Genomic DNA, 144,179 nt, shown 5'->3' with positions numbered 1-144,179 from the left:
AGTACATCAACGATTGCCTTGGCTACTTGCATCACAACAACCCCCACGGTAGATTTGCCCACCCCAAACTGGTTCGCGACTGACCGGTAGCTGTCTGGCGTTGCAAGCTTCCAGAGGGCTATGGCCACTCGCTTCTGGACAGTCAGGGCTGCTCGCATCCGGGTGTCATTGCGCTTCAGGGCAGGGGACAGCAACTCACAAAGTTCAAGGAAAGTTCCCTTCCGCATGCGGAAGTTTCGCAGCCACTGTGATTCATCCCAGACCTGCAGCACTATGCGGTCCCACCACTCAGTGCTTGTTTCCCGTGCCCAGAATCGCCGTTTCACAGCATCAACATGACCCATTGCCACCGTGATGTCCTCGGCGCTGGGTCCCCTGCTTTCTGAGAGGTCTGTGCTACTCTCAGACTTCAGGCCATCACCGCGTTGACGTAGCCTCCTCGCCTGACTTTTCTGCATCTGCCTCAGGGCAACCTGTATGATAAGCTGCGAGGCGTTGAGAGCGGCCACAACTGCAGCGATGGTTGCAGCGGGCTCCATGCTCACAGTGCTGTGGCGTCCGCGCTGTCAATGACTGGAAAAGTGCGCGAAATGATTTCCCGCCGGCGCTTTCAGGGAGGGAGGGAGGGCGGGAGTGATGGACGGATGACGACAGTTACCCAAAAGCACCCTGGCCCCTTTTTTTTTTACCCAGAAGGCATTTGCGGCTCCACCCAGAATTCCAATGGGCGGCGGGGACTCCGGGAACTGTGGGATAGCTGCCCTCAGTGCACCGCTTCCAATGTCGACGCTTTCCCCGTTAGTGTGGACTCACAAAGTCGAATTACTGTCCTTAGTGTGGACACACACGTTCGACTTTGCAATATCGATTCCAAAAATTCGATTTAAGTAAAATCGAACTACTCTCGTAGTGTAGACAAGGCCAGAGAGTTCTTCTGCCTTGTGTTGTATTGGCAAGTCTTTTACTCTTTCTGATAGTTTGAAGGAGCAACTTGATGTTACTTCTTTGCATTCGTGTAGAGTGGTAGAAAATAGTTTATCTTCAAAACCCACAATCTCAGGCTGAAATCTTGCAAAAACTGTTCTTGTTCATGTGAGATTTCAGCTACATCCTAACCGGAACCAGAATAAAGGCGCCGTCTGTTTTGGGATCTGATTAGAACTAGTGTCACATGAGTGGGATAAAATACAAAAATCCCAATCTGAATACTCTGGAAATTCAACAGAAAAAGCAGTTCCAGTTTTGGCCCAGCTCTGATCTGTGGTTGACGCTTATCTCAATAGTTACCTTTGCTGTGCTTCTCATTGCATGAAAATTAAAGCTCAGGTTCAGATGATGTAATTCAGAAGTCAAAGAAATGATGCTGATTTGTATCAGCTGAGCATCAGCTTGGGGAAAGGAGCAGAGAAGGGGCAACAGAAAATATCTCCTGGAAAAATAAAAGGCGGGTTTAAGTAAAGAGAATTGTGTGGCACACAATACCGGTTCCCCTTAGCTGGTGTAATGTGCTCTCCCTTCTATTTCAGTTTGCTTTAATTACTAATGCGGACCATGGCCCCACCTGGACGTATCACATGTCAGGAATCCATTGTACCAACCTTTTGGAGTGATTCTTCTGACCACCAAAATCAGCTAGAAAAACATACTGGGCCAGACCTCGGGGTGATGTAAATCTGCACACATTCCTGGAAGTCAATGGCGCTCCATTGATTTACACCAGCTGAGAATTTGGCCCCTTGTTTGTTTTTTTTTTAAATTATCTGTCTCTTTAAAAGATGCTCTTGGGATTAAATTAAAGGAGTGGAAAGAGCGGAGGAGTGTTTCACAAACTCCAAAGATAAACCTTTGCTCTCCGCAAAAACTGTAAGAGCTTCATAAAACGTCATACTCTCCCGGTGTCACCAGTGGTTGTCACTATTACTACACAGACAGTCTAGCATGCATAGAAGTAATTGCACCACTTGTTTACATAACAGAGGAGAAAGGGGAATAATTCCAGATGGCGAATAAGTATTTTGAGCCAACTCAGGCACAGAAAAGAAAAAAGCTGTTTGACCAGTCCAGAGCTGGGAATAAACAACAATCAGACAAAGGAGCATTGTTTTCAGAGTTCAGAAGACAAAGGTGTCTCTAAAAATGTTTGTATATAAAGCAAGAAAGAATTATTATTTTTTAGAAAATGTTCATTGGAACAGACAGGGTAAAAGAAAAACAAGTCAACGTCCTACTGAAAGGTCATTCATTCAATTTTAGTTACACTGAGTTCAGTTCAATTTTACATTTGCTTTTAAATCAGTACCACGGGGACAGGGTAGGGTCCAGATTAACGAGCCAAAATCCATTTGATACCTCATCTCTCTCTGTAAGCCACATTCTTCGCTTTACATTCTCTGGCAAAGAAAAGGGGCCTTAAAGAGGATGTAAAATACACACCGTGTAAGCTGTCCTATACACAAAAGTTGTATTGCTTTAATTATACAGGTACAGTTAAAGCAGTGTAAACCTCCTAGTCTGAGTGCAGTTACAACCGTATAAAGGTTCTTATACCAGGATAGCTTATTCCCCTAAATTTAGGGCCTATTCTAAACTAGAAAATACCGTCAAACCCCTCCAGTGGAGCTGCAGCTTATACCAACAAAAGAGATATTTTACCATTATAGCTTTTACCAGTTCCCCAAATGAAATACTCTATACTGGCAAAAGGACTTTTTTGTCAGTATTCATAGATTCTAAGGCCAGAAGGGACCATTGTGATCATCCAGTCTGACCTCGTGTATTACACAGGCCACATAACTTCCCTCAAATAACACCTAGAATATCATTTCCAAAAAAAAAAAAAAAAAACAATCTTGATTTCAAAATTGTCAGTGATGGGGGAAAAAACCCCAGGACCCTAGGTAAATTGTTCCAGTGGTTAACTACTCTCACTATTAAAAATTTACGCCTTATTTCCAGTTTGAATTTGTCCAGCTTCAACTTCCTGCCATTGGATCATGCTACACCTTTCTCTGCTAGATTGAAGAGCCCATTATTAAATACTTGTTCCCAAGTAGGTACTTATAGACTGTAATCAAGTCACCCCTTAATCTTCTCTTTGTTCAAATAAATAAATCGAGCTCCTTGAATCTATCAATATAAGGCATGTATAACTCCATCTATACAAGGGCTTCTTGCTGGTATAAAAATGTCAAAGTCTTTCTCCTGCTGATAATAGCTCATCTTAATTAATTAGCCTCTTAGAGTTGGTAAGGCAACTCCCACCTTGTCACGTTCTCTGTATGTATATATATCTCCTCACTATATGTTCCATTCTATGTATCCAATGAAGTGGGCTGTAGCCCACGAAAGCTTAGACTCAAACAAATTTGTTAGTCTCTAAGGTGCCACAAGTACTCCTGTTCTTTTTACGGATACAGACTAACACGGCTGCTACTCTGAAACCTGACTTTACTAGTTTGTGTGCAGACTTGACCTTAGGGAATGAGCTCTACCAGTATATGGCACCTTTATACTGGTGTAAGTGCATCCACACTAGGGGTTGTACCAGTATAACTATACTGGTAAAAAGTTACACTCTTAACCAAAATAATCATAATGGTACATAAACTGAGTATAGACCAGTCCTTAGTGTAGATGAGAATCAGTCCCTCTGGCTCCCTTTATTCTCCGTGTAATCCAGAAGACATTAGATTGAACATGTGCTTGATTCTACTATGGAGAAGTAAGGTCGAGATCTGTGTTTGATCATAGTGTTTAGAAGGAAGTATATCAAATCCAGACCATCTTTCTCTTCAAAGAACAAAATACATAAATATTTAGTGATCATTTTACCTATTTTAAGAAACCAATGAACACTGCCTATTTAATGAAGGTGGTAAGACTCCTAATAAAAGTTGTACCCAACAAAATTGTACCCAAGAAATAAAGAAATCTAATAAATATTAGATTGTACTTACTTAATGCCATATTTTATTATTTATACATTTTAGTACAGACAATGGCTCAGACAATTTTCATACACAGATATCTCAGCTAAAATGTTCATTACTAAATATAAAAATGTGTTAAACGCTGCATTAGGTACAATACAGGCGATTTTGGGGTGTTTTTAATTCTAAGAGCAGTTTAGCCAGAGTTTCACTATGCTCTCAAATGAACTCACCCAGGAAAATGATAAAAGACAAAAAACAGCTTATCACCTGTGGTGGGTGAACACTTTTCACAAAGTGATCACTCTATATCTGACTTATCAGTCCTTCTCCTCAAAGGAAATCTGCACAACACTTTCAAAAGACCAGCCTGGAGCTTAAATTCATTACTCTGCTAGACACTAAACATCAATGACTGAATAGAGACATTGGATTTATGGCTTATTAAAACAATCTGTAATTCACTAACAACTAGGGTGACCAGACAGCAAGTGTGAAAAATTGGGATGGTGATGGGCGGTAATAGGAGCCTGTATAAGAAAAAGACCCAAAAATCGGGACTGTCCCTATAAAATCAGGACATCTGGTCACCTTACTAACAACGATCCTTTCCCCTGCCCCCCTCCTTGCAGCTGCTTTCTCCCTCCACACCTTTCCTCCCTAAGACTGGAGGGGTGTCACCTGGAATGGTTCCTTGAAATATGTGTTAACTACTTATGCTAAACAACCTTTCCACTTTGCATTTAGCAGAGACTCTCTCTCTAGTTTTCTAGATCTGAAGATCTGACTCTCTCACCAGCAGAAGTTATTACCTCACCCACCTTGTCTCTTTAATTCTAAGAACATTTTAGCCACAGTGTGTTTAATTTCACTAATTGATTAATGGAATGAATACATTTCCAGATTTTGTTGCCTGCATTATTACAGTATCTAAATATTCCATCACTTCTCAGAATGATACTTTATGGTAAGTATCTGATGATCATTTTTACTTTCATCCCCTGATTTGTTATATGTTTTCAGCTAACCTGCATCATTTCTATCCCAAGTCTAGTGAGAAGTCTGCTTCACGGGCAGCCAGCCAACTGCTGATAACAGATCACTGTTATGTCAGGGGACTGCCATTGACTGTAAAGTCTAAAATAGACTACATCAAATCCAACCCAAAGCAAACATCTCTTTGCTACATTAGGTCTCGGTTATGGTAGAGGGCTCATTACAAATCATCACTGAATTCTGGTAGCTTACTGCTACATAATCTTTGGGTATCTTTTAGTGTGGCCTCTATATATGACCACTTAATAAGGGTGGTCTCTAGTACACATTACACTGTCTATTTCTATTCATACCAAGTTAAAAATGTTGACATGAAAGTGAGAAAAAAGGGCCAAATTTTGTTCTTGCTTAAATGAGTAAAACTTCCACTGAAGACAGTGGGAATTACAACCATATATATATATATATAAAGTAAAATAAAGAGATAAATACTTTAGCACCAATGTGAAAACTGTACAACTGCAAATTTCAAATAACATCCAAAATAATGATATCATGTTTTTTTTTTAAAAATCCCACAAAATCCTAAAATCCAAACTTACACTTTACACACCATTCAGTCATAAGGATATAGGTCTGAGACACTCTGGGAAGGAATATGGTATACAACCCCAGATGACAGACACACACAATCCTGTTTGAATTATAGTCCCATTTGGGAGATTAATCGAAGCTCAGAGTGTAAAATGAGTGTGGAATATGCCCATAGTTTCTATTGGTATGTTACACATGAAAAAGACTGGATTTATTGGAGTAGGTAGAAGAATTGCGATAGTACAATCTACAGAATCTATGTCAGTGAGGTAGAGTGAGGTATATACTACCTGGATGGTGATAACTGAGGATAATTAACTGACGAAAAGCAGAGCTATTCTATTGGGGAGGAACACTGGACCTCTCGCTCTGTGGCTCAAAAATCTAGCAGATGGAGCCTTCAAAGAAGAAAGGAATGCCTTAAAACTTGCTTTTGAATAATCCTAACATCCTGAGGCACTGTCAGTAAGACAGCTGGAAGAACTAGGTTGTGTTGAAGAAGTAAAGCAGATTGAATCTGAAGAAAGTCTTTTTGTACTTGGCATAATACAAATATTCAAGAAACCATTAGCCATATAATATATGAGTCTATCAGGCAGGCAAAGTCAGTAAGCTGTGTCTATGGGTTGGTCCACACTAACCCCCCACTTCGAACTAAGATACGCAACTTCAGCTACGTTATTCACATCCTAACTGAAATGGTTACACCAATACAAAATCCGCAAGTAGATCAGGCCACATTCCCGGCTGCTTTTATTTTCCTTTGCAAGGAATGTAGTTAAAACACTGACTTGAGTCTTTTTTCATTACATCAAAATTATGAAAAAAAGCCATTTTCTTGCCGTAAGTTCCTAGAGATCCCATGACATGAGCAGTAGAGCATGGCAGAAGTGCATAATAAATCAGTCCAAACTCTAGCTGTGTCTAAAGGGTTTACAGAAAGCTCTATATCCTTTTCACACTCCAAAGTCTGAATTATAATTAATTTTAGGAATCAACCAACCTCCCCTTACTTTCAAAATGTCAAGCTCAGGAGTGCTTTCTATGAGATTACAATTACAATTCATCAGAAGTACAGGCACGCACTCACTCACATCTTTCCACTTAAATCATTTGGCCAAAAAATATTACAGTACTGACAGATACTAAATGATGGTTTCAAATAATACTCATTGGTGATAACGCTACAGTTTGCAGCCTAGTGCTAACACAGAGCATTTCAGCGGCAATTTGACAACTCCTGTGTTAACTCTTCTAACAACTCACCTGCTGCTTGCCTTAACGTCTTTCTTTCTCAGAGTCTCTCGCTCTTCTGGAAAGAACTCCAGGGATGTGAGAGCTTAGCCTGTTAAACTATAAAAAATATCATAAATGTTCATTAAATATTAAACATAAATCTTCCTTGAAGCCACACTCTTATTTTCTCTTTCTTGCAAAGATAAAATGAGTCAGCCAGTAACCTCTGCTCTCTTAGGCCCTGATGGAATCTTGCAGTCACATAATACCCCACTGATGGCAAGGGGTCTCTGTCCATGCAGATGTGATTGCAGGACTCGGGACCTAGCTTACATTGGTCCCGGTAGTTATTGCATTATAACACTGTCAGGCTGGAACACAGCACACATTGGTGTGTTTTGTTTTGTTTTTTTTAAATAGGGGCGGGGGATAGCTCAGTGGTTTGAGCATTGGCCTGCTGAAAGCAGGGTTGTGAGCGCAATCCTTGAAGAGGCCACTTAGGGATTCAGGGCAAAATCAGTACTTGGTCCTGCTAGTGGACACAGGGGGCTAGACTCAATGACTCTTCAGGGTCCCTTCCAGTTCTAGGAGATAGGTATATCTCCATTAATTATTATTATTATTATTATAATACTCCCAATCATCAAGAGGAGAGTAGGGGTCTCCTCTGAGTTGCACTTGAACAGCTTAGGAATAGCCTATTGAGTCTCTTATGCAAAAAGAGGGGTGTTTTGAGGGTAAATGCATTAATGATAGTGAGGCACTCAGATACTGTGGTACCTAAATGCCTTAGAAGAAGGATATATATTTTTAATCCTTAGGCCTTGTTGGACCCCAACATTGACGCTAACATCCTTTCGTCTTGTAAATATTATCAGGGTGTTCATTAAAATTTGTGACTGGAATACAGGCTGCTAAACTGCAATCACAAAAAAACCCTTCAAGACTAAGACATAAAATATAAGGCTCTAATGTGTCTTTTAGGAGACTGGCCCATCGTGGGGGTCAGTGTAAGGGGGCCTGACCTCAGAGGGAGCAGTTGTGAAGGAACAGTGCACCCCACCGCTCCCCACCATGAAAAGGGATGCAGGCACTTCCTCAACCCATGAGATGGTGCAACATCTGTTCTTATTCTCAGCTCAGGTAGACATACATGTGCTAGCTCTGCTCGAGTTAGTGTGCTAAAAATAGCAATGCAGCCACAGTAGTGGCTCAGGCTAGCCAACTAAGTACAATCCCATCCAAGGTCCTAGGGATGTACTTGGGCAGCTAGCCCGACGTACCACCAGTGCTGCTGTGGCCACACCGCTATTTTTAGAGCCCTAACTCAAGCAGAACTAGCATGTGTACCCCTGCCCAAGCTTGGAATTACACCTACTAGCTGCAGTGTAGACGTATCGTTGGTGGCTGGCCAGCTCTGCTAGCAAGTAAGGAGTGGGTTGGGGCCATGATTCCCATCAGTGGTTAATGGAAATCAAAACAGGACAGGGAGCTCTCACCACACCAGCTAAGGCTATGTCCTTTCTACGGCGGGGGGGGGGGGGGCGATTTAAGATACGCAAATTCAGCTACGCGAATAGCGTAGCTGAATTCGACGTATCGGAGCCGACTTACCCCACTGTGAGGATGGCGGCAAATTGACCTTCGCGGCTCCCCCGTCGACGGCGCTTACTCCTACCTCCGCTGGTGAAGTAGGAGCGTCGATTCGGGGATCGATTGTCGCGTCCCCACGAGACGCGATAATTCGATCCCCGAGAGATCGATTTCTACCCGCCGATTCAGGCGGGTAGTGTAGACCTAGCCTAAGAAAGAGGGACCACTGTTTACCAAGCCAGGGGAGGAGGCGGAGCTCTGTTCCTTCCCACTCCTCCCTTATTTTAACTCCTAGTCCCCTCACTAATCTGGCCTCTAGCCCATGAAATCTTTATGCTCAAGGATGGTGATTATCACCAGCCCCTGAGCAGAAAGGCACATTTTATCCTCTCTGTGGTATTGGGGCAGGTGCCTTTAGGGGTAGAACTTTCCAGACAGAATCAGAGCAGTGAAGCTCTTAAGGTTATGCACAGAACAAAGAAGAGCTCTTGCAAGCAAAGCTCTGAGTGATCTCTGAACACCATGCTCTCCACCCTGAGAACTAACACAAAGGTTGGGCATTCTCTGGCCCTTCAGAAGGCACAGCAGCTAGAAATATCATTTTACTACACTGTCACCTGAGGGGGAAGGGGGAGGACAAGAATAACTGCTCCCTAATTTAATTTGAAGTTCAAATGAAAGAGCCTGTTCCTCTTCCATTCATCTATACTGTGAGCTATTTTTATCCAGGACACTGGGATAATTGTTAACATTCTGATGGGCCTAAAATATTTCCAATAATACGGTCTCTTTTTAAACCCCGTACACTGCCCACACCTGCAAAATGAACTAAACAGACAAGAGAAATGTATAATGCTCATCAGCCAAGAATCAAATTCTTCTCTCATCAATTATTAGAGACACTACTGTTTCTAGCAGCTCCTCTTAATAGAGCTGATTACAGCTGAACATTCAGCTGCTTCTGTAGGAAGTGCCAAGACTTACATTAGTTTATTATCCACATTTTCTTCTTCTTTAAGTATTCTCTGAATCCTGTATAAGTGATTGCCTAATGGCTAACGTACAAGCTCAGGAGCCCTGAGTTCTATGCTCATCTGTACCACGGAGTTCTTATATAACCTTGGTCAAGTCATGTAATCTCTTTGTGACTCCTCACCTATAAAACAATGATGCCTTCAGAAGATTTTGAGATCCTCAGTGCAGAAATCCAAAGCATTGTTTGTTTGTTTTTCAATATTTCACACATACACCTTTGTTCACAAGCACAGGAGTTTCGAAAGTACATAGAAGACATTATAAATTGGAGTGGTGGCAAAATGGTCTAAGCATCTGGTTCAAAAGACAATGCCATCCGACAATAAGGGGCTAATGGGGCAGCGAGAGTTTCATGGTGCCTGACTCTGTCTGGGAAGCTCAGCCCTTAAAGGCACAGACCTGCTATGCTATAGACAGGGTAAAATGTGCCTCTCTACTTAGGGGTTGGGGATAATTTCACCTAGAGGCAATGTTTTCTTTCTACGAATGAAATAGATGTTTTTCTTTTCTTCCTCTTTCCAGCAGCAGAGAGAGGGTTTGAATCAGGAAGGGAAGACAGGGCTGGCAGATTCCAGCTCTTCAGTGACAGCACCATGAAGTGAAGTCAGAGGAGGGACTGGCAGTGTCCAGTCTCTTCAGGACAGCAGCTCCTTAGAGGGCAGGGAGGTTGTGGGAAGGTCTAGCAGCTAAGAAAGTTCCTCCCTCCATTGAAAGTACAGCACAGGACTGAGAGCTGCACAGACTCAAAAACTACCCTTTCATTCCCCTTGGATAGCCCCCCTCCACCCCACCCAAGTCTGAGCTGCCTCAGTGCAGAGCTCCATCCCCACTTCAGGAACAGTAATATGGGCCCATGTCACGTGAGGGAAAGCTGAGGCAGAGGGAATGAGGAGCCGGTAGGGGCCTGTGACCAAGAAGAAAAGGGTGAGCAATGGGAGCCGTGATCTGGTGGGGATGCGGGGAGAGAGAGCAAAATGGAGGGAAGCTGCCTGTTCTTTACCCAGAAGGGTAGGGAAGCAGTGGTGAGAGTTACAGCAGAGCTGCTTTTCTGTGGTGGGACCTTGTGTGAATTAAGGATTGTGAGATCCTCAAGCAGACTCCTTCAGACAGTGCAGCATCTTTGGCACTTGCAGGAGAGATGCTCAGGCATCGCAAGGTGAGGGGTTTTGTCCTTTGGAAGCAAGACGGGTGAGCTTCTCCCTGGAGAGGAGTCTGGCAGCTGGTAGAAGGTGGTGTTGGAGCAGAGTACTTGTCACAGGAGAATGAAGGGGGGTGGGGTGCCAGATGGATAATAGAAGCAGAAAGTCACAGTTGTGTGCTGGGAGGGGACCTAGCAAACAGGGTCCCCATGTACCTACTTATTTGGCACATGTGTAAAGCCAGACGTGAGAGGGTGGTCCTGGGCCAGGCATATATCTATACAGCTCTTTTGTAACATGGCACTGCTGCAATGAACAGGAGCTTGGCATGCCATAAAAGAAATGCTGGCCGCTCTGCAGAGCCTCAGTACCCTGCTCAAGTCGAAAGTAGTGCTCCACAGAAAGGTTGGTTCCTGTCCATGATTGGAGGGAGCTGGTATGGAGGCAGGTCTCATGCAGGGAGAGAGGGACAGGGGCACTCCCGTTGGAAGGCTACTGGTGTGCCCAAATTCCCACAAATGATCATTCGTGAGAAGGTTCTGACAGAATAGAAAAACACCTTGTCTTCAGGCTGTTCAGGTACTCAGATCTGAAGATTCCTGAGCCTTCGCTTCTACCCACAGTTTAGTTGAGCTGAAAAGGTTGTGTTGGATGTGTTTGGGGATCAGCAAGCAACAAGATAAAGGCAGGCAGCAAGTGGGAAGCCCTGACCTGATCAAAAGGGTTTTCCTTATACAAAACCAACCTAAAATATTTATCTACCAGGAATTGTCTCAAGGACATTTAAAAATCTTAAAGAAAACATGTCTCATAATGCACTAGGCTGAGAGAGATAGCTCAGTGGCTTGAACATTAGCCTGTTAAACCCAGGGTTGTGAGTTCAATCCTTCAGGGGGCCACTTAGGGATCTGGGGCAAAATCAGTACTTGGTCTTGCTAGTGAAGGCAGGGGGCTGGACTCAATGACCTTTCAAGGTCCATTCCAGTTCTAGGAGATAGGATATCTCCATTTATTTATTATTTGTCCTCATCTATCTTCACTGGAGTTAAACTCAACAGAACTAAAGTCCAGGATGAATACATCCCGCTGTGTAGAAAAGATCAAATTGCTGAACAGCAGCTTTATTCCCTAACATCTTTTCAGGCCTTTTCACAGCTTGTATCATAACCAGCAACGGAGAGAAACAATAACAACTGAGAACTAGGTGCTACAGCTGAGAAACATATCTGTCTCCTGCGTTTGCCAGGCTCATCAAACAAGCAACCAGGAAGGTTGACTTCCACTGCCAGAGCCAAAGAAGGAAAGGTGCTGAAGGCGATTAACTGACGTCAGCTGGAAGAGTCAGTGCTGAATGATCGTGGCACCCACATGCTGTATAATTTTGCTGCCATGCGAATGTGTGTAAACATCTAATAAAAAGTGTGATTTAGTACCTGGAAGCTATAAAATCTCTACCATTGTTATTGAATATCATTTTGGAAGGAAGGGCGACTGACCACAGAAAGACAAATTTTGGTGCCATTTATGTTGTACAAGAGCATATACAGCTGGAAATGAAAACCAGCTAATGTCAGTGTAAATATGAGTAATCTTATAAAGATAACAGCTATAAAGTGATATATTCAATCTACTAATAAAATTGCCTGTGTATTTGCTTGGCTGGCAAAAATCTGTTCTTTATTCCGGTTGCATTAATTTTAGTGTCCAAGCTTCATACACAATAAGCACCGTTCTCTGATGTTATTTTGAGGGTCTTCTTTTTGAAATATGGCTCCACAGTTGTAATTTTTAATCGCCTTGTGCCATGAGTATTTTTACAGCTAGTGTGCTCAATGTGCAGCAGCAGTCAAAAAAGCAAAGGGCAGCGGCAGTGCATATAAGAGGCTGGGGGAGGCTAAGCCTCCCCAAAAAAGGCTGGCCATGCAGGAGGCAAATGCAGTATGGATCACGTCCCTTTGGAGGTACACCCACCCGCCACCTTTGGAGCGCCAGAAGCAAAGCTCCCTAGAAGTAGGGAGGCCATCAGCGCCCAGACCGTAGCCCCACCCATGCTCCACCATGAGGCCCCGCCCACACTTGGCCTCTTGCTCTGAGGCCCCGCCCTTGCTCTGCCTCTTCCCCCGAAGTCTCCCCGCTCGCCACTTGCTTCTCTTCACCACAGAGAGGAGTGAGTGGCAGGCAGGCAGGCAGAGTGCGGGTGGGAGGGGTTGTGGGAAGAGGCAGAAAATTCTACTGAGAATTCCAGGTTCTAGTGAGAATGCAGCACTTTATCCAGAATATGAAGAAGTTGTTTTGAATACACATATACTTTGATTTAGAAGATGGATGAAAATTAGATAGTGTAATTCCAAAGGTTAACGAACTTGAAGGGTCATTAGACAAACTGCAAAAAGATTATCAGCTTTTAAAAAGAGCTGAATCAAAGATAAATTTAATTTAAACAGTTTCAACTCATTATCCAGTAGTTCTTACTTGAGAAAAGATAATTCAATGTCAAGCAGAAATGTTAGAGGATAATACTTTTGTAGTTTATCTTTGAGTGTTAGGTTTAAAGGAGGGTTTACAAGGTAAAGATGTTGTCACTACTTTATCTGTTTTGATAGAGTGAATTGTACATGTTTAACACAATCCACCTTTAATTGCTGACTTGGTCTTATGTTTTACTTAACATTAATGGAAGAGCTGGAAAAGATACATGGAGTATACTTTTACTAGAAAGACCAATATGTGATATATCAAAAAAAGAAAATGTCAAATTTCATGGAAAAAAAATGCATTCTTGAAGAATGAGATTTAGAGTAAACCAGGGATCGGCAACATTTGGCACGTGGACCATCAGGGAAAGCCGGTGGCGGGCTGGGATGGTTTGTTTACCTGCAGCGTCCACAGGTTCGGCTGATCACAGCTCCCACTGGCCGCGGTTCGCTGTCCCCAGCCAATGGAGTGGCCAACACATCCCTTAGCCCACACCGCTTCCCACAGCCCCCATTGGCTTGGAACGGCGAACCGTGGCCAGTGGGAGCTGTGACCGGCCGAACCTGCAGATGCTTCAGGTAAACAAACCATCCCGGCCCACCAGCAGCTTTCACTGATGGGCTGCGTGCCAAACATTGCTGATCCTTGGAGTAAACGTTTTCAAAACTGCCTACATGAGTTAAGAACCTAAGTCCCATTTACAAAAGTGACTTAAGTTATGCCTACACAGCAAAAAAAAAAAAAGATCCACAGCAGCGAGTCTCAGAGCCCAGGTCAACTAACTCAGGCTTGGGCACTGCAGGGCTCAAAATAGCAGCATAGCAATTTGGACTCAGACTAGAGCCTGGGCTCTAAAACCTGGCAAGCGGGGAGGGCCTTGGAGCCTGGGCTCCAGCCCGAGCATCTACACTGCTCTTTTCAGCCCTATAGCACAAGCCAGAGTCAGTTGACCCAGGCTCCTAGACTTGCCACCATGGTGTTTTGTTTTGCTGTGTAGATGTACTCTTACGCTCTTAGGCTCAGCTCCTCGTAGGTAATTAGGCGATTAATTAGGTGCCTAACTACCTTTGAAGATCTGGGCCTTAGGAGGCCAAGCCTTTTTCTGACAAAATTATGAGTAAAACTAGGGCCTGGTCTACACCGGGGGGGGGTGGGAATTGATCTAAGATATGCAACTTCAGCTACGAGAATAGCGTAGCTGAATTCGACACATCTTAGATCGACTTAGAATCACTTATTTCACGTCCTCACGGCATGGGATCGATGGCCGCCACTCCCCCGTCGACTCCTCTTCCGCCTCTCGCCGTGGTGGAGTTCCGGAGTCGACGGCAGAGCGATCGGGGATCGATTTATCACATCTACACTAGACGCGATAAATCGATCCCCGATAGATCGATCACTACCCGCCAATCCGGCAGGTAGTGTAGACGTACCCTAGATGACAAGAGGTCTGTATTTTCTGATTTTGATTATACCAAAAAGGAATGACATAAAAAAAAAATCACCTGTAGTTCATGGTTTAGCAGCTCAAGATCCTAGTTATGATGAGACTTTCAGTTGACAAAAGAATTAAAATCTAGGTTTTAAATCATTTGCTCACTCCTCTACTCCCCACTTCACCTCACAGCTCCTATTTAACAACTGATTGAAATATAGATAACTGGGGTGAGCCTATTTGTTTGATGTCACACAGAGTTGGTAAAAAAAAAAAAGAAAAACAGTTTTGCAAACTTTTTTTTAAGTTGTTTCTGTTTCATAGGATTCAAACTGGAATAATTTATTTTTTCCCTATTTTTTCCCAAAACACTTTTAGAAAAAGTTTGCATTGTTAAAATATCAAAATTCTGAATATTTGTTTTTCTCCCTTTGACCTCGTCTCCTCCCTCAACCCTTTTTGCCACTGATTGCAAAACAATGAATAACGTCCAAGGTTGTTGGGCTTTGTCATTTTCCACCCCATGCCCCATTGCCACTCTACAACTTTTCAAATCTTCTCCAACGTTGCAAAAAATAATCATGAAACTCTGCAGTTCTGCTGCCTTCTAACTATTCTAAAATTGGAGAGCATTTGAAAAGTTGCAGAGCAGAAGAAAGAAAGGAAATTAAACCATATACACAATTCATTTTATTGTTGGCGATGTCAAAAAAGAGAGAGAGAGAAAAAAGTAAAGATTAAATTACCATTATTACTTATGGTTAATATGTTTGTCATTATTAATGATAACAGAAGTAGCTGCTTTTGTGTATTTGATTACTGCACAACAGTCACAACCAGTCTGTTTCACTCTAAATGTGCCAGGCAGTGTAACAGCAACGTATCATTACACAGACCATGAACCGTTGACAAGTTGTAACAACTGCACCAAACCTTCTGAGAGTGTAAATATAGCTAGCTTGCTACCCCTGTGAGTTTGCTCTGTTGACATAGAGGTGTTATCAAAACTGCAACAAAGGTCAGTCAACGTATCATGAAAATTGCCCACTATGCTTCTAAAACAAGGGGAGTAGTACACACACACACACACACACACACACACACATACTGCTCATTAATATAAACAGAGTCTATATTCTGAGATTTTGAAATGTGGTTTGGTCCCCAGTTGGGTTGAAAAGACGAAGTCTCAGTGTCTTTCACAAAATGAAATATTCCAAAAATATTTTGTTTCAGCCTTATTGAAACATTTTGGTTCAACTTTATTGTTTTGACATTTTAATACAATACAATATTAAAGATGATCAAATGGAAATGAAGTGTTCTGATCTAACTGAAACTAATTTCTTGCCAAATTTTTGATGAAATCCCTGTTCCTGTAAAATAATTCTTTTTAGTCAAATCAGCATTTTCCGACAGAAAACTGTTTAAAAGTTTTCAACCAGCTCTAAATATGAGTAATGGGCTCAGAATCTGGCTGATTAGTTTTAATTATATTTGGTAAATCATAGAATATCAGGATTGGAAGGGACCTCAGGAGGTCATCTAGTCCAACCCCCTGCTCAAAGCAGGACCAATCCCCAACTAGCCTCCTCAATGACTGAACTCACAACCCTGGAGTTAACAGGCCAATGCTCAAACCACTGAGCTATCCCTCCCCCTGTGTCACCATATACCTTCTAATTTCCCCAAATGTGGCTGTCTAGACCTACATCAAAGTGCCTTTGGGTACTTGAAAAAGATATATAAAATAAACCATGTTACAAAAAATAGCAATTGTGCAGAGGTAGTAACTTCATATGGACCAACAATACCATTAGGGTTCTTACTGCATGGCCTTAGTAACTCATGTGCATCAGCCACTTTGAAGTGACATACTTCCCCCACTCCCAAGGAGCATTCTCATATTATGCAGTGTCAATAATCTCTATGTTTAACTGTCTTCAAGGCTTCATGGCTGCATACTGCAATCACTCTTTTTCAGCGTGATTGTTATCGACGAATGGGTCAATGGGTCAACTTCTCTCTGGGGTGAGCACTTTTTCTGTGGAGGATGTATTGTTTCCATATGCATTTATCTGAAATCACAACACAAAGAACACATACAAAAAGGTAATGAAACAAAAACCATGAGTAAGGGTACAAAGCTGAACTCCAACAATTACTAAGGATCCAGTCCTGCAAGCACTCGGACCCCAATCCAGCAAAGCTCTTCAACACTTGCTTACTTTTAAGCATGAGTAGTTTCATTGAAACTAATAGGACCATTCACATACGTAAGTGCTTGCTGGATTGGGGCTGTCATATCTAACTGACAAACAAACCAGTTTTAGGATAAATCCTTTATCAAGAATGGAAACCATGTGCAAAAATAAGGTAACAACACTTCCTGCTTCGCTCTGTCCTGTTCTGGGCTCTTTTGTTTCTGCCCCAGCAGGAAGAGTGGTATCTCTCCACTCTGTAGCACGGGGGCCAATTCTGAACACCTTGCAAAATGGAGTCCTCAGAGTATAAGGGTCCCATGTAATTGCATTTGGCATTAATCAACCAACTGTAAGTAATGCAGCATTTAGATTGTTCTTCCATCCATAAGACAACCATTATAATTACAAAAAGCAACAGAGGGTCCTGTGGCACCTTTGAGACTAACAGAAGTACTGGGAGCATAAGCTTTCGTGGGTAAGACTTGCATCTGAAGTAGTGAGGTTCTTACCCACGAAAGCTTATGCTCCCAGTACTTCTGTTAGTCTCAAAGGTGCCACAGGACCCTCTGTTGCTTTTTACAGATTCAAACTAACACGGCTACCCCTCTGATTATAATTACAGTGAGCATAGCTACCACCCACCAGTATTTCCCCTTTAAGGGGCCCTTTAAGAACTCACCAAATTTCCAGTTGCCTTCTCAGCCCACAATGCTTTAATTCAGTCTTTACCAAGCTGGCAACAGCGATTCCAAAACAGAACTCAAGAGTCCCAAACAAACACAAAGTCTTTCATCAGCTCCAGCTCCACACAGTCTCCTGGGCTTCCCTAGCTTATTGCCCGGCCTTCTGCCTCTGCAGTCTCAGCTGCTTCTCTCAACCACCCACCCCTCCCTGCAACTTCCTGCTACCTTTAATACTGGAGTCCCTCACACCCCTCAGGTAGCTCTCATCTTGTATCAGGGATGGCTTAGACCCAGGTTCTCCAGCCCAAGGGCAAGCCATCCTGTTCAGTGGCCCTAGGTCTGGATAATCCTGCCTGGCTCAGTCCACCATGCCTCAGCAATTTATCTAAGTCCCTTCTCAAAGCCTCCTCTGTTTTCACATTGTCCTCTCTGTCATCCCACACCTTCCTTATCCTCTACATGCATTGTTATCTACTCCTGCTATACCAGCATCTGGATAGTAGACTTTTGGACAGGGGAAACTGCTTTTACGTGTGCTCTCAAACTCCATGCCCATCTATGGAGTTATACAAAAAAATAATAGGGGCCCCTGAGAAGTCATATTCCTGCTTCCATGTATAGAAATTACGTTAAGGACAGAATTTCAGCTTCAACATCTCCATGACCTGAGGAACAATACTCTTGATATATTGAACTTTTGACTCAACCTCTGAGCAAAGGGAGAGCACTGACACAGGATAACAGAGCCATTATCAGAGATAATGTTGCATCTCAGCATTAGCTGCTGCAATCACCACTCCTACAATTGCTCCTAAAACACAGTCCATTTCACGATGTTGACAGAAATCGACTCATGTTGACACATCTCAGGGTGCATGTGAAATTAACAAGTCTCCGTTGTATATTCCCTAAAACACAGCTTTGGAAGGTACAAAAATGGTACTCCTCTGGGAATGTGTCAGACAATTCAGACTGGTGAATTCACTTACATAGAAGAAGTAGTGGCCTTTCGAGGTTTGTAAGTAATGTAACTGGAATATAGGAACAGTCGGATTAAAAGTGTCCCATTCTGCATGTGCATAAAATTACTCACATTAGTAAGTCCGTTGAATGGGCAAAATGATACTCATATAAGTAGTGCAGAAGTGTTAGCTGAACTGGGCTCTAAGCCAGATCATGGTACACTATTTTCCTCATTAAAACTTTCCTAACTGAAATAGGATGATAGAATCATTGAATGGAAAAGAAAAGACGGGATATTTCCAGAAATACAGAGCACATACATAACGTGGCGTGTCTTATACTACAATATTACTTATGATTGCCAACCTTTATCTGGAGACGGGAATTCAAATATACAATGTCCCAGCTGTGAGCGAGTGGTCCTCAGATATCCTACTTGCAATAATTGTGAATATGCCCAAATTAGGAGACTATAATCTTTTTTGCCATCATGACACCAGTGAAACTTGTTTCTTGCAAATGATCCTCAAATACTATTGGTGGCCAAATACAGAAAAAGAGACAAAATATAAAAAATAAAGTATTGTCCCGAAACAAACTGAAAAAAACATGAAATACTTTAAAAACTTTTCACAAACATTTTCCACAAATAATTGCTGTTCCACAGAGAGTTTGCAAACATTTAATTGTAAATATTCAATATTTGCATTGTCGTTGATTAGTTACACAAATCGAATAGTATTGTTTCTGTTCCCTCATATACATCATTTGAAATCCACATCGGTTTGGGTTATGTACATAAGTCATGCAGTGCTGTTTCTGTCCCCTGGTTGGATGATTTATTTAACTAACCAATAATAATATGAATTTGAATCAATATGAATTTGAAATGAGATTTTTGAGTGTAAAATTCATAGTTTGCAATTTGTACTGTGGTTAGTTAGCTGTATGATTCACGATACATATATATGGCTTGCTTCTGCCAAGAGAAATTAATGGGATTACTCTTGTGCTTAAAGTTAACCATATTTTTAAGCCCTTTGCTGGATTGGTTGTTCAATGAATACATGAGCACAAGAGTTTAAAACTAGTTTGTCATGCGCATTCACCTAAGTAAAGCTTGTTTTCTAGAATATATGTGGAAAGAAAATATAGGAGTACAAAACCTATCCAAACAAAATTCATTGGAAAATTCAAATGCATATTAAAAGAAATGTTCTTGTACCACTTACTCAGATCTGTCAAATCATTTTACTTGACTTTGCAGTGGTAATCTACACCAGGTCATATTACTAAACTGCAGATACCAGCTGGATAAAAGTTTTCTGTACGGCCGTGCCTACTGGAAGGCTTCTCTATAAGGCAGTTCCTATGCAAAGGAGGTTTTGCTCATTTAGTTTTAGTCATAATATGTTTTTGAATCATGTCTACTCTGAACAGTGTCGTGTCAGTGATGCAATACATAGCTTTTCTGCAAGGCATATGTTCTTTGAAAAGAAAGTAGAAGGAAAGAGAACAGACAGGAAAAGGTTTAGACTGCTGCAGCCTTGGTTTTGCAGTGCGTGGTAATTACATTGAAGAATGCATGACTCACGTTGCTGCACTACCGTGTGTTGCTAAAGTAGAGGTTTAGCATACTAGACAAATGATGAAAGATATAATATTGGTTTCTCCAACATGGCCCATCACTGCACATTTGTGGTGTTTCAAAGGTCTTTTTTTAGCACTCTACCCTAAGGAAAAATGTGGGGATTTTTTTTTTTTTTTTTTAAGCCAGAGTAACCTACTGAATCAAAATATACTATATTGAAATTACAGCATACAGATGAACGGACTCTTCTAAAAACAGTGTTTTGGATTATTTGGTAAAAACCCTGTTTCCTAAGAATTGTTTCGGAATGTGTGTGCAATATTCTTCAATGGAAACAAGATCATATGAACACTGTGTTGACACTACAGCAGAAATGTGACCTGGAAAGTAAAGCCTTAGTTTTGTATTAGGAGATGGGCAAGCGAAGAAACTGTTTTATTGCAACAACTTACAAATACCAGTGGTCAGGATGGCTTACGTAAAAGACACACAGCTGCTGCACGGAGGGCAAACACATTGGAAGATGTACAATTTAGGATAACACTTTAATTAACCTCTTCTTAGGCCCAAATCCTTCTCTTGGTTGCACTGCTGTTAATCTGGAGTTATGCAGCACAGTGGAATTACTCTGAATGTATTCTGGTGTTAACTGAGAATAGAATTTGGCCTTTAACGTATTATTGAATTGCTGTATTGTAGTGATTTATAAATGGGAAAGAGTGTGAATTAGTGCAGTGTTTCTCAAATTGAGATCGCTGCTTGTATAGGGAAAGCCCCTGGCGGGCTGGGCCAGTTTGTTTACCTGCCCCGTCTGCAGGTCTGGCCGATCGCAGCTCCCACTGGCCATGGTTCGCGGCTGCAGGCCAATGGGAGCCGCAATTGGCCAGACCTGCGGATGGGACAGGTAAACAAACCGGCCCGCCAGGGGCTTTCCCTACACAAGCAGCGACCCCAGTTTGAGAAACACTGAACTAGTGATTAGAGCAGGGGACTAGCAATCAGGAGTTTGAGTTTGCCACTGACTTGTTGTGGAACCCTGACCAAGTGACGTAACTTCTTTGTGTCTCAATTTCCCCACATGTAAAATAGGTATAGAAATACTTACCTCCCTGATAGGGTTAGGGTGAGAATTAGTAGTATTACACATTTTCAGATTAGAAAGAAAGAAAGACTATGTTATAGAAGTGGCTATAAAAGGGACTTTTACAGATCACTGTGGTAAGAGTGACTGAACATTAAGAGAGTGCTTAAAGTGCTATCGGAATTTCTATTTGTGAAACTTACTGTTAAGTTCACAGCTCCACTAAACAAGCCTGTGAATTTCCAGCTGTAAAGACATGTTTTAATCTGCATATACTAACCAAACATTACTTTGTATCTGCTGTTTACTCTGTTTAAAGGCTAGCATGGTGCTTACAAACAGTTATTTTTTTAACTCTTTTCTACATACAGTACAGCTGTTGTATTTCTGATTTCCAAGCAAAAGCAAAGTAGTGAGTTATTTACTGGTCTGGCTATTGTCCAGACTTGTACATGGACTAAACATCGAGTAACAATGCTGTGTGTGTATATACACACAAATTTGGGTAGATAAGCAGATGATATGATTAAATATGCAATTTAAAAAATGTTCAAGGGCACTTGAAGGGCCAGTCTATTATTTATTTTCATTTATTTTATTTATTTAGATTTATAAACTTTAGGGGCAAGGCTAAGAAACCTTTATCTATACTGAAGAGCAGCTACTCACACAAGAAGTCCCGCTGGCTTCACTGATTTGAGTAAGGGTTTCTTAATCGGGCTCTAAAAAGGGCATGTGTCCATCTACTCTAGGGATGTTGGACATAGCTTTAAAGTACACATATCAAGAAAACACTGACAAATGAACTGCAGAAATACCAGGACAATATGGCCTCTCTTATTGTAATTTATTCTCTCAGCTCTCCTATATATACTAATTTTACAAACAAAAGTACAGAGAAATTAAGTGACACTGACATGGTCACCCAGGCATGGCAGAGCTGGAATTGAACCCAGAAATTCCAGATTCTAGCCACAGACTTTGACTGATGGCACACCCTCTTTCCTGTATTTTATTACTGGTAGTCAGTAGTATAGGCCTTCCAGACCTACAGCATATTCCTAACTTATTGCAATACCGATATTCTGATTTATCTCCAATGTCATTTAGAGCTTTAACTTTCATGGGAGATTATTGCTGAAGAAATATGGTTTGCATATGTTCATGCTGGAAAGCTGTTTCTCTCTACATCAGTGTGTGTGTGAGAGAGAGAGAGAGAGAGAAAATCAAGAAGACTAAGTAAACATACAACTTGGGCCCCATATATACTGCCAATGTGCATATTCAACAGAGAGGGCAAATTCTCAGACTTCGAGCATTACTCCAAATGGAGTTACAGCAGCTGGAGAATTGGGTTTACAGCAGTCAGAATATCTAGCTGCTCCTTGAGTGCTAGGGTCTGAAGAGAAAAGTTGCAGATAAAATAATTTTCCAGAGATCATTCCATTAATTAGAATGAAGAACATTTTGTCGTCCCTCCTGCTTTTCTAAGCCGCAGTCCTTTTTCTTCTCTTACTCCTTCTTCCTTCTGTTTCTCAGCCCTTCGGGTTATCAGGTTCCAGCAAGTGAAGGACTGCATTCCTTTAGACAGTGCCTATCCTGTGGTACTGACAGAAGTGTGATAACTATCCTAGCCAGCTTCTCACTGTTGCTATGAATGAGTGGGGGACAAAATGCTGCTGCATATGAACATGATCTCAATACATTTCATATAGGAAAAGAAGCTACCAGTAAACCAGGGAATGCAAAGTGCCAGTGTTTTCCCCTTGGGTGTAGCCATTTGCACTTCAGTACCTTATAATGCTCTTACCCCCTCACAGCTGTTTTAAAAAGTGCTCATCTCCAGGAATAAACCAAAATGTTTGGTTATGCACAGAGAGTCTTTGGCTCTTTTCCTTGAAGTTCTTTAAGAGAAAAGGGTTCTGGGACTCAGAAGATCTGGTGACCACTATATTCCCATTTTGTCCCAGGTTTATAATATAAAAGCAGGTGGGCAATAGTGTAAGTTCTGTGATATTTGTGCTGATTCCATAATGTGTCCACTCTGGGGTACCTCTGTGCATCTGTCATACACCTGCTACACCTGTTGTATGCAGTGTCCTAAGCCAATGCTACACTCTGTGCACTGAGCTTCAGTGGGAATTGCACATTTAGAGCAGTTGCAGAATTGGATCTGTCGGCTCTAATTCTCATGCCAATGCCCATCTTCTTTTCCTGGGTCCACAGAATCAAGGAAGCTATTGGCGGGAAAGTTGCTACAGCCTTTACACAACTCCATGTGGCTAGGGGACTGGAGGACCTGTACATTGATGGAACCTCTGCCACTGGCCCTACCCCTTCCCTCTCTTGGGCTGCCTCCAACCTTCCTTCACACAATCCTTAAGTACTACTGCTGCGAGAACCTCCCAAATCCTATCCTAATACCAAGAAACATTGTTCTGTATGGTTTCACTCCCCAGAGGGAGCCCTCAGCTGCAGGTCCTAAGGGCATAGTCCAAGGGCAGCTGGGGCTGGAGACAAGGCGCCCTCTCACTGTTGCCCCAGGGCAGGCTGCACTAACTGGAGGAGACAGGGCGAGATCCCCTGCAGGCTCCAAGCAATGTCCGGCCCAGCCCCTTCAGCTCGCCCAGGGCAGCTCAGTAGCGCTTGTACCAGCCCTTTCCCGCAGGCAAACAGGAGAGACCAGCACCCCAAGCTCGCCTACACTGCCTGCAGGCTCCAGCCCCAGAGTGCCACCCGCACGGCCCTGGGTAACCAGTGCGCAGAGCAGCTGCAGGGAATCTGGGAGCTGCCCCAACCTGGAGCCACGTTCCAGCTCAAAAAGCAATAGCACTGAAGCTGCAGCACCACAGGTGGCAACATGGGCTAAATGCTCAAGTACATGCCCAGGTCCCATGTGCTGCAGCTTCACTGCAAGCTGGATCATTAATCAAAACTAGCTCAGGTACGTCTACACTTGCTGTAGTCACAGATCTGATTGTAGTGTAGACTTAGACCTGGTCTACACCTAAAACTTAGGTTGACTTAGCAATGTCACTTGGGGCTGTGAACAATTTTGCACCCTGAGCAATGCAGTTAGGTTGATTGAGCCCACACACAAACACAACCAGGTCGACAGGAGAATCCTTCAGTCAAACTAGCTATTGCCTCTCTGAGAGGTGGATAACTATTTAGATGGAAAAAACCCTTCTGTTAATGTACAAAGTGTCTACACTACAGCATTGTTGCACTGCCGTAGCTGTGCTGCTGTAATATAGACATATTTTTACTCTAAGGGCATGTCTACACTTACTAGGGTGTCCAGATGTCCTGATTTTATAGGGACAGTCCCGATTTTTGGGTCTTTTTCTTATATAGGCTCCTGTTACCCTCCACCCCATGTCCCAGTTTTTCACACTTGCTGTCTGGTCACCCTAACACTTACCTCCGGAGCCATTGATGCACCGGGGGTCAATTTATCGCATCTAGTGAAGATGCGATTAATTGACCACCGAGCGCTCTCCCATCGACTCTGGTACTCCACTGGAGCGAGAAGCGTAGGCGGAGTTTACGGGGGAGCGGCAGCAGTCGACCTACTGCAGTGAAGACACCACGGTAAGTAGCTCTAAGTACGTCGACTTCAGCTACTTTATTTTCATAGCTGAAGTTGCGACACTTAAACTGACTTAGCTCACCCCTGGTGTAGACCAGGCCTAAGATACCAGGGGCGCAAGGCACAGTATGGTAGCTTTAATTCTCTCCTTCTATTTTAAGGAATCACAAGCAATATGAGAAAATAGAATAGGAAGTACAAAGCCAGTGTTTGCTGTCGACCATGTGCACTTATGCAAATGATACTCAGAGCTAGCATCTCAATCTTTTTGTTCTTCCCTTGTGTCTTTAATTAGTCATGTCCTTTATTTTCATGATTTCATTATAAAACGTTTTGTACTTTTAATTTATTTCTCTCCATGGCCTTTTGTTCCTTCTTTGATGTTTATCCTTTTAATGCTTCTTTCCAAATGCTTTCTTTTTAACCTTCCCAGTTTTGATTTGCTGTCTTTGAAGCATTTTAGTATTTGCTACCTCTTTCCTCCACGTGTTATTATTTTGATTGATGATTTATTTATTATGTGCAATGAGATAGTAATCAGGGCCCCACTGATTTGGTATTACATACTATTAAAATAATACATAGTATTACATAGTATTAAATACTAAAAATACACCTATTACAAAAATAGATGAAGCGGAAATTATCATAATTTTAAAAATCATTTTCTACAGAACTTGTATTCACAGGAGTGTTTTTTTTATGATGGTCGGAATGTAACACTGGTCCTTATGGGTTCAAGCCAATAGAAAATATTTGTGACCTCACTTAGTGTGATGGCTAGAGAAGCTCTGAAGAACATTGATCTTTGCTTTTATGGCTCGATTCTACAAGCAATTGAGCCCTCGTGTGAAGTACAGAACACCCTCAACTCCCACTTCCTGCAATGGGGATGAGGGAACGTAGCAATCTCACAGTGATGCTCTGCACCTTGCAATATCAATCCCTACAAGCAAAGGCCCATTATTATTAATTATTATGGTCATTGAATTGTATTATCATAGGCCTAGGAGCCCAGGACCTGGACCCCACTGCGCTAGGTGCTGTACAAGCACTGAACAAAAAGACACTTCCTGCCCCAGATTGCTTACAATCCAAGTATAAGAGAAGAGAGAACAGATGGATACAGACAGACCAACAAGGGAGTACAAGGAAACAAGGAGACGATATTGGTCAGCATGATAGGAAGTGGCTTCAGCATATCAGCAGCTTAACCGTTGTCAGGTTTTTTGTAGGCATCACTTCAAGGGTGAGTTTTAAGAAGGGATGTACACTTCAGGGTTTCTCATTAACTTCAATGAGCTTTGGATCAGGCCCTTAGTTACTCAGTAAACATGTCCAGTCAGCAGAAACCAATTTTCTTCTGCACCAGGGTCCATTGCAGGGCCAGAATATGGTGATATACAGAAAGAAAACTTCTGTTATTAAATGACCAAGGCCATTTGGATCTATACACCCCAGCCAGTAGCCAGTTTTAATCAGGGCCACCCAGAGGATTCAGGGGGCCTGGGGCAAAGTAATTTTGGGGGCCCTTCCCATAAAAAAAAAAGTTGCAATATTATAGAATACTATATTCTTGTGAGGGCCCCTGTGGGGCCTGGGGCAAATTGCCCCACTTGCCCTCCGCCCCCCCCAGGCAGCCCTGGTTTTAATCGGGAATTAGTAGGTGTCTGGAATTTTCTTGACCAAGCCATTTACTCCTGCTTAATAATACAAGGCTTTGAAAAGAACAAAATTAAAACAACAATACACTTGGCAGGTGGCTTTCATCTCCTTCAGACCTACATGCACCTAACTGCTGTTAAGATTGTTTTTTGTTTTTTAGCTTGGTTAAAATATTGAATCATTCAGCACATAGACGCCGACTCCATGGATGTTCCAGGGCTGGAGGACCCCTGAAAAAAAAATTAGTGGGTACTTAGCACCCACTGGCAGCCAGCTGTCCCCCCTCCTCCCTCCTGCCCGCCGGTGGCTCCGCCGATCAACTCTTCCTCCTCCTCCCCAGCGCCTTCTGCCCACCACGATCAGCAGTTCCACGGCATGCAGGAGACTCTGGGAGGGAGGAGGAGGAGGAGGGATGGAGTGCGCTCAAGGGAGGGGCAAAACTGGGTGGGAAGAGTTGGGGTGGGAAGAGTTGGGGCGGGGGTGGGGGTGGAACCTGAGGCTGAGCGGGGGAGTTGAGCACCCCCAAGGAAAGGAAGCAGCTGGGCCTGTGATTCAGCATTCATCCTTTTAGTGATATTTTATGCTGTCAGTCAAGGAAAGCGATATACTGCACGGCCAACATTTACTTCTACCTTCCAGTCAGTGAAGGGAGACAAGGCAAATAATCGGCACAGGCAGCTCTCCTTCCTGAGTCAAACGGACCTGTCATTCAGACATCCATAACTGAGGCTATGGCTTACAGTGGTGCAGCGACGCCATTGTAGCGCTGCTAGTGCAGATGCTCTCTAAGCCGATGGGAGAGAGAACTCTCTTGTCAACTTTATCACTCCAGCCCCCATGAGCAGCAGTATCTGTCAGCGGGAGAGTCGGCCACATCGGCACTTCGGTCCGTGTAACTTACATCACTCGGGGGATGGCTTATTCACACCCCTGAGCGACATAACTTCTACCCACGTAAGCTGCAGCGTGTACATAGCCTCGGTCACCTCACCACGCTGGGCAACTGCCTAAGAACGCTCAGCATACTGGTCCGCTCTCACTGGCGTAGAAAGCATTATGGCTGGGTGGAGTCCAGGTCTCCATTTTAAAGGCGCAGCATGGCCCCAAAAGGGAGAGGATTAGTGTCTATGGCTGAAGAGGAGTCTGAATATTCAACCAAATGGGGAAGAGATTGGAAGCAGGGAATTAAAAAAGCAAACAGCATCGATCAGTATCGCCTGTGTTTTGCAAGGAAGGAAAGCACCCATGTGCCAAAGGGCCCACTAACAACTAGCCCCAAGGGGTGGTAATTGTTGCAGGAGTACTCTGTGCCTGTATATATGTAAACAGTTAACAGGTAAGGTGACAATAGGTGGAATTCAAGAACATGTAGCATAGCTCCTGGGTTTTGCAGGGCCAGTAAAACATATTATGCACTGCAAATGGCTTCCTCTAGCACCTCTTTACACCACTGAATCACAAAAGGGCAATGTGAAGTGAAACTGGTTCTTTCTTCTTCTGAAGGGCTCCACTCCTAGGCAAAAACTAGGCCCATGCAGAAAAAGACCAACCAAACATACAATGCTAGATTCTGCCAGCCCTTGTGCAGGTGCACAGTGGGTAGGGATGGGAGGGTATCAGAAGCATCCACCCCACACTGGCTACACAAGAGCCAGACAGAAGTCTAGTCACTGTGCTCTACTCATCAGCAGAGCAGACCAAGCATTCGGGGAAAAGCATACTGCACCCCATTAGCAGTATATGCATATCTACTAAGCAATAGAGAGGTAAAGATGCATTTTGTGGGGCTCCCCACTGCAGGCTTTGTGCCTAACCTACTCTGTGAAGAGAGAGAGAGAGAGAAAGGAGACAGATGGACACACACATCCATAGGACAAGTATTCTGGTGACTCAATATTGCAGTATTATTATTGCACAACAATAAGCGTATTGTGCCCAGGAAATATATTAGCAGTAGAAGAAACAACGTCAATGCTGTGTTGTATTTATACATGTTGCAACCATGCTCAAGAGGGCCCAGCTGAGATCAGGGTTGCATCATGGTAGGCACTTATCTAGTTAATTTTACTTGAGCTGCCTCAGTATTTTCAAACACATGAGCTGAGCTGGTCTGTGCCTGTTCTACATGGTTTCCAGTGAGAAAGGACAGAAATCAGAAGAGTCGGAGCGTTAATTCAGACGATAATAGGAAAAACTTTACAAGGAGAGAATTCAATTCATCTCAATAACAAGAAAGTCTGTATTTCTCATGACGGCACCTCAAATGGACAATACTTGACTCCTGTGGGCTTGGCTTCTTTGTGCAAATACCACGACATTTTGTCAGGAAATGAAAAGAACAAAGGATTTGAGGGGGACTGGTCGATAAATTACTTAGCTGCATTACACAGAAATATTTGTACCCTGTCCCTGACTCATAATATTGCAGTAAAATCAGTGAATCATTGCAGTGATTGCAGTCTTAGTGGGGGGTGGGGAGGAATCGGACTTCTTTATTTTTATTTTTTTTTGTCAAAGGTCACCACCACACAGGTCTATTTACCCTGAAGCGTACATTACACATGGAGGACCCAGAACAAAGCACAGTTGATATTATCTTCTTTGGTTTCATAATAACCATGGAAACCCTAAAAAAAAAAAAAAAAAAAAGTTACCTAGATCATCAAAGACTTGGGGAGGTGAAAAGCATGCACTAGAAACCACTTTCTCTTTGCATTTTTCATGTTCATGTTTGCTGCCCACCCCAGAGTTATATCTTTGCAACTGCTCAACATTTTTATTTTCTGACAGAGAAGGTAAGGGACGAACTGTTTTCACTGTGGACCCAAAGTACTTATGGTAAGGTATATAGATAAGGTACATATATTATTAATATTATAGTAAGTGCCAAGAAAGTCCAACTTAGACCAAGGCCCACTGTGCTTAGCCATTGTACAAACGCAGAAAGAGACAGTCCCTGCCACAAACAGCCTGCACTCTAAAGAGACAAGGTAGACAACAAAAGTATTATTATCCTCATTTTATAGATAGAGAACCAAGGTGCAGAGAGCTTAAATGACTTGACCAAGGTTCCGCAAAAAGTCTGTGGCAGAACCAGGGACTGAACCAGATCTCCTAAATTCCGATCTAGTGACTTAACCATCAGGCCACCCCTCCTTCATCACAGCACATCTTCCACAATGAAAACCATATACAGTGTCACCTCGCAACAAAGCATGCACCATGTACAGACATAACAAGGAAAAGATGCAAGAACTTAATGCAGTAAAGGCTCACGTAAATCATCATATCAACAACTCAAGAAATAAAATACTATTAGGACCTGGAATATGATGACCCCCTCTCCCCAAAAGAAACCAAAAAAAAAAAAAAACCAATACAAAGCTGGACACACTGACAATAAAATGAATACGCTTTCTAAAAATCACATCCCATTCACGGTGAGGTAGAGTCTAAGATTTGGGCTTTGAACCTACTCCCATTAAAATTCCACGGCAACACTCCCATTGAATCAATGAGAGCAGGACCAGGCCACCAATGGGCACATCTTAACACAGGCCATAATGGTTTAATTCAGAGATCAAAGGAGAATTCTTTTTACAAAAAATATGGTGCAGGCATGGATTAGAATTTGTGCCTTTACCAGCTGTGTCTGGATTACAATGGTATGAGGATCTACCCACCAGAACAACAAAAAGGACCAGGCTGAAGCAAAGGGTGGGAGGGAATGCATCAGAAAGGAAACTCACACCAAGTTAATTATTTAACACAGGTTTGGGTTTTGCTCTTATAATTATTTACTTTGAGGGAGTTGGAGAGTGGGCATTGCATATGGTTGCACTGTATTAAAAAAAATAAATGTGTTTTTATTGGCATCCCTTGTTTAGAGTAATTGTTTGAGCGGGAAAAAATCACTTCGAGTTCAAATGTCCTTTGCAGGCAGCTGCCTTCAAAATCCTTTTTTCCAGATGGACAGTGGACTCAATAGAATTGCCTGTCCGTAGAACTGATCAGAAAACTGAAAATAATAAACGATGTCATCATTTTGTTCTGATTAAAATTGCCACCCAGTTCTACCAGTCAGTAACAATAGCTCTCGAATAGAACTGGTTCTATATGGACCCAATTCAGCAAAGCACTTAAGCATATGCTCAACTTTAAGCATGTGAGTAGTGCCTCTGACGTCAACATTAAGCACAGCTTCAGTATTTTCCTGAATCAGTATCCATGTGTTCACTCTAAGACCCCAATCTTTCAAACTTTTGCGAACATGAGTAGTCTCACTGAATTTATTGGCAGTACTCCTCTGGTTAAAATTACATGAATACCTATTTGCATGATTGGGAATAAAGATAGGAGAAGGGTTGTAGGACTGTACCACTCATTTTATATTCCAGGCTGTGACACTCTTCATATGATATTGTGCATTTCTTTCGAAGTAATAAAATATTTTTGACTTCTTCAGATTTTACAAGTTGCCTGAAAATTCAGTCAACAAGATGAGAAAGACTCGAGATAAGGAGTCAAATCATCCATAAGAAACCAAAGCTGCACAGCAACAAACGGGAAAAAAGCTTGCAGAAATATAGAGACTGTTCAATGAACAAATAAACTACCCTTCAATATTTAGGCAGCTCAAGTAAAATTAACTGGATAAGTGCATGATGCAACCCTGATCTCAGCTGGGCCCTCTTGAGTATGGTGCAACAAGTATAAATACAATACAGCATTGACGCTGTTTCTTCTACTGCTATTGTATTTTCTGGGCACAATAAGCTTAATAATACTGCAATATTGAGTCACCAGAATACTTGTCCTATGGATGTGTGTGTCCATCTGTCTCCTTTCTCTCCCTCTCTCTTCACAGAGTAGGTTAGGCACAAAGCCTGCAGTGGGGAGCCCCACAAAATGCATCTTTACCTCTCCATTGCTTAGTAGACATGCATATACTGCTATCCATCTTAATGGAGTGCAGTATGCGTTTCCCCGAATGCTTGGTCTGCTCTGCTGATGAGTGTGTATGTGTGTATATCTATATATTCTGATTTAACATGAGGACACATTATTTCCAGGCATAAATTGACGTAGCTCCATTGACGTCAATCAAGCTACAAAAATGATTCTGTGTGTAATTTACTGAGCTATATTTTGTAATTTATACACACACACACACACACACACATATATGCTATTGTTTGAGTTTAGAATGTTTCAAGAAAGTCCACAAGGAATGCAATAGATAAGATTTCACACCTTTTTATAGGACTCAATTTTAATATAGCAGGATGTAATTGTGATCATTCAAATTGCATATGCTATTATGTCAGGCATGTCAAGATAATTTGTTTTGACTTGGTTTAAAATAATCTTTTTTTTAGATAATAACACATTTTCCTAACAGACAATCTTCTATATGACATCCTATTACTTCAGACGTGAAGTTTTCAGACCTCCTACTTTATAGCAATATATAAGATTACTGCTACACTAGGATGAATAGAGGAAATGTGCATACCTGCATAGTCCAAACCAAATTGCTTTAGAAACAACAATAACAGGTCTTGATTTCTTACAGCCAGACAATTCTTTGTTCTGCTCAAGACAAGAATGAAACATTCTGGGCCAGATCCTCAGCTGGTGTAATTAGACCATTGAAATCACTGCCAATTTACAGCAGCTGGAGATCTAACCCTATCTCTGCAATTGTGACAGCTGTTCAGTAATAAATAAACAGGCAAGAGAGTTCTGTTTCATTGACCCAGTCAAGCAAATGGATTTTCTGGGTCCCATTTTCCAACAGTTTCTAAATTTGCACATACAGTTTAGGTCATACAAAACATTTGCACGCATTCATAAAAGAAAGTGTATATTCGAAATGAGAATGTGCCATAGTTTGAAGATTTGGGCCCCCTGAAATCAATCAAAGTCAGTGATGTGTTCCCATAATGGGCTAAACTTTGCCTGGTATTGTGACATTGAGACAGGGCAGCCCAGCTTAACTTATAACAATGAAAGCCTATCATATGTCACTCCTTTCAATACTATTTAGCTCAGGCTCCCAGCTCAATGCACCTGCAATCAACCTTAGCAAAACCATTAGGGGAAAGGGATGACTAGCCAGGCAGTGCATTTGATTTTCTGGGAGATTTGGACATGATGGCAAAAAATATAAAGCATCTAACCAGGTCCTATGCTGAAAGGCAATGAAAGTGATGCCTTGGGTATGTTTGCTTTACTGTTAAGCATACAAGAACTGCAAACTTTTGAAGCTTATCTTCCATAAACAAGCCAGCAATCAGGATTATTATAAGGTTGCATGTTTGGGATCTTGTTTTTGAAAACCAGGAGACTGATGGTTCAAACACAAACCTTAAAAATGCTTAGTTTATAGTGGAGCAGCCCAACATGCAACCCCCATTTTATGCTTGTGTTACCTGCTGTTGGGTGTGTTAATAAAAATAGACACAGGACGTAGCAGTGTGTCTTCACAAAAGGGAGCAGCAAGGAAGAACCGAGTGAGCAGTTTGGTCCTTGTTTGGGGAGGGAGAGCATCTGTTCATCTGCATCCTAGTTTTGTATAATGACACTACCTGCAGAAGAGACTGTGCAAGCAACATCAAATCAGCAGAACTTTCAGCACCAGAAGGTACTTTCTGCACCAATGTTCATGTTGCTGCAATCCTTATTTTCCTGTAATAAAAAAAACAAAACAAAAAAAAGTGTTGATGGAAAATTTTCAACCAGGCTTAGTTTACAATCTGCCCCACTGTGTTTGAACTTTACATGACAAGGTTGTAAAGAAGCCAGCAGAAAAACAGGCCTGATCCTCAAAGGTATTTAGGCCCCTAACTCCTATTGAAACCAATGGGAGTTAGGGGCCTAAATACCTTTGAGGATCTGGGCCTTATTACGCAGGATGTGTACTCACAAAAAACTACGCTTAATTAACTTACCAAATTAAACTGTCATGTATTGCAGCCCTCCTCATAGCTCAGTAATGCAAGCAGAGAAATGAGATAGATCAAGATTCCACTTAGACTTTATCAGCAACTGTTAATTCATGCTGAAAAGAAAGGAGGAAGAAATGTTATGATTTATGAAGATGAGGGCCCCCTGAATTTCAGTGTGCTTATACGGCACCGTGAAACCAAAGCCAGCCTGTTTTGTTTTAAAAAAAGATGCTCTGTGTTCATTCATGACACAAAATGTTCCATATGCAAACCAATCACACATTGCGATGATAGCTATTTCATGTGAAGTTTCAATACAGTTTTTTTTTTTTTTTTTGGAGATATCCTATCTTCTAGAACTGGAAGGGACCTTGAAGGTCATTGAGTCCAGCCCCCTGCCTTCACTAGCAGAACCAAGTACTGATTTTGCCCCAGATCCCTAAATGGCCCCCTCAAAGATTGAACTCATAACCCCAGGTTTAGCAGGCCAATGCTCAAACCACTGAGCTATCCCTCCCCCTTCAAACAATACTTCCCAGAAAGCAGAGGACTTGCATTTATTGCGATAGCCAAAAAAATCAAATGAAGATAATGGAAGGGACTTCAGTTCATTGAAATGATCTGCGTGCAATAATGTATTAATGTCATAATATTCCATTAAGAGCTCATTAGTTCCTTGTTTACATAATGCTAGGAATTATCAAGGGTAATGTTCGTCCAACAAGCAACACTGCAGAAATGAAGAGCTGCTGGCCCTGTACTAAAGTCCCCTCTGCCGTCTCGGAGTTTAGATAAGGGGAAACATTTACATTTTTTTTTACTGAGCTCTACGCCTCCAAAATAAAAACAAAAACCAGAAAACCAAGCAACCCCACAATCTTAACTAATTTCTGAACCCATCTAAGCGTGGTAGTATTATACCGGCCCTGTGGCTGTACAGTACATAGACCCGCTCGAGCAAAGCCTGTTTGGTGCACCAGTTTGAATGAGAGAAAATAGTAAATGCAATCTTTAGTTTTCTGTCAGCCCCATAGGTACAAGTACGGCAAATGCTTGGAATGCAAACATAAGCCAAGATCATCCCTAGCCCTACACACCCACACACGGCCGTGAGGGCGTGTAAGCAGCTCCTTAATCCCCTGCATGAGCTACACACCCAAGAGGTTCCAGCTGGAGGGGGGAAGCAGCCCCAGCAGAACCATTACTCTACCCCCTATGCATGGGAGGCAGGGAGGCTGTTTCCTCACTGCATTGGAACCTGTGGACAAGTAGCCCATACAAAGGAGTTAGGCCAGGGATTTTTGGCTCCATCCCCTTGGTTTGCCAAGCAGTACAATTTAGCTGGTGCAGAGGGGGATTAATGTACTGCTGGCATAGATCATTAACTTGAGTATCAGCAGATAACACTGGAGTAAGAAAAGAGACAGGGAGAGAACTGTGACTCAGAGAGTCACAACTCCCCACTTGGTCTGCTCCTAAGGCAGCGCAGCTTTGGGCTGCCCCTTACTCAGAGCAAAAGCCATAGAGTAATTTGCTGGTCAAGCCACTCCTGTTTATTTAGTGGTGTTGGTGGATATATCAATCAACGGCAGCCATCCATCTTGAAAGACGAAGGTATAAGCACCAAAGCAGTACAGTTACTGTGTGCCATGCTGCAGCATCACGAGTGGCTAAAAGGACCAATTCTCGAGCAATAATCCTTACCACAGATAACGTAGGCATAAGGCACAGAGCCAGAGGATGAAGCCAGCTCATGACATGTGCTTGAGACCTGCTGTGCTTTCCTCTTTGCTTGCCTCTCTCTCAGCCACATCTCTTCAGCTCTTTAATTCCCTGGTGCTGCACAGCCCCTCAGTGTGGCCTGTTGGTAGCTGCATCTTCCCAGCTTGTGATATCCAGCTTTTCAAGTCCCGGTTGCAAATGTTCTTGAATCTGAGCCTAGGTTGGCCCATTGGCCTGGGAACATCCTGAAATTCTCCATACAAGAGATCCTTTGGAATGCATTTATCACCCATCCAGTGCAGTGACCAAGCCAATGGAGAGGTCTGTCTTTAAGAATAGTGGTTAGACTTGGCAATTTTGCTTTCTCAAGTACTTTGGTGTCAGGAACTTTGGTTTCCCTCTTGATATTTAGAATACAATGAAGAAAGTGTGTGTGGAAGGTGCTTAGACTTCTCTTGTGCATGCCGTAGGCAGTCCAAGTCTGGCCACCATACTGCAGCATGCTCAGAATACACGTCTGGTAGACCCGTAGCTTTGTGTTGAGTGTTAGTTTGCTGTTATTCCACACTTTTGGTCAGTTGTCCAAATGCAGTGGCTGCCTTTCCAATCCAAGAATTAAGCTCATCATCTAGAGATAAGTTATCTGATACAGATGATTCCAGATAGCATAACTTGTGCACAACTTTTAGCAAGGTGCTAGCTATTAAAACTTCTGGTACTGTCCACGCAACTTGTGCCATAATCATGGTCTTCTTTGAACTGATGGTTAGTCTGAATTCATTACAAGTGTAAAGCTATTACAAAGTTGCCACAGTTCCTCTGCACTTTGTGCAACAAGCAGTGCATTGTTGGCAACAAGAAGTTCTCTTAGCATCAGGTATTTAACTTTGCTTTTTTGGTCTTGGATGTACAATATTTAAGAGTTTTTCATCTGATCGCCTATGGAGATGTACACCCTTGGCACTAGATGAAAAAGCATGACAAAGCAGCAGAGAGAAGAATATACCAAAGACTGTTGGTGGCAAAATACATCCCTATTTAATAACACTGGTTTTCAAAGCTGTCACATTGATCAGCATCATACTGTACTGTTGGCCTCATGTCATCATGGAAGGACTGAATCAGATTGAGAAGGATTTGGGGGCAAACAGTTCTCTCTAGCAACTGGGAGAAGCCCTTTCTGCTGGCCAGGTCTGATCTATGAAGGCCATGTAGAGCAGTCTTGATACTTTTCTTGCAGTTGCCTTAGTGCAAAAACTACCTCAATAGTTGATCTACAAGCATGGAAGCCGCACTGAGTCTCTAGATATACACATTCAGAAAGAACTTGCTGTTTTTTGAGAATGCCTTGTGAGTAACACAAAGGAGATGCGTCTGACGAAGTGGGTATTCACCCACGAAAGCTTATGCTCCAATACATCTGTTAGTCTATAAGGTGCCACAGGACTCTTTGTTGCTTTTTACAGATCCAGACTAACACGGCTACCCCACTGATACAAAGGAGATGGTTCCTCTGTGGATATATAGGGTTCTAAATATCAAAATCAGGAAACACAGAGAATTCCTTGACTTTTTTATACATTTTTTCCATGGAATAAAGACACCAATTAAAGATCTCTTTTGGACGGCACTGCCCTGTCATCCCAAATATGAAAGACCTGATCATGAGAGGCACAGAGCAGTTCAAAGGGAAAATGAGTGTGCTCAGAGCCTATAGACTACAAAAGGTGAAGGTGAAGGAGAGCACGTAGAATGGGGCCATGAACCAAGAGGAAGTAGTAGGTTCCCTAAAGGTCAGATGAGTCTGAGAAGGGGATGATGTCAGGGAGTGTGGATATCCTCCTTCCCACACAAGAATAGCCCAGGACATATAGGAGAAGTTAGTGAGATAAACAGGAGCAATCAGCATTTCCTTGTTCTCCAGGGCAGGATTCCCTGGTGTCCTTTACTCTACATCAGCACTAGCAGAAGCAGAGGATAAGCTACAACCATAAGGGAACTCATTCATAGTGTGTTTAAAGAATCAAAATAGCAACGGACTGTGACGGGTTGGATCACAGAAACCCCCTTGGGAGCTGCCACCTGATGTGCAAAAGACTACCTCTGCTCCTGTTTTCCCTGCCAGCTCAGGACTCCAGCACCCTGTCTTGCTGAGCCAGACACTCCCGTCTGCTGCAGCACAGACCCAGGGTCTGAATCACTTGTCCCAAAGCTGCAAGTTTACCTGAAAACTGCTCACAGAAGTGTGCTTGTCTCTAGCACTCAGATGCCCAACTCCCAATGGGGTCTAAACCCAGATAAGTCCGTTTTACCCCGCATAAAGCTTATGCAGGGCAAACTCATAAATTGTTCGCCCTCTATAACACTGATAGAGAGATATGCACAGTTGTTTGCTCCTCCAGGTATTAATACATACTCTGAGTAAATTACTAAATAAAAAGTGATTTTATTAAATACAGAAAGTAGGATTTAAGTGGTTCCAAGTAGTTACAGAGAGAACAAAGTAAGTCACCAAGCAAAATAAAATAAAATGCGCAAATCTATGCCTAATCAAACTGAATACAGATAATCTCACCCTCAGAGATGCTTCAGTAAGTTTTTTCTCAGACTGGACACCTTCCAGGCCTGGGCACAATTCTTTCCCCTGGTACAGTTCTTGTTGCAGCTCAGGTGGTAGCTAGGGGATTCTTCATGATGGCTCCTCTCCCTCCTTTGTTCTCTTCCACCCCTTTATATATCTTTTGCATAAGGCGGGAACCCTTTGTCCCTCTGGGTTTCCACCCCACCTCACTGGAAAAGCACCAGGTTAAAGATGGATTCCAGTTCAGGTGACATGATCACATGTCACTGCAAGACTTCATTACTCACTTGCCAGCACACACATATACAGGAAGACTCACAGGTAAACCCAGCCATCTGCAGACAATGGGAGTCATCAAGATTCCAAACCATCATTAATGGCCCACACTTTACATAATTACAATAGGCCCCCAGAGTTATATTTTATATTTCTAGTTTTAGATACAAGAGTGGTACATTTATACAAATCAGATGATCACACCCAGTAGATTATAAGCTTTGTAATGATACCTTACAAGAGACCTTTTGCATGAAGCATATCCCAGTTATGTTATATTCACTTTTTACCATATTTTTCTAAAACTATCCCAGTTACATTATATTCACTTATTATCATGTTTTTATAAAACCATATAGACTGCACAACGTCACACAGATCACTTGAAAAGCTTGTCCACTGAAGAGCAAAATACCCGTGAAGGGGAATGAGCCTTCTCAGGTTCATGTGAAAGGGGAGCCCAATGGGGCCTCTAAGGCCTACGGGGCACTGGTGCCTTGATGAGCATTCTAATCCCTGTGGGTGTGGAGGCTGGAGATGTCAGGGTGCTGAAGAATCTGTTACAGCTCATGGTGGATCGAAGGGAGGAAGGGAATCTTCACTCCCCACGACCCTCTGCATGGTTACACTTACAAGAAACACAACCCTTTGAAAGTATGGACATTCATATTCAGAGATCGAGACAGCTCAGTTACCCTAACTCTCCTGCCATCTTCCCCTGGACCACTTTAGTTATGCCATGGGCTACAAATCACCATTTGCCCATTTCGAAACATGATTTTCCATGATGATCTCAGAGTGGTAGACTCCACAGCCATGTTTAAAAATATCATGGAAGGGCTGTGAGCCAGCTGTGCTTGGCGGGCGGGGGAGGCGAAGGGCAGCCTAAGGGAAGGTGTGAGGAGCAGGGCCAGTGGAACTATGACTAAGAAGATCTGAAAGCAAATTCTTGGAGCTATACTCCGGTAGGTAAGTACTATTGCTCCCATTTGATGGATGGCTAAATGAAGCATTTAGAGGTGTAAATGCTTTGCCCAACATCCATCAAACTAACAAATCAGTTGCAGAGTTCAGGAAATCCAATTCTCAATGGGAATTTTGCCTGAATAAGGACAGCAGGATGTGCCCCAGAAAGTATATCCTGTTCATATTGTGCTTGCAGTGTCAAAAAAACAACAACATACTTTAGGTATTCTTTACAAACGGATAATGCCCAATTCCCAGCATGAGTTCAATAAGCTTTACTTCATTGAGATTTACTGTAAGACTTATCTGCCCTTGCCTGCATTTGATAGAAATGTGGTGGACGGTCTACCAAAGATTATGTTCCACACTCCACACACAGAGTGAGGAATTTTCAAGGTACAGGTTGCTATATGGCAGCACGGCATTAAAAATGTTCTGTGCAAATGCTGTTTCCAATTCTGCAAGGCAGTCCATGTGGATGGACCACTGCACCCACACCAAGCTCTGCTGAAGTCAATAAGGTTTTGCAGGAGCACAAAGGCAAACTTGCATTGAGCAGCTTGCAGGATCAGGGCATATATAGCCTTGCACTTTTCAGAGTCATTTACCACCTTTGAAAACAAAGTTTTCCAGTGTGGCGATGTTTTAAAAGCAGAGATATATGTTTAATGCAAGCACAAGGCACTGCAGGAGCGCTGCCAGTTTTTCTGCCACCCTGGGCGGCGGAAGGTCCCGCCCCAAAATGCCGCCCCCCACAGAGGCAGCGGAAGGTCCTGCCGCCAAAATACCGCCACGGTCGCCGCCCCCCAAATTGTAGCGCCCTAGGCGACTGCCTAGGTTGCCTAATGGGTTGTGCCGGCCCTGAGGCACTGTAATATATCTTAATGGCTTAACAGTCTTATAATGAGGGTTCAGAGTGTGATGCATTTGTAGCACACATTACATGTCAAAATAAGTAAATAGATACAGCTTTTATGTGTTCCTGTGTAAAGATAGCAAGTGGCGGATATCAGTGTTTTAGCTTATTACTTTTCAGTATGACAAGGAGCCTTCAGCCAATATCAAGGCCTTGTTGTGCAACACCAGTAAGAGACAGACCCCGCCCCAAAGACAAGATAAATGAAGTATGATTATCCCCACTTTACAGATGGATAACTGAGGCAAAGAGAGATTAAAGACCCAGATCCGCCAAGGTATTTAAACTAACTCCTAATTTCAATGGCTCTAGGTGTCTAAATGCCTTGGGGGACGCTGGGCCAAAGTGACTTGTCCAAGGACATGCATGAAATCTGTGGCAGAGCCATGAGCAGAAACCAAATCTTCCGAGTCTCAATCCTATCCTTCCTCTCTAATTTATCTTATTAGAAACTCTTGGTCAGTTTTCAGAATCTCTCCTGGATGGAGGACAATATTGGTAACCTAATCTCCTTTTCCATTAAGCTATGTTGTAAGCATGTGCGGCTAATGTAACCAGAGGGATGTATTATTACACTGCAGCACCTTTGAACATTGCTACAGCCCAGAGGATCCAGATTCAAAGTAAAGATTATTCATCTGTTCCTTAGGAGGAACAGAAGCAGAGCTTTACATGTTGACCTTGGTATAGAGGGGTGAAGTGGGGAGGGAAGGCAAAGAAGCAGATTTGCTTTAGAAAATGCTCTCTCCCCTCCAGACAATGACATAGCAGAATTCATGTTCCTGAGTCTAGGCAGCCAGACTGTACTAATACTTTGCAATGCTATTAGCATAGATTCCCCCTCTCTCCCCCCAAAAAACCTTTGAGAAACAGACGCCCTCTCCTTGCCCCAGTTGGAGCTGCAGTAGAAGGGGGGAGGGAAGGGTGGGAGGGGAGGGAAGAAAGAAAAGCTTGTGGTTGAGGCTTTCCTGTTACTATCATTGTAACGTTTATTTAGCCAATCTCTTAACTATGACGTCTGGATTCATGGCATGCTCATAATATTTAACACACCCACTGAAGGCTGGAGCTACAGCGCTCCTAGTCGAACCAGTCTAAAGCAGTCAGTGTAGCTGAAAGGGGTTTTCGCTCTGCACCTGCCAAAGATCTTCTCTCTCTCTATTTTCTCTCTCTCCCTATGTTTCTCTGCCTCTCCCTTTCTCTCTCTTTCTCTCTCAAGGCAGATCTGTTTGACCCAGCCGAGATCAAAGACGGCACCTCCCTCGCTAAGAAGAACCGCTACTGATTTGTGCTAGTTTCTTTCCTCGAATCTCTCTCCTTTTTCGTGCCATATTTAAGCTTTACGTTGCAGTAGTGCCATCAGACAGTTTTGCAAAAAAAAAAAAAAAAAAAACAACCAACAACCCCGGAACCCCAGCTTGGATCCAGCAACCACCCTGATTTGATCCTAGTTGAATATTTCTCTCTCCCAAGCACTGGATGCGATGGATGAAGAATCTGGAAACTGAGAAAATCATTTTCCAGCCAATGTTTTTAAACAGTCTCGCGGAGGAGAGAGAGAGAGAGAGTGTGTGTGTGTCTCACTGCTGCATCACTGGTCAATTTCAAAGGATGGGCAGAAGCGTTTCCAGCACATCTGACTATTATGGATGATTTTTGCTTCTCCTGACAGCCTTTTATTTGTAATAGGTTTTATTATTATTATTGCCCCCTCCCCTTATTGTCTTTTTTTCTGACCCAATCAAAGCTTCAGATGTTGGGGTCTCTTCAATAATCCCTTTGCTTTCCCGTTGTGATCCCTGTAATAATAAACAAAAGAAAAGATAAGAAAAAATGGGACAGATGGGTTTATAAATTGAACGGCTTTATTGATTTTTAAAGACTTGCTTTTGTTGTTGTTGTTGTTGTTTTTGCTCAGTACTTGATGAGACTCAGACGCGAGGACCGACTGCTTTGAGAATATTTATTTCGAACAGCCGATGGAGATAACTTTATCCACTTGATTGTTGGCGTTTGTTCTCCCTCCGCTCAGAAACCAACAAACACGCTTTTTCTGTGAAAGAGCTCCTTTAAATATTCAAATTACCCCCCCCCCCCTGATCATTTCCTAGGAGGACCCTTGACCATGAAGATGATTTTAGTCCGAAAATTCAGGGTGCTGATCCTGATGGTGTTTCTGATCGCTTGCACGATGCATATCATGATCGATCTGTTACCAAAGCTGGAGAAGCGAGCTGCGAGGACCGAGGGCCAGGCGGGCTGCTCATGTTCTCACCCCCCGGGCGAGGAGGCTCAGGGCTGGGGGAAGCAGCGGACTAAGGGCGGCTCGGATCCGGACTGGCCTAACAAGCACACGCTGCGGATCCTGCAGGATTTCAGCAGCGATCCCAGCTCCAACCTCACCTCCCACTCGCTGGAGAAGACCTCGGAGAAAGCCGAAGCTTTTAAGAGGCTGGAACAAAATGGCATAAGCCGGGATCTGGGGCATAAGCCGCTCATCCAAGATGGGAGTCTAAACGCCCAGCCCGTGGGGATGGGGTACTCCAAACTCGCGGCTCTCTTCGAGCAGCCCCTCTACAAAATCGCCCCCCCGGAGCTGGCCGAGGAGGATGTCTTGTTTAACGTCAATAGCGACATCCGATTTAACCCGAAAGCGGCCGAGAACCAGGACTGGTGAGTAGAGCGGGGCTGGGGCTGGGGGGACTCGACGCGGTGGGTCCCCAGCGGGCTGTCATTGAAAGCAAAGGGGATGTAAAGCCAGCGGCTTCACTGGGCGCAGGATCAGGCCCCGAGGCTAGCAACAGCAAGGCTAAAGTCTCAGCATTGTATGCAGCGCTGCAGAGCATGGTTTCTCCCCAGCAGCAGAGTATTGGGGTTAGGTTCATGTGGCATTACCCTGAGACTGGGGATGGTATGATCCTGCCTTGGGTTGGTGAGAGGTAACTTCTCACTTTGCTCAGAGTAAAGCTACGGATGCAACAGCCCCTGGTGTGGCAACTGGATCTGGGCTCTTCCTTTCAATTACAATACCTTAAAAATATACTGGGTGTGTGAAGGAAACAGAGTCATTGCTTCTTGCACACAGGGTTTGAAATGGCAATGCAGTTCGCTTACATTCCAGGGTCAAAAAGCTCTGCCTGGATGCAAAATTAGAAGTGACAAAAGTAGCTGATGTGTATGTTAAGACTACTGAGTACTTTAAAAAAAACCAATAGACCACATTTCTTACACATAATTTAAGAAGCACCATCATTTCTTATTAAAACCCTGAGGAGGGTAGAAATAGCATTATAAGTAGAAAACGGAGACTATTTGCGGTGTTAGGTTGTAGGTTTCAAACTATGTCAAAGCCAGTAGCTGGAAATAAAATTAATAGTTGTTTTGTGTCTGTAAAGAAATATAGGTTTTAACAGGTCACTTACAAGACTGGAGTAGCAGCTATTTCAGATTAAATGAAAGCTTCAGAGATATAATTCAAGTGTCACAAATGGGATAAGAAAATAACATGTTTAAAGCAGGCTGGTTACCCCCCCCCCCTCCCCAAAATTAACAAAATAAAGAACACAAGACAGAGCAGTAAAATATTAACTTCTCTCGGAAGCAGAGAGATTGACTTCAAAGGTCATAAAACTGTCCATAATATACAGATATAAACGGGATTTCAACCTTCAGGATCTGACTTGTGACACAACATTTTCTGCTCTGAATTATTTTTTGACATTCTAAAGCCCAGTGCTTCTGTCTTTAACTTTTAATGCATTTGGTTTCATCTATAAATTCTCTGCCCCACTGATATATAAGAAATGCTAAGAAACTTGAATGGCTGAACAATCAAAAGGCATGTCTCTAATACAACAGCACCCTCTTTCAAACACAGTGACTCTGTAATGTTTAAACAGCTTTATTGTGCCAGGCAAAAGCTCTGACAAGCACTGGGGCAACCAGCCTGGATTTGAATCTTTAACAATATAGTGTACATGTTTTCATTTTCAACCTCAAGTTTATATGAATCACAAAGGCCCTCAATGTATCATAATTAAAATCAAAATTAAAGCACACTAGCTTAGCAAACTTCCAATTTCTCTGGAAAATCTCTGTCACCAGCATATGACAATAATGTATGGAATATACTCTAGAGATGGCTAAAGGTACAATTGACCCCTTCAATCAAGACATGTGATAGCAATGTGATCTCCAATATAACTACTGCTCTGCTTGTTATTGCTCCCACGGTTTAAATAATTAAAAACAAATCTAGCAGTTAACATTAATTCATAACATTCTTTGCTATGACAATAGCTTAAAGCTAAGCAAGCTTTCTTGCAGACATGGGAAATAGAATTTGCATTTAGGAAGTAGTCAAAAGTCATTTCACTTTCTTTGATCCCCTTGGAATAATAAGATCAAAAAAGGAATATGAAGTATAATATCTGAATGTAACAAGGCAATTATCAAATAATTTCAGGACATGTTCATTGTTAAATAAAGATTTGGGATAACCTTTATATTTTTGTCTCAAACTTGTTCAAGTTGTTTTCAACAACTCTACAATAAATAAAAACAACACTGGGTTGGTTTTTTTTAACATTGAACCCTGAATTAAAAAATAAAATATACTGCATCTACCTCGAATTCAACCAACACTCTTTTGGAGTTTTAGAACAGTGCAATATAACACCAAGTCTGATCTAATGTCTGTTGGAGTCAATGGGCGCTTTGCCACTGACTTTAATGGTCTTTGGATCAAGCACTAATAATTTAGGTCACAACTCTGCTCTCATTGAGGTCAATGGCAAAGCTCCCAATGGCTTCACTGGAAGTGGAAGCAGGCCTTTAATCCACGTCAGGGACAAATTGAAACCCTTCTCTCACATCTATGTTGTTTGCTTTTCACATCATTGCATTTTGAAGCCCTCTTTTAAGTTGCTTTGTGGAGAACCGGCAGATAAAAAATAATAATACTTCTCTCTCTCTCCTTTTTTTGTGATAGGCAAAATGAAGGTAATGAAGATGAAGAATTTTTACCCACCGCAGAAACATCTGTAGATTCCTACCCAAACTGGTTAAAATTCCACATTGGTATTAATCGATATGAGCTGTATTCCAAACACAATCCTGCAATTGAAGCTTTGCTACAAGACCTGGTCTCCCAGAAGATAACCAGTGTTGGTAGGTTCAGATACATATATTTTTTTATGACTATTTACGTATTCAAGACCTCATTGTTGTTTTAATATTAATGAGTATTTTCCATTACTTATACTTGATGTTCCTAAAACATTGCTTCCTGGATACATTAGTCTGCACTTATTTTCCTTGTTAAATATAAAAGAGGCTTCATAAATATATCTTGCCAGTTCTGTGTGCATGAATATTTGAGAAGCCGTTTGTATTGCTGTGGATGCTAGCAAGATTCTAGCTGCAAAGCATATTAGACCAGATTCATCCCTGAGGTAAACCTATTGACTACCGAGGTACAGTTACCACACGGTTGAATACTGCTCATTCAACTGTAAAAAAACAAGTTGAATTTTTCAAAAGTCTGATTTTTTTTTTATTTGAATTTTCTCAACAAAGAGTTTGGTGTTTAAAAAATATCCTGAGGGGGTGGGTGGGTGGGACGAAGAGCAACATCTTCACCTGCAGAAGGTGTTTAAAGAATGAAGCAACAAAGCGCAGTGTCTCTATAGCTCTTGCCAATCTGCATTATGCTCTAGTTCTGCCATAGCTTTATAGCAATACTGCAGTGTTTGTACATCCAGATCTACACTGATTTCAAAAGACAGTGAAACAAGCATCAGGGGAGCAGGATGGGGTCCATAGTCCGACTCTGTTTGTTCTGTTTATAAACCCATGATTGAGATGATACTATGTTGACCATGCAGTACATTTAATGATCTGGAACACATGGAAATATTTGCTATGGGGTCGATTAATGATAGGTTTAGGTGCTCTCGAATATGGCTTTATAGTTACCAACAAAAGAAAACAAAACCGGGGCCTGACATTCTAAACCGGTTAATGTCATTTTATTTCTGGTGGTTGATAATTGTCCAGTTGTTTTAGGCACATAAAAAATTAGGCAATTTCTATTAAACACCAACTTCCTAAGTACTCTTCACCTTTCCACAATGATGAAATAGTAGAAGCTCTACAAAACTGCTGATAATCTGTATTTCCACTACTGGATTAGGTCACTCTGGGCTTTGACCCTGAAATCTTATTCAGTAAAAACTTCCATTGGCTTTAATGGGAATTTTGCCCCAGTAAATCAGCATCACTGTTACATTTTCCATCCTATGATCCATAGTTTTCTCTGAACAGTACTAGGATTAAGTGGGATTCTTGATCAGAAAGGAGGGATTAATTTAGTTAGTCAAGATAGCAGGAGCCTGGATTTGGGGAATGCTACGTGGATGAAATTCAACTTTATGCAGAGAGACACACCAAAGATTTAAGTGGAACTTAAATGGTGCTTAGGCCTTGTGCTCTGCGTAGAGGGGAATTTCACCCAAAAAGAGCAATTTTCAAACCATGCTGCCTTAACAGGATGTCCAGACCAATGTAGTGAATGATCAAATTGGCTGTAAAGTGCATAAATAAATGCCATTTGTATGAGCATGTTTGCTGGTTTTCTGCCCCACCTCTGGATTGAGATGCTTTATTAAGGAGCCCAGGTTTGAGAATTGTGCCGTATTTATGCCCTCTTTAGATAACACCTAACATAATAGAAATAGCAGTCACTCTCTTTAGATAATACCGAATGCTTTTCATCTTCCTGCAGTCTAGGCCTCGGGATAACAAGGATAATTTACAGTGGAACAAGTTCTAAGTGATTTTCACTGCCTTGTCTTTGTGAGGAACAACAATCCCCTTTCCTGACCCACTCACTCAGTCAGGAATGATGTACGGAATATTCATCTTGCAATTGGATTGGGGAGTGGGGACAGCTCCTTACTATGTTGATTTTAAAGGCACTCCTCACTTATCTATCAGGAGATGGATGAGAAATATCAGCTGGGTCCCCTCCTACCCCTTCCACACCCTAGAAAGTGGTGGTATCACTTCCGTGATCTATCACCTTGCACAGCTTCAGGGCAACAATTTTGCTTAACCCCAGGTCCTTTAAGATTTTGCATCTGAAACACTTGACCAGCTGTGTTTTGATTTGCTGTAAGAGCACCATGCATCTCTCAAAATGCATTTGGACTAAAGTGGCCACTGCTGAATATACTGCACTGCTGAATAGTATCGCTTCACAATTTACTGAACTATATATTTTTCTCCAAGATCTAAATATAGTGTATGTTGCTTATGCAGAGGAAAACCCTGGTTTGCAGCATGCTCAGATGTGACCATAATGTAATGCTTATCAAATAGATTTTATTACATCGTCTTTCTCAGTTTGTCATAGAGAGTGTGTTGGCTAGTGATTGAAGGAGGGGAATGAGAATCAGAAATATTAGAGTTTACTTCTGTCACAACCACTGACTTGCTCTGTACTCTTGGGAATGTTGCTTAATATCTCTCTGCCTCAGTTACCTATCAGCAAAATGATTATAACAATTATGAGTGAAAAATCCCAGCCCCAGTGAAGCCAATAGAAATTTTGCCATTGACTTCACTGGGGCCTTGATTTCACTTGATATGTCTTACAGATGTCGTGTAAGGCTTTAATTAATTAAAGGTTTGCTAGAGCTTTGAGATCCTCTGGGGAAAAGGACTACAGATGCACAAAATCATATTTATTATATTATGTATTGCATATGGGATATTCTGTTATATGCTTGTACAGTGTTTTGCACAATGAGCTTGGGGCCTCAAGATGTTGCTGCAATAAAATACTAAATAAGAGTAATTTACACCAACAATGCCTTGCAATTTGGATATACAAAAATACTAAACAATGCATCTCATTAGACAATGTTCCTTAACCAAAGAAGTGCAGATTCTGTCTGAAAAATAGGTAAAGATCAGTTCCTAGAAATGAACTCAAGCTAGCCCTTTAAAGTGAGCTTATAAAAATCAGGGGTCCCACTCCTGGCGACAGTTGGAGGGTTGCCTGCACCAAGATGGTAGGATCCGGCCCAAACCACTGGCAACCAAGCCATGTTTGTTCCTCTGGTAACAGGGTTATAGCAAGGTTTGAAGAAAGAAAGAACCTTATTTTATATTATTAATATTTGTAGAGTGCAGTATGTTTTGTTTTACACTGCAAATTCTTAGAGCTTTTTTTTTTTTCTAATTATATTAACACCTGTCCACTTTTCACTTTTTGTGCGTAGAAGCAATAAGGACTCCAAAGCTTTTGAATGGATGAATAAAATCTGACGTGTATTATCAAAGGACACATGAATGATCACTGCATTGTTTCACATGATTCTGCACATTTGCCAAATTAATTTGCATGGTTCCTTTGGTGGTTTGTTTTTGAAAGGCAGCTATGAAGATGACAACCAGGTTAAAAGTGTAAAACAAATTGAAATCTTCATAGTGCCTGAGAATCATAATTTTCTTTTGACATTCAGTGCAATTAAATATATAGAATCCTAGAAGTTAGATGGAAAAGACCTGTTAGTTTATCCAGTCCTTTTAGTGCAAGGAATCTTATCTACAGCAGGTTTTCTAATATTTGGATATGTTATGTATTGGTTTTAATAGGCTTATGTGGTTTTGATATGCAGGCTTTGATACTGTTTGCAACCTGAACTGTAGCTAAACTGCCTTCTTAGCCAAGTCAGATGTATCTGCTTAATTTTATTATTAATTGGAAAGTGTCATGTCCAAATAGACAGCACTGGATCAATCAAAACTGCTTGCAAGAGTCTGTAACCTATCCAGTTACCTTAAAATGAAAATGGTGAGAGAAGCAATTACTGCTTAGTTCACAAGAGCAGAGAGCATCAAGGTGACATTTCCTTGAGGTTAAAGTTTAAATGGAACAAATCCATTGATGATGCCACTATGGAAAATTGAATATGAACATTACATCTAGTTCCCACAGTGACACCCAGAGGTGGCCTTGAAAAGGACAGGGTTAAGAATAGCTTTAAGCCAAGTATGTATTCAAAGCCTTGCCTATCAGTATGTGTTTGCTATTTATTTTGTTCAGTGCAAAGGGCCTGATCCTGTTCACATGTAATCCAAAGCAAAACTTCTGATGACTTAAAAGGGAGCAAGACAGGAGCCTAAACATTAATATTTTCTATTGAATATTGAAACCCAGTTTTCAGAAAAGGTGGATGCACATATGCATGCAGAACGGCACACCTGCTTTGCATTGAGAATTGCCATAACGGCCCGTACAAATTACTGTAATTAGCCATTCTCCTGCACATTTATGCATGTGCATAATCACAACAGCAGCATGAGCAGTTTAACTAGAAGCACTGTATGGCATAGAGCAGTTAGATGCATCCGTTCAGTAGCTGTGGGCCTGATCCTGCTCCCATTAAAGTCAACAGGAGTTTTGCCATTGGCTTGCATGTGAGCAAAACAGGCTTCTGTGTGGGTTGTTTTTTTTTTTAAATTCCCTGGCTGAAAGGCCTTGGGAACATTACCTGATTCAGTTCATTTCTAAAGCCTATGATGCATTCAATTTGTGCAGGCAATAATTAGAAAGCTAGAGCACAAAATTACTGATGTGGTGGATAAATGGTACAATTAACGAAGGTAGACATTGGCTAAACAGCAAAATAAAAGAGAGTGCTATGAATACTGAACCTAGATCCTGGCTCTCAGTAAAATGATAAATATCTTGTCAAAAGGCAAGGAAAGAATGTGTGAAAAACATGATGAAATGTAGCGCCACTGATTTACTTTATAAGAAAACAATGAATCTGCCAAGAATCAGCAGATTGATTAAATTTACTGGCCTGAATGGGGCTGGGGGAAAGGGAGGGAGGAAGAACTTAAAATGTACAACAAAGACTTTGGATGTTTTAACAGATCTCTCCACCTTTTAAAACTGCTTTTATCATCCTGAAGGCCTTTAGAAATGAGTCAGCAGCCGTGGCTGAGCAAGAACAAGTTAAGAAGTGATTGAGGCTTGAGTTTGTTTTGAAATTTGTTCCTTATTACAGTTTGTGTGGAAACAAGCATCTAGGTCAGGGGTTGGCCACCTTTCAGAAGTGGTGTGCCGAGTCTTCATTTATTCACTCTAATTTAAGGTTTCGCGTGCCGGTAATACATTTTAACGTTTTTTAGAAGGTCTCTTTCTATAAGTCTATAATATATAACTCAACTATTGTTGTATGCAAAGTAAATAAGATTTTTAAAATGTTTAAGAAGCTTCATTTAAAATTAAATTAAAATGCAGAGCCCCCCGGATCAGTGGCCAGGACCCGGGCAGTGTGAGCGCCACTGAAAATCAGCTCGTGTGCCGCCTTTGGCACATGTGCCATAGGTTGCCTACCTAGGTTGTGCAGACTATTATCTGCTAGTGAGGTGGAAGTGTTTATGTTAAACTTAGGTCTGATTTACAAAGTTGAAATCTAGATCTGGATTTGAACTTTCCCTTATTCAGATATTATCACACTGCAAGTTTTAGCTCAGTCCCACCTCTCTCATATATCAGCAGCATAAGTACATGGAATATTGTATGTCAGACACTGTCAAAAGAAAGGAAGTTCAGACTTAATGCTTGCCGTCTGTCCTTTATTTCTTCCTGTTGGTGTTGCAAAAGACTATGGGGAATATCTTAACTTGATATTCAGGGCCCTGCCACTCCCATTGTTAATAATAGTGATTATTATTATTTATAGCAACACCAACAGTGCACACTTTACAAAGACAAGTGCCCTTACAGAAGAGCTTACAATCTAAATGAATTGGGAGGATGAGGGCCGGGTTGCAACAACATCCAGGAAATTACATACTAGGACACACCAGTGGTTCATCCAGTCCAATGTCCTATCTTGGACAGCAGTCAGTACAAAATGCTTTAGAGGATGGTGCAAGAAACCACATATGGACAGCTATAAAAACATGACTGAGCGATCATGGTGCCATACATCTCATAAGTTCCATAGAGGGTTTCATTATTTGAACACTTCACAAAGGGGAGGTGTAGGGTTTGCAGAAAACATGGACATGTGTTTTCAGGAGGGACTAGGTGGGGGAGAAGTTGGAGATATGACTGACTAGGAACCCCTGGGGCACATGGGAGAAGGATGACAGGTGAGCATGGGAGAAAATCATTACACAGTTAATCCAAAGCCCAGAAGAATCAGTAGAAAGACGCTCATGGACTTCAGTGGCCTTTGGACCAGGCCCTCAATCCCAAAATGTCCCTGGTAACGTCAACTCCACTGAGGATTTGTTCCAAAGCCTCTTGAAATTTGGAAATCAGGCTGTAAAATTCTTGCAATACTTTAGATGAAAGAGGATGTTAAGGCTGGAGTATATTAACCTTTAGCTTTATTTCTTTCTTTGACAAGTTGAATTGCCTAAAGATTAAATGTAATCTTTGTACTGGAATTTACTTTTACCATTATATAAATATGTCCAAGAATTGTTGGACGAGAATTGACTCAAGATGTACTATATGGTGTCAGCGAGTTTTTAAGAACTTTTCCAGAGCTGCTTATTGTCTGTAACATAAAGGCATATTCCGACACTTTTTAAAATGTGGATTATGACCCTGGAGGGAGGACACCTTTGGAGTCAGAACAGCCTTATATTTTAAGGTCTTCTTAGAAATGTCTTAGTATGCTGATCATAGACGTGACAGGCTGTAATGGCTTAGTGTCATTATGTGTTCATCTCTGAATACTGTATGTTCTAATCCTGTGTATTATAAATCCTTATGAAATTTTTATTTGGGTAGCAGCTGAAGTCTCAAGGGCATCTCCAAACAAGCAAACAAGGCTTTAGAACATGATTGGACTCTTATTCCTTGGCATAATATAAAGGGAAACATGTTTGAACTGAGAAACATAAGTGGAAAGTGGAATGTTCCTTGTCTGATTCATATATGTCAGAAGATGAAAAGAAGCCAAGCAAGCAGGCTTGATATTGAAGGGAGGAGAAAAATCTCTAGGCCTAATGTTCAGATAAAGTCTCCATGAATGTGAGCCCTGCTTTAGACATGCACTACCACATAGGCCCATGCAAATCAAGGTTTTTGCATGCACCCAATCCCAGACATTAAGCACACATGTCACTGTCTGCAGGGTCAAGACCTTAGATTGAAAGCACATTGGATTCAGACCATACCTCTTTCTCAGCTGTGACGTGTCATGCACAACTACGGCACTGTATAATTCATGTTAACGATCCTCATTTTTGCATATGTAGGTAGGCACCTGTATGTACAGGGGAGTCGCATCTTACGCGGGGGTTAGGTGCTGAAGTCAGCGCCTAAGGCGAAAATCACATATAGTCAAACGCTCATTGAGTGGAATGGCGGGAGGAATCGCCTGCACTACAAGTACAGTATTTAAATTGTTATTTTTCTCTTTTTTGTTTTGTTTTGCCAAGCACGTATAATTAAAATTGCGTAAGTTAAATGCGCCTATGATGCGACTCCACTGTATAGCCTTTGCTTTAAAATGGTTGGGAGCAAGAGTAAGGGACAGTGTGGAGCTGCATAGGGCAGATTGTTCCCTGGCAAGGCACAATGCCTCTAGAAGCTAAAGGGGAGTGCGGTTGCTGTGCCACCCTCAATCAGTATGTAGCATGTGTCCACCCACCCTGCACTGCAGAGGACCAGTTAGGAGGCATGAAGTCCTACATCTAAACTCAACAATGGCACAAAACTCCAGCAGTCCTTGTGCTCCGGAGTGCTACTGCAACCAATTCAGCTTGTGCAGACAATATGTGTGGGTGAGTATGACAAGGCCAGAGGGAACCTTTAATCTTCTCACCTTGCACCCGCACACAAAGGATGGACCAGTTCTTTCGGTCTGGAAATCAGGCCTCGCCTGTGTAACAGATCAGAGCAATTTTTCATGAACCTTACATAAAGCTTTCCCCTTTCTTGTTGCCAAAGTCATTGGCCGCAGAGGTTGCTAGCCAAATAATCTGTTGTGCTGCTTTAATGTGCTGTGCATCCTAGTAAACTTAGAATATTCCAAACTGTGTGTTTAGAAATTGCTGTGAGGGAACCTCCTTTTTTTCCTCCATCTCTACACCCTTTTGGTCTTGAACAATCTCCCTTTCCCAGTCAATATGGGCTTTCCCAATCATGAGGCTGCATAACGCTTAATGGTTGTATCAGGTCCAGGTCATGCCATGTGTAGAACCCTGACTTTTTGTAAAATGGGAGTATTCTGTTGAAATGGTGCAAAATCGGCTTTATGTGGAGGGATATGAAACTAGACCCTGCTTTTCAAACACTGATTCTGCTTTGGGCATAACATTCCCATATTGCAGGGTTTCCCAAACTGGGATGCCGCTTGTGTAGGGAAAGCCCCTGGCGAGCTGGGCCGGTTGTTTACCTGCCACGTCTGCAGGTCAGGCCGATCGCGGCTCCCACTGGCCACGGTTCGCTACTCCAGGCCAATGGGAGCTGCTGGAAGCGGCAGCCAATACGTCCCTCCGCCTGGCCCAGCTCGCCAGGGGCTTTCTCTACACAAGTGGCATCCCAGTTTGGGAAACGCTGCCATATTGTATTTGTTGACTTTTCCACAGCCTCTTTTGGCTGGGGACTTTTTATATGTACTGCATTACATTCAGTCAATTAAATATTTTTTAAAATACGTTTGGAACAAATGTTGTTTATTTGCAAATACATGGCTATATTGTGCCATCGATGTATAAACAGGAATCCTCATTAAAGTCAACAGGAAGTTTTGCTTAGCAATTGGTGGCTCAACACGGCTCCTTGAATAAACGTCTAAATCCTACAAGAATGACTTGGACAAAACTCTCATTGATTGTAATGGAAGCGGAGAGTGAACAGAACTGCAGGAATTGGCCCCTTATTTGTATGTTTAGTAAGTGACTGGAAAAAGGACCAATTTTGAAAACTTTAGCGACAGTTTTCACCACTGAGGGCAGCTCCTCAGCGGTGTAAATCAGTGTAGCGTCACAGTGGGCAAGGGAGTCACACTGCGTTACAACAGCTGAGGATCTAAGCTTAAGGATGCAATTCCGATCTCTGTTACTCAATGGAGACTAGGGTGACCAGATGTCCCAATTTTATAGGGACAGTCCCGATATTTGGGGCTTTTTTTTATATGGGCTCCTATTACCCTCCCCCCCCCCCCGCCCCGTCCTGATTTTTCACACTTGCTATCTGGTCAACCTAATGGAGACATTGTGGATTTAAACCGATGTACGGGACAATAAAACTTGGCCAATGAGAGTCACAACGTTGGCCCCATTCTAGGTCCTTTACACTAATCTGGCAGTGAAATGTGATGGAAGGCTAGCTTAAACTGTCATCTGGGGACTCCTGGGTGGTGTAACGGTGGGGTAGTTAATGATACACCCCATGCTCTTGACCACTCAGTATAGATGACAATCTAGGTGTGTAGCAGAGCTGTTGCCAGAGTAAGCTGTGCTACAATGATCCTGAGACGTCACTGATAGCACATACTACAGCAGCCTGAGGTTGTTCTAATTTATGCTAGGGGCTGAACTAACTCTAGTTGCCCCCAAGATTCAGGGTGTTTGTGGCTGGAAAACCATCTATACCTCCCCTACTTCCCTTCAGGTGTACATGAGGATCTCACCTACTCTGTACAGCAGAGTGAGCCTAACATATGAAAACCACATGTTTCTGGTCTACCTGTTCAATGTGAGTTGTTTAATGCCCCTTAATTTCTAATTATTTATTTGTTCCATTGGGATAGCCGAGTAATGCAGTAGAAGGCAGGGGTCAGCAAAATAGCAATGCAGGAGGGATTTTCTTCCAGAAGAAGAGTAATTAAACTGACCAGATTTGCATAGCATTTTGTTGCAAAAATATACGGATTACAAGCACTGAAAGAGAGCTGGTGACCCATCAGTAATAAGGCACAGAGAGGAGTAATTAACAGGACGTGTAACTAATGGTATTGGTTAGGGAAAGCAAATGTAGACATTAGACAGGTCAAATAAGGCCAGCTCTAAGGCAAAATTTATGAAAAAGATAACATGACATTTTACATAGTTCTTAAATTTATACCTTTTTTGTCTGATTTCTAAAGAAGGGGATTATCTGATCATTCAGAGGAAGCATTAAAAAGGACTAAATTGCACACACAGAGATGACTGACATGACCATCACTGCACAATGCAGAAGTGAATTAAAGAGCTTGGGTGTAGGTCATTTCATTTACTCAAAGTGTTCTTGGCTGGTGGAAGAGAGCAGATGGTTTGCTGAAGCATATATTTACCTCCCTTGACTAACCATATCATCAGATAAGACGTACTCTTTGAGAACTCTTTTACTCATGTAATGCGTGGTTTTTTAAGTGACATGTTCTTTTCCACTTATACAAAAAAAGTATCAGTCCAGGTTTAAAAACACCATCATCCGACTGTTAAAGTGATATTGTACAAATGGTGCAGTTGCTAGGAATAAATGTCAGTCTTACAGTAATTCACCATCAGATGGTGTTTGAGAGTCAAGCAAAAATGGTCTACAATGTGCAGCATGAGCTAAATTTCAGGACGTGGCTACACGTGCAGATGTAGAGTGCTTTGAGTTAAACCAGCCTTCGTAGAGCGCAGTAGGGAAAGCGCTGCAATCTGTCCACACTGACAGCTGATAGCGCACTGGCGTGGCCACATTAGCAGCTCTTGCAACGGCCACAGTGCATTGTGGTAGCTATCCCAGCATGCAAGTGGCTGCAACGTACTTTTCAAATGGGGAGGGGTGGGGTGGAGTGTGACAGGGAGTGTGTTGTGTGTATGTGGGGGGGAGAGTGGGTTTTTGGGGGGCTGAGAGCATGTCAGCATACTGTCTTGTAAGTTCAGACAGCAGCAGACCCCCTCTCCCCCACACACCTCTCTCTCTCACACACAGCATTCCACAGTAATGGTTGCTTTGTCTCGGAGCAGATAAGCATGCTGATTGTCAGAAACGGAGCTTTCAAAGGGCATATCCGCATTCCTGCAGCGATTCCAAAACAACGACAAGAGTGGCCACTTGACTTAAGGGGATTATGGGACGTTTATGGAGGCTGATCAGAGCGCAGTAATGCAACACCTCATTCACACTGACACCCAGGCGTTTCAGTCAACACACACCAAGCGTTAATCTTCTCGCTGAAATGGACTACCAGGAGCGCTCTAGCCCTGGAGTCAGAGCGCTCTACGTGCCTTGCCAGTGTGGACGGGTAGTGAGCTAGGGTACCCGGGGTTGCTTTAATGTGCTCTAACTCACAGTGTAGCCAAGCCCTCAGTCACTACTCATTCCTTACTCAAAGCTTCCATTGAAGTCACCTCTCGCTTATGTACATATCACCTAATGCAGGGCCTGATCCATAGCCCACTGAAGTCAATGCATAGGTATCCATTGACTTCAATAGCTTTGGCTCATGCCCATGGAGACTATAAAAGATATATATACATATTGCTCAGGAACAATAAATACTTTAATCACAGCATAATACAGGAGTTGCAATTGACATCTGTTCGTGCCTTTAATTAAAGGCTGGCTGCTACTCACCCGTTTGTACAGCCATGCTTCTGGTGTTCGCCAAGACACACCCAATCTCTTCTTCCATCATGCATTCTTTTCATGGTTGCAAGTTGAAAGAACATAGGGAGTGGGGGAGTGAGGATGTAGGGACCTGTACCTACACACGCTTAGCGTTCAGAACTCCCACTGAAGCCAATGGTGTTTCTGCACTTGTAGGATTGGGCCAACAGTGGGAAAGCTGATGCAGGATGCAGGATTCCCTTTCTACTCCAGTTCAGTCAGTGTGAGCAGCTACTCTAGACTGCATTTCCCCTACTCATCCACTAAAGAAGTCTTTATCCCTGTTTAAGAGTGCCCTATACATATATAAGTGGGTGTTCAGACACCACATATAAAAGCTTAGCTAGAGAGAGATGTGCTCTTTCAGTGTAAGACTGCCGACTGTACGTAGAAATGTACACTGTGATTTTAAATGGTTTTACTTTTCTCCCACAGCAATGAAATCAGGAGGCACCCAACTAAAACTGATCATGACATTCCAAAATTATGGACAAGCATTGTTTAAACCAATGAAGTAAGTAAGAAATGTTTCGCTCCATTTTAAAGCTGATTTACACAGCCGTGGCATGTTACCCTCTTGACAGCTGTTAAAAGATCACTCATAATGTCTTCTAAGTTTGCGGTGCTTAGTTATCTAAGCTTCCCACTGAATGGAAATTGTAGGCATGTTAAGAAGAGGAGGCATGTTAAGGCATGAGGAATTTCAGCATTCTTAGAGCCTGATCCACATGAAGTCAATAGGAGTCTTTGCATTGACTACAATGGGGTTTGGATTAGATCCTTAAATGACACCAGGTATATTGTGGTTTTATATGAGGTGTCATGCACACTGTTCTCTGTGAATTCTTTGACTCACAAAAATACAGGATGTGCTCAAAGTTCCTTTCTTATGTGGATCTTTATTCAAAACACACTTGCTCCAATATTTTGCAGTTTGTATTGCATCACTTATTTTGGAAATGTTACCAGCAAGCGTGCGAGTTTTGGCCAGGTTTTCAGAATAGATTTATTAGAGAGGAAGACATAAATAGTGTTTGTTTGATGAATTATAATTTCATCCTTTGATTTATTGCTGTTGGTATTAGAGGTGCACTCTACTGTTTGCTAAGGCTGTATTGTAGCTGTGAAAATGAGGTTCTTTGAGAAGCAGGAGTGAGGAGAAAAGACTTGGATGGAGCAGGAATGATTTTACTCTCACTTACACCTGTGTAAAGCAGGAGGTCAGTGGAGTTGCACAGGTGTAAAACTGATGTAAGTGAGCTCTGAATCAGGCCCTATATGTTTGTATTATAATAATGAAAATCATTGTGTGCTTAGTGTACAGGGTTTAGTAAAATCACTTGAGGCTGCAGAATGTTTAATGAAGCTACTCACTCTCTGTGTCAGTGGTATTACTGGAATAATAATAAACTCATTTCCTTTCTTTGTTCCCCCTATAAGGAAGTTCACTTCATTTCCTTTAAGGTGGTCTGTAAAGGAATAAAGCAGCACAGAACATGTGGTTTTCAGTATGCATTTGTTTTATATTGTACATGTAGACAGGAAGGATGGTCCAGTGGGCAGGGGATTAGCTTGACACCTGGGTTCAATTTCCTGCTTGGCTACTGACTTCCTATGTGACCTTGGGTACGTCAGTTACTATCTCTGTGCCTCTATTCCCCATTTGTAACATGGCGATAATAAAGGGAGGTACCTTACCTCACAGAGATATTGTGAGAATAAATGCATTAGAGACTGTGAAATGCTCAGATACTACAGTAACAGAATCCATATAAGTGCCTAAGGTAGATCAGGCCTTATATGGACTTCAGAAGGAATAGGTAAATGAGTTTCCTTCGCATCAATCTCCTTATTCACGTGCGTCCTGAGATCTATGAAGAAATCCCCTAGATCTCAGATCCCCAAAGTGTTTGTGCAAAGGCCCAGTGGTCCCACGTTATTCCCAAATTCCTCCCATTCAGGCTGGCTTCCTCTGGATTCACATTCTTCTTGGTTCCTCTTGTGGGGCTGGGAGGCTCAGATCTCTGAGAGGGAATCTACATAAGATGATGTAGACAAGTCTGAAGGGAGATGTTGCCAAAGCATGTCCTAAATGGACCATTCCAAAACCACTGGAACTATAAAAGCAATGCTGAGAGCATTGATTTGGATGATACCATTGAGGCTCTAACTCCTCTCCCCACTCCCTTCCCAGCACATTTTATCTGACACATTTTATCACTATTCCAAATCATTTATCACTATTCCCTCCCTGGGAAATTTCTGAGAATATGACAGGGCCTAGCTGTCTTTAATTATTAGGTAAAAGAGTGATGGCCTTGGTGGCTTTCCACATGGTACAAGATTCCTCTTGTCTCCATTTACTTAGATGCAGATATTTTAAATCATTATCATTGCTGCGACATTGTAGCTCTGGGAATGCTAATGAGGTTAAATCAAAAGTTTACCATGTGTACTGCTTTATATACACCACTGGCAAGATGATGGATGACAATGGATGTATAACCAGTTTCCTATACAGAAGCAATTATTGCCATCCATGGGGACAATAGCAGAAAATGACGATGTCTTAATCACCCCTTCAGCTTGATTTTGAGGGTGTTAAAATGCTATTTTCTAACTGATTAAATAGATGTTTAGGAAAAAAACCACTGCAGCATTCCACAACTGTGTTCCCAAATACTCCATCTTACAGTGGCAACACGACTGTATTTCAGATGATCGCTGTAGAATACTTTAGTTTTTTTTAATTAAGGACATTTGCGAGCATTTGTTTTCATTATGAACAGGGAGCCAAATCCTAAGCTGGTGCAAATCAATATACAGTAAAAACGGTTTTATTCGGCATGTTGGGGAAATGGGGGGTGCCAGTATGTGAAAAATGCCAGTTAACTAAGAGGGAGGGAGTTTGGGTGCAGGAGGAGGTTCGGGGTGTGTGTGTGGGGGGGTGTCTGATCTCACGGCCGCTCACCTTGGGTGGATCCCCACAAGCAGTGACCTGTCCCAGCTGCTCCTAAGCGGAGGCGTGGCAGGCAGCTCTGCACACTGCCTGAGCCTTTGCCCACAGGTGCCGCCCCCTGAAAGTCCCATTGGCCATGGTTCCCAACCAATGGGAGCTGTGTTCCTAGTACCTGGGGCAGGACAGGGACAATGTGCAGAGCCACCTGCCGCGCTTCCGCCTAGGAGCAGCCGGGACAAGTCGCTGCTTGCAGGGAGCCGCCCACGGTGAGTGGCCCCGGATCCGGCACCCCGCACCCCCTTCGGTGCCCCATGCTCCTGCCCGCAACCAAACTCCCTCCCAGAGCCTGCACTCCACACCCCCTGCCACACCCCACACCCCTGCCGGCCCCATGCCAACTGGACTATAAACTGGAATTGCATTGAAGATCAGAAATGCCGGTTTATAGAGCTTTTTGGTTGGTGAAGTCCTGGATAAAACAGCTTTTACTGTAGCTCTATTGAGTTAAATGGGACTATATCAATTTCCCACAGTTTATGATCTATTTCCTGTGAATTGTTTGGTGAGATATACGGAGTGATTTCCTTCCATGGAACTTCCATCCTAAAACTTTAAAAATACAGTCTGTTAAATCTACAGGACTTCCCATGGAAGGGCCTTATGCAGCAGAAAGGAGCCTTCTCTAAATTTAAGCTGTTCCCTCTTTTGAGGGGATATCACTTTTGGTTCAGGCTTTATGTCTGACTCCTTCCCAGGCAAGGTGTCATATTATGTAGGGCCCTACCAAATTCATGGTCCATTTTGGTCAATTTCACGGTCACAGGATTTTAAAAACAGTACATTTCATGATGTCAGCTATTTAAATCTGAAATTTCATGGTGTTGTAATTATAGGGGTCCTGATCCAAAAAGGAGTTGTTGGGTGGTCACAAGATTATTGTAGGAGGGGGTTGCGGTACTGCAGACCTTACTTCTGCGCTGCTGCTGACGGCGGCGCTGCCTTCAGAGCTGAGCAGCTGGAGAGTGGCATCTGCTGTCCAAGAGCTCAGCTCTGAAGGCAGAGCTGCCACCGACAGCAGCGCAGAAGTAAGGATGGCAGGTATGGTATTGCCACCCTTACTTCTGTGCTGCTGCTGGTGGGGCGCTGTCCTCAGAGATGGGCACCCAGCCAACAGCCACTGCTAGCTGCCCCCAGCTATGAAGTCAGTGCAGAAGTAAAGGTGGCAATACCGTGACCCCCTTAAAATAACCTTGTGATCCCCCTGCAACTCCCTTTTGGGTCAGGACCCCCAATTTGAGAAACGCTGGTCTCCCCCATGAAATCTGTATAATATATGGTAAAAAGCACACAAAAGACCAGATTTCACGTTTCATGGCCGGTGATTTGATGGAGCCCTAGTCATATGGCAATGATACTCATGTGGATGATGTCAAAGAATGTTCTACATGTTCTTAGGGCATCATCAGTGCTAATGCAATGGGTAGGTTCCTCCCTACCTGAGTCACAGCCAGAGAAGATTTTTAAAGGAGTCTTATGGACCACAAAACAACTCCCTGACTCTCAGCTCTGGGATCGGCCAGCTGAAGAGGCTTTCACTTTGATAGTCAGGAAAGTGACCTGCATCATGGGCCCCTGCACTCTTCTTCCATAATTGTGATACAAGCCACATGACTGCGTTCCACCGATCAACACGTAGGAGTATGCACTACACAAGAAGTCCCATAGGTCATCCAGGACCATTTACTCTTCTGTTTCTGGAGATGTGCACAATAGCTATTCTAGCCTTTAGGAAATCCTGTGGGATGCATATTCCCAGCATCAGAGATGGAACATGGGAAGGACTCATGATGTGTTTGTCTCCGTCTGAGTGGATATGCCTTTCCCTGTGAAAAACCATGCTTCTAGCCCAGTCTGAACAGCAGTTAAATAATGTAGCGTTTCTTGCCTGTGAATAAATACTGTGGCCTCAATTCAGCTGTCAAATAAAGGAGTGAAGACAATGAGAGTTGCAACTCTGTCCCTGAAGTTTGAACTGAGCTACTCTTTAATATACCAGAGGGGGTTGGAACCAGCAGGATATTGAGTTTGATTCCTAAAGAAAATTCTTGATCAAAAGTGTCCCAATCTGTCTATTATTCTAGTCAGTTTAAAGCTAAACACCTTATTTCTGCAGGACTCAGATTCAGGTAGTGAGGGAACAGCCCCCTGTCTGCACTTGATTCCATTTGTAATATCGGTGAACCCTTCTTGACACATGTAGACCTGCTCAGTATTCTTCAGAGTTGCAATGATATTGGTGCAAATGGGGTGGAATGAGAAGAACATGCTAACTCTTTACTAATGCAGGCAGATATCTATTAACTAAATGGATATTCCATAGCACTTCAGAGATGGTTTCTGCAGCAGTGTTACAGTGAAATGAAACTGGCAAGTTGTTCTAACTCCTGGAGAACTCATGAGCAGGCCTTGGTTAGTTTGCATTTCACAGCGGCCGAATCCTTTGTTGATTACATCTATAAAATGAGCCAGCTCCTGAAAGAATCCTTCAGCACAGCCAGTATTTGGAAATGGAGAAACCATCCATCCCCTGTGCTAACTGTTTGACAGTGCCTCACAAATCTTGTACCATCGGGTCATTTATTCAGGCAAGCAGAGCAAAATCAGGAAAGAGGAGTTTAATTGCCAAGAGAATGTCACTGTGATAAATAAAGCCTGATCATCTACAATTATTTTATTTATTTGGAGCTCTGCATTTTCCACTGTGAAATAATTGCACATAAAGGGTTACAAGGTGAGCCATTTCTATTTAAAAATCCCACAGCTCAAAGTAAGTTCCATAGCTAATTGCAAAGGAATCATAGAAGTCACAGAAATGAATCATAGTGCTTGCAAACTTAAGGGAAGTTTGAATGTACTTGCAATGTGTCTAACAGTTAATATGTAACTTTGTTCAGCCTGTTACAACTGTATTGTACTATATTACTGTCATCATCACAAAACCCCAAACCCGCACCAACCCTAAAGCTCCTTCCTGTTAGTATATTAGCTTTGTAAACAAAATTTATCGAGATGCCCAGCAATGTCTCAAGTCAAGATTCCTTATATAACTTATTCAGAGAGAAAGAGAGAGAGAGTGGTCATAAATTTAAAAGGCTTTTGGCTTATCTGGCTAAAAACTATCCTAGTTTTTATATTTTTATTTATTTTCTCTTTGCTGTTGTTAACTGGGGGAGTGAAACAGCTTAGCAACAAAAGAGACAACGGTTTTCTCTCTTGAAGGCTTTTTTTTTTTTTGGAAGGGTGAAAGTCTGCTCCATCGAAGTCAATGGCAAAATTCCCAGGTAGAACTGAACATAAAATATCTTTTTTTTGGAGCCATCCTACAGAATTTAATAGAGAATTATATCTTTCCGATACAATTTTACAGGCTGTTTCTAAAATCCCTATACAAAGGGCACCATTCACTATGAAATCTGTGAATTTTAGAATAATGTCAGTAGACCCCTATTTGTTTCATCCAGAGAAATGCCCTTGAAATCAGTGAAGTCACTCTGGATTTAAACTGGGATGAAACCAGAATCTTATTCCAGATTTACAGTGGTTTAAGGAGGTTAAAATTAAGCCTTACATGTTTTTTATACATATTTTTCTTATAAGTGCATTATTTTTGTAAGTACCAACACAGGATAGATAAAAGGTGCATCATTATAGTCATCTATAAAAGACTGTAGCTAATCAGTGTCCAATACTCTGATTTTTTTTTAGGTGCAAGAATTTTATTATTTTTAATTATTTACATTCCAATTTAACACCTTAAAAACAGGAGTCCTGGCGTCTAAGGATTTGTCTTTACTGGAAAAATGTGTCGTGTTAGAGACCTGTCAAGAAACATATTTTAACTAGCACTTTAGTTAATACCGTGCATTTTCTCATCTTTGACAAGCTCTAAGTATCCTTGCAGATATTATCTGTAACAACAGATGAAATAAAATGATGGCAGTTCCCACAGAATGAAAAAATAGCCAGGCAGGAAAAATAAAATAAAATAAATACATTCCCATCTCATATTCCTTAAAAAGGCTATCTTCTCAGACCACCTCGAATTCCTTTCAAAGGGAGGAGCTTTGCACCATAGTTTGAAGGTCACTAAATTTGGGCTATTTCAGACCAAGGTAGTAGGGAAATGAATATTGTTGTTTTAGTTGGCAAAGGACTGCTATTTTACTGGTTTCAGAGTAGCAGCCGTGTTAGTCTGTATCCGCAAAAAGAACAGGAGTACTTGTGGCACCTTAGAGACTAACAAATTTATTTGAGCATAAGCTTATATATATAGCCCACGAAAGCTTATGCTCAAATAAATTTGTTGGCTATTATACTGGCTTTTAAATTGCACACTTTTACAAATAAACAATTAGCAGCATTTTTAAAATTTCTCTTTGATTTGCCCTTTGAGAGTGCTATACAAATACTGCATTTTAGGGTAGTGGCATTATATAAGACATAAAACCGCTCTAATAGAAACAACTGTTAATTGCTTTAATTTTCTACAATTATATCCAGATTTTGAAGTTGTAGTGTGACTACTTACCTGTGAAATACAGCCTCTAGGCCTGATTATGACTTCATTTACACTGGTGTTACTCTATTGACATCAGTGGCATTACTTCTGATTTACACAGGCATATGTGAACTTCGGAATCAGGGCCAATTGTCTATACATACTGCATGATTTGTTTGCCTTAGTACATTGCATATATTGCTGTTTTGAGGAAATACATTTTGCAAACCTGTTGGGTTTCAGCTGGCGGGCATCCAATATAAACATGCTGTTACATGGTGTGCACAAGGGTGGGCAAACCCCACCATAATCGTCGGAGGTACAGAACTCCTCCCTCCGGCCCTGGGGCCAACGTGGTGGTGTGGGGGAGAAGAGGGACCAAGCTCCTCCTGGGGCCCGGCTGTGGGTGGGGGGAGAGTGAGCTCTTCCCAGCCTGAGGCCGTGGCAGGGGAACAGAACATGCCCCTCCAAAAGGGGTCAAATTTAAATTCCTGCGCAGTATTGTTATAAGTCAACATAGCAATTAAATCAAATTGCAGCTACAGAAGTGAGATATCCATACAGTAGCTGCTATTCTATCTGCCTATCAGGATTATCACTTTGGCGGATTGGAATCCATTGCATAAAGCCCTACTGAGCAATCCATGGTCTAGGCACAAACAAAACCACTCTGCTTGGTGAATCAGCTCGAAGCAATTTTTACTGTGGTTGTCACTGCAGAAATCTAGCACCTTGTAAGGGGCTGTTATTTCAGTCATATGGAGTGACAAACTGACACGAAGGGTTGACACTGATAATCACACTATTCAGCTCTTATCTGCCTGCTTAAAATATATAGGCATCACATCTCACAAAATTATGAAAAGGAAACACCTCGTTTTTGGGTATGCAAGTATCAGTCAATAAACAGACATTCCAAGGGCCCCATACATGAGTTACTGGCTCTGTAGGGACAAATCCTACTGTTCTTACCCTCCAATCCCTACTGGGACTTTTGCCTGACAGCCAGATTCTGATCTCACTTGCACCAGTGTAAATGTGGAGAAAGCTGAGAGAGTTATGCCAAATTTACACTAGTACAAGTGGGATGTGACTATGACTTTGAGTAAGGACAGCAGGATTTGTCCCCTAGCTTGTACATTCGCCAGCGCACATAGTAGCATGAAACAGAACTTCTACCTAAACATCCCACATACTGTGTGTTAAGTTACTTTCTCTCCCTATCATATCTTCATCAGACTGTACTTGTTCCATATAAAACATCATCTCAATACAAATTTTAAATGGATTTAGAAATCATGAGGGGGCCCAATCCAAGGACCATTGAAGTCAACTGGAGAATTTCCAATATTTTCAATGAGATTTTGAAGAAGGCCCAAGTTGATAGCCCTGTTCAGACTAAATTCCTCTATAGCAGGGGTTCTCAAACTGGGGGTTGGGACCCCCGAGGGGGTCATGAGGTTATTACATAGGGGGTCACGAACTGTCAGCCTCCACCCCAAACCCCCGCTTTGCATCCAGCATTTATAATGGTGTTAAATATATTAAAAAGTGTTTTAAATTTATAAGGGGGGTCGCACTTAGAGGCTTGCTATTTGAAAGGTGTCACCAGTACAAAAGTTTGAGAACCACTGCTCTATAGCATTGCAAATAGGAATACAATCTCCTCCATATTGCCCATTCAGTGTATTCCATCCTTGCCATGGACAGGGCCGGCTCCAAGCACCAGCCCACCAAGCATGTGCTCCGGTGCTCCGGCCGGTTGGGGAGAGCGGAGAGCCCCGGCCGGGCTCTCTGCCCTCCTCCTGGCGCTCTGGCCGCCGGGGAGAGCGGAGCCGCGGTGGGCTCACCGCCCTCCCCTGCTGCGCCTAGGGCGGCAAAAAAGCCAGAGCCGGCCCTGGTCATGGAGATTCACCTCTGGAAATGAAAGTCTTGGCTGGTGTCTAGACCCATTCAGTCATAGTGCAATTTGTTCTAAGATTTTTAGAAATATCATTAGATATTTACTCCCATGTAAACATTTTCATACTCAAGGTAACTTAGAGGAGGATTATTCAGTGCAGTGAGATGAGTTTCAATAAAACATCCCTGATGTTTATTTATTATTGTAGTATCATCAGGGTGTAATACCAAGATTCATCCATTCTTTTTGATCATCTTTAGAAAGGGTTTTCATTGAAATGTTCTCCTGTGGAGGGATGATGTCACAGCACATATATTTTCTGTTATGAGTGGTAGTCATAGAACTGTAGCACCTAGAGGTTCTAAGTGACATCATTGGTTAAGAGCCACTTGGCAAGATCAGAACTGGACCATTTCACTTGGCTGGTGGCAATGACAAGGAAAAAGGGAACACCTTTTCCTGTCTCTCCACACCTGCAATATTGTGCTTCAACCCATGGTGGCGTTATTTAGGATTATCCTATGGGTCATTCCAGTTGACGGTTGTAACAATCATTCAAGACGTGTGTTTTCAGCAAATTGGTTGTTTTCTGTTGAACATTAGCAATTTCTTTCTCTTGTGTCTTGCTTCCTTCTGACAATGCTTTCTGTATAATGAGCACTTCTTGACAAAGGTGGGTGTAATGGCAGACGGCATGAGGTAGCAGTGAGAAGTTGGGGACTTAGGCATCTCTGCAACTTGGGCAGGTGGCAGAATTAATAGCATCTGCAGAGTCAAGGCTGGAATGTGCCTTGTGAAGAGTGTGCCTGCATGCAAGCCTTTTACTTCTTCTTCTTCTTCTTAATTATTTATTCTTAGTATTATCGTAGCATCTAGGAACCCTAGTCTTGGACCGGGATCCTTTGCATTTGAGTGGGATGTTCTGGGGTTACAAATGTTTATGTCCCCATGATAAGCACTTCCTTTTCTAACTCTCTGACCCCAATTTCACAAGGATTTATAGGATGCAGGATTAGAATGTATATGTATCCCCAAACTGATGGTCTTGTCCACCCGGCCCCGTGGATATCAACGTCTTTCCAAAATGATCTGTCCTGAAATGGGCCTCGTACAGTGGCTACAACAAATGTGAGGTTGTCCCTAGCCACTCCAGCAGTGGAAAGATCTGTTAATGGTCCAGGAACACTACAACATCTATTTCTTGCTCTTGTCTCACTAAGGCATTTATATAGCACCAGTCACCACAGTATCTAGGCACTGGCAGTACCTGCTTGCTTTCTGAGTTGTAACTAAATGGGTAGCCTTGTTTTACACTGGTAGCATGACTTTGGATTTTTTAGGGCTCTATTGATTAGCTCTCTCCATCATAGGTGTTTGTAGATTCTAATTAATTAGTCTTTGGGAGTGAAGAGGTAATGGTGTTTGCTATTTGCTTTGCTTGTTGCTTTGAATGACAGTTTACTGTCAGGGATTAGATCCTGATTCACTAATTAATGTCATGTTGTTACTAGGGTTGCCAACCTTCCAGGATTGGCCTGGAGTCTCCAGGAATTAAAGATTAAATCGTTAATTAAAGAGTATGTCATGTGATTAAATCTCCAGGAATATGTCCAAGCAAAATTGGCAACCCTAGTCGTTACTCCATGAAAGAAGTGCCATCAGTATTTCATTTCAAGCAAGCAGGTTCTGCATATTAATAATACCTATTTCTTAGCATTGCCATCACACTTTACAAAGAAGATGAGCATTATTATCCCCATTTTATCTATGGGGTGAAATGACTCACCCAAGGTTACCCAGCAGGCCAGTGGTAGTGCTGGGAATAGAACGCCCGTCTCCTGTCTTGTGTGCTATCTACTAGGCCACACTGCGTCCACAATTCATACCAATGTGCAGGCAATCCTCATGGAGCAGAGCCTGCTCGTGCAGGCACCCTTGCTTGGGGTCTACAAGTTCACTAGCCACGTCTCCGTCCTGTCCCTTCATGCAATAGAACTGCATTGATTCTGCTGCATCTGGGACCTTCCACTGCTGTGGAGGAGGGGAATAGGGCAGGCGGTAAAGGGGAAGAGGGTTGGGGATCTGGTTCTTTGAACTGTTTATTTTAGCTTCATGTTTGTTCCTTAAACTTCCATCTTCCATAACTCATTTCCCATTTCTGCATATGTATTTAGTAACAGTCAGCATCCCGCATGTGGCTTTTCAAAAGAGGAAAAGGGAACAAATAGCAGTGGGTGAAGCAGGGGTGACAAGGCAGCATCTATAGTTTCTAGAGACCTGGGTCCAAATCTGCCAAAGGTCAGGAGCCAGATGAGTTTACTTGACACAGTCCCACACTGGCTAGTGACACAAAAACCAACCTGCAATTGTGGCATGAGTGGTAGCTTCCGCTCAGGAGAGACCCAGATCTGAAATAAGAGGGTAATGCAGGTCAAGACAGAAGGGCTTTGACAGAGCTGAGAAGCTTAGGAGAGCTTGCACAGTGCCTGCCCAAATTATGCTGCCAATGACTCACATAACAAAAAAAAAAGTGCATTTAATAATCCCACTAAGTAATGTGTTAAAATATATCTTTAAGACTTTCTGGACACTTCTGTCACGTCAAGTGTCTATCTCAATAATGATAGTGCAATTTTCCAGCCTATGATCATAGAATCATAGAATATCAGGGTTGGAAGGGACCTCCGGAGGACATCTAGTCCAACCCCCTGCTCAAAGCAGGACCAATCGCCAGCTAAATCATCCCAGCCAGGGCTTTGTCAATGATAATGTTCTGCACGTGGGTATGTAAAACTGAAAAGGCCTGAAAAACTAATTTGCATGCAAGAATAAAAAGAAGCCCTAAATACATTTTCTATGTGTGCATATGAACAGTTGTAAATAAAGGCATTCATTTGTGCCCTATGAATGGTAAAATATCTCACACTGGCACTTAAACCAGATAGTACTCACAGAAGTAGAATCAAGATGATCCTCTGTCAGCATTATAAAACCTCTTTGTAAATCTTGCTAAACTGTGGTCCACCTTCCAACTGCAATGGTAGTTACCTGGCCAGTGAAATACTAAGGAGATGAGTGAGAGAGGACATATATAAAAGTTGGCAGAAATACTGACTTCAGAAATAAGTGAATTTGTCAATATATCTATTGCTTGTATTTTGGACCTATTTGCTATGCTACCACCAAATCAAAAAAGGAGACGAAAATGCTATATTAATTCTCTCATTTAGAGGCAAATCTAATCATTATTATATTTTCTTTTGTTTGTAGTTGTTTGGTTTTGTTGTAATACTGTGATGTGATGCAAGGTAATAAAATTTCACATTCAGCTTATCATTATTGTCATATTATCCAATCATTACCCTCCCACATCCTAAAGGAAACATATTATATTGTCATTTACATTACTGTGTATGGAAGACCATATGATTTGTCTAAGCCTTTTGGATAAGAATTATTTTTCATCTGATTCTTCAGCGCTTTATTCACCAGAAAGTCTGACGCCTGTCATTTAAGCCACAGAGTTTACAGACTTTCAGACTTCAATTATGTTTAGGAACTAAATGTTTCTCAGTACAGCTCTCATTAAGCTGAACATTTAAGTTTTGGCAACTCCACCAAAAAGGAGGCCACGTTTTCTCCCATACCCAGATATAGAAAGAAGATTCATGTGATGCCATGATGGCGTTTCAACAGAGCATGCTCAGAGAGAGAACCGTGCTGTCAGTCTTCTCTGTTCTGACGTTTAGCTGTGCCTCCCACTATCAGGAAACTTTCTTCTCTAGAATAAAGGGACCTGATTCTCTGTTATGCTAAGGCCTTTTTATGGGACCCTGTCAATGTAAAGCAGAGGGCAGAAGCAGCCCCTGCAAAGAATGCCCCCAGCACAGAGGGGTGCAGATGGCACAGAGCTGCCCTGCTCTAGTGTTGCCAGGTGTCCAATTTTCAACCAGAATGCCCAGTCGAAAAGGGACCCTGATGGCTCTGGGCAGCACTGCTGACCAGGCCGTTAAAAGTCTGGTGGGCGGTGCAGCGGGGCTAGGGCAGGTTCCCTGCCTGCCTTGGCTCTGTGTGGCTCCCGGAAGCAGTGACATGTCCCCCCTCCGGCTCCTAGGCATAGGGGCAGTCAAGGGGCTCCCAGCATGACCCCCGCCCCAAGTGCCACTTCCGCCGCTCCCATTGGCCGGGAACCGTGGCCAATGGGAGATGGGGGGGCGATGTCTGCGGACAGGGCAGCATGCAGACCCACCTGGCTGTGCCTCTGCGTAGCAGCCAGAGGCAAGACATGCTGCTGCTTCCGGGAGCTGCCTGAGGTAAACACCGCCTGGAACCTGCACCCCTCCCACGCCCCAACACCCTGATCTCCCTCCGCCCTCCAACCCCCCACCCCGGGTCCCAGCCTGGATCACCATCCTGTACCCCAAACCCCTCATCCCCAGGCCCACCCCAAAGCCCGTACCACTAGCCAGAGCCCTCCACCCCGCCTCCCGCACACCAACCTCCTGCCCCAACCCAGAGCCCCCTCCTGTATCCCAAATCCCTCCCGCACTGGAGCCCACACCTCCAGCTGGAGCCCTCACTCCCTCCCGCACCCCAACCCCCTGAGCCAGCCCGCTGAAAATGAGTGAGTGAGTGAGGGTGAGGGGGGATAGCGAGTGACAGAGGAAGGGGGGCTGGAGTGAACGGGGTCGGGGCCTCGGAGAAGAGGCAGGGCCTTGGAGAAGGAGCGGGCCCCAGAGGAGGGGCGAGGCAGGGGGCGGAGCAAGCGTGTTCGTTTTTGTACAAGTATAAAGTTGGCAACCCTAGAGCTGGCATATAGCTCCAAACCATCCCTGTTTCCAGTCCAAGATGTAGGAGGAGAAATAGGGATGTGCTGTGTGCAAGTTGAAGGTGTGGCAGGCGTGCACTGCATTATAGCTATTCTCTATTTCACAGGGCTCACAGAGGGACCTCGTAAGCAGAGCATCATTTAGAGCAGCCCTGAGGGTGCTCTAACATGCATGGCAGGGGTGCTGAGCAGGGCCCTGCACAGCCCCAGAATTCAGAGAGCACAAAGATATCTTAAAACCATTTTTACTCCTACTTTTCCCACCATTCTTGCCCCAAGCACAGGAATGCAGTAACTAAGAATCTGGCCCCAAACGTGCCCTAGTTGCTCTGCCTGACATAGCCTTCACTGACTAAGTAATTCTCAGTAATTTTGCTCATCTTGTGTCTTAGCCTCAGAGAGCCAGTCCTTTGGGTTTCAGGTTAGACCATGATGAGTTGGAGTTATCCTACCACGTGTTTTAGCGGCTGCTCCTTATGTATTATTGTGGCACTCTTTACATTAGAGCCTTGCTTTGTTGGCAGGCAGAAGAAGGTGCAAAGTCTGTGCACTTACTGTTACAGTACTATGGGCCTGATTCTCCTCTCATTCTAGTGTAAGGCGGGAGTAACTCCATAAGCATAAGGAGGCATGTTTACAGCCAATGTTTGTGTGCTGTTAGAGACGCAGGGCTCTGTGCAGAAGAGATGATGGCTCTTGCAATGTATTCTGGCTACCGATTCAAATCCATGCTCTTCTGGCACCCATTAAAGTGTCTGACAACTTGTGAGCAGGCACAGTGCCATCCAAACAGATGGGCATGAATGTATGGGCTGCCAAGAGACCGTTCATGTTCATCTGGTGTGGGTAATGAGGGCAGAACTTCTAGCTGTGACTGTCCAAATGGCTGTCCATCTTGAGGTTATATCTCTTTAGTTACACAGGGAGAGGAGCGGAAGGAAATAAGGACACCTCAAATCCAGTTTGGACACAGAGTACATTAGGGTTATTTATTTCGGTTTTCCCTTTAGCAGTATAGATGGCACTGTAGTGCCAAGCATATAATTTCAGGCACAGGCACAATAACATTTCACAAACATCAGTTAAACATGTCCTCTAACCAATCTGAGTGATTTGTAAACTAAATAAAATAGAGGTTCAGGTGTTGTCTTTAATCCATCAGCTCTTTATTCAGGGAGAACATTTTAGCATTCATGGTCACAAAATGTTTGTCTCCCGCAGTTGATTCCCTGCTCTGGACAGAAGTAATAAGTCATGGGGCTTTCTAGCTAATCCAACTAGAGGGGGAGTACAGGACTGTCCCTTTAAGAGATTGGGTGATTGCCCACGCTAGGAAGTGCAGCAGGCTGGATCCAGGTGTAGCACATGCAATTGCAGTGTGATCTCTGAGTAAGCAGCAGTAAAGGAACCCCCTGGGTTGTGTGTCTGTGCTAGCTGTGTCCAAGTCTAATATCACACCAGAGACATTACAGAGAGAGCGCCTCTCCCTCCATTCCGACCTTCCTGTGGGCATGTTTTTTAAACTGTCCACCACACCCTCCCCACTATCTGTCTCCCTCTCCCCTGAGGAAAGCTGATATTTCCTCTTCCACACCCTATGGGGAGGAGCCTTTTAGGAGGGATTCTCTCCCCCATGGAAATGAGTTTCTCTTTATTTTTCCCAGGTGTTTTGCACTGAAAAAAGGTTAGCGCTTGGATTAGAATTAGATGTTTCTCCCAGGGTGCATTAATCCAGAGCAGCTCCGCACTCGCTTTCAGTCAGAGGCATAGCTGCCTTCCATTTTGATGCCCAATGGATTGGAGACCATCTAGGGGGCTCCTTGAGAACAGCGGCACAGCAGTGTTTAAAGGCTTCGCTGCCTCAGTGCCTGCAAGTAAGTTAGGGAAAGTGAGGAAAACGCTCTGAGGGGGGCCTGTCAAAGACAACCACCAAAACAGCTTCTTAGCTCAGTTACTCTCATAAGAACGGCCATACTGGGTCAGACCAAAGGTCCATCCAGCCCAGTATCCTGTCTTCTGACAGTGGCCAATGCCAGGTGTCCCAGAGGGAGTGAACCTAACAGGTAATGATCAAGTGATCTCTCTCCTGCCATCCATCTCCACCCTCTGACAAACAGAGGCTAGGGACACCATTCCTTACCCATCCTGGCTAATAGCCATTAATGGACTCTCACACATTGTGTGCTCTCCATGCTGACTCACAGCTCACTAATTGGCTTTCATCCCATCAGGAGGGGTTGGGGGAGGAAGGAACTTCTTGTGGTTGTAGGCCTGGACTCTATGGTTCTTTTGAACCTAGGAATCTGTTTGCACTACACCACAGGTCCCTCTCAGACTGGCATGGCCTTTGGACCAAAGAAGCTCATAAAGAGGGCAGAGCTGGTAAGCAAACCTTTTATAGCCCCTCACTTCTGCCACATTCATTTCCAGGCAGCCTCTATACAAACATGATTTCGTGCCTATGGAAATATATACGTATCCATTACCCTGAGGTTGGTGAAAAACTCTTTTTTCATCGTCTTTTCATCTCATCTTATCGCCTGAGATATAGGGTTTAGATCTGTGAGCAATAAGGGTTCCAGCTACACTATAAAATTGGCTCTGTATAAGCATGGTTGCTCAACACAATTAGTAATAACAATACCTCGCTCTTCTATAGTGTTTCGACTCGGCAGCTTTCAATGTGCTTGACACAGGAGCTAAGTACTATTATCCCTATTTTACACATGAGACACAGAGAGACCATCCAGCAAGCCAGGTCACCTGAGTCCCAGCCTAGTGCTCTCTCATCTCAGTTTTAACATGGAATGGTCCTGCCTCTGGACAGGAAAAGCCCACCTAAAAGTAGTTTTCCCCAAAAGTTGTTTATAAAATGGTTTGCTTCTGTCCAGATTGGACCAAATTGCATAAAACACTGTCTAAACTTGCACAGGATCATCATATAGAACTGAAATGAAAGGGACAGATTCTACTTTCATCTACAGCAGTGTGAATCCAGAGTGACTCTATTGACCTCAGTCAAGTTTTATACCAAGTTAGCTGGGAAACAAACTTGTCTCTAATTATTTAGAGCTTGCTTCATACCTGTGCCCTGAAGCCTTGAATGGTCTCATAAGTCAGAGAACACCACAGTTGTAGCTCTACCTTATTTCCCTTCCCTGCCTTGGCTTTTCAAGGACATACAATACAGTCATTCAATGGCTGTATATGGGGTTGCCTTCAGGGTCTAAAAACAGAACCTCTGCTACCTGCTTGGCCACAAATATCATAGCCTCCTGAAAGGCTTTCCCAATCGAGAGGCCTCCAATACGGATAATACAGTGGCATCAATTAGCCGATATAGCCAGTCACCTATCAGTTGTTAGCTAGTGCTTTACCAAGATTTGCATCATCCATTGTTGTCCCAATGCTTCTCCTGTTGCTACATTACAGCATCTGTCAGGGGATGAGCCCTGCCCAGTGTACAAGATGGCATTAGTCTGACAGGCAGTTCTGAGGATGAAGAATATTTGGCATGTTCCTTTTATTCAGCTCATATTACTTCACCCACAATGCACCATGTACCACATTCCCCCTGCCCCTGTGGTTTCAGATTGAATAGATTAACCCTGTCACTTTACACCTTCCTGGTATCCTATTTTGCTGGCAGTTGCCTGAATTAACTTTTAAAAATAAAATAAAAGAATCCTTTGTTAGGTAAGGAGGGGGCCAAAACAAGCACCAGCATTCAAGGCACATTTGGATTGAAGATCTCAGCCCTAGATGAGTCTAAGTTACTCACCACCACTGGATGCAGGGACTCTGTCGTGGCAGCAGCCCGAGGCTCCTTTAAAGGTCCCCATTGTATTTAGGTTAGGAGGGAGAAGAATTGGGGACAGACTTAACTGAGTAGATCCAAGTGGGAAAAAGGAAGGAGCTGGACAAAGTGGGACCACTGACCCACCATGTGCACCAAGGGGTGAGGGAGGGTATTTATACCCTGCAGAGACTCTCTGGATATCTCAATATTTGGTACCTGCGTTATCGAGGGACGATGGGGTATACCTCTCCAGCTGGGGAGTGGAGACAGTTTTGGCTGCTATTAAGGAGGCAACTGTTAACTATCTGGAAACCCAGTGAGGGGGTAAGCAGACAAGCTAATTCCTGGCACTTCCTTTTGGTAGGTGTCCAGTGCAGGTACTCATTATAGTAGCAGGTACTCGTTGTTTCCTGATAAACAGGAGCTGGAAGTGGATTTAAGGGGAGGCATCCCCTAAGAATACTGGTCTCCCAACCTCTGGTACAGCTGAGAGGCAACCCCCTACTTTTTGTCCAGTCCCCCTTAACCCTCGTATGAGGGGACAGTGGTGGCGTCCCAGCAATGGGATGTCTGGGACCAGGTTGGGAAGGAAGAGAGGCTGAAGGCAGTACTCCTAGATAGGTGGAAATGATTAAGGAAAGAATGATGGCCTGCCCTGTAGGATTTATTGCTGGGTATTCCTGGTTATGTTAAGTGTATAAAGTTGCAGCCTAATTAAAGCACATTGATTGCCACTTGTCTTTCATCCTGCATGGCCATGACAAAGGTTGTGTCTGGATACTGCCTTAAGATTTGTTTTCTTTATATCTATATCTATATATAACCCTACTAAACTTTATATATATATATATATATGTAAACAAATCTAAAGGCAGGTAGATAGATAGATAGATAGATAGATAGATAGATAGAACCCTCTTACCTAAGTGTATTGCTGTTGTATTTATTAGCTTCTCCATCCCCAGAAAAAGAACCATCCATTTAAAAAAAGGAAATTATGTTATATTGGTTCTTCATAGCAATGGGTCATTATATCTGAATACCTGCAAGGTATTTTTGTGTTACCAAATCCATTTTAATATCTGTGAATGTGTGGTAGGAATTTTCTGGTATCCTGAGCTCTAAGGAATTAAATACAACAGTCCTGAATTTCAAAAACCGCTCTCACTGCGAGGAATATGAATCCAGCAACAGGAGCAGGATTTTAATTAGCTTGCTTTTGAAAGATTCTATAGAAATCTAAAATTACTTTGTAGGGTGAAAAAAAGCCCCTAGTTTTATCCGCGAAGAGGTTTTAATTCTGGTGAATAAAGTAAGTGGCGGCTGTAATAATGAAAGATTTCCCTCCCTGCCCCCCCCGAACTGTGTGGCTGTTCCTTCAGCCATAGCCTGCTGGGAATTGATCCTGTAGCAGTGAGATGTTTCAGTTCATCAGACATTATACGTGGCAATTGATGAACCAGGTGGTGACTAGAATTTGTGCTTCTGTTAGGTTAGCTGTTAAAAATGAGACCACCTGAATTCCTTTTCAATGTGACCTTCTCTAGCTGGTCATAGGCTGTGTTTTCTTTGTGATCTGATCTGATTTTAAGGCCAACCAAAAGGCTAACAGTGCTTTAAAACACAATAATACCTATTCCCTCACTCTGCCGCTTTTTTATGAAGAGAATCAAAAGCTTTGCAGGCGTTTCTACATCTGGCTTAGTTGTTTGTTAAATGTATCCTCAGGGAGGACTGGAAAATATTACTTCTCTTGTTTAGAAGAGAAGTAAATGAGTCACTTTTTCCAAAATTGTTTTCAAGGAAAGGGATATCAGAGGTTGTTTGTATTGTGCAGTTGATATTACAATAGATCTCATGTGTATTTTAAAATTTTATAGCATTACAAAAGGGAGTCAGATTAAGCAGAGCAACAAGAAAGACTCTAAACATTATCATTGCTCTGGTGAGGGAATGAAAATTTATAGCTACATAATATCTTTACAGTCTGCCCTGAGTAAGGGGCAAGGCATAAATGCACCAATCCAGGGCCAGAGAAGGGTGCAAACTGTGACTGGGACATTTCCGCCCCAACTCCCCCCCTCCCTTTAATTTGCAGAGGGAATAGATTACTTCAGATACTTCTGATAAACATTTTTTCCCCTCTGCATACCCAGACAGGTACTCAGGCAGGTGAGCTGGAGGGTAGTGGAGCCAGAACTTCTCCCTCTCCTTGTACCTGTCTACCCCTTCTCTGCCTACATGCTCATAGGAGGCAGGAGGAATAGGAGGAGCAGCCCCTTTCTCCCCATCATGGTCAAGTTGTGATCTGAGCAGGGACCTTACTCCCCTTTCAGTCGCCTACACGGCTGAATATAAGGCTGTGACATCTAGCCGTTAGGGATTTAGGAGCTGACCCAGTTCCCTTTGAAAATGATGGAAGGATTTCAACAGGAGCTATATGGAAAGCCAAGTTGATAACATCTGTTACATTCACTCACAGACAACCTTATAAGATTGGGCCCAATCCAGCAAAAAATATGCAGATGTAATCTACTCCACCTGCCTAAAGCCCAAGTTTTTGGACTCCATGTGGATGGAGTGCAGAAGAGGAGAAATCTACCCACTCAAACCCAGGACCAGGATGTGGGTCTATTGTACAGCTCCTCTTCCCTCTCCTGACCCATCCCCAATGTGGCCTGCCATGCTGATCTACAAATGGCCAGTGGAAAGACCTATTCTTCAGTATGTAAAGGGTGTGTAGGAATGTCTGTCTGATCATTTAGTGAATGGAGCCATGAACAGACCCTGTGCAGGGTTTAAGTACTGTAGAGGGCCAGCTGTCCCCATCCAGGTAAATGTCATCATAGGCACGATGTGAAAGATTTAACCAGCAGTAATATAAGTAAGGAGCAAGTGTAACTCAGAATTCCAAATGATGCTCTAATGGAACCAAATAGCTTGTTTTGGGCTAATCAGTCCAAACACATCTTTAGCCAAGTGTTAACACTTCCATCTTGCCATGTCATTGGAGAAAAGAAAAAGTAGTTGCTGGTATTTTTAAAAGATCTATTGTATAGTAATACTAAATAAAAGGTGATTAAAAATTACACTTGAAATTCAACATTCATGTTTCTGAATGTCCTCTTTTCTACATAAAAATATTTCAGTCATGCCCTTATCTATTCAGTGGGTTAATACTGAAATATTTTAAAATATCAGAGGCTTTATGCTGAGAAAAAAATAGATTTTAAAAATATTTGCACAGGTAAGCCTGAAAATTAGAGTTTTTTAAAACTATGATTATTCTGTTCCTTCTTGCATAACCACAAATTTTAAATACATTTTAAATAATTATTTTTAAATTGATTTTCTTCAAATTGACCATAACAAGCTAGATAAATCTCTTCAGAAATAATTTTCCACCTAGCTGAAGAAATTAGCGATTCCCTTCTCCCTCCCACCTAGAAGCAGCATTAGAATGGTTACCTAGATACCCTGCTTGTAAAGGACGTGGATGCTGAAGCAATTAAAAGAGTGTGATTTGTCATCTAAATGCAGACATCATTAGCAAAGCGCTATTTAGCTGGAAACTTGTCAGCTGAACACTGATCACTTTTCTCAGTGTTGAAGAGAGAGATTTATTTTAACCAACTTATGGGAAAATGTTGCTTGCCTTGGGTGAAATTCTACAGAGACGTCTGGCACAAGGACTGTGCGTTCCTTATGTCCTCATTTATGACCTACTAGGAGGACTTTTGTGGGATTTAAGGCTTGCATAGGTCTTCTGTTGGCTGTACAGTGCTGGATTTCACCCGATATTGCCAACCTTCCGCATGCAAAAATCATGGGTCAGCCCCCCAAAAATTCATGAGATTGTGTTACAAATCATGAGAATTTTTTTTAAATACATTTTTGGTTCTTTTTGTTTGCGTTCTGGTTCTGAGCCTTTAGAGTGCACTAGCTTTGTGTTTTTAAGCTTTTCTCTTCAGCCATGAGGGCTAGAAACTTACTTAAAAAAAAAAAAAGAAAGCGGAGATTCTCATGCAGTTTCTTCATTTCAGCCAGTGGGGCTGTAAGGAACTCATCAAATATCACAAGACTCATGATGAATTTGCAACAGTTGGCAGTACTGATGTTTCCCCTTGTGACTAGTCCTATTAAGTCAATGGCATTATTTGTGTGAATAAGGCAAGTATGATTTTACCCTTAAATTTGGGGGAGAGGGGTCTTATATATATATTTATTTTATTTTGTAATTTACAGTGTTTTTTCTTCCTGCTCTCAATTTATCTTTTGGCCTCTGAATTTTTAAAATGACAGGCACTTCAGAACAGATTACTAACGAGAACACCTAAGAGTAGGGTTGTAAGCTAGGCTGATGAAATTACATCACTGTACTGAAATTCACTGTAGTTTATGTTTTACTGTGAAAAATAGAAAATGGCTACTTCCTCTGATGAATGTTGTAGAACGTAATCTGTTAGGTAAGAAGGCAGTATTACTGCTTAGCATGGGATCCGGCTGTTTGGCATTGTTAAGATGGCTGCTCTGGTCAGGGGTGGTAAGCAAGTGTATCTGAGGCTCAGGAAAAAGATATTCTCCTAATTATCAGATCCCTTTTTATGACCAGATTGCATATAGCAGACTGGCTCAGGGCCTGATCTAGAGCCCACTAAATAATATATGGAGATACACTTATCTTATAGAACTGGAAGGGAACCTGAAAGGTCATTGAGTCCAACCCCCTGCCTTCACTAGCAGGACCAATTACTGATTTTGCCCTAGATTCCTAAGTGGTCCCCTGAAGGATTGAACTCATAACCCTGGATTTAGCAGGGTAATGCTCAAACCACTGAGCTATCCCTCCAAAACTTTCAATTTCAGTATAAATCTTTCCATTGGTTTCAGTGGACTTTGGCGGAAGTTCACTCAATGTCTGATCTGACAAATCATCAGTCTCGGCCAGAGTAGGACCCAAATGGAGCTTGCGCCCCAAATCCTAGCTAACCATGTATCCCCCAGATGCATTATGGGATCACCACCGTTAAGTAACTGCCAATTATAAATTTGTGAGCATCCTTCTCTGCAAATCTGCTCCCAGATCATATACGGGAGCCCTACTTTTAAATCAAGCACAGTACCAAAATATTCTGCTGATCTATGATAAAACTCTCTTTTCCCTTTAGTTTTAATTGGTGTTACAAAATAGTTTATGGTTCTTGTCATTAGTATTCCCAATTGGCAAGACCAACAATTTATTTCAAGCTCAGATGTTTCTACTGATTAGCAACACCAGTGGGACATACTGCTCAATCTATCAACATGGGTTATTTTTCTGTTCTGGATGGGCAAGGATTCTTGTGCAGTTGAATTAGAAAGTGTCTTATCACAACTTTTGTTGTTACAAATCTAGTGAAATGGAGATATTTTCTTGATAGTAATTAAATTCCTTCAGTGACATGTAGTATATTATATGAAAGACTCCAGTGTAATGAATATATTTATCTTCCGGGAAATCTACAATATTTTCTAGCCATTTGTAGGACTCCATCTATAAATAATGCAAAGCATGCTGTGCTGATTTTCAGTTCTTCCTAGGATATTATGCTATTAAAAATCCCAGGGTTCTTTCAGCTACACACACACAGCAGGTAAAAAGAATGTTCATGTGATGAACAGTGACAGAAACAGCATCAGCTAATACCTAAAGCTTCAATTCAATGAAATACAATGAAATTGTTTGCAATAATTATAGCGAGGAATGAGACTGGCATTTAACTTAATACACGGTGGTTCAAATCTAAATTGTGATCCATCAAAGAGGGCATTGAATTTATAAACCTAGTACTGGGATTTGGAGTGGTAAAATAAACAGAGATGTTTATTTATATCCTAAACCGAGCATGTCTCTGCTCCCCCTATAACATCCCAAATACATACAATTGGTAGCCATGTTAGCCAGTGCATCTCGGTTATATACACACCACGTGAATAGGTATTATGCATGTGATATTAATATATATATGTGTTGGGTACTTGTGCTAAATTGTAGCATGCTTATTCTTGCTCACTTATGCTAAGGTATATATTCCTCAATGCCCTGGGATAAATATAGCTTAGCACTTGGCTTAAGCAAGTACAAAAACTGTCAAAAGCTAGATGGATGAGTGTTATGAAACAAAGGTACAATGTGGTACCAGGAAATAAGGTAAGATATATGAGTGCTTTGTAGCAGGGAATATCATGCCCCTTAATGTTTGAAATTTTATATTCCAATGAAAGATGGGAGAGTACAGGGAGGCACCAAAGACAAAGCTGGCTAGTTAAACGTAAACTTTAAGGGATGTGAACGTGATCTGTAACTTGTAAACAGCCAGGCTATCAAAGATGGCTAGTTTAAGGGGGCAGTTGGGAAGCACATCTTCTGTGTAAGGTAAACTGAATACGCTGCATGACTCCACTTCTCGGGAAGGACTGGTGATGTATTAACTCTTTCTCTCCTGTACCACATTGCTTTCTCTTTAGACAATCCATTTGGCTGAGCTTGGTACTTGGCCTCTTGGCCATTTTTAATATTGACCTGCAAGCATAGTCGGTTAGTTGGCTATACCTTTTAGTCAATAGCCATGATACGAATGAAACTTTGATTGTACCATTTTCGAATTAAATGGTCATGATGAATTAACTATAGACCTATTTGTTTCTTTGTTTGTTTAGGAACACATCCTGTAATTGAAATACCCCGCCCCTCGTTAACAACGTACAATATTTTTTTCAGAACAGAATTGCTAATTCTTGCAGTGTGAGGAAGACAAAGATCATCCAACACATAAAGACAAAGTTGAGTCCTGAATATCTTATTTGTTAGATAGGAGTGCACTGTACGTTAGAAAGGAACTGAGTGTCTATCATACACAAGCGTTACTTACACATGAGCAGAGTTTAAATGCATGTGGCAAATAGAAAGTACATGAATTATGTACCTAGAAGAGGAAAAAATGATCTGCCTATTTATGGGATGATCAATTTTGCATTCGAATTGACAGTTATTTTTAGTTCAATAACATTACAGTAGCGGCATTTATAAAGAAGCAACACTCTTCTTCTAAGGCACCATAGGCACTGGCTCCATGGGTGCTCCGGAGCTGGAACACCCATGGAAAAAAATAGTGGGTGCTCAGCACCCACCAGCAGCCCCACAGACCAGCTTCTCCCATTACCCCCACCCCCCTCGCCCACCGGCAGCCCCGCAGATCAGCTTCTCCCGCTACCCCCCACCCCCCTCGCCCACCGGCAGGCCCCACTGATCAGTTCTTCCCCCCTCTCTCCCACTGTGATCAGCGGTTCAGCGGTGTGCAGGAGGTGCTGGAGGTGAGGAGGAGGAGAGGGGATAGGAAGAGGCAGGAGAGGGGGCAGGGAGGGGGGAAGTTTGGGGGAAGGGGTGAAGTGGGAGTCCAGCACCCCCTGAAAATTCAGGAAGTCGGCGCCTCTGTTTGGCACCCTCATACAAAACAATTCCCTGAGATTTCTTGGTGTCACCATTTTCAAAATCCAGGGTAACATTCTGTCTATTTCCTGTGAGCCCATGAATTCTGAACATCATTTGGCTGCATAGTTATTCTTGTGCAAGGGAGTTGTGGATCAGTGATCTGCTTAAAACCCTCACAAGGCAGATAAATATATCCATGTGCCTTACTTATTCCATCACCAAGGTAAAGTGATTTAGTTGGATGCTGCGTGAAGAGCACTTTGACCAGTTTTGCCAACCTGGATGCACTTATTCTGGTTGTTAGTGGACCACACCCACTTTTGGGAAGTTTGTCTCTTTTTCCTATCTGTCAATCCTAGATGTGTGTTTTTGTAACAGACCCATTTTTGTAGCTCGAGTGGAACTTAACTAGTGCATAAGCCCTGTGTCGATCCTTTGCTCAGGGGTGACAAAATGAGATTTCGACTACCTCCTTAAATTTCACTGTTGCTTCAAAGAGTTTCTGCTGGATTTCTCAGAATGACTCAAGGAGCCCTAATGACTTGCTGCTTTAAAGAAAAGGTCTTTATCTGATTTTTCATCTTTACTTTTATGATTAAAATCAATTACTGCAGTCACTGGCTCTTTGATGCCTTTTGCAGAACGAGGTATCAAAAACAATACAAACGCAGATGTAATACGTAGTCATTATCATTAATGATGCATTGTAGCTAACTTCCGCTTCTAAATGGAAAAGCACAAGGGCAAGAAAAACAATCAGGAGCATAAAATTAAAAGGCAAAAGTAAATAATTTAGTATGACCAAGTCTTTGGAAATGCATAAATGTGCAGCAATAATCATTTGTTTCAGCAGGGAGTCTCCATCCCTCTAGCAAGTAACTTGTTTTGCAAGCACCGTCTGCCTTTTCAATTATTTGAAACAATGTCTTAATTAAACTTGATGAAACTATATCACATTAACCATTAGAAAAAACTCTGCTCTGATTTGTAGAGGCAACTCTCATTTTAGTCAATAGGAGCTGTGTGCGCATATCTAAGGGCAGAATATAGCCTGTAGGGCTACGTTAAAAATAGATGCGTTATTTGCCCAGTGACTTGACTTACCAGCTTATCATACTGTTACAAAGGAAGTCTGATTTTGGAAACAGTTTCAAGACTCACCATAAGTTGGGATAGAAAGGTTATGTCTGGAAATGTTACCTTAAAAGATCTTCACAGTAGATAAAAATGAATAGAAATCAATCGGAAGCATTTTGTTCAGATACACTAATTCACACTGGACTGCACAGTTTAAGAAATAACTTTATTGAAAGGGAGTTTCTAAAGATTGACCCTTTGGTGCCATCACTCTGGAGCTCTTGCTGTCAAACTATAAAGGGGCTTGAATTAGTGCATAACAGCCGGGAGTCTTGGCTCCCACCACTGCACCGTGCAGCACTATTCTTTTCTATTCTATATTGGTTCTTATATTGCCCTCATCACTGTTGTATCTGAGCGCCTTCCAGTAGGGCATTGAACAATGTGACTAACATCTATCATGTGAGCTTCATTCTCTCTTTCTCATCCTCTCCACAGAAGAAGAATTGTAAATGCAGCTTACTGGTTTGTTTTGGTAGGGTTGTGTTTTGTGAGTTTGTTTTTTTAATGTATACACGGCTCTGTGCTTATTTTTAGAGAAGGGAGGTTGAAGAAGTGCATCTTGCCTTTGGAGCAGAAGGTGACAAAGTCTTTAGTGCCACGCTCCCAGACCAAGCTTTGGTATTGACAGTGGCAACTTAGATTAAATACCACTATTGCTTTCTGAAGATTTTACTGTTGGCTCAGCAGATCTCTCACTCCATTGGAGGAGTCTGGGTCAGCCATTAAAATCAAATGATCTTGGATTTCCCATAATTATGTCCCTAGAATGCACTGGGTGGTCATTTTTCAGCTAGGATCAAAAGCTTTAATGGAGACAGAAGGATCTGGCAGGCAATGCAATCAAGGAGAAATTGACAGAGAAAGGTGTGTGAATTGATCAGTGGGGCCCAACCTATGGCTTGGGAGAGGGACCAAAGACTTGCAAGGCCCCAGGGTGTAGGTAGCAGGTGAAGAAGGGGTCAAAACCTCTGAAAGGGTGGATGATAATATGCAGTGAATACTTTGCTCAATGAGTTTAGCCTCTTTTTCTATTTGCAATTTGTCAGCAAGCAGATTGCAGCTTTGTCGAGTTCGTTATTGAAAAATTATCTGCCCTATAATTTCCCTGAATAAACCTCAGCCTGTTAGAGTGGACACGAGCAATTTGTTGTGAGAACTTGGTGTTCATAATTTGAAATGTGATGGTTAGTTCTGACTGGAGCAGGTCACATGGTATCGTTCCAGTCTCCTGACTGGATGAGCATCATCCCTAGAACCAGGTGTCCAATGCAAATATTCAGTATTACGAGTTTATAATTCACTTTCCAAGAAAGTTTTCTGATATTTGCTGAAAGTTCATTGCTTCCTTGTATCTCCCTGCCAGCAAATTCACTGGCAAGAATGTGCCTGGAAAGCAAAGCATCCAGAGCCAATTCAATGTTTTATTAAAACAAATATTCATGCTAAAATGAAGATATTCACCCAGCTCTATTGGAATTAGCCTTGGCAGCTGGTAGTTCCCTCCTATCGGAGGACACAGAAGGAGAATATTGGAGTGACCTGTTAGAAGTCATGCAAACATCATTTGTGGATTATTTTTTTGTCCACAGATCTCAACCTTAAAAATGCTAAGGGCCTGATGGGTTGTGAGGCAGGGCTGAGGTACCAGTTTTAATTATTATATGAGAATCAATTCACCCCTTCTTGTTTATATTTCACTTTAAGGGCGTCCAGCCTGATGGTTACTAGAGTCTAATAATTATTTATGCAATGACCAAATGTAGGCTAGACACTTTATATAGATATGCCATGGTCCCTGCCTTCTCATAGTGTCTGATCAAAGGCATAGGGCCAGATCTGAATAGTATTTATATAGTGTTTCATATCATGTGTAGTTTTGTTGACTTAAGCAAGTGCCTGATCTGAAGTCTACTGATATAAATGGGCAACTTTCCATTGACTTCAATTGGCATTAGATCAGGTGTTGTGCTAGTGTGTAAAGGATTGGATCCTAATTTAAGACATGGCTCTAAAAGAGCCTGATCCGGTGCTCCTTGACCTCAGAGGGAGGCATTCCACTGACTTCAAGAGGTGTTGGATCAGAACCAGCGAAATAATAATAAATATTAGGGGAGAGGAACAAGGACGGATAGGGATTACAGTATTAAAATCAGATGATCGTTCAATTTTGTTATGTGCATATTTTGGTAGGTCCATTAAATGTACTATAAAAATATGAGGATAACTCACTAGATGTGAATGTCAGTGATCAAGAACTCATGTGGGTTTCACATATATATGACTCTGTACTGTAAGTAAGTTGCATATTTTAGAGACATTTTAATAAAACTTAAATATTCTAGGAGTGGCCAAATATATACAGCAACAGAGTCCTGTGGCACCTTTAAGACCAACAGCTGTATTGGAGCATAAGCTTTCGTCCACATGTCGGACGAAGTGGGCATTCACCCATGAAAGCTTATGCTCCAATACATCTGTTAGTCTTTAAGGTGCCACAGGACTCTGTGTTGCTTTTTACAGATCCAGACTAACACAGCTACCCCTCTGATACTTGACAAATATATACAGTTACTGAAAAGCAGTGCATATCATAAATCAGCTTAATAAAACATTGCCGGCAACAATGGTATTTCATGTATGTCACTTACATGTGATTTACTGCCCAACTTTCATAAACTTTCCTTTCTTTTCTTTTGTATCCTACTTTTGTTGGCCTTAACATGTACTTATTCTCATTTTACAAAACAATCTACGCTATAGCACTTTCATTTAAAATTGACCTAAACTGATTTAAAACCAGCACACCTGTGTCAAATTTTACATGTACGGAGCTCAATCATTTCAGTGTAAGTATTTCCTCTCCCTCCCCCACCCTTCTTAAACTTTGCTTGAAGTCTAGGCGTAGACATTTTGTGATCCATGGAGCATGAATAAATATACTACTGTGCACTTTGAGAACGGTAGTTCACTGAACACATTCTCACTGGATGGCAGATATAAACTAGCAATCGCCTCAAGAGTTCCTGCTGAAATAAAGAAATAATCTCTTTCTTTCTACCTAGTGTTGCTCAGCATAGTTATTCTGGCATCCTAGTGCACTTTATTCTTTATAGGGTAAGATTTTAAAGGGTTTCAATAGTTTTACCACTGACTTCAATGGGGGTAAAATTAGGCTAACACTGAGCACTTTTTGAATATCCAACCCCTAGGGTCTGTCTAATAAGGAAAGTATTGTAGCTCCTTACATTCTTCTCCATCTTCACAATCAGTTAGCTAATGAAGGCAACGTCCACTAACTAGGATTAAACGTAGAGAGCCATCCTATTCATAGATTCCAAGGCCAGAAGGACCCATTGTGATCATCCAGTCTGACCTCCTGTTTTATATGGGCCACAGAACTTCCCCAAAATAATTCCTAGAGCAGATCTTTTAGTAAAACAGTTAAAAATTCTCCAGTGACACTTGGAAAGTTGTTCTGTTTGGTGAGCTAGGAAAACACTGACTCCCCGCACCCCGGCTGCAGCCTTCAGAGAAGTCACAGCACCCCTTCCTCAGTGGAAATGCGAAGGAGGGCGGTGTTACCAATACTGCCTGAATTTCTCTGGAGGTGAATAAAGCTTTCCCGTAAGGCAAGGGCCCTTGCAGGTACAGGGAGATGGGGAGGCTAGCAGAGGGCGATCTAGCCATTTATCCAGAGAATAGGAAACTGAATGGATCTTTATATACACTTTCCAGTCTAATTGTGAGTAACGTGGTGCTCCTGATTTACAGTACGGGCTAGCAGTGGCGTTTGTGATAGCCTGGAACAGATAGGATGTGGGGCGAGATTTTCAACAGCACCTTACACCCAGATCCTTAAAGGTATCTAGGTACCTAAATACCTCTGAGGATCTGGACTTAAAGGATTTAGGAGCGCAAGTCCATTGGAAGATTTGTGCTCCTAAATCTGTAATGTTCAGAATGACAAATTAGTGATGTCATGATACTCCTAAACATGTAACACTTTGAACAGAATGGCTTAGCCATGGTAGATGCTGTGTGTTACCATCCATTAAACAAAACCCAGCAGATTAACAGATCAATGGTGCTTTCTTTTCAATAGCAGTAGATGGCCCATGCCCATACAAGTCTTTAAAGCTCTATGGATGTTTCATCTTTCTGCTGAGATACAGCCTGAGTTAGAGGCAGTCCACACAAAGACAGGAGACGCAATGAAGTAAATGCGGGTATTAATCTACATTCCTCGTTTAGGCAAAACTCCCAGTGGAAGAAATGGAAGTTTGCCCTGAGTCACAGCGTGAGTCAAAAGCACGGAAAAGGTTAGATACCCTTCGCAGAGATCACATCTGCTGCCAGGCAGAAGAGCGGCAATGGTACAGCAGACCTAAAGTAACAATAAAAAGAGGGCGGTGGAACAGTTTGTTTTATTAGAGTAATGAAATATCATACCATATCAAAGCAATTCTCATTTCTTTTGTAACCACCAGGGAGTCTGAAACAGGCAATTACATCTTCTTTCCAGCTCAGAGAGGCATATCACCCTTTGCCACACATTAAAGCATGTTAATAAAGCAAGTTCAAGGGTGTGTGTACTTTATTGGGCAATCACACCTCTGAAGAATTAGAAACGCTTAGCCCTAGGGAGCGATTATCTTGCAGTAACCACAGGCCTGCTCTCATCTATGGCATAATTATTGAAGATTTTTCTGGATTTTGTACAAAGACAATCTTGAAAGAAAACTTGCAGTTCTGTAAGGGTGAAATTGTCCCCTGGGCAGATGACCAGCACAAGAATTGTGAGTTACTCAAGTCCCACTTAAGCCCTATTTGAGGATTTAAAGAGGACTTAAGCAAGCGCCAACATGGCTTAGTGGATGGAATACCGGAGTGGGACTCAAAAGATCTGGTTTCTATTTCTTGCTGTGGCCTATTGGGTAACTTTGGGTAAGTCATTCTCCCACCTCAGTTTCCCCATCTGTAAAATGGGGATAATAATACTGACCTCCTCTGTAAAGCACTTTGAACTCTATAGCTAAAAAGCACTACACAAGAGGTAGGTGTTACTAGTAAGTGGCAAATAAACCTTGGGTAGGCATTCTGCAGAAAGGAGAACTGTTATTGTATATCAGTAGATTCCACTCTATATTCAGTATATACATACAGGACATGTAGTTCCACACTTGATTCATAACAGATATATTTGCAAAATCTTAGGCACTTGGCTTTTGTCAGAATAAATATCATAGCTCAGTACAACACAATTATCAGCTAGCCCTGCAATGGGAAACTATAAATACAGAGCACTGCACTCACCTAGAGGCCCACCTTATTCTGTTTTGCAGAATATTCAGCTGCTTGGAACTCACTGGGCATGGAAACATTCCTGGAACAGCTGTGAATATATGGTTGGCCGATGCTGGAGGTACTGTGTAGTAGGAGAGATGGTTATTGTGCTACTAAACCATTTCACAACCAGGATCTGAGGGACTTTTTATTATGTATTGATTGATTTTGCAATGCTACCATAAAATGTAATGGTGAGATTGCATGTTACAGCTAACAGAGACGGAAATCTGTTCTTATTAGATCTTAGAATTACAAGCACTTCATTTAATATATAGAGAAAGAGACAGAGTGAGGAAGACATTCTGACTTTGAGCTACATTTTGAAATACACCCCAAAAGCTAAAAGAACAAAGAGTACTTGTGGCACCTTAGAGACACCTTAGAGTCTCTAAGGTGCTATAAGGACTCCTTGTTCTTTTTGCTGATACAGACTAACACGGCTACCACTCTGAAACCCCAAAAGCTCTGGCCAATAGGAGCAGTACAGAGTGTAAAGAAATAGACCCACTTCTACTTCCTCCAACACTTGTTTAATGCAACTTCTATATGTCAGGCTGCAGAGGAGTTTGCTTGATCATATCAGTTAGGACTAGTGTCCATGTCCTTGCACTACATCCTATTCATCCGTGGTGTCTATGTGTCTCTGGCACTCAGAGGGCAGTGTAGAGATATTATGGGCCGTAGTGGTAAATGTATTCCTCATGGAGAAAACATGAGAGCCAGGATTTGATGCCTCTTTATAGCCAAATTCTCCTCATCTTAGGCCTGGGCTACACTAGCAGGGGGGTTCGAACTAAGATACGCAACTTCAGCTATGCTATTCACGTAGCTGAAGTCGAAGTATCTTAGTTCGACTTACCTGGCCGTTCTCACGGCGGCGAGTTGACCGCTGTGGCTCCCCCGTCGACTCCACTTACTCCTCCTGCCGAGGTGGAGTACAGGCACTTGATTCGCTGATCAATTTATCGCGTCCAGACAAGACGCGATAAATCGATCCCCGATACATCAAACACTAACCGCCGATCCGGCGGGTAGTATAGACGTACCCTTACTTACACAAGCAGTCATAGTAAATAACATTGCAAACGAGGAGTTTCGTGTGCACTTAATTATTCTGAAGTTGCTGAGTGTTTGGTTACATGTTGTGCTGTGTCAACTCACTGCACAAAAACCTGAATGAAATCTAAATGGTGAAATTCTGGCCAATATATCACTGACTTTCATGGGTTTGCAGGATTTCACCCAAAATATTTGGTACCATGAATAAGAGAAGAAAGCATAAAGAACGAGGAGTACTTGTGGCACTTTAGAGACTAACAAATTTATTTGGGCATAAGGTTTCGTGGGCTAAAACCCCCTTCATCGGATGCATGCACTGGAAAGCATGAAGATCTTGAAGTCCAGGCACTGAACCAGGTGTCAGGAGCTCTAGGTTCTGGCTCTACCAAAATCTGCTTGTGTGACTTTAGTCAAGTCACCTATGGCTTGATTTTGTGAAGTGTTGAGCGTTGTAGCCAGATCCAACAAAACACGGAAGAATGTGCTTAATTGTAAGGAACGTGGTTAGACACATTGACTACTCAAAAAGAACAGGAGTACTTGTGGCACCTTAGAGACTAACAAATTTATTAGAGCATAAGCTTTCATGGGCTACAGCCCACTTGGTGCTTAAAGTTAAGTATGAGCTTAAGTGCTTTGCTAGATGAGTTTACTCATGGCATACCTGAGTCCTTAATATCTCTGTGTTTCAGTTCTTCACCTGTAAAAGAATAACACTTTCCTATCTCACAGAGGTAATTTGAGGATAAATTCATTAATATTTGTGATGCTGTAAGATACCACAGTGGTGGGGGCTACATTAGGAGCTTGATGAATAGGTTGACAGACATTATATACCTGATTTTCAGTTCATCATGTTCATAACATATTCAAAGGGTCTTTTTTATTTTTTTATTTTATTTTTATTTTTTTGCAATATATGTAGAAATAGAAGAAGTAGTTCTCTTCAAACCTGGAGTATCTGTGGCACATGCATTGTACTGCAAAAATCTCCCTCTTTTTGTCAAAGGAAACTCGAGCTATTTGGTGTTTCTAATTCCTTTAATGTTATTGTTCCTTTAAATCTTTACCCCTGAGTGACCCCAGACACAGTACATATTATACAACATTCTCTGTGCTGAAGGACAGCTTAAACCTCTGATTTTATGGTGTTTTTCTTCCATCCATGCCAGAGCACTACAAATGTTTAAATATTCAAACCCCTTCTTTGTACAAAATATTCTATATTTCCTTCTCTGAAGGAAATCTGAGACAGCAAGAGCACAAACTACGCTTATGTTTGCATTGGCAATTTTTTGCAAAGCCCTTTTTTTGCAGCTGTATCATTTTTCATGTTTGCTGTTTATGGTGAGCAGACAATATATAACTAGGGCCTCCAAGGAGATGGGGTGTGTGTGAGAGAAATGACAGATTTCATGGGCTAGTCCTGGCAAAAATGCACACACCACCATCTTCATAAAATGAAAGCATCTAAAAGAGAAAGTCAATTATATAGGCAAAAAGATTTGCATGTGTTACAATTTCCTAATGCAGATGCATTAAATAGATGCACAAAATATCATTGCAGCCCCTCGTTAATGATCTCTTCTGCTTATTTAATTGCTACGAGACTCTTTTCTCCCTGCTGTGGCAACAACATTGACCATATTAATGTGGTTACAGAGAACTGTTTTGTAGTGCTGTCAAGTGCCTCTTAATCTTCCGATTCCTGTATGTGAAACCAGGTTTCTATCTCGAAGATTCATCAAATGTTATTTCTGGATTAAGATTTTTCTTATTCACAAAGTAAATTAGTGACTGGGGCTTCCCAGCACTTGTCTTTCTTTTCATACCATGAGTCCTTCATTTTCATAGAAGCACTGCGGTTTATGGCTGATGGCTAAAAATCCTTTATTTCTAACCTGCATAGCCAGTTAGCCTATGTGGCTTTGATACCCACTTGGTCCTCTTCCCCCCACCCATCTAAAAAAGAAAGAGAATTTACAGTAAATCACTATAGATACATCCTTTTGTCTGTAATAAAACACCCAATTTAAGTGTCTACATGTAACCTGCTGGTAAGTGTGTTATGCATCACTCTCTGTGCCTGATGCAAGGAGGATTTCTTTCAGCTCTCATCCTGAGAGTTTAGTTCAAGCTGTAGAGTCTCATGCTTGTTGCACTGTAGGTCCCCAGTGTTGACCAAGAAGTGGCCATTGCGTATAATAATAATAATAATTAATTACTTAACCAATTAATGTGTAGGGGTGTGTGAGTGTGTGAATTGTTAATAGCAGCTATTAAGAACATAAAAATGGCCATACTGGGTCAGATCAATGGTCCATCCAGCCCAGTATCCCATCTTCCAACAGCAGCCAGTGCCAGATGCTTCAAAGGGAAAAACAGGGCAATTATCAAGTGATCCATCTCTTGTTGTCTAGTCCCAGCTTCTGGTAGTCAGAGGCTTAGGAAAGCCCAGAGCATGGGGTTGCATCCCTGATCATATTGCTAATAGCCACTGATGTACCTGTCCTCCATGAACGTGTCTAATTCTTTTTTGAACCTAATAAAACTTTAGGCCCTCATAACATCCCCTGGAAATGAGTTCCACAGGTTGACTGTGCACTATGTGAAGAATTACTTCCTTTTTTTTGTTTTAAACCTGCTGCCTAATAACTTCATTGAGTGACCCCTGGTTCTTGTATTTTGTGAAGGGATAAATAACACTTCTTTATTCACTTTCTGCACAGCATTCATGATTTTATAGACCTCTATCATATCCCCCCTTAGTTGTCTCTTTTCCAAGATGAACAGTTCCAGTCTTTTTAATCTCTCCTAATATGGAAGCTGTTCCATACCTTTAATCATTTTTCTTGCCCTTCTCTGTACCTTTTCCATTTCTAATATATCTTTTTTTAGAACTTCACTCAGTATTCAAGTTGTGGGCATATCATGGATTTATATAGTGGCATTATGATGTTTACTGTCTTATTATCTATCCCTTTCCTAATGGTTCATAACATTCTATTAGCTTTTATGACTGCCGCTGCTCATTGAGCAGATGTTTTCAGAGAACTATCCACAATGACTCCAAGATCTCTTTCTTGAGTGGTAACAGCTAATTTAGACCCTATCATTTTATGTGTTTGGATTATATTTTCCATTATCCATTACTTTACATTTATCAACATTGAATTTCATCTGCCATTTTGATGCCCAATCACCCGGTTTTGTGGGATCCCTTTGTAACTCTTTGCAGTTTGCTTTGGATTTAACTGTCTTGAGTAATTTTGTATTGTCTGCAAACTTTGCCACCTCACTGTTTATCCCTTTTTTCAGATTATATATAAATATGTTGAACAGCACTTATCCCAGGACAGATCCCTGGGGGGGGGGAGGGCACTATTTACCTCTCTCCTTTCTGTTAACTGACCATTTATTTCTACCCTTTGTTTCCTGTCTTTTAACCAGTTACTGATCCAGGAGAGGACCTCCCCTCTTATCCCAGGACTGCTTAGTTTGCTTAAAAGCCTTTGGTGAAGGATCTCATCAAAGACTTTCTGAAAGTCAAGTACACTATATACACTGGATCTCCCTTATCCACATGTTTGTTGACTCCCTCAAATAATTGTAATAGATTGGTGAGGCATGATTTCTCTTTATAAAAGTTGTGTTGACTCTTCGCCAACAAATCATGTTAATCTATGTGTCTGATAATTCTGTTCTTTACTATAGTTTCAGCCAATTTTCCTGGTACTACAGTTGGGCTTACCAGCCTGTAATTGCCAGGGTTATCTCTGGAGCCTTTTTAAAAAAAAAAAAAAAAATTGGCATCACATTAGCTATCATCCAGTCATTTTGTACAGAAGCTGATTTAAGCAGTAGGTTACATACCACTGTTACTAGTTGTGCAATTTCATATTTGAGTTCCCGCAGGACTCTTGGGTGAATACCATCTGGGACAGTTTGTCAGATTTATCATTTAAAAAGAATAGCTTAGGTGTGAGAATCTCCCTCACATCCTCTGCAGTGAAGACCGATGCAAAGAATTATTTAGCTTCTCCACCATGGCCTTATCTTCCTAGAGTGCTCCTTTAGTACCTCAATCATCCAGTGGCCCTAATGATTGTTTGGCAGCTTCCTGCTTCTGGTGTACTTACGGGGTTTTTTTTTTGCTGTTAAATTTTGAGTCTTTTACCAGTTGCTCTTCAAATTATTTTTTGGTCTGACTAATTATTCTTTTACACTTGGTTTGCCAGAGTTTATGCTCCTTTCTATTTTATTGAGTATGAGCTGACTTCCAATTTTTAGAGGATGCCATTTTACCTCTCATCGACTCTTTTACTCTGTTGTTTAGGCATGGTAGCATATTTTTGGCTCCTCTTAACCTTTTTTTTTAAATTTGAGGTATACATTTATTTTGAGCCTCTGTTATGGTGTTTGTATATAATGATGCCTAATTCTAAGCAGATGTATGCATGTAAATTTGCTATATATGCTACATGTACAACAAGATCAAATACTCTGTATTCTCTGGTAGTTCCAACCATATATGTATGGAACACAGAGAGCAATATGGGAGGAAGGGTGGAATAGACAGACATGAAAATAGAGATGCACTAAAGGGGGAAGGTCATGGGGACCTTTACAAGTGAGGAAAACCACCTCTGTTATGGTATTTTATATATGTCTAAATAAATACAAAATAGTAATTTAAAAAAGCATAGGACCAAATAATGCTCTCAGTCATACCAGTACTCCACAGAGTTGCGCTGGTGTAATAATAACCCAGAGCAGAATCTAGCCCATGATATTGGAAAAATTCACCTCACCTCAACTGTTTAAACTTGCATGCGTGGTTAAACACTGTAGGCCTGACTGTCAGATTTGAAATATTTGCTGCAGAAAAGAAGGATGGTATAGACAAAGTCTAAGAAATGATCCTACTTGTCTGATCTCATTATGTCAGAAGCTACCACAGAATGCAGAGTATTTGATCTTGTGGTACATGTAGCGTACACAGCAAAGGTACGCATATACATCTGCTTAGAGTTAGGTACCATTATATTCCATTCCGTTTTCTGTAATTGTTTAGTGTGGCTTACATGGGTTGTATCTAATTTTGTTTTGGATCCTTTTTAGTTGGTTTCTCAATAAAAAAAAAAAAGCTGTGAATTGAAAATCTCACCTTCCTGTCAATATATTTTCCATCAAGCTAACTTTTTGTTTTAGCTTTGAAATCTTGTAGGTGTGACATTGGTGTGTCAAGAGGGTTCCAGAAAGAATGAGAAAGAAATATTGCCCGGCTCATGCCAAAAAGTCTGATAGATCTGTTAGACATCTTCACTAATGCGTTTACACTAATACTAATATTTTGCCATTGCTTTTCTCATGAGGAAGTGTAGCTACTTGTTTGGCAGATCTTGAAATAGAATTGCATTTTCCAAACTGGTCAAACGTCATGTTTCTTATTCCAATCAAAAATTCCCTTCCTGTTCTGTGCATCTGAAAGCAAGACAGAATGACTGTAAAAACTGCTCCGTCTCACAGAATTATCTTATGCTTTAATGGCCCTTTCTTTGATAAACTATATAGGGTTTTAGATTAGAGCCGGTATGGCAAACTGGGTCCCTGACTTTATACCCAGCACAATCCCAATAAAGTCAATGGGATGGACAGGGTATAAACCAGGGAAGGATTGGGCCCCAAATCCAGAACATTACAAGAGAAAATAAAAATCTCATGGCTGGAAAAATGTACATCTGTAAAGACCCTCTTAATTTTTTTCTGATGTTTTATTGGAGATCCCTAAATAACTTTACATAGCTTTTCTGACATTGAAACATGTACTGTACATGCAGTTATATTTTAGAGGGTTTTACAATCAAGGTTAGTAACTTGTGTTCTATGCAGCATGATATTTGTATTTTTTCTCTTTTTTGGGGGTAGGATTTGAGTAACATTTTATTACCATTGGCCTGAGGAGGTCTGGGTATTGCAAAATCTCCTGGGATGAGTTTTGGTTTTGCATACCCAAATCAGGGTTTGTTTGCATCTGGATTCCATATTATCCAAACCACTAAAGTTTGGAGAGAAGGAGGTGTTAAAATAAATGGTCCTGGCTTTGTCCCATTTCTAATATTTTTGTAATGTTGTTCTAATGAACCAAACAAAAAACCCCAATGGATTAACATGTATACAGGCCAGCCAGTATGCACAGCTCTGCACAACAGCTGAACTGTTGCTAATGAATCAGTGGAGCCCCTAGTTTGAAATGTTTGCAAGCCTGCAAGGTGTTGAGCACTGTGGCAATAGGAACTGATGGTATTCAGCACCTTGAAAGATCAAGTTCCAAGACTCTGAAGCACAGAACACAAGCAGAGAACCACATGGGCCCTAGATAGAACACTTCAGAGAACAGGTTCTTTTGAAAGTTTGGCAAGCATCTGTTGAGATGTTCTGCCCTGAGTACAAGGCAGTATGAAAGATGGCACAAAGTCTGCAAAGGAGAATCAAGAAGGGAGCATTGGTGGAATAAGGAGAGCAACATGGGAGGGCGAATGGGGCAGGCAGACATGAAGATAGAGATGTACTAAGGGGAAAAGTCATGGAGACCTTTGAAAATGAGGAAAACCTTGAACTTAACATGGTAGAAGAGTGGAGCCAGCATGCGCATTCAGGAAGGAAGACGTATTGGGCAAAGCAGTGGGAAAGGAAAAATAATCTCAGCAACTGCATTTTAGATGGTTCAGTGGACAATTCATGGTTTGTTTGTTTTTTTTCTGTATATAACAATAGGATTTCTATATACAATTTTCTCTCTTTCCTTAGCTGGACACCATTCATCTGACTGCAATTCTGCTATTCATGTTAAGTTAGCTAGTCTTTGGGCATGTGTCAAGCTTTCCTTTTCTGTATACTGTAAAAAGAAAATAAAGAGGCCCACATGCAGTAGCATGGTCTTGGAATTTATCCTTTTAGCAGTTTGCTATCTATTCCTATACCGTTGCAACCCTGTGTGAATTTCTGCCTTTCTGCCATGGTAAATATTCTTCCATTTTTCTAATAATAAAACTGTAGTGAGATGAGAGAAGTCCAAACATCTTGCAAAAATCCATATTGTCATTTGGATGAGAGCAGTTGAGTGGGCCAAACATCCTTTCTGTAGCACATTAAATTGCATGTCTTTGCATTCCGGGATTGGCCACTTATTTTCGGGACCATATTCTGTTCTTGTAAACAGCTCGGATAGTCCCTAGGAGTGCTCTTTATAACAGAATGCTTTGATAAAGCCAAAGCTATCAGTTGCCAAGATTCCATAAGGAGCTGGAAATAGGCGCCAGATATCTTTGCTACTGTAGATGTCAATGCATTAGCAACATCATTTATCTTCCTAAAGACATACTAAGCCCCTAAAATGTATTATAAAATTAAGTGGCATTTTTTTCCACCTGCTCTAGCTGATGCCAACTGCTGATAGAAAGCTCTCCCTGGTGATATGACTGCATGCAAAATTTAAGTGCCCTACTAAGGACTGCAGCTGCCTGAGAGATATCCTTTTTTCTATCGGCTGCCTCCTTCACTTAGAATAATAAGCTTTAGATTATCTCGGGGCACTTTAGATTCCAGTGCTGCACAATCCAATTTGACATAACAACAAGAAAAAGAAAAAGCAAGAAACAAAGAAAAGAAAAAGAAAAAAAGGCAAGCCATCACTGGGCTTCCATTCTGTTTCTTCAGCTAGTCAGAAGAATAAGTTCATGAAAAATGGTTAGTAAAACAGCAAGCTAGTACTAAGTGGCATATTTTAGTACTATATTAATTGTATTTGATAATTGTATTTATTTATTGTATTTATGTTATGCCAAAGTGGCTTCAGTTAAGAGGAAACAAGATTTGAGCATCTTAAATATTTCACAGAGGATGGGAATAGACATATCAAAGGAACATCGCTTTTCAAAAAGAGAATAATAAGAAGTGATACCTGTGGGTACATCCTGATAATCTCCAATTATCTGTTAGAAAGCCCAAACTACTTTCTTATCCGTGTTCATTGGCCGGTTAAGTCTCATACTGGTCCTGCTGCTGTAGAATTAACACCGCTCCTCCCCAAACAATCCCATTCTCTGCTGCCAAAATACTTATTGTTGTTATGTGTATTGTGGTAATGTCCAGTCAGGACAAGGGCCCCATTGTGCTAGATGGTCTACAACAGCTAGACATAGTCGCTGCCCTTGGAGAGCTCAGATTCTCATCTGAAACCAGAGTATAACATACAAAAGGAGCCAGACACCTGTTCGCTGTACTCAGCCACTCAGCCGTATCGATACCTTGTGGATGTATGCTGTTGTAATCCACTGGTCCTCTGTAATCCTTTTAGTTGATTCTGCTGATTCCTGTTGGGTCCTCCTTTAAAAAAAAATGTAGGAAGCATAGCCTCCTTAAAAAGAAATGACCTCTGAATCCATAATAGTAAACCAACGACAAGTCCTTTGATTAGTTTGATTAGTTAAAATACAGTTGTTTGGATACAAAGATGCTTCTGGAATGTCTCTGGATGGCCAGCAAACTGTGTATGTCCTTATATCAGGGGTCAGCAACCTTTCAGAAGCGGTGTGCCAAGTCTTCATTTATTCACTCGAATTGAAGGTTTCGCATGCCAGTTATACATTTTAACGTTTTTAGACGGTCTCTTTCTATAAGTTATAATGCAACAATAGTTTAGTTATATATGTAAAGTAAATAAGGTTTTTAAAATGTTTAAGAAGCTTTATTTAAAATTAAATTAAAATGCAGAGCCTCCCCGGACCGGTGGCCAGGACCCGGGCAGTGTGAGTGCCACTGAAAATCAGCTCGCGTGCCGCCTTCAGCACGCGTGCCATAGGTTGCCTACCCCTGCCTTATATATATCAGTAATGTCTAACTTGCTTTTTGACTGCTATGCATATGATTTGAAACTTACCGCAGTCTGTGCTGAAGAAGTATGACATGTAGATGGAATTCTATTGAGTGGTGAGGAGGAAGCCACAGGCGTGCTGCATTTTAGTACTACTGATAACAGGTAGGCGTTGGAGAGAGGTCTTGGAAGCTAGCCTTAGATTACTAGGCTAAAGATTTAGTTTCTGTAGAAGTTTTCTTTGAAAAACACCAACGAGCCAGAAATGGCTTTAGGATCTTAATGTCAAGTATCGAAGGGGTAGCCGTGTTAGTCTGGATCTGTAAAAGCAGCAAAGAGTCCTGTGGCACCTTATAGACTAACAGACGTATTGGAGCATGAGCTTTCTTTGCTGCTGATCTTAATGTGTGGATGAGTTTCATGAATTGCCAGTAATGAACAGGAAACAATGAACATTGCAGTTCAGGTATAAAATTATGAACCAAAAAAAGAGTATGCTAACGTTTTTTAAATTTGGGGGGATTTGCAAATATTTTCGCACATAAATTGTCATGTCAAATGTCAAAATGTTCTTGAACAACAAAGCATGTGGTAATAATAATAGAAATGGAGTCAGCTCTCCATGATTATCCCAGAAAGCATTCATTAATTTGAATGGTTTTAGTTATTCCCTTCTTTAGCGTGAATTGCTAGGTCAGATCATGGATAAAGCTCATCATATGTAAAACCGTATGTGTTCCCATTAATTTAAAATTCCACTTTTTGCTTTGTTCTTATTTTTCTCCCAGTTATGTTCAGGATTTTCAGTGGCTTTGGTTTTTCATGATAGTTCTCCTCTACAAATGTTGCTAGTTCTGATTTGTCTTCTACTAGTGTTGTAATTCATTTGGTCTAGTGCCATTGAACAAATTCTAACTGTATGCAGTATGAGCAGAACTCCAGCTGTCTCTCCTCCAGAACTTCCCATTCGGTCATTATAGAAATCTGTCAAATCTTCCCCCAAAGTGAGGAGTACTGGACTCTAACTGTTTGCAAAATAGGAAGACCAGCCAGAAATTCTCTCCCACCTTCCGCAACCAGTAGATCCTGAAATAGTGGATGGTGTGTGATTTTATTGCTGGCACTGAGAAGCTCCTGCCATTATCCTTAATGTATTATCAGTCAGAGGTCTAAACTTCTGCAGAGGTCTTACCTTCTTGGTCTGTTTGCTCAAATATCTAATTGCTTTTGTCATTGTATGAGCTAGTCTTTGTTCAATAACCATCACTTAATGAACCAGAAACAATAGGCTTTTTTTTTTCATTTATTTAAAAATGCAATTCTGCTTTAAAACATGCTACAGGAGGGATTAAGTCAAGTGTGGTTTCATGTAATATTGTAATTGACCTGGAACGGATTCAAAAATCAGGACTCCTTTCCCAACACTTTACTTAGAGATTGGGCGACAAATTAAGATCTCATTTAAAATTATCTAAAGCCAGAGTAAATCCATAGGGCTAAACGGGGTCTCATCAGTGTAATTGAGAGCTGAATTTGATGCTTTGACTCTACACTTGTACAACTCCAAATAGAATTTGGCCCAGAGAATTCTTATCTAACCATGCTGCCAAGCAATTTGACTGCACACACCAGATAATAGTCACACTGGTTCGGGTTTTGAATTGTTGGTAAAATAAATTCAAATATAAATAATACAAACTTGAATAAGGAGACTTTAAATTGTGGGCATCTGTTGATGTTTCATGCCTTTGTAACACAGATAAACACAGTCCCAGGGAAGTGACCATTGGTTCTTCAGAAAGCATTGTCAAAAAATGGTGCCAGGTGCAGATGGCCTTTTAAATTCTGTAGCGTACCTACTGTCACGCACATCGCATCTCTTACACCTTTCTCTAGAGACATAGAGTGGCATCCAGCTCATTGGTGGCTGAGGAGTTGTCAACAAACCTTTCAGTTGCTAGTGTGTACTGCAATTAGCTGTAAACAGGCATTTAAATAAAATTGAGGGATATCAAAGTCAGCCCAAGAGGTTGTTTACAATATGAATTGCAGTCATTTCCTTCTTAAGTATTAGTAGTCAGTTCCTACCACGGGACATTACAATAGGTCACCAGAGATGAAGGCTTCGGGATGCCAGGTGGGTTCTAGCTTGGGATCAGGCCCCAAAGGATTCTTGGGTTTTCTAATTGCTTTCAAGCTAAGGTTAAAAAAGTGCTAGTAGGTCACTAGAGAATGCTAGGATCTTGGGGGAACTCTGATGCTAGGGAGGACACTGAGGTCATTTGGAGACCCTGCTGAGGTTGTTTGGGAGAGGAGTTTCATTCTTAGGCCCCTGAGTGGGCTCTTCTATGCCTGCCCCAACTTGGCTCTGCATAGGTTTGCAGAAATTCTGGGACTTGAAAAATCTTCCTTCTGATTTATATTGAATCAGGGCCCAATTCAAAAAGCACCCAATGTTTATTTCTGTGAAAATACAGGAAGAGAATATGCATGCTGGTCACTTCTGCTGATCAGGTGTTTTTCTGTATATATAGAGAGCAGGTGAGCTGGACTGTCAACAGGACTTTAAATAATTAGTGTCTGTAGTTTATTTTTGCCATCAAGTCAAGATTTAAAAGGTATGGGTAACTCTTGTGTCCAGACTTAGCCATGAGTTCAGTTTCCCGCACTGTTCTCATTGGCTGGGAACGGCGAACCACAGCCACTGGGAGCTGCGGGCATCCGTGCCTGCAGTCGGTCAATGTAAACAAACTGTCTCGCGGCCCGCCAGCAGATTACCCCGACGGGCCGTAGGTTGCCCACCACTTGTCTTGCTCCTCTACGTATCCAAGATCATGGCCTTTAGGATGGTGCATTGCCATTTGAAAATGTATAACGACAGAACAGAAACCCATATAAACAAAGTTAAGCCTCTAGGGGAAAAAAGTACTGATTCTACAATTAATAATATCCATTACCTTTGCCTGGAGCTTCAAGGGGCTAATAGAAAAGTGAAATTTGTGATAATATACTATTCCTGCAGCTATGTAGTGAGTTGATCGCCCCATATGTCAGATATGCAGCAGTAAGAAACTATGATGGTTTTCTGTGGATAGTTGCACTTTCAGGATTAAGATCTACCCTTTATTTGGGACTTATTTTCTCAATCAAGATTTTTTTTTTTAAAGGAACAACCATGATATATTTAATCTCTCTAGAAGATAAAAAGCAGATGGTACTGATTAGCTAATTATTAATATTTTCTGAAGCTTATCAGCTGCATTGAGTGACTGGTGTAAGCTTTGCAAAATACTGGAGATGTTTCTTTTTTCTCTTTCAATTAATTACCAAAATTTATTAAAATCAGAAAAAAATAAACAATCAAAATCCTTTTCTGCCCAGTAGAAAATATATTAATTTCTTTCTTCTGAAATTTACAGTCAAAATTCATTTCTCTAGTACTGAGGTTACAACATACACTTGATATGGAACCGTACAATGAGGCTGCAGCTAACCTAGCTGTTTTGTCTTTATTATATACTGTTCCATAAGCCAACTCAACTTTATTTGTCCCTGTGGCTATTTCACCTTTTTCCTTGTTCCTATTTGGAAAACATTATTTTTATTTTGTCCTGGTCTCACTTCTAGCTTCTATCCTTTACTGCCTTTTTGCAACAACAGGAGCAAATGGAGAGCAGTGATTGCTTATTTGATTGCCACACTGCAGCACTTCTGCTGAGCAGGGGACCACATGTGTGAAAATTACGATTGCAGTGCTAGTATTGTACCCTCAGTAGGCATGCTTATGGCCCACAATTTGAACTACACGTGACATGAAAATAAATATGTTGATGGTCTCTACGTGTCTGCAGTTATGCTTCATTTAAGGCATGGACTACTTTGTACTGTACAATACTGAAGAAAGAAAAACAATGCCTATAAATAGGGCAGTTTTCTTGGGATGAAATTCACCCCAAGCAGATGGCCTACAGAAGATCTATGCAACATTTAAGTCACATTTAAGTCCTCCAAATAGGGTATAAGTGGAACTTAACTGAGGCATAGGTCTTGTGCTCGTCAACTGCACAGGGTGAATTTCATCCCCTGGCCAATTCCTGGACCCACTGAAGTTAATGCAAAACTCCCATTGGCTTCACATGGCCCAAAGATTGCCCCTATGTTACATGTAATGATCTTTCCATTTTTAGCAGAGTTTGATGTTTGAGCTTTATCTTTCAATTTAAAAAAACAGTTTTTATTTGTGCTTAAAATGTAGGAACAACAAATTTTTGACACTTCTGTGGAGCACAGTCTTGTTAATGTTCTTTGAAATGTGACATATGTCATTGCAGTCAAACTGGAATGGTTCCATTTCTTCTGAAATGAAGAAAACATGTCATTGTTGGATCCAAGTAATACAAAAGAAGAGTCATATTTTAGATAGCAGCTCCACAACTGCCAAAGATGAAAGCGAAATTTTATTACTTTTGGAAATTTTATAATTACAGTTAATGATAATTTAATGAAATGACATTCTCTTCACTGCTATCACTAATGAAATGTTTGAGTAATAAAACAGATCTTGTTAAATAGAGCGAGCATCTTGAGTGTAACAACACTTGTGACAGCAGCCTTCATGCAGGAGGATAGGCTTGGAATTCAGAATTTTGTTACAGAAGTAAGAAAGATAAAATTAATGTATGGTGAATAATTCGCACATGAAGTATTTTTAAGGGCCTTCGATTAAGCAACCAATACTGAACTTTTGAATAAAGGGCTTGATTTTTGAGCATTGCTCATTATAAATACTAACCCTTATTTGTCATGCCTGTTTTTCTTTGCAGGCAAACCAGGGAACAGGAAACCCCGCCTGACTTCTTTTATTTCTCAGACTATGAAAGGCATAATGCTGAAATAGCAGCATTTCATTTGGACAGGTAAGGAAAACGAAATAATATTTAAAAGAAAAAAGAAATGTGATATGCATTTTATTCCAAACCCTCCTGCCTGGCAAAAATTTAGTTACTTTAAAAATAGAAAATAACATAAAAAGGGTGAGCAATCGACATGAAGAAATGAATGGAACAGAATGAAACTGGGGAATAATAATTAGAAACAAAGGTTTACTTTGGGAGGAAGATACATGAAAAAAGTAATGGTCAAAATGAATTAGAGGCGATATTAAAGAGAAGCTCCTAATGCTACACATGACAATGTGATCTTGAGTTGCATATGGAGAGGGTCTCATGTCATGGGTGATACATGGCATTGGTATGACTGAACCTGTCCTACTTCAATTAGTTCTAGGCACATGAATATGAGATAGATATTGATAAACAGGAGAGCACTCAGAGAAGAGTAAAATAAATGATGAACAGAGAGGGGAGAAGAGATGGTGGTTTCATAGGGTTGGGGTTGGGACCGGCTGCTGAAGGCCATTGTGCACAAAGTTTAGAATTAGGGTCATAACTAGGTGCACAGTTACAATGAGGAATGGGGCCCATTGGTCTAGGACAGGATTAGGGCTGGACCCTGATGGAGCCATCTGTGTGTCCAGGATAACCTTTGTAATGGAGCTCATTTAGCCTCCAGAGCAGAGATTATGGGTGAGTTTTACTGGCAATCTAGGATTACAGTTAGAGACCATGGAATTTTCTGGATTAGGATTAGGGTTGCAGTTTCTTACACATCCTGGGTTAAGGCCAGAGTTGGTGGCCATAAAATGTTCTTGCCTAGGGGGTAGGGTGAAAGTCTCTTGGACAAAGCATAATAGAGTTAGGGTAGTGACCTGTAGGGAATCCTGGGAAAGGGTTTCAGTTGGATCCCATGAGACACACCAGGCTAGAGTTAAAGTTCAGGTATGAGTGACAGTCGGAGCTAGGATGATGGTTTGAGACCATTTGGATACCATAGTTTACACTAGGATTGAGACCGGGGGACTGTTCTGGGCTAGAGTTGGGATTGGAGCCCATCAGACATCTCAGATTAGGGTAATGATTGGAGCCAGTTGGGCTTCCAGATCAAGGTTTGGGGTTGGAACCTCTTGGACTTCCAGTCCTCAGATAAAGGTTGGGGCCCATAAAATTTCCACATACAGGGTTGGGTTTGTGCCAATAGGGATTCTAGAGTTATGGCTAGGGTTAGGAGCCATAGGACTGCCCACCCTAGGGCTAGGGTCAGGGCCTGTAGGGCTTCCTGGCCTGGGGTTTGAGTCAGGGCTGGTAGAGTGTTGGGTTTGGGGATGGTAGAGCTATCCATCCTAGGGTTAGGGTTGCAATATATAGGGCTTCCTGGGCTAAGATTATGGTAGTGGATGGTAGGGATTAGGGACAGGTTGAGGGCCATAAAGTTTCCAGACATAAGGTTAGGGTTGGGGGCAGTAAGGCTTCTCCAACTAGATACAGGATTGGGACTCATAGGGCTCCCAGTCCTTGGATCTGGTGGGCTACCCAGCCTAAGATAGGATTGGGGCTGATACAGCTCTCTGACCTAGTATAAGGGTTGAGTCTCATTTCACTTCTCAACCTAGGGTTTGCATTGGGTCCCCAGGGTTTCCCAGTCTAGAATTATGGTTGGGGTTCCTAGAACTCCCTGCCCTAATGATAGGGTTGAGATCCATAGGGCACCCTAGTCTAAGGTTAGGTTTGGGGCCCCGAGGCATATGTCTACACTGCATCTGGAAGCAAGCCTCCTAGCCCAGTAGACAAATTTGCATTAGTGGTGTTCACACTAACAAACTAAAAGTAGCAATGAGGATGTTGCATCCCAGTGGAGGCTTGAGCTGGCCACCCAAGCTCAAGCCCATCCTACACCCTGGATCTGAGCTTGGGTGGCTAGCCTGAGCCTCCACCAGTGTCGCGATGTCCCTGTAACTATTTTTAATGCACTAGACAGGTCTGTCTACCAGGTCAGGAAGCTTGTGCCAAGCTGCAATGTAGACATACCATAAGATTAGTTAACCTAGGGTTAGGGTTGGTGCCCATAGGAATCTTCTTTTAGGGATCCCCAGCCTACAGTAAAACATGGGGTCTGTAGAGCTCCTCAGTTTAGAGTTAGGGCCTGTAGGGCTTTCCAGGTTAGGGTTAAGGCCCACCGTGCTTTCCTTTCTTGGGTTAGGATTGATGCCCCTGGGACTCTCTACTTAGATTAGATTTGGGGCCCTTAGGAATACCAGCCTGCTGTAAGAGTTGGAGCCTGTGTAGCGTTAGGGCTGGGGCCTATAGGCCTCCTTGGCTTAGAGTTAGGTTTGGGACCCTTAGGGCTACCCAGATAAAGATTAGGGTTGGGGCCTTTTGGGCTTCTCTGGATATCCTGGAATGAGGGTAATAGGTTACCAATGGAAGACATTGGAACCCCATGTCTTGAGTCACTCAAAACAGGAATGAAAAAGCAATGGATAACGTTCTTTAGGGAACAATCCTGCATTGGTGAGCAGTTGGACTGGACTAGCAAACCGGTCTCTTGTATCTTAGATTTCTAGGATTTTACATTGCTTAATTTTTTCATGAAACATTGTATGCCCATACTTTTAATCGTATAGTAATTCTGCTTGGATCACTTGATGATTACCAGTTCTGTTCATTCCCTTTGAAGCACCTGACATTGGCCACTGTCAGAAGACAGAATACTGGGCTAGATGGACCTTTGGTCTGACCCAGTATGGCCGTTCTTATGCTTTATACAATAAGGCTAAATCGGGACTCGTAACAAAGTACATTGAACATTACATCTTGAGCATGTATACTATGCACCATGAATGATCTGATGGGGCTCTTTGAAGTATGAAGGCCACAGAAAAATTTAGGTGGTGCCTTCTGGGTATAATGAACCTCTTTAGTTTGCATCACAATTACGTTTTTAGATGCAGGAATTATCAGAGGTTTTGTTGTTGTTGTTGCTGTAGTTTAAAGAATCTTAACAGTAAACTGCCCCTTTTATTTCACTTCCAGGATCCTAGATTTTCGTCGTGTTCCACCTGTTGCAGGTAGATTGGTTAATATGACCAGAGAAATTAGGGATGTTACTCGTGACAAGAAACTGTGGAGGACATTTTTCATTTCACCAGGTAGTTTTATGTATTACATTGCCCTCTTCCTATGTCACAAGGGAGACACCTATTGTTTAATTGTAATATGAGGTCTCTTTTTATATACCTTTAAATAAAAACAAATATGGTTTGTTGGGGAGCTGTTGGATCTGGTCAAACTCTATTGACAGCAAACAATTTATTGTATTGAACTGAGTCCCCTTTTTCAGTGTTGTTGTAGCCGAGCTGATCCCAGGATATGAAAGACACAAGGTGGGTGAGATAATATCTGTTATAGGACCAACTTCTGTTGGTGGAAGGTACAACCTTGCAAGCGATACAGAGCTCTTCTTCAGGTCTCTGCTTCCTTCCCCAGAAAGCTTGTACCTTCTGCCAAGAGAAGTTGGTCCAGTAAAGGACATGACCTCACCCACATTGTCCCTTTTGCCATTCACAAATAATCAAATGAGTTTTATTTGTGTGTATTTGTTTGTTAATGCAAATTATTCAACAAGTGTTTTATATAAAGCATTTTCATCAGATACTTGCAGTTTATTCGAAACAACTATCACTTAGCACATTTATTATTTATGCTTGGCTATTGGTTGCTATGTGATTGATCACCACTATAGGTTACATGCTATTGTTTCTGCTCCCTGATTGGATGGCTGAAACTTTTATATATGAGAAGGGAACTGAATACATCATCTCGGTCCCAAACAGTCTCATGGACACATGCTTACATTGGTATCAATAACAAGGCAGTGTGACCCTTGACCAAATATGTACAAAGGACACTCCTTCCAGGTGAAATTCAGCTATGTTCCAAAGGCTACCACAGGGCCTATGTAGCATGTAAGTCCCATTTATATCCTCAGAATAGGGATTAATTGTGACCTAACTAGTGCATAGCCCTTGTTCTGGCCGTCTGAACCAGGGAGAGTATTAACCTCCATAAACATTCTTGTAAATAATAAAATTGCACATTGAGGATAGCCAATAAAAGGGGTTGTGAATATCATTGCAGTGAACTTGTGCAGGGGTGGCTCCAGGCACCAGCGCAGCAAGCACGTGCCTGGAGCGTCAAGCCGCGGGGGGGGGGGGGTTGCGTGCCGGTCGTCATGAGGGCGGCAGTGAGGCAGCCTTTGGCGACATGCCTGCGGGAGGTCCACTGGTCCCGCGACTTCGGCGGCAATTCGGCGGCAGGTACAGTGAAGGCGCGGGACCGGCAGATCATCCACAGAAATGCCACCGAATCCATGTGAGCAGCGTGACTGCTGTGCTTGGGGTGGCAAAAAAACATAGAGCTGCCCCTGAACCGGTGGGTGTTATTCACAGTATGATCCTGAAAGCTTTCTTCGGTATTTGCCCAGCTCTAGTAGCCTCATAAAATGCAACATTTGAATTTTCAAAGGCTCATTCTTAAGAGTTTAATACTCCACACACCCCATTGGGCTACTCTCTATGCAAACACAGAGTAAAAACCATGTGCTTAATTCCCATTGACTTTACTATTAAGTGATGTTACAAGATGTGCCGTGTGCTTAAGTGTTTTCCTGAATTGGGTCTACGTGACTTCCCTAAGATCATTCAGGAAATCTCTGACAGAGCTGAGAATTGACCTCAGGTTTCTTGAGTCCCAGTCCCAAGTCTTAATCACAAGAGAATCCTTCCTCTCAGTTTCCATGAACATCATTGTTACCTGCCTGCATCAGATGAAAACCATAACCCTCCATTTTGGGTTTTCATTACAAAAATAGCTATTTATTGTGTGTGTCACACGTCTGTACATAAAATCACCTATAGAGTCATCTGTGATGTTTACATTTTGAGATCATGATATATTTTCAGCATTGTTGTATGCACATTTTTAACATGCTGTTATTTATAGCAGTACCTTCACTTGGCAAATTGTATAACTGCAAAAAGTTAAATCTGCCCTCTCGTTTTGAGTGTCCATTTTTACATATACAACTAATTGACCATGCTCAAAAACCAAGGTATGCAGCCAATTTGAGTACACACACAGGAATGCGGGTACTCCAGTCAAGCCCTTGAGGGAGTAATGTGAATTTTCATGTACAAAATAAGTGCACAATCACTGCAATCAATTATGGATGCAAATACTGTGGGCAAAATTTAAAGATAAGACTTAGGCTGAAAATCTGGTGGATAATGTTAAGTTAATGTAGTTTGTTTTGCTCACTTGAAATGTTAACCACTGTATTCCCGTGCTTGTCAGCAAGATTTGAAAGTGTATGGTCCTTTGTTTTTTGGATTTTCCAATTTAGATTTCAAGGTTTTAAGGGAAACCTATCTTGTGTGATTTCTGAAAGTAGAATCATAAAACAATGCTAAAATATCTGAGCAGTTTAAAGCAACCGAAGCAACAAAATTCAGAGATAAGACTGCGAGTTAAGATAAAGTTCTTTATCTCATCATGATACAATTTTAGACATTCAAAGGAAGGTCCAAGCATAATCCTTTATCCACCTCTATTTATGTGATTCAGATACATCCAATTAAAATATTTGATTAACTGTGACTCAGGCTTTGCTGGAGAATAAAATGCTTAACCTGTGTGTTTTTGCATTATAGATTTTCTAAATCAATATACCTTCCTTATAGCATGTTAGTGAATTGCAAAGCCATTCTCTGCAAATCCGTAGTTTAATTAGCCAGACTCACATTACTGTAAGAACAGCCTGCATCTTGTATCTCATACTTGTCCTTAAAAGGCATTAATTAATTAATGTGGGGTCCAGAAGTAATAAAGCTCCTAAATTAAGCACTTTGGACAAATCCGGGGACTTAACACCCAGCCGAAATAGCCCATTTGAAAGGCTCCCACTGATTTCAGTGCTAGCTTCACAAATGGGAATCCTCAGATATCAACCGGGGCTACCTCAGCCCAGTAGCTGAAGGAGTCTCGATAGCTCTGATAGACCCCTGCTGCAGGATTCATGATGTGGTGAAACATCTGACTAGATCAAAGCCAGCCCTCAGCTTCCCCAATTAGAAATTCCCCTATTCTCAGGGGGTATCTCTACAGAAGCGTAGGTGGGGGCTTGATTTGCCTCTAGAAGATTCTCCTCTGCCGTATTTTGTGCTAAACTGGCTAGATTCAGTACATACAATATGAACATAATAAGAAACCACAGAATACTTCACATCTCTGTGTCACATTGAACTCTCAAGATCTCCATGGGATTCCCCCCGTAGCTGAATGTTAGAGAGAATATGTTGTCTCTGCAGCTCTATCCCAGTGCATGGGGAGAGGTAAGGCCTGTGGAGACATATATTGTCTCCTCCATAAACATAACTCCCCACACGCACCCCTTAAAGTCACTGCAGCAGTAAGTGGCATTAATTTTGCACAGAGCCCCCACGAGACTAGGAAACTACCCCTTACTGGGGAATCCCTGGCTGCATGGATACAATGGTCCCAAACTTCCAGCATGCTGTAGGGGTGTGGAGAGAGCCACATGAAGAGGCACAGACCCTCAAATGGCCTTGTGCATCTAACGATCACTCCAGGAGGTGTTAGGGCCAAATCCTCAGCTTGTTCTATGATGTGTGGAGTGTGCAAACCTCATCCTGCAATGGAACAATTTGGGGAAAGACCCTCACAGAGTTTCCATGCCTGAGGCCACCTCCTACTGTTGTCCCTTGGGACAGAGCTATCTGTCATAGGAGGCGATGCCCATAACTGGCAGGCAGCTCTTGTTTGGAACTACACATCAGGGAAGCATTCATTCTTATGTTGAGAAATGTAAAACCCTGAAATCAGACAACAATAGGGTCAGTCAATACGTTATACTGCTTTCCAAGAGAAAGCACATTGCAGAAAAAGTGCACTTGCAGGCAGTTTGGACTAAACATGAGACATGGAAATAGACGAGTAATCATTTAAATTAATTGTACATCCTTTGCAGCAGGGGAGGCTATGGAAACTCTAGTGCTCTTACAAATAAATAGTAACTTACTAGCAAAAAGAAAGAAGGTGGGTGAGGTAATATCTTTGATTGGACCCGCTTCTATTGGTGAGAGAGACAAGCTTTCGAGCTTATGCACAGGTCTTCTTAAGGTAGCAAAAAGAGACATATTAATCTCAGCCATCGTTTTAGGAATAATTGAGGCAGCAGTTTAAAGAAATCCATGTTACACAGCTGGTAAGCACTAGCGCTTTCATTCAGAGTAACCAATTCCAGGGGATTGTGGATGGGGTTTTTCCCCCCCTACCAAACAATAGCAAATCTGGGTCTGTTATTATTCTGAGCAGGTAGATTAAAGATCTTTTCATGTGCTGCTGAAGTAAGCATTCAGGATTATATCCTCTTTCTAGACTTGTGATTGCAAAGAGATTGCTAAATGCACAGTATTAAAAGTAACACTACTTTCAGTGAAATAAAGATACTGCCAAGTCATTTGATTGTAAAGCATCTTGAAATCTTTCTTTTCTACCTGAGCAGAATTATTGTTCCGGTAACGTTATGAAAGCCACAAGATGGATGGATAGATGCACAGACACATTTTGAATTTTAATTGTAATAATCAGGTTGAACCTTAATACTCCTATTTTTCGATCACTTGATTATGATTACAGGGCAGTTTGTCAAAACCCACAAATCTTGTCAATTCATATTCAATGCCTTAAGTATAGCACAAATGTACTGCAGTATCGCTTTGGGCCCCTCAAAAAGTTGCTGCTCATGTTCTTTATTTAATGAAATGGAAGTTTACACATTGATACATGACACGGCAGAAATGTTTCACTGCATCCACCCATCTGAAGCATCCCCTCCCTTTCCGGGATGCCAATGCTGATGCACCCCACCACCCTTTGCACTAGGAGAGTGCAAGCAGCTTGCACCAGAGTTGCATCCTTTGCGGATGTTTTGTGCTCCCCCTGTGGCTGCATCCCCACACAATATATTAAAAAAACCAATACTGCCCTGGGTCCTCACAGGGGGCTCCTGTTAATGTCCTATAAGGTCTGTCGCATCTGATGCGTATTTAACAGGCGCGATTTCAGCTTTACACGGTTGTCAAAAAAAAAGAGAGAGAGAGAAAAATAACAATTTTAATATCGTACTTGTAGTGCGGACAATTCCGCCCGCCATTCAGCTCAATGTAATTTTGACTATACGCGGTTTTCGCTTTACGCGCTAACCGCGGAATGGAATCCCCGCGTAAGATGAGACTCGCCTGTATAATCATAGGAAGGTGGGATTTGTCCATAAATGTGTCATGTAGGAATGCAGATGATCTACTTTAATCGAAAGGGGACTTTTAAAAAAAAACTATTTGAATTTATCTTAACGGGGCTTGTGGATTATTACAAATAGTCGGCATCCGTGTTTTTGAATTTTTTTTTTTAAGAAATCCTTTTGAAGAATGCTATTCAGAGAGATATACCCCCATAATAATACAACCAACCTTGCCTCAGTCCCTGCATGCAAGAAGCGGTAGAAATATTTTTAATGGCAAAACGCCCATTCATAAGAGATTTGCACAACGCATTTCTCTCATTTCAACGATGCTAAAATGTGAGCTACAGTGCCAGAATCCTGCAGTCCTCTGCACAAGCCTTTTGAAGCCAGTGGAACTATGGGCCACAAGTCTGGACCAACAGAGCATGCAATTGGTGGCAGTAAAGGCCTTGTTATTGACTGTAACTTATCACCAAGAAATACTCTTGTGGGTTTGCTTCAGATTTGTTGTCCTAACAACAGGACACATCCTGCCATCCTTCAATGCGTGGGACGACCATTGAAGTCAATGGGAGTTCTGTGTAAAAATCAATAGCTGGATATGCCCCAATAAGAACAATGATTGATTGGAAAGCACAGTGCAGCCAGCACGTCTCGTGTTAGCTCTGTCATCCCATGCAGCGGTTGATGTGATTGTGGTGATATGCCAGAAACTTTGCTGTGGATTTATTTAGATACTACTACATGATGAATGCCAGATTATTATTCCCGGTTGCTTGCACTAACAATATGGAAAGCTGCTGACTGCATTCTGTTGATTCCAAGTCATACTCACATTCATCCTGCAGTACAAAGTGTGGTATTTGATGTCATTCCTTTCTAAGAACGGCAAATATGACAGCAGACGAATGTCATTGTTGTGTCTTTTGCTCTTTACAAAACAGTTATGGTTCAGGATAACGGATGATAAGTTTCCTCCCTCCAGGTGTAAGCAGATTCATGTAGACTTTAAAGAGAAAGTATCTCAAACTATCAAGACAAATATCAGTGGATTATCCCCATCAGCAAATGAACAGGCAATGCTGGCACTCGACTAAATTAAAACATGGGGGCTAGATGGCAATCTTACAATCTGTCCCAAGTATGGGGCAACGCACAGTTGTGCTGACCCAAGAGCAGACACAGAAGTGGTGGTAGGCCATTGGGGTGCCTAAGCAGGAATCTTTCTGGGGGGCCCTTGCCCCTCCCCCAAAACACTAATTGTATTATTTCCTCAAACCAATAAATATACCAACAAAACACATACGAATACACTTGTTAAAAAGTCCACATTAAATAAGATGAAGGTTTTTTGGGGGGTAATACTACAGCAGGGCCCACTTAATCTGTTTGGGGCCCAGGGCCGAGTAAGCTGTGCCAAGGGTCTGCCCATTCCCTGCTCCTGCCCTCCACACTCCATGCCCACCAGTACAGGATGGGGAGTAGTAGCTAGAGGGTGGCTGTTCTTCCCACTGCACTGCCCCCTTCAATATGGGTAGGAAGCATGGGGGAAGGCAGGGGTCTCTTTATGTCCCCTCACTCCCCTATTTTATCCTGCAGCAAGGATCACAATCTGATCCTGTGTGTGATTTTGTGCAAATCTTCTTTTGTGTTTAGCCTGGTGTCTATTGCAATAGTTTGTCTAGATTAATTTCTTTCAAAGGCATAATCCCAAATGTTTTTCCTCAGGAGTTATTAGCTAATAGTACCACTGCCTAGTACAATGCGATAATCCAGTTTCCTAGTTCACTGCAGCTTACCGTAGCATTTAGCCAATGTTCAGACCACAGCCCCCTTTCATTATGGATTATGAAAAAAATTCAGATGGACGCATGAAACCCTCCTGATTTAACAGTCGTATTCAAAGGCAAAGCTAAAAAGCTTCAGTGCATGTGTAGCCTTGTGGAAAACTGCAGCCAGACTAGCACTACAGTGGCAGTTTGGAGGAGAGCCTTAAGAGAGGAAATAAACCCCCGTACACATTTTAGACTGTGGATCCTGAGGTTGTGGCCTATAGTAGTTTGCTTTTAAGATAAATTGTAGAATAGATAGATAGATTAGATAGATAGATCTGTATTCCTATGCAATGTGAAAGATATTTTCCAAAGGTGCCAGTGTATAGATATGAATTACAGGACTGTTTCAAGTTATTTAAAGGATAAATTGAGTGTTATTCCTGTTTGAAACCTATTAATCATATCCTTTGTTGAACACGCAGCAAGACTGAAGGCTGAGGTGATTATAGGAAATAATCAATCCAAGGGGCTTATCAGCCAAGGATGTGGTTATTTCTGAGTTACGGGAAATCTCCTGAAGTTATTATTTTTATCTTGAAATTGTTAAGGCAATGCTCACATTTTAAATGAAAGGAAAAACTATTTTTTAAAAGGAAGGGTGCTCAAATTGCCATAAGATTTTTATTATTATTATTTCAAGTTCAAAAATATCTTTTTGGCTCTTCTTTCCCCCCTATTATCATTTCTCCTCTTCATTTTTTTTCTTTTACTGTTTTCTCTCTCTCTCTCTCTTTCTACTGGTCAAAAAGGCTCTTGCCCTCAGGATAAACATAATATATATTTGTTTACATTGTGTTTCGGAACCAAATCAGAAGGGACTTAGCCAATGTAAGTAAACATTGAGGACACGATATATGATAATTAGGGAATTGTTCATGTACCCTCATTGACTAATAATGGATGCCAGCCTATCAGAGTACAGGGATTTGCATGATATGTGGCCGCTGAGTAATAACCATAGGGATAATGCACAAATCAGATGCCCACCACCAAAATGCTTGGAAATGAATAACTAGGAAAAACTGTTAAGTAATAATCCATCAACCCTGCACTCTGATTGTTTGAGACAATTTCATGGTAATCAGTCTGTCCTCTAAATAATAGACCAGAGCAATTCCAATCAGTAAAGGAATCATCACAAGCTTACTGCACTTTCATAGTCTCCTGAATTTAAAAGTATGTTCAGCCTTACTTTACAAAAGGACACATCAGCATTATTGTGGCTGCTTCATCTGTCTGAGGGAGTGTCCTCTTTAAACATGCAATGTGGTCCTTGACAGTACAGTGCTAGCATTCTTCCTCCCTACCTTTTCTCCTCATTGCATTACCTACCTTATATCCACACACTATTCTGTTTCCACTTTGGATGCTTTCTTTTGCTATGGGGTTAGATTATGCCATTAGCACAGAGCTCCAACGAAATGGTTATGCAGAGCTGCATCACCGCAGAGCAAGCTCCAGGAGACATTTGGCCAAGAGACTTTGAACTGTCCTATGGCATTAGGGGGAAAGTAACTAGCCACACTTCTTTACAGTGTAGCACGAAGCTGCCTGTGCAGACAGCAGGTTCTGCAGGCCAGCCTGTGAAGGGATGTGTGTGTTTGAGCCCTGGCTTCACCCATCCCTGCCCCATTTTCAGTGAGTTGCTCCCTAGGAAGAGCAACTCTGCAACCAGCACTCAAGCCCAGCGGTGCTACACTGCGTGGCCTTGCGGTGAGCTGTACTAAGAGTGGAGCTTCTTACGCCTTATCTCTGTGGCACAGTAGCGTAAGGAGAGGACACGATCTTGCACAACTTATATTTTACACATTTGTGCAAAGCAAATTTTTAAAGCCCTGTAGTAAAACAGCAATGATAGGAACATCACTCTGCTTTTCTTGCTAATAATCTGGGTTGCTTTCATGGGGTAACATACTCATCCTTCAGCCTTCTAGTGTATTCCCTTGGGAAGTGGATTATGGCACTCCTAGTACACTCAACTATATGATGGTAGTTGTGAGATTTTAAAGTACTAGACCCTGTAAAATATGATAAGTTGCTGTTGAGGCATTCTGTTTGTTGGCTAATGGAATAATGCAGCATGCAGAGAGGAAATTTAAGATATCTATTGCCAAAGCTAGTTCTATGATTCCCTGGAAAATTGGATATGTATCACAAACAATTCTCCCTTGTAAAAATGAAAACATCTTATACCAAAAAATGCTGTCAGTGTTCAAAGAAATGAGACAGAATTTTAAAAAGTGACTGTTGATTTTGAATACCTTAATTTCTAGGTTCCCAACTTGAGACATATCAAAGGGACCTGATTTCCAGAAAGTGCTGCGCAAACTCTTAGCAATATTGGTTATTATCTAATGTTCAGGTACTGTATTTGAGGGAACTATGTTAAATCTAGAGCTTACTGTCAGTGTCTGTAGGGACTAATATTGCTCAAAAGGCATATTGAAGTTGGAAAAGTGTAGAGGAAACTATTTTTTATTTTACATAATTTGGAAATATTCACAGAGGGCCTGATCCAGGCCCCGCTCCAAACCACTGAAATCAATAGCAACCTTTCCATTGACTTCAGTGGACAATGGATCAGGCCCCTACAGCTCATTGAAGGCAATGGAAAGACTACCACAGCCATCAGTGGGCTTTGAGTCAGGATCGTACATTTGTTCATGGTTGTTTGTGTATTTCTATGTGTTTTACCTACTCTAAAACACTAATAAAAGAGAAAGTTTTCAGATGTTTCCCTTCCTTTGTCAGCAAACAACATCTGTTTCTATGGCGAGTGCTCATACTACTGCTCAACCGAGCATGCTCTTTGTGGAAAACCAGATCAGATCGAAGGTTCTCTCGCTGCTTTCCTACCTGACCTGTCTTTAGCTAAAAGGAAAACCTGGAGAAATCCATGGCGGCGCTCCTACCATAAACGCAAGAAAGCAGAGTGAGTAGTGGAGACCAAAGGGATTTCCAGCAGCAGAGCTAATGTATTGCTGGGTAGGATATAAGCAGTGGTTAATTAAAAAATAAACACAAATTCTGCAGAGGTCTAATCCAAAACTCATTGAAGTCAGTGGGAGCCTTTTCATTGCCTTCAGTGGGCATTAAATCAGGCCCCTAGACAATGATGTACTTGGGGGGAGGGGGGATATTTAGAATCTGCAAGAAACACCTGATCCTTGAATGGGCTTCAGTGGGACTATGCCCATGTCTAAAGGCAAGCACTTGCATAAGTCTTTTCAGGATCAAGGCCTGTATCTGTGTCCAGTAGTGAACCAGTCAGTCCTAAACAAGTGTTGAGTAGTTTAGATATCTGACTTTGTAATTACTTAGAAGGCACACCTGATCTCCTAGTTTTTGGATCTGGGAACCAGATATTTTCCTTAAACTCATGATTCTTCTAGGAATTCTAGAAAATTTACCTTAATTCATCAGGCACAATCTTTATCAGAATTTGTATTGCTTAAAATAGCCTGTAGAGTTAGTTGTACATGTACTAATCCTAACCCACTGCAGTACAACTAAATCTTTGAAAGGTTTTGTTATACCGAGTAACTTTTAGATCAGATATAAACAATCAACAATATCTCTTTTCCAGATGGGAAGTTGATCCAGATTATTGTGAAGAAGTTAAACAAACACCACCCTATGACAGTGGGACCAGAATTTTGGATATAATGGATATGACAATTTTTGATTTTCTAATGGGTATGTTTCAGATCTTTTAAAATTAAATCCAGTGTTTAATTATAGTAAGAACCAGTTCTCCATACAGTGTTTTGTATAGTTCAGCAATTTTCTGATGCACACCTAGAATTGCAAATACTTGTATGTGCAATTTGGGTAATTGTGAAATATTGCACATTTATTTGGACATATTTGCATCAGTGCAGATTAAAAGAACAAAGATTTATAGAACTATATTGTAAATAAGCACAATGATTAATGTCCTTTTTGACAGTCACATGAAATGTTCTTCATGGAAATTCAGAGCCTCTACAACACAGTTTACAGTGAATGTCATTCTGTTGTAATGGATGCTTTCTACATGTACATGTCCAGGCTGTACATTATTGGTAGATCTCTGTACACCCAAGTGCTAGTGCATAAGGTCTGGTAGATAAACAGAGGACTGTTGATTCTCAATCAGGAAAGATGGAGAACACACCACAAACAGTATTCCCATTGATTATCCTCATTCCACCAAGTTTCTGTGCTGCCTATTATATCAATGTCCTCATTTAATATGAGGCACTCTAGTTCACCTATATTATTATTTAGACTTCTAGCATTGGTATATAAGCACTTCAAAAACTTGTCATTTTTTAGCTATCTGCCGTTACAGAATGGGACTCTTTTTCGTTTGACTGTTTCTCATCAGATCCTTTCTGTATTTTATCATCTTCCATCCTCTCCTCTTTACTAGGACATAGAGAATCTCCATTAATAGATCCTCCCCTAAGGGATGCCTCCGTCCGAACCATGTGCCTCTGCACCTGTCAGCTTTCTCCCAGCCCTTAGTTTAAAAACTGCTCTATGACCTTTTAAATTTTAAGTGCCAGCAATCAGGTTCCATTTTGGTTTAGGTGGCGCCCATCCTTCCTGTATAGGCTCTCCCTTTCCCAAAAGTTTCCCCAGTTCCTAATAAATCTAAACCCCTCCTTCCACCATATTGAGACCCTGCTGTTCTATCTGTCTAACTGGCCCCGTGTGAGGAACTGGAAGCATTTCAGAGAATGCTACCATGGAGGTCCTGGACTTCAATCTCTTATCTAGCAGCCTAAATTTGGCTAACATGACATTAAATATTATTTCACCCTTAGTGTAGATAAGAACACTGGGTTTAGCTGGTCCTGGTTAATCCTGGACACTAAGTCGTGTTTAAAATCAGGTTAGTTAAGTCATGTTAGTTAATGCCTTTTCTAATGGGATACATTTTGTCCAGTGTAAACACAGGCTCCTTGAATAGAGCTTCACACCAAGAGAATACAATATTGATGCTTTGTGAGCTCACTGGCTGCCTGGGCGGTGGAGCGTCAATGTTGATTTTAACTGTAAACAGTTTTACTGGTTTAGGATTTGGTTACTTCAGAGATTGTCTCCCTGTGAAGTTGAGGTCAACTGAGGTGCTTGAGCAGAACCCCTCATTATAACAGAGACCGGGTAGCTGGCAAGGCATTCTCAGTGAGGGAATTCACTTCCTCTCGCTTGGTCCTCCAGAGTTCGGATATGTTAATCACAAACGGGTTGAAACGCTCATCTTTTCTCCAAGCCTTTTGAAGATGAGGAATTCCGAGGGGGATGCTGGGGATTTCACAGGGTTTGCTCGGAGGTTAATTATTTAGGGCTTGCCCTATACACCTGCACAGGGGAATAAGGGAGCACAAAAATCTCTTATCCCCTTGGGTTGCCTGTGTGGTGGGTCTCAGTATATGGGGGAGAGTGAGCTCTGTAGAACTGCTACTTCCCCTGCCCACACATATGGGTGGTGAATGGGCAGGCAAAGGTGGGAGTGGCTGAAGACAAGCCTCGTTCTCATAAATGTGCCAGCCAGCCAGAATACTAGAAGTAGCCTGCACTAGAGATAGGGCTGTCCGGAGAGAGGGACCTAGAAACCTAAATTAGCCCTCAAAAATGGTACGAGAAATGTATCATCTGTTGTTATATGAGAATGTACATTGTAAATTATCTAAAAGCTTCCAAATGAAAGGAGAGTGATATTTTTAATAAATCAAAAGAAATAAATATTAAAGAGTTCCCAATTGATGTGCAAAGTCCTCAGTTGGAAGATAATATAGAATCAAGCTAAAAAGTACTGAACAAAAATATCTTCTTCTGTAATTTGCCACATCTGTTAGCATTTTTCATAGCTAATAATGACTAATGACAATAATTTTTCATAGCTAACTAAGGAAGTCAGAAATATTCTGATCATGGCTAAAATAAGTAGCTTCTGGACTGTCTGCCGATTTGCATTCCCTGCAACAAAACTTTAGGAATAACAGTCTAGAGTGGTGGGGTTTTGTTCTATCATTATTATCACTATTATTATTATTATCATTGTTTTTGTTATTATTATTATTATTCTCTAGGAAACATGGATCGACATCACTATGAAACCTTTGAAAAGTTTGGAAATGAAACATTTATTATCCACTTAGATAATGGAAGAGGGTAAATATGTTAATAATTTTATTGATCAATGGAATAATTTTGGCCAGACTAACTTCATGACAACACAGCTATGGAGATAATTTATACATTTCAATATATACATTATTAATTATTAGTATTACAGCAATGTCTAGAGGCCCTAACTGAAATCAGGGATCCATAGGATTAGATGCTATACAAACATAGATATGAGACAGACCTGTCTTGAAGAGCTTCTGATATAAATAGATAAGACAAAGAGTATGAGAAAGGAAGTATTATTATCCCCATTTCACAGATAGGGAACTGAGACCAAGAGAGATGAATTACCTGAATATATATGAATTACCTGAGCTGATAGGGGAAGGTTGTGGTACAGGTGGGACTGAACCCAGATGTCCTGAGCCTCAGTCCTGTTCATTAATCATAAGACTATTCTTCTGCTCTGGTGATATAATTTACCTACATTCAATTTTCACCCAGAATAGTAAATCCCCATCTATTTACGACACAATCTTTGTTTTGTTCTTTGGCTTGAAAAGGCATGTTTAGAAAAATGTGAGGCTCTGGTACATCATTTTTGCTGGGGCCCCACCCGCTCCCACTTCACCCACATTTCACCCCAATTACAGATGTCTGGGGGGGCGGGGAGCTAAGCTCAGGGACTTGGTACAATGGTCTCCCTTTTTCCCCATCTTGCCAGTCCTTGATCGTACACCCAGTGGCAAAACTCCCATTGCCTTCACTGAGCAGGCCATATATACCTAAAGAGCTTTTTTTAATTTTCTGGAATGAAAAGATACAGGTGTGAATTAAACATTGAGATACCCTTTGTCATTTCATCCTTTATTTTTCAATAGGTTTGGAAAATATTCCCATGATGAACTCTCCATATTGGTGCCTTTAAACCAGTGCTGCAGGTATGTTTTATTTTGGGATTTATTCCTAATCTGTAATGAGCCCTGTGTTTTTTCAGGTGGCAGGACTGAAATGCTCAAGAGTGAGCCATGTGCTTAATAAACCACGCATTTAAGGTGCTCTGGGTATTGTTGGGCGTCTATTGTTGTCCAACACAATCTGTTTGTTTAATTGGCGCTTACAAAGCTGAGGCAGTGACAACAGTCAAATGTGGTGAAAACAGATGCAAAAGAGGTTTTCCGTCTATGGATTTCCCATCTAGATGTGCACCATGCTGAGCTCGACCCAGAAGAGGAGATTTCAGATGCAGATTGTACACCACTGCCCACGTACTGTAGTTGCCTGAGAAGTTCATATGCATGTCTTTCCAGCTTAATTGTTTTGTGATTTTTTTTAAATGCTTGCTTATTGGGCACAGAAATCGTCTCTAAATGTTGGTTTTAGTCTTCCATGAATTTTATTTAAAAGCTATGGGCAGTATGTTCTTGTTAAAAAGTTCTGCACTGATGCTCTTTGGGCACTTAGGAGCCTAAATCCCACTGATTTCAGAGAGAGTTCGGCACCTAAGTCCCTTTTGAAAATGAGACTTGGGCTCTTACGCCATTTAAGCACTTTGAAATGTTACTCAAAGTCTTTTTTTCATGTACATACCTCAATTGCATCAGTAGAAAGAGATTTTCAGCAAAACTATTTCAGTTACTACCAGAGCAAACTTCTGATTTCTTCAACTTTTTGTGATTGTCAAGTCTCTTTGACCTAAGGCCTTTTTGAAAAATGGGACTTAGGTTCCTAACTCACTTAGACAGTTTTGGAAATTTTATCCTTAATGTCACTGGCCAAGAATTTCAGATGTGACTAGTGATAGTGGGTGCCTTACTTTTTGGGTGCCCAACCTGAGAAACTTTAAAGGGGATCGATTTTCAGATGGTGGGTGCTCAGCACTTTCTGAAAATCAGGCCTTTTTAATACATCTCAAGAGGGCATTTAAAAATTGAGCCACCCAAAACCACTAAAGACTTTTGAAAATGTTGGCCATTTGTTAAGAATATATGCCTGACATATTACGTGTGTACCATGTTTTCTTATGTCAGTGTCTTCTACGTTATCATGAGAAGGATTATTTCAATTCTGTCTTTTATGCCACATGTAATAAAGTGTAACTCAAATACTGATTTACTCTTTTTCCTTCATTCCTAGAATAAGGAAGTCTACCTATCTGCGATTACAGTTATTAGCCAAGGAGGAATACAAACTAAGTCACTTGATGGAGGAATCTTTACTAAAAGATAAAGTTGCACCCATCCTTTACCAGCTACACCTAGAGGCAATGGACAGGAGGCTACGGATTGTTCTCAAAGCTGTTAGTGACTGTATAGAAAAAGATGGTTATGTTAATGTGGTTGAAAATGACTTTGACACTGATGTTAACACTATTACAACCAAGAGGTAGTGAAATCACATGACTGCATTTTTACTAGCTAAGTAAAGAAGATGAAAAAAGTCTTGCAAAAGACTGTGTATGCAACTTTGTGAATTCAATGAATTCAAAAATGAGATATAATTGTTCCCAAAGTAGGTAAAGTGTAGACTCTGTGAAGGATTAGTTAATTAAGAAAAATAAGTCTAATGTGATGCTTTTAAATAGTTCCTAAATCAGAATATGAAAAGGTTTGGAAAATATTGAGGTCACTGACAGGTAACGCTAGTCTGGTGGCAAAACACCTCCTACTCTTTTTGTATAGAAAGGAGGCCTTTATTTAATATTTTGTATTTATATATGGTATATCTATGAAAACCACAGGCACCTACCTACCAAATTTAACAAAAGAGGGACAGCATAGTTTTGTGACTCACAATTTAATCTTGGTGACAGTCCACTTAGTATTTTGTGTTAACCCTTTAAGTGCTCTAATTCACTGTACCTACTTTAAACTGAATGCTTTGTTTTTCAACTACTCAGCATTTAAAGGGTTAAGACACATGAACTTTTTAAAAGCAAAACTAACAGCCACAACAATAATAAGTACCGTGATTAGCTGGAAGGGGATTTCGATAACTGTGCATTGACAAGAATACTTGAATGTTGGTTTTACAGCGTGATGTAAAATGACAAGTTGTACTATTTATCCATAAGAAAGTAGCAGCTCTGATCTTTCTAGACTATCGTAGTAGGGCTGTTACTTTTCCGACTTTGCTTTTGATAGTTTTGTGTAAATATATACATATATGGGTAAAAGCTGTTTTCGGCAGCTTCTAGGCTTACTTTTGCAGCATTTTTGTGGAATTGTTTGCAATGTGGTAAAAGTGCAATAAAGATATGGCAAATGTGTAGCCAGAGTGTCTAAATGGATTCATTTAAATTGCAAATATATTTCAAAGGAAAAATATACACTAACATAGACACATATTTGGGAAGTAGATGTTTAATTTGTGATCGCATTTTGCAGTTCTAGATAGAGGTGGTTGTGCCAGAGCAGACAACTGATGGGTAATATACATTGAAAATTCTGCAGCAGCTTTGCTACTGTGTAGGCAATTGTGGTATTTAGCTACAGCCCTGAGTACAGCTGGTTACTGGCCCAGGAAGAGCTCTGGGAGGTAACGTGACTCCTAGAACCACTGTGCTTCCTTGATTTCCCCAGTCCCCTTTGACAGAGTGCAGCTGCTTTTCCTTGTGTGCTGGGCTAAACCTATAGACTGATACAGAAGTTTTAACAGAGCCATATCCCCCCCTCTTCCCTGCCTGCCCTTTGCAGCCAGCCTAGGAGTGCATAGAGGAAGCAGTCCTTGTTCTTCCCAAGCACAAAATGCCAATATTCCCCAAAAGTGGTAAGGGGCGGAAGGCTCTATATCCCCTCCCCTTGGACCTATGTATATTCAAATCCTTTAACGACTGCTAAGGAGAGCAAACACAGGGTGCACTCTACAGGGTTTATTACTATTGTTATTTTATTCCTTTCCTTCTCTTAATTGCCTTTATTCTGAAATAACTGAGAGGTAAACAATGCATTGGTAGGATTTTCCTGGGAGCAGGGGAAGCTGTAGTGTTTGTTGTTAGCTGTGAGACTCCATTTTGAGTCAGGTGGTGGAACCCGATTGGCTAGAACCTGGGGCTAACAGACTATAAAGCCTGCTCCACAGGGAAGGGGCTGATTTCAGTTACAGAGCTCTGCCTCAGATCAGATAGGTTTCTCTAGCATAGGAGTTCAGTTGTGTCAGAAGTCTGCCCCCAGTCCTGAAAAAGCTCATTGTGGCTTGTGAGTTTAGTACACCTCAAGAGTTTAGTTTAGGCTGGGGGGAGTAGCAGAGCTGAGAAGATCTCTTCTTCCTGAAAGTGTGGAGTAGCTCAGGAGCCTACTCTGGTTCTGAGAGCTGGCAGATTCCAGTTAAGGGCTTCTATTAAAAGATGTCTTAGTTACAATAGGAGGAATCTAGAGAGGGATGTTTATTTTATGTGAAACTGCTGCCGGTCTGTAAGTTGTTAACCGCCTTCCTAGGGGATCTTAGACTAAAATTCACTCATTATTCCTATATTTCAATGGACTCCTGACTCTTTGCTCTCTATTTCCTTCCCTACACTTTGACTATATGGCATGACCATAGTGTGATAATGCTGCAGGTCTATAATTAACCCAATAGATGCCTTCCTGTGTTTAAAACATTTCCAAAACCTATTACACTTCCAAAAACCAGAAGTGCTTCCCTTCTGCTTCAACCTTCAGAATAGCATTACCTTTTTATGATCTGTACATCAAAGTCTAGCTGAAAGAAAGGCTAGCCCATGGGCAGGTAGCTAGCCGGAGACTTGGGAGACCAGGCCTCAATTCCCTGCTACCCTACAGACTTCCTTCTTTTCAGCCAATCATTTCGTTTCTCTGTGTCTTAGTTCCTTATCAGTCAAATGGTAACAGCACTGCCCTACCTCCTAAGGGTATTGTGAGGATAAGTACATTACAGATTGTGTGATACTCAAATCAAACGCTCTGGTAACAGAGGGCAGGCAAGTACCTCAGCTAGAATCCAGCAAGTTGCGGATCACCCTCAGCTGTGTTTCAGTGTGAATTGAGGGCACTCATGACTTGAGCTAAAGCACCTTGAAATCAATGGAAAGACTCTCATTAATTAACCTGAGCGGGCTTTGGATGAGTTCCTTACTCCATGTCTTACAAGAAGCTCACATCAATGTGCAGGAGCTCAGGCTAGGAACTAGAATTTGGGACTGTGTGTTAATTTTCATTTCGCTGCTTCTAGGTATCAGTGAGGGGAAACCCTCAAATTACTGACTTGTCTTGTTTCAACGTTTTGATTTATTTAGTTTTTGTACATGCCCATGGGGGAGGGATGTGACTCGATGCCACCTTTCTGCTACCCTGATGCTCAGGCCCAAAACAGTTCCCCCAGGAGCTCAGAGCAGCCTAAGGAGGACTCAGTGTCGTGCTAGGACAGCTCTCTGCCTCTTCACTGCTGATGCAAAGTGGACAGAAGTCTGGGTTCAGGATCTGTCCCTATCTTTCAACACTGAAAATATGTACTGATTTTTTTCCCATTCAGACAAAGGGATTTGCTATGTTGTGGTGAAATCCACATGCAAAGAGCCAGCCCAAGGTCTATGAACCACTTAAATCCTGTTTAAAGTCTATTTTGGGGACTTAACTGGCACATAGGCCTTGTGCTGTCCCTTTGCACAGGGTGGATTTCACTATGGGTGGTCTTGTGTACCTGCTGTTAAGGTTGATGAAGTTATACGTGCACACTGTATGGAGGCTGTTCACCTTATCAAGCATGTGTGACAGCCAGATTAATGCAATGAGATGCAATGGCTCTGAAGGGGCTGTCATTGTTGATTAGGTCAATAATCCATGAACTAAGGAGGATTAACATGATAGAGCAGAACATCTCTTTAGGAGTCCTGCACATCTATCAGGCCAAATATTCACTATAGAAAAAAGTACCTGAATGCAGTTTTACTCAAAATACCATACATTAGAATGTGTAGATATGTGAAGAATACACCCAAAGAAGCTTCTACAGTCTATCAGGGACATAACATGTTCAGCAAAATGCATGTGGTATTCACAGTAAATATTTGATCAGATACATCATGTGGCTTTTAAAATGCCTACTTGCAAATTTACCTGACAGCCTGGAATAGTGATGCTGTTTTCTTGAGTAATCAAGATGTGAGAGAGACTTTTTTGTTGTTTGTCTGTTATTTAACCGTCAAAGGAAATTCACAAATAAACGGTTCTAGTGTGAATTAAGTATTTGTTGCATGTTGCCAACCTGGTCAGCACTGGTCAGAGCATGGGGTAGCTAAGATGCCTACCTTAAAGAGCTTGCAACAGCACAAAGTGTTTCTCATGTGGGAAATAAACAATGGCTGGAAATGAGAGGTAACTCATTTCCAGGGTACGTCTATACTTACCTCCGGGTTCAGCGGTAAGCAATCAATCTTCTGGGATCTATTTATCGCGTCTTGTCTAGACGCAATAAATCGATCCCGGAAGTGCTCGCCGTCGACGCCAGTACTCCTGCTCCATGAGAGGAGTACGCGGAGTCGACGGGGGAGCCTGCCTGCCGCGTGTGGACCCCCGGTAAGTACTTTGTAGTTCGAACTAAGGTACTTCAACTTCAGCTACATTATTCACATAGCTGAAGTTGCATATCTTAGTTCGAACTGGGGGGTTGGTGTGGACCAGCCCTCAGTAGACTGTCTCCCAGTGTCCTACTGGATGAGCAGGCAAAGGCTGAGCTCAAGTGAGACTTGTCTTATACAAGATATGGAGGAGTGTCAAATAAGCACCATGAGCATTCTCACTGTTGTGATTGGAGTCCTTCATGTGTGTTGAGGCCCTCAATTCAAGTCAGTGGGATGCCTCACTTCTTCAAAGCTAGACACACGCTTAAGTACCTTGCTGAATTGGGACCTGAATAAGCCTAATTCTTAGCATCAGATTTCCAGGGCTAACACAGTTGCAGATTAAAAATTTACTTCCCATGAATTTTTTTCCAATGTTGCCTTAAAATTTAGTGTCCATGAACACTCCTGCTGGTGCACGTGTTGCTAGGCAGACACAAACATAGTCTAAACAAATTCATTTTAAAATGTAAAATCAATATAGGAGAAAACACTTTAGCAGCACCAGGGAAGTTAGCATCAAAGGTCTTTGATTTTTTTGCCTATTAGATGATTCTGGATCTATTTGCAAGTATTTTTACATACAGAAATGTGCCTGTAAGAGTGGCACATTGATAGCCTACAGCTATGCCACCTCAGGCTGTGGACTTGTCAGATTGGATTAACTATTTGCTTCTGTATTTATATCGCCAAAACACCCATCCAGTGCTCTGGGGACTGTGTGGAAAAATTATAAGCAATTCAGTTTGATAGGTCAAAAGACCTAAAGAACTACGCTGGCTCAGACCTGGTCAGGGCTTGGTTAGAAGGCCTCCGGGGGAAAATCTACATGTAAGCTGGCAACATGGTGGTGGTGTTGATTTAGTAATTGTCACTATTCCCTCCCTTACTGAACCGATATGCCAGCCTGGTGCTAGGGCAGAGGTTGCCAGACTATCGTCTGGGGGCCACTTGTGACCACCCAGCTCTCTGAGGACATGCTTTATTGGTTCTGCCTTATTTCCAATTGCTAAATTGCGTTAAAATATATTAAATATTTTCCTGGATTTTTTCATTCATGCAGCTAATGTAGTCACCCCGTGGATGTTAAGGAATTGTGAATGGTAGGGGAGATAGGCCCACTAAACAGTCTCTGTATTCAAATGTATTCCACGTTATGAAAATGGTTGAGAACACTTGTGCTAAAGAACGAACAGGCAGCTAGAGGTACGGTCTTTCAGCCAAGCCTTATTACTGAAACCTTGTTTATGACTGAGGAACGTGATCATTCCCCTTTATTCAATATTGGTGAGGCCTCATCTGGAATACTGTGTCCAGTTTTGGGCCCCACACTACAAGAAGGATGTGGAAAAATTGGAAAGAGTCCAACGAAGGGCAACAAAAATTATTAGGGGTCTGGAGCACATGACTTATGAGGAGAGGCTGAGGGAACTGGGATTGTTTAGTCTCCAGAAGAGAAGAATGAGGGGGGATTTGATAGCAGTCTTCAACTACCTGAAGGGGGGTTCCAAAGAGGATGGAGCTTGGCTGTTCTCAGTGGTGGCAGATGACAGAACAAGGAGCAATGGTCTCAAGTTGCAGTGGGGGAGGTCCAGGTTGGATATTAGGAAACACTATTTCACTAGGAGGGTGGTGAAGCACTGGAATGCATTACCTAGGGAGGTGGTGGAGTCTCCTTCCTTGGAGGTTTTTAAGGCCCAGCTTGACAAAGCCCTGGCTGGGATGATTTAGTTGGGAATTGGTCCTGCTTTGAGCACGGGGTTGGACTAGATGACCACTTGAGGTCCCATCCAACCCTGATATTCTATGATTCTATGATTGATTAGCTGTGGTCCGTAAGAATTACATTTAACACAATTACATTTAACACAAGAACAGCATTGTTAACCACTGGGGTCTCAGCTAGAGGTAGATCCAAACTCAAAATCTCAGCTCTGGATCCAGGTTCAGATTGGAGTTGGTAGCTTGGGCTGAATCAGAACACCCCAAAATTTGGAAAGCATCAGATCTGGATATGAAACCTCCAAGTGTAAGACTTTTTTGTGATCTGGGGCGGTAGGACAGGGATATTTTACTTAAATTCCCCTTCCAGTTTAGCTAGGTAAGATATTGATTGATTGATTTATTACATTTATAGAAATGCTAAAAAGGATGCCTACCCATACACTTGAGGTAACCGTAACGTAGCTTAAAAATATATAGTAAAAGCAGTGCAATTCAAGATAACTCACCACCAGTAAGCCAGGCAATTTAAAAGCTCACACCACCAGACTGGTGCTGTTTTAATGGTTGCTGCATCTCACTCCAGATGTGGCTGCATGTTGAAGTGGAGGAAGCTCTCTATATATGTACAGTTCTGTGAAGCACCTGGATGTTTGCAAAAGGCTCTATATATCACTTAATACCTACACTCTGTGTGCAACGTCTCAGTCCTATGGGCATAGTTCAAAGGGTGAATAGTGTATAGTGGACAAATGATTAATATTAAAGCTGTCAACACCACAGAAGATATACAGCTGTGGAAGATCCAAGCAGAAATAAAAACTAGTATGGCAAGCTCATTCTAGGATCTTTATCACAGGCTGATGTGTGAGCCAGGAACACAGCTTGATGTCCTGGTCTCAGACTGAGCCCTGGCAGTTAGAAACAAATCTTGTTTTGACTTGTAAATTGAGCAAATTTGATATGCAAGTCATTGATGGAGAATAAATATATAATACCAAGATGTCAGGTTTCACGGTGTTATTTCGCTAACCTTAGACACACTGCACAGAAGCTAAAAAAATGTATATTTTTTGGTCAGAGATGGGCTTTATGAAATATACTCTGCAGTGGTATTTTCTTTAGAGCCTCCCTGAATGCTAAGGGTTGGATGGTTTAAGTCTTCTCCCTGAACCCAGAGTCTCTGCTATTGGGAGAATTTTACACAGAACTAAGATAAGCCTCTTGCAGTTAGTCCATAGAGTGAAGTTTGTACCATTCTCCATATGAATGGCCCTTTCTGCTGATTTTAAATAATTCCTTCTTAATCAGTAAAGAAAATGGGAGTTTTATGGAAGCAGGATTAGGCCCAATTTCCTTCTTGACTGCCCATTCACAGCTGAATGATCTCACTGACCTTCTCATAGGCTTCTTAGTTATATGCTTGAAGATTTTATTATTATTTGTCTTCTCTATATAGCTTTGGATATTTATTCTCCTGTTTGCTTCACTGCATTGCACTGGATTGCTGTATTGAAAGGATGCTTTCTTGGCCTGAATAACCTTTCCTAAATTCATTATTTATAAATCGAGGCATCCATGGCTGAGTCCCTGCATTGTAATTGCAGCTTCATTTAAAAGATGACAATAGCATTTAGAAGAAATTAGTCGCAACAAGTTTCTGTATCTTGATCCTATATGGAAAGGAAGTCACTTTCAGACAAGTTGATTAAATCTCCCTGAGAGGCGAAAAAGTCTGTATATAATAATAAATTGTGCTCTGTAGCACCTTCCAGTTAAGAATCTCAAAGAAATTTCCAGATATTAATGAAGTGAGCCTCTCAAAATCTCTGAGATGGATAAGTCTTATTAGAACTGGGTGTATCAAAAAAAGGATCTGATCAACAGATCATTGTATTTCATAAATGATTAATCCAGGTCAGAATTTACGGTAACACCACACAGGACAGGCTAAAGACCCAGGGAGAACTACAGGGCCTGTGTGTGTCTGACAGCCCCAGTAAAGAATGTCCGTTTGCATTAAGTATGGCACAGGCCTGTCTTCACCAGGACAGAGGCTGCAAGCACTATTGGAATGGACTTCTCCCTATGCCCTGGCAATCCTAGCAGACCACAGGAAACCACTGCACAGCTTTGGGCTGCTCCACTACTGCAAAGATGGCCTGAAACTGCTGGGAACCTGAGTGGGATTATTCCAGCATCAGAAGATCATTGGGTAATGCCAGAGAGACTCATATGCCATGTTCCTTCCTCTGGCTAGCACTGGGGAGACAGCCAGGGGAAAGGAGTTGAGGGTGGTGTGTCCCTGAGCTCCAGGGATTCCTGGCTACCTTAATGGCCTTGTAGGGTTGTTGGCAGGCAGCACAAGTTAGTGCAGCCTGTAGGCTTCCTATTGATTTAAGACAGTGAGTGGGAAAAATCCACCTCCCGCAGGCTTTGGAGATGACCTACCGCAGCCTAAACTCGTTCTGAAATGGGTGGAGACAGGACTGTGGGATCTCCAAGTTCTCACCTGGCCCACTCTTAAATGCGCACTTCTCCCTGACGCACAGGATGCTTCCATGGAAGACAAGACGTGGACTCCCCCCTCCATGGCGCTTCCAAATCCTGCCACATCCCTTGTGAATCAGAACTGTCCCAGAGAAGAGCAGTAGGATTTTCTCATTTTACGACCTGGTTCAATGCACATTGAGATTAATGGAAAACCTCCCATTGACTTCTGAGGGCTTTGGATCAGGCCCTCAATGACTGTGAGGATCAGTGAAACAGAGGTTCTTGTGTGAGACTTCAGAAAACACATTTCAAATTAGCATATTGAAAATTAAAAGGATCGATGGTTGTGATAGCATTTTATTTGCTCTTGTGTTTCTTTCTGTAGTTACAAGTGAAGAAATAACCCTTTAGCTATTTGTATGGGGTTCAAAGTGTTGCAACAGGTGAGAAATAAATAAAATAGGCAACAAGCAATGAGGCCAAGAAGTCAAAGGAAAAATAAATAAGGCATCAAGTTTTGTGTAGTCTGGAGAGAGAATACAACCCGACTAACAGGCTACTGCATATTTATTAGAGCATTGCACATGTCCTCTCTCTTATTACAGAACCCTACCTCTGACCTGTCATGTTTGATTAGCATTTTAAAAGCTTCCGACATTTATTTATCTGGTCTCCACCCTTTACGCCACAAAATGGATAATTCAGACATTCAGTGCAGAGGACTCATGGGTATGTTTCCTGTCTAATAACATCCCACGCTAGCATGACAGCCTAGTCATTATGCATTCATCTATTTTGCTATAAATTGTGGTGAATTGACTGATTGGCCACCATTACTTCCAGACAACACACTTCTTGTTTATCTATCAGTTGTTCAGTGAACAAACTCCTCTGCAGCGGACCCTGAAGTGGTCTAAGTCAATATGACACAGCCTGGTGTAGGCCGTGCTGGGGTATTGTTCGCATCTCTTGGGTCCACTGTTCCCTCCTCAGCCTTCTATTCTAACCTGCAGCCACTCAAGAAGTAATGAGCTTCCAGCATAACAAGGGATATAACTGTGACCCTCTACAAAGCTTGATTCAAATAATTTTAAATAATGAAACCATCAGTAATAAAACTAGAATATATATATTTTAATAACAACATCCTTTACATTAAGCAAAATAGAGTTAATTTAAAAAATAAAAAAAACCTAGAGATATCTGCTATTTTTAAAAGGAAGATCTTTAGTGCCACTGTATCCAAACCTTTCCCTCCATGTCACACCCTCCCCCCGCATCACTGCAGCAATGATAGGACTCATTAAATTAATATTCATCATGCATTTTGCCTGCCTGGAGGATGGACCCAGGAGAGGCTTATCATCAGGGCCGGCTCTGGCTTTTTTGCCGCCCCAGTCAAAAAAGCCTCCGGCTGCTCCCCTTTCCCCCCAGCGCGGCAGGGGAGGGCGCTGAGCCCGGCCGCGGGCCGCTCTCCCCAACTGGCCGGAGCGCCGGGGGAGGGCAGCGAGCCCACTGAGGCTCCGCTCTCCCTGGCAGCCGGAGCCAGAGCGCCGCACCACGCCGCCCCCCTCCAGGTGCCACCCCAAGCACAAGCTTGGTGGGCTGGTGCCTGGAGCCGGCCCTGCTTATCATACCAGAGCATGCAACAGTACTCCAAGCTCTTCTCTGCCTCTCATCACTTCTGAGTGATGTCTGGCCTCATCTTCACAGCCCTGAATATGCAAGGTTGGAATGGTCTCAAAGGCTATTCTTTCCTCCATGGCCAGACTTTATACTATAGATAGGGGAAAGGAGACTGACTGTCCCATGGGAGGGACTCTTCGGGAACAGTCACATGGTGCTCTTGACTGACGTCCCTAAGGGGTGACATTCACTATCATCAGAGACCACTGTGTGCCCAGGTCTCGTTAAGCCATTAAAAAGCCAATATTTGCCACCCATTACTGTACACTTGCCACTGATATCTCCAATTATAGGCGGAAACTGTGGTTAGCTCAGATACCATCATGTCTGTTAGCTAGTGCTGATTTTATAACTGTAGAAAATGGCATAAGAACCTTCTTGCCTTCCCCCAATAACAGAACTAAAACATAAGGTGGCATTATTTTCCTGGAAGCGTGCCACAAAAGAGACGCCACTGAGCTGAGTAGCTAACATGAGATCAGAGACCTCGCTGGAGGTTGATGATAGGAGCTATGCTGAGCTGCACTAGCTGAGGAGTTGGCTTAGCTTTGGAAAAAAATTATGTGATCTTTTCCTCAGGTATATGGTGCTCTAGGGATGGGCCCACTAGAAGTACCGAGAGGGATGAGAAGAGCTGAATGAGGAGTTCCTGATTTGGGGTGTGTTGATCAGAAGCACAGGGCGCTGAACCTGAATGAGCACAGCTGTCTGACGCGCTCTCCAACACCAACTGGAAAAGTGGATTTGAAGCCCCCCCAGAAGACAAGCCCAAAAGTGAGAGGTTTAAAAAAGGTAAAATCCATGTTGTGGGTTGCCAGATGGTTTGGGGCAAAGAGGACTGTGTTTGACACAGCTGCTCAGTGGCACTGGGACACTTTTAATAGTGGGGGTGCTGAAAGCCTTTTACCTCATGCACCCCTTGCTCCGTCCAAGCCCTCCCCATCCCTCAAAGTTGGGGCTGGGAGCAGGGCCATGTCTCTGGAGGGGGGGACCCGGACAGAGGCAAGGGGGCTAAGGCTGGGGGCGGGCACGGGGTCAGGAATGGAGCCCCGGGCACAGGGCCAGTGGCCAGGACCCTGGGAGTGGAGCCCCGGGAGTGGGGGGCTGGAAGCAGGGCCTCAGGAGCAGAACCCCAGGAGTGGGGTGTGGGGTCAGAAGCTGGTCCTAGGGTCTGCAGCTGGGGAATGGGGCCAGAGCCCCCAGATGCGGGGCTGGGAGCAGAGGGCTGGGCCTGGAGCCCCAGGCATGGGGCCAGTGGCCGGGGAGCAGGGCGCAGAGCCATCAGCCAGGGCCCCACATAAAACCTGGGGGTGCTGCAGCACCCCTAGTTCCCGCATCTATGCTGCTGGGCCTGAGACTGACAGGTCATGCTTCCACTTGCACAGTTCAGTCAAGAGGGACAGAAGGCCCCTACATGCACCTTTTCTAAGCCTAGGATTAAAGTAATGAGCCCTATTGCCGTGGTGGTGAGGGGGGTCACAGAACTAGGTGTGGGGAGCAGTGAGCACTGGAGCTTGGGCCTATGTGCTAATATTTCAGGCAATAAACACACAAACATAGATACAACACGGGGGTCTCTGTGCCAAGATGTCGCCAGGGCTGTTACACTCAACCTATCAGAATGCAGGATCTCCTAATGGCATTTTATCATTTTAATTACATTTGAAAATAACATCTTTTGGGAACATTCTGTGCTAGCTAGGAAAAACCAAGATGATGACTTAGAGCTCTCAAGAGCAAACCAAGCTCTTTTTCTTACATGCTCGGATCGTGTTTGTGTCCCAGATCTTAGTGCCGATGTTGATCTATGTCAAGCGTGCTTATTGCTGCCATGCTGATCTCAGCTTGATGTAACAAATCATGACATGGCAAAATGTGTTGGGAACTGCCCCGAGCAGCATCTCATCTTGATGTAGCAATGATAGAGGGGATCTTCCCTAAATTCCGCCTATTGTGTTTCACAAAGCTGCCATCCTTAAGTGTTTTTGTTCTCTCTATTGCAGAATTTATAACCCTTAAGAAATTGGGAGTTTCATTTTCTCCTGGCCTAGAAAATGTGTTCTAATTTATGGGATAAGATGTGTGGTAATTGAGTTCACAACTGAATGCCAAGTCTTTTTTCTTATCCCCTGGGGTTTTCCTGGGAACTAGATATATATCCCAATATGTTTCAAGGAAAAAGAATGAATGAATGAATAAATAAATACATGAATAACAGCATGCTTCATTTTGTCTATTTCCTGGAGAGAGCAAGGAAGCTAATTTTTAAGTATCAGGAATTTACTCATTATGCAAAAACAGCAAAGCAGATGCAAATACTCGTAATAAATATATTAGAAATTTTGTTTTAGCTCCTAGAGGACAAATGCAACAGCAAAACTGGGTCTGATTATAATTTTTCTTCCGCTCCCGATGGTATCTTCTTATTTGAATATATATCTGCTTGATCTGGCTGTATCTAGAAGTATGGAGTCTATTGTGCTTGGAAAAGCAAGCTATTAAAGCTACATTCTTTGACACTTCAGATTTGGAGACTGATCCAAAACTCATTGAAGTCAATGGAAAGGCTCCATTGACTTCAAAAGGCTTTGGATCAAACCCTACATTTATTGCTTATCTCATGACCATCAGCTGCTGAGTGTGTGATTTTGTCAGTTACATTTTACACTTTTGTAGCACTTTCCATCTGAGGACCTCAAAGTAGATGATGAGGGGCCTGGGACATAATATAAATAGGGCTATTCATCATTACCACCATTTAATCAAAACTAAAATGATGCATTGATAATTGGATGTCTTCATAATGATTGCACAGTGCCTAAAGCAGATAGGGTCCTTTCATACATTGAAATAGATCAGATAAGTATTCTACTGTGGAGAAAGATGTCAATCTTTAATTTCAGCATGAATAATGGTGAAAATAAGGGTTGGTCATGACAGAGTCATTCCATGCCTTGCTATGGTAATTTGTGCCGTGTTTGTAGATGAAAAAACAAATCAGTCACTTACACTCTTCTGAAAAATGCTGAAGGACCTCAAAGCTGTGCAAATCACTTCAGTATAAACAAAGATCCTGGCTATGTCCATGACTACCTCTTTAACTGGCAGTTTTAATTCATTCCCCCGGCCCTCACTCCAACTCCAATATTGAAAATATAAAGAGCTAGAGTACAGTTGGGGACATAGGATTGAAACTGCAAAGGTGGCTAGGAGAGAATGTCAGAAAGATCAGGAAAATGCATGGAATGCAATCCAGGTCTCCACTTCCTGCTCAAGATGTGGCGGATCCAGGGAGGGTCTTGCAGTGGGTGCTCAGCAGTACAGATGGACCTCCCAAAAGCAATCATTCCAAAATCCATTTTTCTCTTATTTTTTTATTAAATGGTGTTTGATTTTGCTAAATCCCATCCAGCCACTAAACCACTCCAAACCGGCATGAACCTCTCTGAAAGCAGAACTCAAAATGAAAATGAAGAATGAAAATCAAACGTCAAAATGGTCAATGAAAAAGTGAAAAACAAAGTTTCATCAGAAAATGTCGAGACTATTTACAAAAGTGTCCAAATGAGCATTGGCCTGCTAAACCCACGGTTGTGAGTTCAATCCTTGACGGGGCCATTTAGGGATCTGGGGAAAGAAAAAAAAAAAACCAAAAAACCTATCAGAGACAGTACTTGGTCCTGCTAGTGAAGGCAGCGGACTGGACTCAATGACCTTTCAAGGTCCCTTCCGGTTCTATGAGATAGGTGTATCTCCATATCTTAAATGACCACGTCATTACAATGTCAAATTTCAATCAGTTCTGATCAGCAAGTTATTCTATTCTATTCTGTTCTATTCAGGTTCTTATACGCCTTGTCACTGTAGTATCCGAACACCTTCCAGTAATGCATTAAGCGATGTGACTAACATCTGTCTTGTGCGGCTCTCTCTCTCTCCTATCCTCTCCCCAAGGGGAGAATTATGTGTGCAGTGGAGTGTTTTATTTTGTTAGGATTTTGGTTTGGGGGATTTTTTTAAGTGTACACATTATACTAAAGAAGGAAGGGTCACAAAAGTGCCCCTTGCACTGGGAGCAGAAGGTAATGATATTTGCTGTAGTCTTTAGTTCCTGTGTAAGTTCATTCCACAGACTCAGACTGGCCCCCAAGAAGGCTTTGCCTCCTGTACTGCCCTTATGTTAGAAAGTTTCATTTTGCCAGAGAAGCTGAGTTGTTGACTCTGGTCTTCAGTGGCACAATGACAATATGCACCAGCTGAAGATCTGCGAGTCAGAATCAATGAAAAACAATTTGGCATTGCAGTTTCCCACTTGTAATCTGAAGCCAGGGTTTCTTCTAGACTCTTTTTGCAGTAACAGTAACAAATCGCTCTCTGTCAGACATACAAATATATGACATATGCAGCCATGGTATCAGTAAAATTGTCCAGTAATTCCTTATTCCTGGATTTTTTTTTTTAGGAATATAAATATGAAAAGATAACAAAACTAAAAGCCGGCAAAACAAGCTTTGGCATGACACAGTGTACACAAGAAAGACCTGCCTAACTGAGAGCTACAAGAGGTATTTAGACCTTGTGATGTACCTGGTAAAAGAACCTGAAGAGGAGCATTAATTAATTATATGAGTGCAAAGTTTGCTTCAGCTAGTTGCAGTGCCTAGCAGAGTAGTCTATATACAAAAAATGAAAAAGAAGAAAAAATGTCAATTGTGCCTTTACTATAGTGGTATTTTTCTCTCTATAAGCAAGACTTTTGCAATCTCATTCATCCTCTCAGACATATCAAAGGAAAGGTCCCTCACTCCCTCTGCTTTCCAATGTTTAATGAGCTACTTGTTTGTATAGTGCAATGGTCTTAAAGGCACTATAATGAATAAAGGCCAGAGTGAAGTCATCGGCTTCCAGACCCAGAGAAGACATAGCTTAGATAAGAGTATAGTGTGACACTTGAGTTTGAGGTCTACAAATTCAGAGTCTTCTCAGAAGCCCCTGAGACACATGAAAGATTTGCAAAGGAATGCAAACATCTGCAGCATTTCATTGGATCTAGCAGTCTGTGAAGAGAAGCATCCACTTTGTCCAATAATACGTTTAAAGGTTTGGGTCAAATCGTATGTGCAGTTTCCATCTTATATGCTGGACCAAATTCTACCCTGCATACATTTGTGCAAATCTGTTCTCCTCATGGGTATGTATGTGGGTGGAGCTTGTCACAATGGGAGGAGCATGCTCCCAAGTATTGGAACAAGAATTTGGTTCCTTACCAAAGGCAGGAGGAGAGGATAGTGCAGTTTAAATCATTTTTCTATTGGAGATTACAGGAGGGCATTTCTCATTTGCATTTTCCTGATTTACCAGGAGTTTAATGGGAAAAAAGGAAACGCTAAGAATGGAGAATGTGACATTAATTTGAACAAAAGCAAGATGACCTACGTTTTCAGTTAAATAGCCTGTGTGAGAGACATTCTCCAACTGAGCTAAACAGAGCTTTATCCATAAGTAGGACAGAATATTGCCAGAAGGGAGCATGAAGGAGAGAGAGAGGAAATGGAAAGGGCTGTAATCTAAAATTGGCACATAAAACTAACTGGAAAATGCTATTTTGTGGGCACTGGGACATCAGAATAAGGAAGACATGACTGGAAACCAAAAGAAGGCAGGGGAGATATTTAGCAGTGATCAGCAAAAGGGGTACCTCAATTTGTTAAGAAGTGCAAACTCTCTTTTGATGTGGGTCTCATATATGATGTACGTGATGTGCCAGATAACGATTTGGGTTTGTTAGAAATCCATGTGCTTACCTCAGCCCAAACAATAGTGAAAAGTGATTGACCATTACCAAAGCTTTTGCTGGTATCTCGAATGGAACCAGACTGACTGGGAATGAGCATCTCTGAACAATGGGCTGGGACCCAGGACCCCTAAAGTTTTTGGGGTCGTGGTGGATAATCAGCTGAACATGAGCTTCCGGAGTGACTCTGCAGCCAAAAAAGTTAATGTGGTCCTGGGATGCATGAACAGGGGAATCTTGAGTAGGAGTGGAGAGGTTATTTTACTGGTGCGACCACTGATGGAATACTGTGTCTCCAGTTCTGGTGCTCACAATTCAGGAAGGAGACTGATAAATTGGAGAGGGTTTAGAGAAGAGTTGCGAGAATAATTAAATGATTAGATTTCAGAGTAGCAGCCGTGTTAGTCTGTATCCGCAAAAAGAACAGGAGTACTTGTGGCACCTTAGAGACTAACAAATTTAATTTTATTAAATGATTAGAAAGCATGCCTTATAGTGATAGACTCAAGGAGCTCCATCTATTTAGCTCAACAAAGAGACAGTTAGGGGGTGATTACAGTCTATAAGTACCTACATAGGGAACAAATATTTAATAATGGGCTCTTCAATCTAGCAGAGAAAGGTATAACACGATCCAATGACTGGAAGTTGAAACTAGACAAATTCAGACTAGAATTAAGGTGTACATTTTTAATAGTGAGAGCAAATAACTGTTGAAACAATTTCCCACATGTTGTGTTGGCTCCTCCATCGCTGACAATTTTTAAATCAAGATGGGATGTTTTATCTAAAAAAATCTGCTCTAGGAATTATTTTGGGGAAGTTCTCTGGCTTGTGCTATACAGCGGTCAGACTAGGTGATCACAGTGATCCCTTCTGGCCTTGGAATCTATGCGTCTGAGTTCTAATGCCAGCACTCAGCCCTACTCCCTCTCTGGCCTTGTCACTTGAAATGTCTCTGCCTCAGTTTGCTTACCAATGCAATGGGCATTATACTTGCAGCACCTGCCTACCAGGGAAATGGGGAGAAATAATGAGTTAATGCTTGGACAGCACTCTGAAGCTGAGAAGCACAATGTGACTGGGAAGAATTCATTGAACACTGAAAATTAAAGTTAATTAAAGCCAAGATTAGTAGGACCTGAACAGAGCCCAAAGAACAAAAGAGAATATCTAAAGCCAAAAAGACAGGAGCCTCATCCCTGGACTCAGACTCTTTAAAATGCATGTAGGGGGGAAAAAAACTAACAGCTTCCCAACCCAAATACATTCAATCTTCTATTTATCTGCCAACTTTTGAGGTGGTACGTCATCCTTTGACATGTGCTGCTCTCCATCAAAGGTTTCTTTCTTTGGCGTTTTCTGTGAGATCGGTAGGATTTCAGGAGAACAATTAATAAATATAAATATAAATCAAGCTTGAAAATAGGCCAAGAGCATTGAATCTTTCAAGGGAATGAAGCTGGCTTTCATCGTTAAGCTCTAGAAACGCCTAAAGCGGGGGTGGGGAAATGAGCAGAGCAGAAGAAGAGAGCAAATTCTGGTGTGGAGATTAAACTGGACCAGCTTTTTTTACACTCAGTGCCTCCAGTTGTTCTCATTTGTGCTAAGATGTGTTCGGGCCTATCTCCCCAACAAAGAAAAGAGGGTTGATTGCGGCTGGGACTGTAAGCCAGTGGAGGGGAACAAGGGAGAAAGAGAACTCACTCTTTTCTCTTCTACATGGCACCTTAGGTCTAGGCACCAACGAGAGTAAAGGGGCGTGCAATCTGCCCCCCCGGAAATAGTAGCCACCCACTTTTCACTGGACCCAGCCAAACTGGAATGCAAACCCCACAGCAGTGATAGCCTTTCATGAATGTATGAAGGTTCACCCTATGTGCATAACTCCTGTAAACACAACTAATGCAAATAATAAAACACCCCTAGGCCTCCCACAGGACAAAAGTATAACAATACAACCTCCCGATGTACCGATGAGAGCCAATGATATAGAACTAATTATATATTTAAACCCTGGGAGAAAAAAAGGAAAGGAACTTCAGGGACTCAAATCTCTCTCAATTAGTAGTTCTCTCCAGCAGTTTGTCTGATTAATGGCTGCACCTCACACTGTGACTGTATAATAGGTGCAGGGAAGGTGCTCTAATAGTACTTTACCGCTAATTATGTGGGGGCTGAAACAATGGGGCTCTTTCTTGAAGAGTAAACATCATTCTCACACACACACACACACACACACACACTGTTCACATTGATAAGCAGGGCTAAAATTAGGGCTGGGTGAATGGTTTGAAGGATCATAGGAACATATCTGATTCAGGCTGGTTTGCACCATCAGACATACTTCACATTACAGGGCTAAGTTCAGCAGACGCGGTGATAACAATGTGCTGACATCAGCACTGAAGCATCATCACAGGCTTCATGACACTGCCCGAGAAAGAGACTAGCATTCTGGGAACTGGTCCCAAGGCCTGGATGACAGCAAAGGATCGGCCACTTGCCCATCATGTTGACCCTACACTTCCACTCGCACTCCTTTCCCAAGGCGGATGGTCTGCTGGGTGGGTGATGTGATGTGATAATGTTTACAACACCCCAGGGGGAGCCCAGGTTCTGGTTAGATTGTAGTCCTGTTCCTGACTCTGCTACTGAAAGTGGCATAGGGTAACTCAGGGTATGTCTTCACTGCAGAGTTCATTCGGGTGATCAGCACCTAGTCTGGGCGCCCGGCTTAGCATAGCCTGGGTGTGAGCAGCCCCCTGCAAAGTGCTACCCAAGTTAGAGCCACTTTATTGGTGCTGAATGCCCCTACACGTGTGGCTAGGATTTGGGGGGACATATCCCATTTTTCTTTTGTTCTTCAGCAAGATGAACTGCTCTATGATTCCTTCACAGCGATTTGTGGGAGAACTTGTCTTTTCTTGGCACACATCGAAATACAGTGGAGGGCTATCAGCACTCAAGTGAGGTAACCTCGGTCCTCACGACAAAGGGGGCAGGTTACTGGCATGAGTGAAAGCTCACATGGATTTTAGCCTACAGGCTCAGCCAGGCCAGCAAGCCTGGCTTGAAAACACTACTAAACTCAGATGAGAGGGATTTGTGTGTGGATGCAGGAGGAGGTCCAGCGAAGCTAGAGGCAACACCCAAGTAAGAGGCCAAGTTAACCCTGCAGGGAAGACATATCTATAGACTCTCTGGGGGGAGTTATTCAGAGTTGAGCCTGGCCCAGGGTCTGAGGGTGCTGTATTTTGTGCCGCCACTACCCTGGGCTGCCGCTGAGGGCTAGTTTAGCCCTGGGTGCATGTTGGAACAACTTTGTGATTGGCCATAACTTGTGTCTTGGCTTCAAGAGAACATGTGGGCTATTGCATTGCTGGAAAACAGCTGGGACATAAGCAACAGAAGGTCCTGTGGCACCTTTAAGACTAACAGAAGTATTGGGAGCATAAGCTTTCGTGGGTAAGAACCTCACTTCTTCAGATGCAAGACTGGGACATAGGCATACCCTGGCCATGCACCCAACCTCCACTACCTCCTCACCTGGTCAATCCATACAATGAGATTAACACCCACTCACCCATCCACCTTTGTAATGTGCCACTGGATTCTTGGAGGAAAGTTGCTGTAGGGATGCAAAATCTATAACTAAATTATGGGGCGAAACATGGTAACTTTTGCCCACCCTTGGTTAACCTACAAAAAAATCATCAATCCCTCTCTGTCTGCCCTCCTTCCAGCCCCCCTGTTTCTGGTAAGCTCAGAGAATCACATATTCACTGCAAACTAAAGAATGGATTTAAAATACATTTACCTTATAAAAATATCAAATCTTCTTTTGGAAATGAGCATGGGTGAATTATGAATGGCGGCACGCAGCGCTGTGAGCCTCTGCTTATCCATTTTTAAAAGCAGCCTTTCACTTCTGATAACACATTTTTTAAACCCACTGGACTGAAGTCTATAGTCTATTGCAAAAACAACCCTATGTTTGGCTACTGCATTCCCTGCACTGAAGGGACTCCCAGCTGCTTTGGTGAAGTAACTCCTCTCACCATGTCTCTTCCAGTGTGAAGATAGGTCTAACAGGTCTAGGCTGAGGTCACTGGAAGTGCAAGAAAAGAACATTTTTTTGCTTGGCATATCATCATCATTTACAAGGAATTAACGTGTTTTTCGAATCTGAAACTAATAATATCCCAGCAACAGAGCTCCACCAGGTATCCTGAAGCAGACTTGTTGGGCCAGATCATTAGTTGGTGTAAATAGGCTTAAATCCATTGAAGCCAAGGATCTGGCCCTTCCACTTAATTTTAATTTTCACTCATGCTAATATCCCACATTTCCTCCAAGGATCTCAGATCACTGGTAACTATTTTAACCGTACAGCACCCTTATGATGTATGTATTATAGGTGGGGAAACTGAGGAACAGACAGGTTAAGTGATTTGCCCCAAAATGCACAGAATATCTGCAGCACACCTGGGAATGGAACCCAAATCTCATGACTTCCCAGTCACGTATGCAGCTTAAACTTTATCATACTGGTGGGCACATATTACCCTCTAGCGCCTCCTAATGGATCAGCACAGTCAATGTAAAAATATAAATGTTTTCAAAGTACAGATAGCATTTAAGAGGGGAGTTAAAAATGTACCAGACCCGAGTTTAATAGCAACTAAATTCAAACTATATGAGCAAGATGGAAAAGTAAATTTCAGATTTATCCCACCTATCCCCTTTTACACAGCCATTTTCTCTCCCCTTCTTTCTTCAGAAATGTCTGTGGTTTTTCTTTTCAATAATACCATCAGCCTCAATTTTTCCAAGTCATCATTAGTTTCACCTTCATTGCCAGACAGTTGTGTTTGGAACAGCAGCATTTACAAGTCCAGAGGTGAGTTAGAAACAACCTCAGGATGATTCCTGATACGACTGACCATTGGGATCTACGAGTGACCCTAGTAATCTGTGGCTGATGGGCTTTAAGGAACTCTGCAAAGGTTGGAACCTACTTTTGACATGTAAATCCTGATGAGAATTTTGCAAAGAACAAGTTTTGTTTCGCAGGACTTCCCATGGACTGTTTGGCCATTTTTCATGTTATGATTTTTCAGCCTTATAAATGTTGTTTTAAGTATATATAAAATGGGCGAGGGGGTTGCATCAAAAACTGGTGAAAATATAAATCTGTGCATGATTTGATTCAAAAGCTATTTTCACCTGGAAACTGGACCCAGCTTTGTTCAAAAAGATTCCCTCACATTTGTGATATTTTCCAACCTGCCCTGTGGAAGGGTTCTAAAACGGTCGGAAAAATTCTGAGCATTCAAACTCTGGGAGGAAAAAAAATCGCAAGGGGAGAATCTTGGGCATGCAAAATAGTTCAAGATTCAATGCAGTTTAGGGCATTGTGTCTTAAGAAATGTTCACTCAAAAGATACAGAACCTAGCTCTCGTTCTAACTAGGAAGTTTTAAAAATAATGGCATTTCCAATCCTCAGCTCCTAACAATATGCCCTTCTGCCCCTGCAAATAAAAACCTCTGTCTCTCTCTACACACACCCCCAATAATGTTTTGTAATACATAGGCCTCCATTGAATTCTTAGTCAGAGTGCACCATCTAGAGAAGAATAAAGGAATAGCATGACTTTCTCTCAAATCTGGGTTGTTTAGGGCTCCTACCTCCATACAATCTGAGTGCCGAATTGGTATCACTATAAATATAAATTACTGTTTAAAAAAGGATAAGAATCATTTGGATTCTACTGCACCTGATTTGAAAGTATGGCCACACCGAAAATACGATATTTATAAAATGTCACTGTCTTCCTGTTCTGTTGGGAGCAGTACTACTACTGAGCATTCATCAGCTTCAAAGTAATGTGCACAGGCAGAAGACTGTACTGGCATGACAGCTATGGAAGTAACAAAGAGTCCTGGGGCACCTTATAGACTAACGGACGTATTGGAGCTTAAGCTTTCGTGGGTGAATACCCACTTCGTCAGACGCACGACGTGGGTATTCACCCATGAAAGCTTATGCTCCAATACGTCCGTTAGTCTATAAGGTGTCACAGGACTCTTTGTTGCTTTTTACAGATCCAGACTAACACGGCTACCCCTCTGAGCTATGGAAGTGTTTTCAAAATGTATGAAGGCATAAACTCCATACACTACATTCAGGGCTCACACAAGGTTAAGACTTCACAATATTGGTTGATGTCCATTTGTCATTATTGTCCACTTCTGATTAAATGACAAGTTTCTGTACAGGATGCTGTTTTCTTGCCATCTCTTTCCTTTCTCCTTGTGTCTTGCAGTTTTTCCTTGTCATTTTTACATGAAGTGTTTGATCATTTCTCATACATTTCATAGATTCCAAGGCCAGAAGGGACCGTTGTGCTCATCTTGTCTGATTTCCTGCAAAACACAGGCCAGAGCACTTCCCTGAAATTATTCCTGTTTGAATTCGAGCAGATATTTTAGAAAAAAAAAATCCAATTGTGATTTTAAAATGTCCAGTGATGGCAA

At 41.9% G+C, this 144,179-nt stretch overlaps 1 protein-coding gene across 1 annotated transcript; it reads left to right on the top strand.

Annotated features, from left to right (window-relative positions):
- The first annotated feature begins 40,687 nt into the window (after positions 1–40,687).
- FAM20C (FAM20C golgi associated secretory pathway kinase) lies at positions 40,688–122,636 on the top strand. The gene is made up of 10 exons (XM_034783266.1): positions 40,688–42,295; positions 44,613–44,791; positions 56,691–56,769; positions 103,017–103,109; positions 106,122–106,237; positions 115,998–116,178; positions 116,833–116,942; positions 119,327–119,408; positions 120,248–120,307; positions 121,503–122,636. Exons 1-10 carry the CDS (start codon positions 41,748–41,750, stop codon positions 121,753–121,755), a joined length of 1,701 nt encoding a protein of 566 aa, XP_034639157.1. The 5' UTR covers positions 40,688–41,747; the 3' UTR covers positions 121,756–122,636.
- Positions 122,637–144,179: the final 21,543 nt, after the last annotated feature.

This window comes from Trachemys scripta, chromosome 10, assembly GCF_013100865.1.
Source record: "Trachemys scripta elegans isolate TJP31775 chromosome 10, CAS_Tse_1.0, whole genome shotgun sequence".
In the NCBI taxonomy this organism is placed as follows: Eukaryota; Metazoa; Chordata; order Testudines; family Emydidae; genus Trachemys; species Trachemys scripta.
Note: the sequence above shows the minus strand (reverse complement) of the source record. Positions and strands in the feature narration are given on the sequence as shown.

Excerpts from the sequence above, each read along its gene's own strand:
- FAM20C (XM_034783266.1), top strand. The coding sequence starts at position 41,748 with ATGAAGATGATTTTAGTCCGAAAATTCAGGGTGCTGATCCTGATGGTG. Across the intron at positions 56,770-103,016 it reads GCATTGTTTAAACCAATGAA|GCAAACCAGGGAACAGGAAA; the intron begins GTAAGTAAGAAA and ends TTTTCTTTGCAG. Across the intron at positions 119,409-120,247 it reads CACTTAGATAATGGAAGAGG|GTTTGGAAAATATTCCCATG; the intron begins GTAAATATGTTA and ends ATTTTTCAATAG.